Here is a 121,896-nt window from a genome sequence, read left to right on the forward strand (position 1 = left end):
TCCTCTTCATAAATGACCTGGAGACAGGGTTAAGCACTGAGGTGGCAAAGTTTGCAGATGACACCAAACTTTTCCGAGTGGTGAAGACCAGAAGTGATTGTGAGGAGCTCCAGAAGGATCTCTCCAGACTGGCAGAATGGGCAGCAAAATGGCAGATGCGTTTCAATGTCAGTAAGTGCAAGGTCATGCACATTGGGGCAAAAAATCAAAACTTTACATATAGGCTGATGGGTTCTGAGCAGTCTGTGACAGATCAGGAGAGAGATCTTGGGGTGGTGGTGGACAGGTCGATGAAAGTGTCAACCCAATGTGCGGCAGCAGTGAAGAAGTCCAATTCTATGCTTGGGATCATTAGAAAAGGTATTGAGAACAAAACGGCTATTATAATGCCGTTGTACAAAACTATGGTAAGGCCACACCTGGAGTATTGTGTCCAGTTCTGGTCGCCGCATCTCAAAAAAGACATAGCGGAAATGGAAAAGGTGCAAAAGAGAGTGACTAAGATGATTACTGGGCTGGGGCACCTTCCTTATGAGGAAAGGCTACGGCGTTTGGGCCTCTTCAGCCTAGAAAAGAGGCGCCTGAGGGGGGACATGATTGAGACATACAAAATTATGCAGGGGATGGACAGAGTGGATAGAGAGATGCTCTTTACACTCTCACATAACACCAGAACCAGGGGACATCCACTAAAATTAAGTCTTGGGAGAGTTAGAAAAGACAAAAGAAAATATTTCTTTACTCAGCGTGTGGTTGGTCTGTGGAACTCCTTGCGCAAGGATGTGGTGATGGCGTCTGGCCTGGATGCCTTTAAAAGGGGATTGGACAAGTTTCTGGAGGAAAAATCCATTATGGGTTAAAAGCCATGATGTGTATGTTCAACCTCCTGATCTTAGAAATGGGCTATGTCAGAATGCCAGATGCAAGGGAGGGCACCAGGATGAGGTCTCTTGTTATCTGGTGTGCTCCCTGGGGCATTTGGTGGGCCGCTGTGAGATACAGGAAGCTGGACTAGATGGGCCTATGGCCTGATCCAGTGGGGCTGTTCTTATATTGATTTCATGTGCTTAAACACTATATTATTAAATTTAAAACTATATTACTTATAATGTATTACATATAATTTATTAATTAGAAGAAGGATATGCATTGCCTGCTCACAGGGAAAAGGAGATTTAAGAGCCCAATCCTGTGGTCCATGGCACGGCTCTGTGCTGCGGACCACAGTCACAAACGTGCTATAAGGCACGTTTGTGGGGCTTACCACTGGGATCCCACCGGAGCTAGCCCAGCGCTGGCTGGAGCTGGGCTGGCACACGGCAGTCGCCCTGGTTCTGCGGATCGGCGGTCTCCTGGACCGCCAGGCTGCGGAATGGGAGGTGGGGGCATGGCCGGGGGCGTGGGGGAGGCATTCCAGGGAGGGAGGAGACGTGCCGGGGGCGGGCAGGAGGTGGATCCACAGAGCTGTGCTCCGCAGGATCCAGGGCGCTTGTGGAGGGCTGTGCGCCCTACCCGAGCGCTTTTACTTTAGAGCCGACCTTTTGGTTGGCACTAAAGAGAGTAGCCCCATTGCGGGGCTGCTTCCCTTACTTAGGAGAAGGGGACGAATGTCCCCTTCTACCAAGGAGCTTCCCGCGGTAGCACTGCAGGCGCAGGATTCGATGGCAGTCCTCTGCGGAGCCGCCAAGCCTGGGCGCTGTGGGCAGTTCAGGACTGGGTTGCCCGTTCTTTTCCAGGACACGAGGCTAAAAAAGAGAGCGTCCTCTTTAAAAAAGTGGACGTCTGGTCACCCTGTCCGCAGGGCCCGGTCTGCTTCCCTTTCTCCCCAGACTCCAACATCGGTTCGGCTTTGGGAGTGGCCAGCACTCCAGAGAGAAGGCTGCTAATCATTGCCCCTGCCAGTCGGGATGAGTACAGATCTGGACTCAGAAATAGGAAAGTGAAGAATTCACAAGCCTGTTTTCTGACAAGAGTGGGCTGCAGAGAGTATAATTCGTATCATGCCTCAACTTATTTGCCTAGTGTAGTTTTGATCTTTAGATATCCCTAAAGCAACAAAGGCCTATTGAATTTTGGTCGCAGTTATTATAATGTGCCACGCTCCTCTTATCAGGATTAGAAAATGTCTTATTTCTTCTGGAAATTCTGTTTCCAGACCACCTTTCCATTTTCATTCTTCTCCTGCTGCCCCTGCCTTCTTCACATTTATAGCTCAGGTCGGTTCTCTCCTTTGTTCAGTTACATCATCATCCTTTACTTTCTGTCTCCATCATGCATTTATCCTTTAGACATTCACAATCATTCTGAGTAATGAATACTGTACAGTGGAATAAAACACAGGCTAGCACTATATATGTAAAAACATATGCACAGTGAGACCCTTTTCTAATGGAAAACAATTTAAAAACAATACATTATGCCTAATACTTTTTTAAAGCAACAGAATGCTACATTTTGAAACTGTAGACTATGGGATCCTATGATTTCATTATACAGCAGAAAGCTAAGTATGCTTTAAAAAAAACCCATCACAGTTAGTAGCAAATATTGATCAAGAACATTGTGACTGAAAATAGCATAGGTATAGAAAACGGAGGCTGCAATTCTACCCACACTTACCCAGGAATAAGTTCCATTGACTATCATTGTTAAAAGAATATACATATTAAAAGTACAGGTCTGTAACATTTCCCCAGATGCAGTCACATACCATGCAGCATCCAGTCTAATATATTAAAAATAAAATATTGAAATGAATGGGGACCCACCTGAAATTGGCTAGCAGCCCACCTAGTGTGTTCCGTCCCACAGTTTGAGAAACAGTGCTGCAATGTATTACTTGACACTGAGCCATATTTCCAAACACCAGAAACTTCAATGTTGTAGCTATAGGTTAAGATTACTACACTGTTTAAAAAATGAATTATTAGCCCCACCCATCAGCTGCAAATAGAACCAAAAACCAGAACAAGTTAGAAACAAATTTTTAATTAAAAAACATATGAAATGCAATACAGGTCATAACAAATATTTAAGTGCAAAAACAATATGCTTAAATGAGTAAGCAGCAATCTTCTACTCTCACTTAAAGTGTCATAAAGACCAACATCCTGTTCAGATTCAGACTGCACATATTGGTTTAGATCTCATGTATCAAATCTACTGGATGTTTGGCAATTCATTCAAAAGTAGTTTCTAGATGATTTTTTTTTTGCACAGCTTTATTTGGGATTTTAGTTTTGCTAGTATTTAGAAAATTGTTATTAACTAAATTTTAACTCTCAAATATTCTATTTTTTTCTACATGGAACCATACAAAATTGATCACTTTGTTGGTTAACAGTGCAGCTACCTAGCACATTCAGATGTCTAGTCAAATCAAAAATTTTCTTCTCATAAACAAAAAAATCCACTTACAAATGTTAACTTAACACATTGCATCATGTTGCCAGACAAACGGTGAAAGCATATTTAGTAGTCTTATTCTGGCATCCAAGGGTACCAGCCCTATAGATTTTTTTTTCTAAAAAACTAGATTGAAGGCTCTTTGCTTCTTCTCCCTCAGATAATTCATGACAGCCTTATGAATTCTTCAGCTGGACTGTGATTTACCAACTAACTTGTAAGAAGGTTATCTGTTACAGACTGGCATTGTATTTAATATGTCAAAGTTAGGTCAGTTGTCTTGACACAACTGTATTTTGATGACCCTTCTTTTATACAGGCTATGGGTTGTATCCTAAGAAGTGTATGTGAAGGGGACATTTTGCACCGTTTCGTGTGTAGTTGTGGAAGCAATGTGTGGAAGAAACAATGACGCAGTGATAATTTTGTGTGTGGTGTCTTCTGCAATGTGTTGCACAATGCATTGAGCAAGTGCAAAGCTGAACCAGGATTCCATTTAGATTTCTGTGCACAAGAATCTTGTGCAATGTCTTTCACATGTGCAAGCCCCTTATGGAAGTTTTTTGAGTGGAAGGATAACTTAGGATACAAACTTATGTCAATAGGCAGGCTGCACATATGCTATAAGTGATGTTAAAGCAACTGTTCTCACAGCTGTTTCTATTAGGAAATCCCCTAGGCCAAAAAAAGTATGCCTTGGAATAGTATGCCTATTTTCTATCAAGCCAGCCTGCTCACTATTCTACAACTGAGCAAAAGGAATCCATTAGCATCTACCACAGTACAGGAAAACCTTAAATCTTCTTTGGGCTCATAAACATTTCAAGTGAGACTTCCTGCCTTTGCTAGGTGTAATGTCAACAGAGCGAATGAGCATATGAATATGGCAAACGTGAAATATCTTTGTATTATGAATTCGGATACTACAATACAATATCTCACATATACAGATCAAGAAATGTTTGAAAAAGCGCTCTGAAGCACAAGCGCTTCATTAAAAAGAAAAGCACAAAGGTGTTTCCTCCCCTTCCTTCCACAGATTACATTTTACACATAAGCAAAATCATGGATAAAACTTTTTGAAATAAGAAGATCCAATATACAGCAAGTGGTTTTAGCTTTATATTTGATTGCATGTCCTTTTTATTTTCCTTCCTATTCTCATGCAACACTGCATAATTCCTTCCCCCACCCATACACAAACAGGACAGTTCCACAGTTATGGATTGCACTTTTACAGCATAAACTTGCAAGTTTTCTGATTTTCAGAGTCTTCCTGGAAAAGTTCAGAAAAAGAATTTCCTTAAGAAACAGGAAGATTTCTCCTGAGTACTTCTTTTGATGCTGGAGCTATACTGTCTGGGAAGATTACTTCAAATTCTATAATTAAGTCACCTCGTTGATCAGGGTTTTTGGGAAAGGGTAAACCATATCCTATAATTCTTCTCCTCATTCCAGGCTTTACAACTTCATTTACTGTCATAGGTATGGTTCGGTTTTCTATTGTTGGTACATTGATTGAAGTGCCACATAAAGCCTAAAAAAATAAAAATATCAGTCACATGATTATCAGCACCACTTTGTAAAGCACTTAAACTGTATCATGTACTGTTATGTGTACTATCATATGTCTGTCGTGAAAAGACATATGAAATATGATACATGAAATCGTATGAAATATGATTTATAAAAACAGTTAAGATGCCCTACACAGAATATAATTTTTGCATGATAATGCTAAACATGTTTATGAAGAAAGCCTGTGTAGTTCTGGCAAACAACATTAATTGTTTTGGTTATTACGTTTCACCTACACAACTAAACTAACTGATGTACAGGCACTAAAATTTACAAGTTTGGCATATAGGCTGAATGGGTAGAACAATACCTTGCAGTAAGAAACAAAATACTATATCATTTATTATTGTGTGTAAACAAACGTACAAGATTATAATGTCAGTTGTCTTAAATGCACTGGCCCACATAACAAGAACACTTAGCACAGACATTAATGCCATCTTTTTGAACTAGGAATGATCATGAAATGGGAGTGGTCCTACACACTAGGAATTCACAGCTCAATCCTGAGCTGCCTGGCATGCAGGGCTGCCATGGCACCAAAATGGCTACCACGGCATCCTGAGCATGCTGGAGAGCCGCCAGCAGCTCCTCGGGAGGAGGGAACATTTGTCCCCTACCGAGTATGGGAACTAGCCCTGCAATGGGGTATTGTGGCAGATTTTTAGCCGGCGCAGAATCAAGGACTCCTGTGTCGGGCCACATGGCTTGACATGGGGCTCTGGATCCAGTGGACCAGAGCTCCAGTGGTCCCGCCTCCTCCTGCTCTGCTCTCTCCTCCCCGCCCTCTGCCTGCCCCAGATGAATACCTCCTCCCTGCCCCATCTTACCTCTCTGCCGCCTGGGGCTTCATATGGAGCGCTGTGTGGCAGACCGCAAGCCCAACAACGGAGCTAGCGCTGCACAGACTCACATTGGAAAAGCTCTGGTGCTGGGCCTGAGGTAAGGCCCTTATGGCATGTTTGCAACAGTGCACTTTGGTGGTGAACCGGCATGCAAAGACCTGGATTGGGCCCTCAGTGTGCACTTTAGAATCTTATGGAACATTTGATCATTACCTTGAGGTTCTATCAACCAGCCAAACTCTCAGTATTATTAATAAGATTATTGCCTTTTTAAAAAAACAAGATGATGCATAGTAAGCTGTATTAAATTAAGGTTAAAAAATTTCCTTTGCTTTCTTATATGGCTACAAACAATTTATACTTTCTTTCATATTATAACTAAAGTTAGTTGCACTGAAATAGAGGCCATATTTTGCCTGAAGTCAAGTCAACAAGCCATCAGTATCATTTTGCTTTGTTCTAGATGCAATATAATGAACATGTGCTCCAACACAAACACATCCCTCTCTGGAATGCATGTATTTAATCACATTGGTTTAAAATTAAACCTATGCTCAGTATAGTTTACAGCTTCTTAAATTTGCACAGTATTGACTTGCGTGACTGAACTACCTGTGCATCTACTACTAAAGTAGAAGAGAATCTTTGTTCATACTAAAGTGGTTTACTGCAGTCAAAAACCTTCTTACATGTGCTGTTGGTAATGTTTTCTTTCCTTAGTGAGAATTTTGCTTGACTGTACTCTCATAAGTAATCTTTCTTTGGTTTTTGCATTTTTATTTTAAAAACTGTTGAGAGCAAAAGTTCTCCACCAAACTGAAGTAATACAATAGCACACACTCACGATTAAACTTTGCATAACAATGAAGAGCAAAAATGAACTCCAGAATGCACTAAAAATATGCTGAAGCCTATCAAAGTACATGATTATGTTTTGTGAAAGGCACATAAGACAATGACAACAGGCAGGCAGCAAGGAAGAGCATAAAGGGAAGACCATTCAGCCAATGCAGAGCAACGGAGATGGCCAAGTACAAGGTTATCTTAGAGTATCTTACCCAGGGCCTAGGAGAGGGGGGTAAAGGGGGTAATTTGTACCTGGGCCCAGGGTTGACCCAGGAGTCAAAGGAGGGGGCCCAGAAAGTTCCTGGGATCTGACATTTTCCTATCTCACCTGAACTTGCTGCCTGCGCATGATGTTGGGGGCACAACTGCAGGCATGCAATGGCAACTGCTGCTGCAAGCCATGCACACTGGACCCAGGAATGCATCCATGACCCCCCTTAACACCGTATCACATCTTGGCCTGCTACAGTAGCTCTTTGCCTTGTGGTTCCAGTAACCATGAAGGACTGTATAGGAGCTCACGGATACCACTGTGGGACTATAGCTGCTGCAGAAATTTTGGTGCACATAGGACACTGTCCATTCTAGTGTGACTCTAACTACAATGATGCTAATTTTCTGCAATGATTTACTATACTTCAAAGATTTTAGAGAGACTAAGGAGTGTGTTTGGTTTTCCATATTACTTTATCTAGCTGCCAATGCTTCATGGTTGGGTAGACCTGGGCTCCACATCAAGAAGCCTGGTAGACCTAGACTTCAAAGTCTATTCTAGCTGTCAGCACCCTCTCCCTGCCTTATTTTGTCTCCCATTCTGCCTGCTTCCATTTACCCCCTCCCCCTTTGAGAAGGGGCCCAAAAGAAACTTTGTACTCCTTGATAAAATTCTTCTCAGAGGCCCTGATCTTACCCAATACAATTTTGTGTTATGTTCAATAAGAAGCAATGGCCTCTCTTTTAACGGTCCCTACAATACATTGTGTGGGGTGTTTGGGTTCAGCGGGGTGGATTCCAGAGCATCCCTGGGGTGAGGCCTCAGATAGTAGCAGGGGGGGGGGATTTGTGTCACCCTGGTCCTCCTGCCTGTTGTGGTTGTAGCTCTGGTCTTGGGCAAAGGTGGGGAGAACCACCACCTCCTGCCTGCCTCCAGCCAGCCAGCCCAGCACGGGCCTTCTCCCTCTTTATAGGGCCAGCTTTGGCTTCCCTGTCCCTGCCTCTTTCTTCCTGGTGAGGCTTAAAAGGAAATCCCTTGGCCCCACCCAGCTCTATGGCCAGCATCCTCTTTCCTCCTTCCCCATACTTCTCAGCTTGCCCCTCAGGTGAGGGGTTGCCCGGCACCTCTTGCGCCTCCATCCAAGCCCCTGCCCCAGTTGCTCTGCTCTCCCCCTCTACCTGGAGTTGCCCCCCTTTCACCCCTGTAGGGATCTCACAGAGTCACGTTTGATGGCGGCAGCCCTGCCCCACAGAGGCTTGGGGGCTCTCCTTCAGACCAGCTAGCCGGCTTGCCCTTCCAGGAGCACACCCTCGAGGTAAATCAGGATCCTGGTTGGGTTGGGAGTCCCTTGACACATTGTTTAGGTGCTTATACAGATGATCAACTTTTTAAGTATAAACACTACATATCAGATATAGGCCACATCAAGTTTAAGTCAGTCATAGGAAAAACAACGGCCCAAACAAAAATTATGGAGTTTCAACATTATGGAGTTTCAACAAAGTAGGCCCCAAACTTAATAAGATGCTTACCTCTCGTAAGCTGATCTTGACAGGGTAGATAATATTTGAGCCGTCCCTCTTGAAGTGAGGATGAATTTTATCTTTAATCACAAACACAATATCAGCTGGGATGGTGTTAGGCGTTTCATCACCCTCTTTAGGAAATGTAATTTTGGTGCCCTCTTTCCATCCTCTCTTGATATCAATAGTAAGAATTTTGTCCTCTGTTCTGATACTTCTTCCATCTGGATTAAGCCTTTTACGGGAAATCCTCATTCTTTTTGTACAGCCATGGTAAATCTCTTCCAAGGATACCTTGAGTTCATGAATAACAGGGGGATCTTGTTTACGACGAGACTGGCCACCAACTGTGTTTCGTTCCCTTGGAAATCCATTCATACTAAAAGAAGTAAAGGAACCAAACGGATCTCCATCCACTTCCATGTCTTCATTGTCCCTGCTTCCAGGCATCCTTCTACCAAAAAAGATTTCAAAAGGATTTGCACCACCAAAAAATGCTGCAAATGTGGCATGTGGGTCTCCATGAAAAGAGTACCGGAAGGTACCACCTTGTCCATCTGGTCCTCCAGCTCCTCCTTTCAATCCTACAAAAGATATGAACAAATTTAACAATGTCTGTTTTAAATACTGGAACTAGTTCAGAACTATGCAGTCAAATACAAGAGACATGTCCTGATTCTATGCATATTTATTCAGATCTAAACCCAATTGCATTTATGGGACTTAATCCCAAATAAGTATGCAAAGAATTCAGTCCAAGACCTAATTTTAAAAGGCTAAGTGGAGAACTTCACACTATGCAAAGTGAGCCTCATAAAGATATTTTACAAAGTTATGTTATCTCACCATGCTGACAGTTACCTCAACTATTTCAAGGCTGCCATTTCTTCCTACAAGATGACACCCACCTACTCTCCATGATTAATTCCACCCACGCATCTTTCCTAAATTTAAATTGTTTCTCAAACATCTTCAAAACACCTAATCAGACTTTGCTTAAGGGTCAAAGGCATCTCTCAAGTGCAGTTTTTAGTTCTGAACTCCATCCATTTCACAAGAACAAACATTCTGAATAAGTTAGCTACCATGTATGTTTTGAAAGGTTTCGGGTAAAATACCTTGTTACAGTGGTGAGTCCTAGGTGCATTAAGCCACTGTTATGAAGCATTAATCCCATTCTCTTTTCCTAACTGAATTTCAATACATCAAATTTTAAAACATTTTGCATTCAGGAGATAAATTCTATGTACGAGAGTGTTTCAGATTACTCATTGTTAACTTGCCATAGACTTCAATGAGATCCTTTCCTTTTTCCAGAGTGCCCTGGAAATCTGCAAGGAGGGTTAGGGAATCTGAAAATCCTTCTAATTTTTTATTTTTGGCTGCTTAAGATTCTATGTTGCTTTGGAGACAGACTTAATTTTTTTTTACTTAAAAGAAATACATCCTCCTAGTAGTTAATTTGTACTGCAGACAGACCTTTGGAATCACAGTAATGTTCTTGTAACTACAGTAGTTTCTTGGTGGAAAGAAAGCACAAACCAACACCAAGAAACTGATACCACAATGCTTCTTTGTTCATTTCTAAAGCCTGAGGTGAACTTGTGAGCTAGTTGTTATAGAACTCCTACTTTCATTCCAGGTACTATGTATCTTTTGATCCAGGGTTAATGCCAGGAGAGCATGAAACCCAAGCACGGTTTGGTGAAAAATCACTGTTACCCTGCACATGCCTAATCTCATCTGATCTTGGAAGCCAAGCAGGGTCAGGTCTGGTCAGTACTTGGATAGGAGACTGCCTGGGAACACAGGGTGCTGTAGGCTTATACCATAGTCTTTCGAGACTGAAGGTTGCCAACCATAACCATTACTCTTTCACCCTCATTTCCACAAAAAGTGCTATGGAAGATGGAATTTTTCAAAGATGACTGCAGCAGATGGTGAAGAGCTATCTAGACACAAGAGACTGGGAACAAATATAGTGACACTTAGGGCACAATCCTATCCTTTCCTGGAACAGGCAAGCCAAAAGGCTTGTGCTGTATCTAGCACAGGATAGTGGCCCAAAGTGGCTCAGCCAGAGGTAAGGGGAACTTTCCCCTTACCTCCGAGTAAGGCACCCTGGCCCCTCCTCGGACTTGTACCACCTCTGAGGTGGCATAGGTCTGAGGAGAGCGGAGCGGCTTCAAGTCACCACGAGCTACCCAGGAACAGGGGTTGGGATCCAGCATAACTGTTGGATCCCAGCCCCACCTCCCACTCCCCACTCGCCCACCCCCGGGGCCGCCTCTGCCCTGGAATGCCTCCCTCCTGCCTCCTCCCCACCCACCTGAGAGTCTTGCGTCGGCCGACACAAGACTCGGTGCCTCCATCCGCATGGACGCTTATACCAGCCTAGCTGATTCACAAAGAGGTGTGAATGTGCCTTAGGGCACATTTGCGACCCTCCTGGGACAGTGCAAGGGATAATGTATATATCCTTAAATTGTGAACCCCCTTGGGTGTCCTTTGGGGAGAAAGGTGGGATATAAATCAAACAAATGAATTAATAAGGGACTTGAGCACCACAGCAGGGGGAGGGGGCCCTAAATAAGTCTTCTTAAATTAGACAAACAAAAGATTGCGATCCCAGGATGTTCCAATCAATATTGCCCATCATTTACTAAGACCAAAAACCATGTGAAAATCAGCAATTTCTACAAAAGTAAGCTGCTAAAAAAAACCCTGGATGAAAAACCTACATGGGTTTCCTTATATGTATTATTTATTAGTTTTTCCCCCAACAAAATAAACCAAGTACCCTTTTTACTTCTTAATATGTGAGTTCAGAACCTTCCACAATGGATTCTGAGAGTCTGGTTTGAAAACTCATGTCATTGTTCCAACATCTGTGAGTTTTGAGTCCTATGGGGAGGTGAGATAGCATTCTAGACCAGGGGTGTCCAAACGTTTTGGCAGGCGGGCCATATCATCCCTCTGACACTGTGTCAGTGGCCAGGAAAAAAAAGAATTAATTTACATTTCAAATTTGAATAAATTTACATAAATGAATATAGAGATGTGACTGAATTAAGGTCTTGCAATACCTCAAGGCCTATAAAAGGCCTTGCACAAAGCACAGTCAACCTTTCCTTCATTGCCACAGCTGCATCACACATGCGAAACAGCAAACAGTGGAGGAAGCCCTTGTCCCACAGCTCATGCAAGAGGCTGAACAGTCACCCTCACACTGAGAGCAGTAGCATCAGGTCATAATGGGCTCTAGCAAGTCTCCAGAGGGCCAGATGCTCACTGGAGACTGAGGGATCCCCATGGGCCGGGTTCAGAGTCCCCAAGGACCACAAGTGGCCCCTGGGCTGGGGTTTGGGCACCCCTGTTCTAGACCAATGGTTTCCAAATTCTTACAGGGGATCTGGGAACCACATAAGTGTTTGCATGGCTGAGGAGGGAGGCAGCACCAGCACCACAGGGATCACAATGCTGCAGCTTCCAAGTGGTATTTTACTTACCTGGTGGGGGGAAACGCTGGCCACCTGCAGGTCCCAGAGGCTTGTAGCCCCCTCTGCTCTCCACCATGGCTGCTTAAACAGCCCCCCCTTTTTTTTTTGCGAGAAAACAGGAAGTAGCTTGAGATCAGAGATAAGGGCTTTTTACAGCAGCTGCAGAGGAGATTGGAAGGAGCTGCAAGCTTGCAGGACCCTGCAGGAGGCCAACCGTGCCCCTCAGGTAAGTAAAAAAAAAAAGACCCTTGGAAGAGGCAGCACCATGATCCTTGTAGTGCTGTCTCTGCCATTGCAGCAGGGCCACTCCCCTTTAAGGGGAATGCTCTACTTCTGGTTCCCTGGTGGGTCATGACTCACCAGTTTGGGAACTACTGTTCTAGAATGTTCTCCAGGAGAGCGTTTGCAGGACCAGGATGTTTACTGCCAAAAGGGGAAACCCTCAGCGAGAAACACGTCCCTTTCAGCAAGTAAATGCTGCTGGGATGCATGCAGACACAGGAAGACAGCTGAAGGATGACTGACAGCACTGGAGGAAGAACTAACACAGCATTTTCCACAGATAAACCCCTAGATTGCTATGAATGTGTGGCTGTAAATACCACTTGGGTTGAAATTCACTGGGGTGTAATTTCCCACAGAATAACTGCGCAACTGTTACAGGCCTTAGTTTTGGTAGTTACAGCAATTAACCATCCTCTTATCAGGCTCTAGATATCTGCTGTCTCTCGTATCTAAATTTCAGTGTACTCACTTGTGCAAGGCGTTAATAAGTAAAGATGATCAGAAAATTGGAGGATGGGAAGATTCCAAAAAAGGATCTATACTTTGGAGAAATGGGTGACCCCATTCCATGTGTGAAAAGACTATAATTGTTCATGTTTTGAACCTCCAATTCAAATTCTTGCTTCATTCCTACTGCACTGATGTCAGCCTGAAATTCCTGCTGCACAGTGTTAATGCACTTCCTCACCCAGCCCTTTTGGTTACTGAATCAAATAGTCATGGTAAAGAAAGGTATTTTGCATATCTTTAGCATTTCCCTTCTAAGATTGATCTATACATCTGCCTCCACTTTTAATGACTTTCCTTCTCCTTCTGTAGGAGTGTCTGTATTTTTTAAATCTATCTTTTACTTGGGTAGGGTGGAAGTCTGGTTTCCCAACTTTCCTTTGACTAACCTATATCTGTTAGTGTTCTCTCCCTCTTAGTATCTGACTCTCCTTCCCCAAGGTCATGGAAACATATCTATTCTCTCTCACTTTCGTTCCCCTCCCTCCTCCATAGAAGTGCTACAATGAGTTTCCAACTACAGTGCTTCCCCCCTGCACAGTATGTTCTCTGCCCCTATTCTGATCACTGAGCTCGCTCGCTCGCTCTCTCTCTCTCTCTCACTGGCCACCACAGACGCTTCTATATAGCATCTGCCTTTTCAACTAAAAAAGTACTGAGTTCTTTGGCTTCTGCTTGATTGCATTGCTCCCCCCCCCATATTATACTTAACCTCTTAAATAAACTTTGTTTCAGTTACTCTTGACTCTTTTTTTAACTTCTTGGGTGCTAATACATCATGTGAACAAAAGAACATAAGAGTCCCACTGGATTAGGCCAAAGGGCCATCTAGTTCAGCTTCCTGAATCTCATAGTGATCCACCAGATGCCTCAGGGAGAACACAAGACAACAAGAGACCATCTTGGTGCCCTCCCTTGCATCTGGTATTCTGAGGTAGCCTACTTCTGAAATCAGGAGGTTGCACATACCACATCATGGTTTGTAACTTGTGATGGACTTTTCCTCCAGAAATTTGTCTAATCCCCATTGCCATGGTGGGGCCTGCTCAGCTTTGCCCCACGGTGGGGCTCTACTGTCAAGGGTTCGGGGCTTTCCTAACTTACCCTGGCCAGGGCCTCTGAGAGGAATTGTATCAGGGGGTACAAAGTTGCTTTCGGGACCCTTTGCAGAGGGGAAGGGGTGAAACAGACCTGGGAGGGTGGTGATGGGTGAGCAGAATAGGGGCAAGGATGGGCAAAGCAGGGTGAGGGGAAGGTAGAGACAGCTGGAAAAATCTTTGGAGCCCAGGTCTATCCACCCATGTGGCATCAGTTGTGTCCCCAGCATCCCATATGGGCAACGTCTGAGTAGATAGGAAAATGTCAGATCCTAGGAACTTTCTGGGCCCCCTCCTTTGGCTCCTGAGCCCCCCTTTTGACCCTGGGCCCAGGTACAAATTATCCCCTTTACCCCCTCTCCTAGGCCCTGACCCTGGCCAAGAAGGAGGTGAGAAGGTCTCTGGAGAGGTCAGCACAAGCGGTCTATTCTTGTGAAGGCTTTCACATTCACTGACCCTGTTACTTCACAGGAGCCACTGGTACAATAGTCTTTACAGAAGGCTGTGCCCAGTCCTGTTACATCACAGGGATCACGGGCGTCCAACAGTGTTTGGTAATAGTCCTTATCAAAAATACCTTCTCCTGTTGTGCCTCACAGGAGGAGGCATCCACAAATAGGCAGCGTCTGGAGCTTTGCCCCCAGGTGGGCTTATCGCCTCTGGTAGCGGGGCTTATTATTCCTGCCGGCCTGGGCTGGAAGCCATGGAGGAACTGTCTCTGGAGGGCAATCTTCAGGTGGCTATAGCCTGGGACAAGTTCCCAGAGGCTGCCCCCAGGTTCCAAAGGAGCTGGGTGTCAGGTACCCCTGGGCAGCAAGGGGTTGGGGGGTCCTTACGGTCTGCTGGAGTTCACTTTCCCTGGGAGGATAGGGCCCTCCATTCTCCCAAGGGACTCCTTGAGCCCCTTCCAGGCCAGAGACAGAAATTGGAAAGGGCGCAGGACAACAGTGTGTTCTCTCCCCTGGTTTGGAGCCCGCAGAGGAGTAACCTCTCCCTACAGCTGCCGTGTTCCTTATGAACCATGCAGCCAGCCCAGCCGGCTCCACCCCTTGATCATATGATCGGCTTGAGATCTCAGGCCTGGCCAGATCTGGGCAGTACTTACTCATTTCCCCTTCTCCCCAGGAGACCCGTAGCAGCAGAGGTAGGCCCGGGTGATACCCCTTTAAAGGCATCTAGGCCAAATGCCATCACCATATCCTGTGGCAAGGAGTTCCACAGACTATATGCTGGGTAAAGAAATATTGTGTGGGTGTCCCACAAGTCAATAGTTAAAGATTCGTGTGCATGTTTGGGGAAAGGTGCACATTAGTACACGTGTCCTAAGGCTCACACAGAAACCTAATTTAATTTACTCAAAAAGGAAAGTCTGCAGTAACTGTACAGAAATAGCTGAGCACCGTTGTCTGAGCTATGATGAGTAAGATACTATTTACATCCAAATATACAGATGTAGTACTAACTAATAAGTAATACCAAGCCAGCTGACAAACCATACCATGTGCTTAGTAGTGGAATGACACTTCCTAGAATAGATAATGGATAGGTTTTACTGAAAGGACATCAGGTCCCCTGGCTATTTAAAAAAACACTTTAGACCTAGTGCCTTTCTATGTTCTGAACAGAAGCAGAGTTATAGCAGCCAATATGACATTAGAAATCAGTTCAAAGCTGCCATTAAATTATCAGTTACTAATACTTTATATGAGGTAACTATTTAAGACTGGGTGAAGGGCTTCCATTTCTTGAACATTAATTTCTTACAGTAAATCTGTGTTCCTGCCCATTGGAAAGGCAAATGGTTACAGAAATCAGGAAACACACTGGCATGCTGAAGGGGAAATAAAATCTTAGTAGGAAAAGGTAGGAGAGATAAGGGGGCGGAAGGAAAAAATGCCTGAAGAACACTGACCCTTGACTTTAAGACTAAGAACACATTTGTTATGAATACTGAATACCACCCAAGAACAATCCTGGAACTGCAGAATCATCATTCAAAGTAGAACTAGCATTTATATAACTTTGTGTTTGTGAGAAAGGAAAATGTTTCATAATAATGCTCCAATGTTTTTACGCTTCAGGATTCACTTGTTTTAAATAGGACTTTACATTTTTAGGAGATCCCTTTAAAACAAATAGTTCTGTGCCATGGAGGAAATAAGTTACTGAAATACAAATATTCAATTATTATAATGAAGATATATTTGTCAGAAGAACAAAAGCTAGTTCAGAATCTTGAACAGGATAGCTGCAAATACTTTACTAACTCAGATCTAACAATTTAATGAAAAAACCACATACCCCTACACAAAAAACCTGAACAACTCTCTTTTTAGGCTAAATGCACTTTTTCTGGACCTCATTCCCTTGGCACATGAGCATTGTTTACAATTATACTGAAAACTTGTCCTGGTATTTCATGACATCAGGCAAATTCTTTCCTTTCTAGGCAAGAAGCCAACATTAGCTGAAATCTGGACACCTGGACTCTAGCTGAGAAGTACCATCTTTTAACACTATCTTATTATTATTAATTTTAAATATAGAAGAAAACATTTATAGAATTTTTGGTGAAAGTCTCTTCAGAGAGTGGGGCAAAATAAACCCATTCAGCGAGAGATGTTGGAAAAGAAAACGTATTGATTTAAAGCATTTGTATCCGACCCCTCAGCTGGCAAGGCTTCCAAAGCAGCTTAAAAAAATCAAACAGCATGGAGTATCATGACAAAACATTACAAAAAGGATGAAGGGGGGGAATATACCTCATCTCTCTCCAATGCTTCTCTCAGTGGATTTTGTGCAACTGTGGCCCGAGGGTGATGGGCACAGTTCAGCTTGATTAGCAATCAATAAAACCTCAAAGGCTGCAATCCTAGCCACACTTTCCTGAGAGTAAGCCCCATTGAACAAAATAGGACTTACTTCTGAGTAGACCTGGTTAGGATTGTGCCCTAAGATGAATAAAACAGTTTCACAACACAGAATACATACCTAAATTAGTTCACACTGCAGACCCTCAGACATGAGTTACTGAGATTTAACTAAGTTTCTACAGAACATTCTTTCAAGCCAGCTTGTATCGAACATAAACAAGTTTCTATTTTAAGCTTGAAAACAAAGTGCTCTTACCTTCTTCTCCAAACTGATCATAAATTTCTCTCTTTTTGGGATCGCTTAGCACTTCATAAGCCTCTGCAATCTCTTTGAATTTTTCTTCTGCATGGGGAGATTTGTTCTTATCTGGATGCCATTTAAGGGCTTGCTTTCTATAAGCCTTCTTGATGTCTTCTTCGGATGCCCCCTTCTCAATTCCAAGGACAGAATAATAATCCTTTCCCATTTTGAATGTTTAAAAGTTTGTTTCCCAGATATAGAAGGGTTCTGTATCTCAGCAATGTAGTGCTGCTAAAAAAGCGTTAACAGAAGTCAAAAGAGCTGTGGGTGCACTAGGCAGGCAGATAGCTTGTCACTTTCTCCCCACTCCCTCATCGCTTCATACAGATAAATATACACCGTGGTAGAAATACTGCTATCCAGAGCCCTCCCAATTACACTACGTGTCTCCGCTCTTTCTAGAACACCAAATGCCACAAGACGTCACTTCCCAAGCTAACTACAGCCAAAATTCTGCAGTGCTTTCTTTGTGCAGTTAACTGTTCAATGTCCATTTCCCTTTGAAGTCAAATGAATTCACAATCCAATAAAACTCTGTATGTGTTTCTTGTTCAACATGGACTGCCAAATTAAAAGTCAGTTCATCATATTGTCTAAAAGAAGAGCAATCAATGTGAACAAAAGAAATTTTTCAGAGTTCTGTGAAAAACTAATGGCTAATGGTAGTTTCTGATGAAAATCTGTCGGTGCTCCTGGTAGGACCGAAAGCAACAAACATTAAAAGATATTCATCAGCATATATCCTTGCCCACCCACTTCCCATATACTGATTTTTAGCTTTTATTTATAGCTCAAATGCCAAGTGTTTCAGTAGCAACAGCACAATTTAACAGATTAATGACTGCCTGTAAAGAAACAGCCACTGCTCCCATTAACTTCTAGGCATGGGAACTACATACAGGAGTGATTGTATGTATGTTAATTGCAAAGCACTGTATATAACTGCTCTGTGTGCCTAATACAGGGGAGCACAGAGTAGCATATAGTCAACCTGCCTGAGCTTGGCATTCTCTTGTTCTCAACCACTTCTGAATATGGTGCCAGCACTTGGAAGACAGTACAAGCAGCAGTTGGGGTTGCAGCAGAAGTAATCATGAAATTGGTCCCAGTAAAGGTCACTTTTAGATGGTTTGGTAAAAAATACAAAAGAGTACAGAGTAACTAGAACACTCCTTTAGCTAACACATGTCACAGTTAAAGGTTAAGAAAGGCCATGAATTACCATGTTTCCCCGAAAATAAGACACTGTCTTATATTTTTTTTTGGCTCAAAAAAACACACTAGGTCTTATTTTTGGGGTAGGTCTTTTTTTTTAATGTACAACAATCCACAGTCATTCATGTACAAAAATATCCCATACAAAAATATCCCCTCAGCACCCAGGAGGATGCCTGCCTGCCTGCCTACTCTGAAGTCAGTCCCTTTATAGTTAATGGAACTTACTCCCTGGAACGTGTGGAGCCTCAGAGCCCGGTAGGCAGGGTTGCCTCACTTGCTGCTTCCCGCCTCAGCTCCTCCTCAGCGTCCTCTAACCAAGGCAGCACAGCAGGCACTTTCTAGGTGGCGCACGGGAGTGCAGCATTCCCAGTCATGTTGTCCACCCACACCCCCCAAGGACCCCTCCCGCCCCCCCCATCCTGGCCCTGATCACAACTAGGTCTTATTTTCAGGGTAGGTCTTATTTTTGGGGAAACCCGGTAGATAGAGGATGATTATATTTTTGTTCCTTTCTTCTCCAAAGAGCCAGTTCACAAGAGTCTTAATGGGAAATCTGGTTACTTTTACCAGACTGAATGCTGGTGTGGCAACAGAGTCAACTGTACCACTCTGAACATCTTAGGCATATTTATGACTACTACTATTATGACTACTATTTATGATCTCTATTGAAGGTTGTGTTCAGATGGCATTTTGCCACAGAAATATCAGAATCCCAGGTGGTAAAAGAGTTCGAAAACTCAACAATTAGCTTCCCTTAAGCACTGTGCAAACCATTCATTTGGTTTACTGACCTAACTAAGGTAAAATCTAAGAATTCTAATTTATGGATGCTCATTTGTTCTAGTAGCAGACTTACAGCTGCTGCTCTTGAATAACTCTAGGACCACCTTGTATTCTCAGAACTTACACGCTAAAGAAAATGCAGCAGATGCGTCAATTCTAAGCCACAGAACAAGCCACAGTATTGAAAAGCCTAGGAAAGAAAATTCTTCTGCAGTCCACTATGCATGCTGGGCTGATGCTGGGAGGAGCAAGGAACCTCTGTGTGACCTGGAAGTGCTCCTTTTAAGATATTTTTAGCCCTGAGAGACTTGGAAACCGCAGTTTGACCGTGCAAAGGTAAGAAATGTGATTTTGATGCTTTTTCTATTTTAAAGGCATTTAAATGGTGACCCTGGTATCCACTATGAGTTGGATCCACAGATACCAAGGTCACACCTGTATACCAAAGTTAGCTAAGAGATTTGAGTAGAACTAGGATATAAATAAAGCAGCTACTTTTTACCAGTGTAGGCCATTGGCCTATCTAGTTTCAGACAGAAGTCCTTCCAAATCATGTTGGCCATAATATGACAGAAGGTATTGAATCTGAGATCTTATGCATGAGAAGTACACACTTTGTCATTAAAATATAACCTCTGCTCCTTTCTATGGATGCTGTGGATGCTGTATTTTGAAGAACGTCTTCAAATACTCTTTAACCCTGCTTCTTCAGCTGTACATGACCTAACTGTGCCAATTCCAATCTACAAGTTATGACATAATCATTTCCTGAAACATGTTCAATGGCGTTCTCTCTCTCTCTGTTCAACTTAAGTCACACAAAGTTTCTATAATAAAAAGCTAACCTGATAATGAAAAGAAAGGATGGAAGGAGTAGGAGCAAGAGTTAGACAACTGCCCGAAGAGGACAGTATGAGGGCAAGAATAGGCTACCATCAGCAAGTTATACCTGTGTTCCAGCATTAGCATTTTCATTAACTTTCAGGGAACAATTATAAGAGGTTGTTCTCATCTCTGAAACCCTATTCTTTACTGGGACATAGAAAGCCAATTCATTCCAAGAATAACATTTTTGTTTGCTGGAACAACCTTGACAAGTCAACCTAATGTTGCATCAGAGGACACACATTTATCAGTGTAATAGTATCTCGTACCTAGCAACTGTATGTGAATAGTACCAGTATGTGAATAGAACATGTGAATGTTGTGAATAGTACCTAGTGAATGTATGAGCAGATTTCTAGGTGACTGCCCTACATACCAACTAAAAGAGCAAGTTCTATAAGTTAAAAAAATAGCAAAAAAAACAAACCTGTCTGGGCCTGACGTATTGTCTAGAGTAGAGTTAGACTGAGTGCTCCCCACTTGATTCTATGTTTAGATAAAATAGGATGGCATGGCTGGTTTCAGGAATATGGAATTCCTTTCAGCCTTGATTTCAGTTCTGCTTTCCCAGGGAAGGATGCTTTTCTGGGAAAGTGGAGGGCCTGCGTGGCAGTGTGTGCAAAGTGAAAAAGGAACCTTCCAGAGGCATTGAAGTATTGTCTATTTAACTGGGCTGTTTGCTGTTACCGTTGGAAACCAGGAGGACACAGCAGTTAAACAAGAATATGGGAGCAGGGGGAGGGAGAGTTAAAATATTCAACTGGTTTCCTTATCAATGGGAGGGAGCTGAGAATGGAGTACGCTCATTTTTATCATGAGGACAATGACACAGAACCAGAATTTTTTTCCCCCCAAAAGTCACAAGACTGATGGCATGGAGCCAAACAGCATGATTCAGCACTTTTGGAGCTTGGAGGGGGGGGGCGCAAGCATGAGTATATATCTAGTGAGATCAGTCCCATCAGTGTTTCTGGCACCACAGCTTACTATGACTGAATTTCTGTCAATTCTCCTTCTCTCCACATTCTGGCTAGGTAAGGTTGAAGCCTAAGAAGATTTGCCAAGTGAGATGTGGTGTGTGTAGTATCTGTGGTATCACATTATCTGTGGTATCACAGCCCACTAGATGTTTGGACTGGGATTTCTGAGTGCTCACTAGTTTGAACTCTACCCAAGAGTTTAAGAACTGGTGAGATATCACTGAATAATGTTCGATGTCCCTAGTAGTGTGGCTCACTGCAGTTGTTCAACTGTTATCTTGTCAATGCCTATATTGGCCAAGTATTTCTTAACGGCCTTAGGGATTGTGCCTAGTGCACCAGTGACAATAGGGCTGGTTGTTGTTTCTTTCCCCAAAGACATTATATTTCAGTTTCCAGGGCTTCAAGCTTCCTACTTATGTTTGCCGAGTTGTCCCCTCTTGCTATAGACTGCCTACCGGCTTGTCTTGCTATAAGCTTTCTGCTTATAGGATCAGGTTAAAGCAGCGATTTTCAGCCTTTGTCATCTCAAGGCATACTGACAAGGCACTAAAATTGCCAAGGCACACCATCAGGTTTTTGACAACTGACAAGGCACACCATGCTGCCAGTGGGGAGCCCACATTGCCCATTGGCTGTACAAATAAATGACCTTCCCCCAAATTCCTGTGGCATGCCTGTGGACCACTTGTGGCACACCAATGTGCCACGGCACAGTGGTTGAAAATGGCTGGGTTAAAGCAAGATACATTATCCTTCATGTGACTGTAAACAAAACAAAGATAATGGGCGTGGCGAACCACAGGTAAGTGAATCCGTCGACACCAGGGGACACCTGTACAACCTTTGTCAACATGCAGGTGGAGAGCTGTTTGCTCAGGAAAGGAAGGGAACAGCGAGTTGCTATTTTTCTCCATTATACCTATGCCAGAGGCTAGACTTCAGTAATGCTGTTTAGCACTTAATACACACCCACTATAAGCTTCATGAAAGGAAGGGAGAAGCTGCTTGCTCAAGAGAGGAAGGAGACAGAAAGCTACCATCCTTCTAATATGTCCGCTCTGTCTCGCTGAGGGGTGAGTGACCAAAAGGCAGACAGGAGCCACACTAACAGTGCCAAGGTAAAAAGAAACAGGAAAGCAGAAGAGGCCTCATTAAAACACTTTGGGGGTATTACTTGCAACATCTTTTGAAGAGATGTGGCAGTCAATAGTCAAGAGTGACACACTGACCCTCAAATTATGAATGAGCAGAGCAATCACTGTTACTTGCCTCCTCTGTGACATTCAAAATGACATCTGCAGAGAGCCATGGGGATCTGGTTGAGTGACATGTTGTAGGGGCACAAGTCACTGTGGCCAAGGAGTCGCTTTCCACCCTTCCCATTATAAGGTAAGAGAAAATGTGAAATTAGTGGTGTTCACCAGCCTTCTTGTATTCAATTCCAACTGCTTTCCCAGTCTGAGCAGCCACTGAGCCTCATGCCTGTTACAAAGGGAGAGAAACAAGGAGCAAATTGCGGTGTTTGCCAGGCTAATAACAACTGCTTTCCCACTCTGTACCAGAGAGGGAATAACTTGAGTGCAAAAAGCCAAGCCAAAGGAGAAAAGGGTGTCTCCCCCTTTTTAGAAGCACAAATAGGAAAGCTGCTGAAGTAAAATATAAATGGTTTTACAATAGCTCAGATATGAGCTATTCCAGATAGCCTGACAGCACCAGTCTGAGAGAAAGTCCCTCTCCTTGGTGTCATTCTTGGTGATGGAATCTGCCTGTCAACCAAGAGGAAATGCATGCCCAAAGTAAAGGCTTTCTCACCCCGGATCTACTGAAGAATATTGAAATATTTTCATCTTTAATATGATTTAAAAATTATAAACTGTATACAGCAGGGTTTCTCAAACTGTGGGTCGGGATCCACTAGGTGGGTTGCAAGCCAAATTCAGATGGGTCCCCATTCATTTCAATATTTTATTTTTAATATGTTAGACTTGATGCTACCATAGCATGTGACTGCATTTGGGGAAATGTTTCAGATCTGTACTTGTAACAATGAAAGTCAATGGAACTTACTCCTGGGTAAGTGTGGGCAGCCTAGGATGGTTAAAAATTTTCCGGTTTGACGATGTCACTTCCGGTCATGACATCACTTCTGGTGGGTCCCGACATATTCATATACTAAAGAGTGATCCCGGTGCTAAAAGTGTGAGAACCATTCATATACGGTATCTTGTATACTATAAACTTTAAGCTGCTGATGGTTAGAACTCAATGACAGAGACAGGGAGAAAACTAATAAAAGTGATACTGTTGTGTGAATATGAAAAAGCCAGGTATCTAATCTCCTGCATTATTAAAACAAAGATTAACGAACGGGTTTGGGCCCGTACCTATCAGTAGGATAAAACCCACAATGTTAGCATTTTTGTTTATCCAAGGGATTTCCAGGGCATGCAAAAATAATAATTGAAGGGGGAAAGGAGAAAACTATCCCCTAGCCCAGGGGTGCTCAAAGTTTTTGGCAGGAGGGCCACAACATCTCTCTGACACTGTGTCAGGAGGCCGGGGAAAAAAAAAGGAAATCTACATTTCAAATTTGAATAAATTTACATAAATGAATATATAAGAGACGGAAAATGAATGAATGAATTCAATCCAGTTTATGATCACATTCACCCTAAGAAGGAGGGGGGATCTTCATGCCGATTTATGATCACATTCACCCTAAGAAGGGGGGGATCTTCATGACAGTTTATGCTCACATTCACCCTAAGAAGGGGGGGATCTTCATGACAGTTTATGATCCCATTCACACACACACACACAAATGGAGGGGGGGATCTTTCACACTTTCACATACCCACCTGCTCACCTGCCCCCTCGCCCTCCCTCCTTCCCTCGCTTGGGCTGCCTGCCTGCTTGCCCAGCTGCCTGCCTACCTGCCTGCCCCATGTGCTGGTGCTGTTGCCTGCCTGGCCAGCGGAATGGCTACCTGGCCAGCCAACCAGCCCTCCCTCCCTCCGGAGGGAGACGTGCTGCTAGCTGGGCTGGGCTCCCCTCCCTCATGATCTCTCTCTCTCTCCCCCCACCCAGGCTGCAGGAGGGGAGGGGAGGAGGGGAAGGGAGCCGAGCAGAGCCAAATGGAGCTGCTCCCAGCCCAGCCCAGCCCAGCCCATGGGTAAGGAACTAGCAGGCAAGCACGCAGGGTCTTTTATAGTGGGAAGTAATGCGAGACCTGCAAGTTTCACGTTACATTCCCACTATAAAAGGCCCTGCACGCCGGCTGGGCTCCTCTTCCCTTCGCTGAGCTCAGTGGCAGCGAGGGAGAGCAAGGCACAGAGCTCGCGTGGCGGGCCATCGCGGGCTGGGGTGAGGGCCAGGTGCCCATTGGAGGTGGGGGGACCCCCGGGGGCCGGATGGGGACCCGCAGCATACTGCAAGTGGCCCGCGGGCCGGGGTTTGGGTACCCCTGCCCAGCCCAACGAGAGTTGTAAATATGCAAAGCTCTCTCTTAAGAATATCACATTAGAAACAATTCAAACCTTAACAACAAAAATGTGAAAAATAAGACATCTTGCCACGGAAGAAACATAGGAACTCTCCAGGACAAGACAGAAAACTCCCTCCTCCCACCATACTGCTCAGATCAACTTGCTGCACAGCTAGACCCAAAACCTCCTCCAACAATCCATCAGTATTCAGATTCTACAATAATGGCACAGACTTCTGCACGTCCAGGCCCAACTCTCCAATAAAACCCAGTAAGCGGGGCTGAAAAACCCTTCTGATACTGTGCTGCTCAGCTTGGAACTGGCTGATCAATTTGCTGCACTGCCAGCCTGAAACATCCCCTCTATAGCACTACAGCAGTGGTTGCTAAACTCCGACAAGGTGGGTGGGGTGTTTGCATGGGTGGGGGGGGCAGGGAGGGTGGCAGTAACAATGCTGTAGAGATCGCAGTGGTGCTGCTGCCAAGGGTTTTTTTTACTCACCAGGTAAAAAAACCCATTGGAGCAGGCTCACTCTCCTTAAGAGGGAATGCCCTGTTTCCGATTCCTCTGGTGGGTTGCGACCCACCAGTTTGGGAACCACTGCACTACATAATTCAGTTTGGGCTTGCAGTACATCATGAGAAAGGGGTTTAACTCTCTCTTCTACATGCTGTAGTACTCAGGTTGAGGATCCACCTCCAGCATTCTTTCTTCCCTTCTACTTTTCTCCTCACAATCAATTCTCAGGTTAAGCCCCTATGGGGGCTTAAGAACTTCTGTGGGTTCAAATTGTACAGTTCTGCTTAAAACAAAAAGAAATCTCTCTGTAATAGTCAACGTTAGACATCCTCCCAATTAGCTATACACATCAATTTCCATTTCAGGTTTAAAAATATTGAACTACATCCAGAGACCGGTTTTATCCCATAACTCTCAAGCATCAAAACCATAATGTGGGGGTTGAGAAGATACCTCAAGGAAGAAATACTTACTAGGCCACTAGCATGCAATATTAAATGGTACAGTCCAGCTTTAGCTATGCCACCTGCAATGACCCTGCTAGTACAAAGATGTCATTTAGGGTCCAATCCCATCCAGCTTTCCAGCATTAGTGCAGTCGCAGTGCAGCCTTGAGGTAAGGGAACAAATGTTTCCATATCTTGAGGAGGCTTCTGTGACTGCCCCACCATCACCCGATGCAGTGCACACCCCATTGGCACGGCTGCACCAACATTTGAAAATTGGTTAGGACCGGGGCCTCAGTCAACCAGCATACAGATCACTATGGCCTCCATGATGTTCCTGGTTCCAGGTACGTAGCATAATTATGTTCTATGCTAAAAATAGTCTTAAAAAGAACAAAGTTGTATTATCAGGGAGTGTCAGATAATCAGGCAGCTGATTTGGGGATGTCACAGAAGGGTAACAATCGTCAATTATCTGCTCTATTATTATCTACTCCATTATAATATTTTTGAGAGTAGTATAATATAATGAGAGAAGGAAAACTCTGATCCCAAACCTCCACTGCCTTGTGGCTACATCCAGTTATGGATAAGGCTTCAGGAGTCAACCTTGAGGCAAAATCTGGAGCCGGAGTCCCTGAGGCAGTTCATGGCTGAACACAGTCACATTCTGGCAACTCCTGCGATGCCGCTGGAACCAATTGTATTGGCCTCTGCCTTTCCATTGGACCATTTCAGCGACGTGGAGAAGGGGGATTCGCTGCATGGGTAACAGCCTATCCTCCATACCTACTTTACCCAGGCTTCGCGCACTGGAGAGGACACTCTGTTCCAGAACCACCATTCAGAGCGTGACACCATAGTCTTCCGAGACTGAAGGATGCCAACAAAAACAATATAATATTTTTATTTCCATGGTAGGCACCATTTGGAGATTCTCAGGCATTAAAGCACTTTAGGCTATTTTTGCATACAAAATTGTTCATACTTAGAACTATTAACCCATGAAAATATTAACTTTACAAAAGTTAACAAAAACACAACTCTAAATTAAATTGCTTACTTACACAATAAAGTTAACATCACAACTGTTGTATTTTTTTTCAGTATCTGTTATCAAAAGGCTCAAGTTTAAACACACACAGAACCATACTTCTTTGTGAATGCTGTCTCTTTCTCCCAGCACACTTTTCAGGCAGTGAATTCTTTTTCAATCTTGCTATTCAACTTTCACCCAAATACTCAAGAGTTCACTAACAGAGTAGGAAATAAGGCACTGAATTCAGTGCAAAAAGAGAACAATGGGGGGTGAGATCTGGAGGCCTCACTGACATTTTAAATATGCTAGGAAAACAGGCTGTTGGCATCCTTCAGTCTCAGAAGACTATGGTATCTGAATGGTAGTTCTGGAACAGAGTGTTCTCTTCAGTGTGCGAAGCCTGGGTAAAGTAGATATGGAGGATAGACTGTTTCCCATGCAGCAAATCCCCCCTCTCCACATCGCTGAAATGGTCCAATGGAAATGCAGAGGCCAATACGGTTGGTTCCAGCAGCGTCGCAGGAGTTGCCAGAACGTGACTGTGTTCAGCCATGAACTGCCTCAGGGACTCCGGTTCCAGATTTTGTAATCTGGATTTTGTAACTCCGGCAGAGTTGCAAGATTTACATACTCTTACAAGAAAACACTTCAACGTATGTATAGTCTCTTTAACGCATGGGGAAAACCACTCCCAAAAATGTACTGAGAGCACTTTTCCTTTCGCATGGTAGTATCCATTGTACGTGTACCAATTCTCTACCATAACCTATTGCCATTTTGGCCCACTAAATCAAAAGGAGAATATAATCACTTAAATGAAGTGGTCAGAGCCCAACCATGAAGAGTGGGGCCTAATAGTTCCTATCTCTGGCCTTTATGAAGCCATTTTAGCTTGAAGGCACTCCAATTTTCTGTTCTGAAATAAAGTCCCAATTGAATATTAATAAAATTATCAAAGGAATGCACACCACCAACACGTTTTTGATGCTAAAATTATCCTTGTAGATTTTTAAAATAAAAATAGTATCTGCACAACTGGTTCTGTTGCCTTATATAACCAAAGGTGGTATGAAAATTCATCCAATCTTTTCTTCAGAAAGTGCATACATAGCCAATTTGAATAATATATCATCAGTAACAGCAATCTAGGAATGTGCTTTGTGCTGTTCTATTTCATACCATCTTTTTCATCTTGGTTACAAATGATATGATTGATCTAGTTGGTTCTGAAAAGATACGTGTGTTCATTTTGAATTAGCCAATCTCAGTAAAAAGCACTTTACTATTTATGAAGCCACATGTTTTGCAACATAATGCTTGAGGTGATCTAAAAACAGATAGCATTTCAAACCCATAAAGAGCTTTTATAACGTCAGGATCTGTAACTTTGTAACTAGCACATACATTAAGAGCAATTTAATTTCTCTGTTCTGTTGTATGCAGCATATTCATGCACTCAAACTTTTTAAAAAATCTAAAAATATACTTTATGCATTTCAAAATATGCACTTCAAATTGACAGTCATTCTTGACAATACTACATGGAATGAATCTAGAACAGGGGTGTCCAAACTTTTTGGCAGGAGGGCCACATCAACTCTCTGACACTGTGTTGGGGGCCAGAGAAATAAAGAATTAATTTCCATTTCAAATTTGAATAAATTTACATAAATGAATATATAGAGATGGAACTTATATGAATGAATGAAGGTCCTGCAATAGTTCAAGGCCTATAAAATGCCTTGCACAAAGCAAGGGCAGCCTTTCCTTTGCTGCCACTGCTGCATCACAGATGTGAAACAGCAAGCAGTGGAGGGAGTCCTTGTCCCACAGCTAACGCAAGCGGTCAAACAGTGGGCCGTCATGGTGAGAGCAGTTGCATCAGGCCAGCACGGGCTCCAGCAAGTCTCCGGAGGGTCAGAGGCTCATCGGAGACTGGGGGCTCCTTGAGGGCCAGATTATTAGTCCTCAAGGGCCGCAAGTGGCCCCAGGGCTGGGGTTTGGGCACCCCTGATCTAGAAGGAGCCTAAGAAGCTAAGGGCGCAATCCTATCCTGTGCTGGAACAGGCAGGCCAGGAGGCTTGCGCTGTGTGCAGTGCAGGATAGTGGCCAGAAGCAGCTCAGCCACAGGTAAGGGGAAACCCTATGAGTCTCCTTGCATACCTCTTGAAGTGGCACACGTCTGAGGAGAGCGGAGTGGCTTGAAGCTGCTCCGTTCTCCCTGGGAACTGGGGTTGGGATTTGGCATAACTACTGGATCCCAGCCCCGCCTCCCACTCCCTGCACGCCCATCCCCAGGACCGCCCACCGCCTGCCCTCCCCCTGCCCAGGAACGCCTCCCTTTTCCTCCCACAAGACTCGGCACAGAAGCCGCCACAGAGGCTGGATTCAGCCTCTGTGTGTCAGAGCATCTGCTTGTGCCTATGAGGCTTCCTCCTGAGAAGGTGCAAACGTGCCTTACAGCACGTTTGTGAGCCTCCTGGGCTGGTGCAAGGAACTTTTGCTGGTCCAAACCCGGGTCAGGATTGTGCCCTAAGTACATAGTTTGCATTCTCTTAGGACAGGGATGGACAAACATTTTGGCAGGAGGGCCACATCATCTCTCTGACAGTGTATCGGGTGCCAGGAAAAAAAGAATTAATTTACATTTCAAATTTTAATAAACTTACATAAAGAAATACATTAGAGACGGAACTTATATGAATGAATAAATTTTACTGAGCTTATTTATAATACACATGAAAACTACAATACAGGCACGTAGAACCACATGAGAACTATGAACTATTTGCTATACACCTTTTGCACAGTTTACACATACAGACCAAGACAGAAACACATGGAGACATACCGGTAAGCTATTCAGAGGCAATGGGGGGGGGATATTAAAATAATGCCCAGGGAAAAGCAAAAAACACATGGAGACTAAAAGGTCTTGCTCTAACTCTGCCTACAGCTTGCATTTTGTGGTTGCGACTGGCAGTTGTGGGCCAGCATGGGCTCCAACAGTCTCCAATGGGCCAGAGCCTTAATGGGGGCTCCCTGCAGGCCAGATCAAGGGTCCCTGAGGATTGCAAATGGCCCCGGGTCAGGGTTTGCCCACCCCTGTTTTAGGATATTCACCATTCTAGTCTTACTTCAAGGTTTTTACATAATTAGTTTCATTGCATATACCACATCAAACTTTAACTGCACACCTTCTATATGACCTATAACTGAAATGTTATGGGAAGAAGTAGGTAAGAACAGCTTTCAATTGAGAAGATGAGGGAGGAGGCAGTAGGCTCTCCTATCATTTTCTTTCACTCCAACTTTGTAAATAAAACTTTACTGGTGATCCTTGTTCCATTTTCCCCTTCAGTGCTTCAGACACCCCACTTCTTATATGGGGAGCTGGGGTGGACAGTTTTCACACCATAATGCTAATGACTGCTAACCCTCCAGTCTTTTAACACAGAAATGTTTTCCCTGAATATTATACCTGGTGAACTTTTTTTGTTATAAGACAAATGTCATTAAGCCAAGATATCTTGTTAAAAATCTTCAGGATTTCTTTCAGTTGTCACTTGGAGATTGATGTTGATTCCTGGAGACTCCAAGTCAGATGTGAAGGGTTGGCAACCCCATTCATACAGCCCCTCCCCCCACTTAAGCACAGGCCTGTGCTCTAGAGACAGCACATTTACAGATTATTTGCTAGCCATTTAAACTTAAAGAAGTAGTAGATCTTTAAGCAATGAATAAAGCAGGGGTGTCAAACTGTTTCATACAAAGCGCCGAAATTAGCATTCAGGGCTCCAGCTGAGGGCAGGAAGTGATGTCATTAAGCAGAAAGTGACATCATTAAGCAGCTAATAGCCAGAAATAAGACCGTGTTCTCATATAGAAACTCATTAATTGCAAATGACATAAGAGAAAGTATGCAAATCTTGATCATATTTCAAGATTTGGGAAAGCCCAATTTTCATGTGGGCTGCCATTTCAGCTGTAACACCTCAGCAGCTAAGAGCCTGAGGGCTGGATAAAAAGCTTCGGGGGGGGGGGCGCATCAGGCCCCCAGGCCTTATGTTTGACACCCCTGGACTAAAGGATCGGCCACCACAAATCCTTCCTCACCATAAGCAAACAACTAGTTAATTCCAAGTATATTATAATTTAATTATATTTAATTATATTTTCCTTCTTATAATTTAATTATAAGAAGGAAAATAACAGACTATTATGCTTTGAGATAGGGTAGAAAACGTTATGTAAACAGCTTCTCCCACTTTCAGTTGCTAAGCACAAGCTCAACAGCCTCCTTCAACAGCCTTTTTGGCAGCTGCAATACAGAAACCATTTTTTTAAAAACAATGAGAACGAGAGAATATATACAACAACTGAAGTTTAAAGAAAAAAGTATCCACACTGTTGCTGCTCATGCTATTTGTGACCTGTACACAAGCAAAGAATTTTATGCAGCCATTGAATCCAATGTCACACAAAGGATACTGAACACTCAACAGCTGAACATTAACATGACACAACAACTGCATAGAATCCAAGATCAGAGTATAAGCATCATGTCCTGAAAGCAAAGAATTTCTCCTTGTTTCAGGGGCAGCTTCCTGAGAAAAACTTTAGTGCTCTAGCATTTGACAATGCTAGAAGTCAACCAATATTTGACTTAGCATTTTAAGAAGTCAACCAATATTTGAAAAACATTGGGAAGGACACTATACAATGGAAGTGTGAGATCAAAATTACTAATAGGGTAATGGACAAAGATAGGGCTATGGATAAAGATGGGCTATGTAATAGGGCTAAGGACAAAGATAATTACAAATATATGCCACAGGGAATAAGTGATGTTAGTGTTATTTTCTGAAATATTTAAATATAGGATTCCACAAGATGTATTTCTTACATGGAAGTACTCCAAGCAAAATACTTCACAACCAACAGTGCATGCCTTTGTTACAGTTACTTTTCCCCAAGCAGGGTGGAACAAAATTAATGCTATCAATACTTTACCATAAAAGGAACAGCACAAATTTCAGCTGTGGACATGTGATGTATTTCAGGAGGTGGAGCATGTTTCCAAGTATCCATGGTAGATAGTTACTCCCAGGGGCTTTTCTACACCCCCACGTTAGGAGTATGACTCACAGTGCTAAAGTTTACAGAGGGCAGATTCTTTTATACTACAAAGTCAGTAAGAAAAAAGCTGGATTTGGCTGTTGAAAGCTGACCGACAGGAACATGGTACATTACTGTAAATAAAGCAGAGATTTTTAAATAGTCTCCCCTGTCCCTTCTGGTCACACAAGAGAAGTTATAAAAATATGTTTCTATTTAGAACTGTAATGAAGATCAAAATATATATAATGCTGTTTGCTTTCATTTTTGAAGGATTCCAAAAGTCATAAGTGACCTTTTATCAGTAGTTAAGAAAAACAGAAGCTACTGTACTTCTCTTCATACACATTAGATACAATATATTATTTTGTATTACTAATATACTCAGGAGTATGCCTGATATTTTGGAGAGAAGAAAAGTGAAAGAACACCACATAATACATTAAAGCATCATTTGCCTTGCACGTAAAGAATGGTAGGGGCTACCTATCTATTCCACTGGACAACAGGAACTGATTAACAATCAAGAGGTACTACAAAATACACTGTATCAAGCAACTTAAAGTTACATTCCTTTTCAAGATGAAATTGTCCCAAGAGGCTTATACAGTTTAGTAATCCAGGGGTTCTCAAACTTCTTGGGAGTAATACGCCTGAAGTAAGTCTGGTTTCCAATCATTTATTTTCAGTATTCCAAGATTTGAGGAGCCCTGAAGAGGGCTGTGCAGGGCTCCCTGCAACTCTTCGAGCTTGCAGCAGCCCTCTGTAAGTAAAAGCACTCCTCCTTCACCCCTGTTAGCGATGGGATTATATCGCTGCCTTCTCCCTTCCCCCACTCCTTAAGAGGTCAGGGGCTGAGACTCTCAGGCAGGGGCATTGTGATGCTACAGTTTGAGAACCTCAGCAATAATCTGAAAAAGACACATGGAAGGTACCACTGAACACCAATGAACATTGGAAACGATGCTGTTCTGAGATGAATAGGGGCAATTGCTCTCCCTTGGTTAATTATAAGAGAACCAGTATTTAAAAGAGGCCTCCTTATCCAAGTAATAAGCAAGCACCCCTCTCTTAAGAAAATCTCCCTCATGACAGTTTTCTGTATACACCAAGGTTGACCTAGGATCTATTCTAGATCAAGTATCACATATAGCTTTTTCAAATGTTAACTGGAATCCCATGATTGCTTGGTAGCACCAGAGACCAAGAACCCTGATCAAAACTAGCTCATAACTGGTCATAGGTCTGCTCACCTGACTTAGGAGCAGGAAAATTTGAATGGCAGTTAACTTAAAACCAGTCTATCAGCAGAAGGGGAGGGGTTAGGCTTCCAAACAAAGGAGATAAAAGAGACTTGTGCTAGTGAGATGGAAGCCAGAAAGCAACATGAGTTAAGCTTTGCAAAATGCCAGCCATGATTTGACCAGCTAGGAAGGAGTTAACACCTATCTAGATCTTTCCCTTCAATACCAAGAGGATGCTGCTTTGTAACTGGATGCTTTAAATCAGAGAAGTGTTGGTGAAACTCTGTTTTTACTTTATTTTGGAATGTTGCCTCTAGATATGAAACATAGAGTCTGACTTTTTCCTTTGATTAAAACCTCCTTCCAACTGCTTTTGCTCATACAGCAATTGATCTCTCATCTCTCAATGCCTTGTTCAGCCTTGCAAGCCCCCAAAAGAAGGCTTGAGTGTGATTGTGTGGGTATGTGTGGATGACAGAGGGAGAGAAGTTAAGGAAGGACATCAAGCTGCTCTTCACCTTTCTCCCTCCCTGGAAAATACAACATGAGAGCGGTTAGCAGACATAACGCCCCAATCTGTGTGAAAGGGTGGAAACATGACTTTTAATCTGCATTTCTAGTAGCAGTGGAAAATCTACCATAGATGTGCAGTCCTGGCATGCCTATATGTGTGGCCTAAGGTAGGGAGAAACAGCAGGCTTCATAGAAGGGAATGTGGTCCTTCTTGGTGCGACCGTGGAAATTGCCACAACCTAGTTAGCCTATAACAGGCTATATTTAGTTTTAGCTGAGATCTGGAGTGGCTAAATTAATGATTAGGGCACTGGTATCTCAAGATGCAAACCATGCTATTCCAGTGGGATTCTGAGCTGGAATGTTTCATTTGAATTTGAGACATGAAAACCTAAGGAATAAACTAGTATCTGTGGAAATCTGGAACATTGAATTCCCTGGACCAATGGGGGGGGGAGGAGCGAGTGCATGGTTTAACAAAGTGTAGCCTTCTTTGGCTGTGGATCTATGGCATCTTGCCATAGTCCTAGTCAAGTTACTGGTCTGGCTTTTATTCTCCAGGCAAGTAACTAGTACATGTTCCCAAATGCATGTCTTCAGCATGCCTTGAATTTGGAGAAAATAAACATAGATAAAATATTGACCATTTAACACACGACACTGGCACATGTAGTATACAAAAACAAAGGGGCAGTAAAACAGACGTATGGGACGTGGTAGTGTGGCGGGTTAAACCGCTGAGCTGATGAGCCTGTTGACTGCAAGATTGGCAGTTCATATCTGCACGATGGGGTGAGCTCCCTTTGCTTGTCTCAGCTCCTGCCAACCTAGCAGTTCAAAGCATGTAAAAATGTGAGCAGATAAATAGGTACTACCTCAATGGGAAGGTAATGGCGTTCTGTGTGCTTAGGCGTCCAGTCATGCTGGCCACATGACCACGGAAACAATCTACGGACAAATGCCAGCACTTTGACTTAGAAATGGAGATGAGCACCACCCCTAGAGTCGGACATGACTAGGCTTAACGCCAGGGATGACGACGACCTTTATCTTTAAAATAGATGTTCTACATCAGGTGTGCAGGATAGCGCTGCTGCCCTCTATTCTAAAATTTACTTTAATTTAATGCATTGTCTACATAAACAAAATGTCTTTCAGTTATTAAAAAGGGTTTAAATAGCCTACTATAGTCAAAGGTTGCCGCACTAGTACATTTGAAAATAAGAGTTTTATCAAGGTACTTTTGGGACCAAACTACCTATTAACCATATAACTGTATGATTAGTTTTTCAGTGGTGGGGTTCTTCTCCCCTCCTTATAAATCAAAGCCCTATGAGATGAAGGAACCTTGATGACTGGTAGAGGACTGGTAGATAAACCTGCATCTTTTCTTCCCATAGGAAAAGAGTAGAGACCATTGTGAGTAGATAAGTAACTGATTAGGAAAGGGTTAAAGAACCCCAAGACCCACCTTTTCGCTCTTTTACAACCCCTTCTTTTTCCTTAATGGTGCTGGTGGGAACAAACCTGCACAGCCACACAACTTGTAATTTATCCCTTACTTTCAAGAGTTCTCCCCCAACCAAAACGGTGGACCCTTTTAAGGCTACCCTGAACTTCCTAATGTTAGGGAAGTACTGTCTGAAAAGCAACAAACACAGTAGCTAATGATTTTGGTTAACCAGTTTTGTGCTTTTTTAAAAAAATACATTTTAAAGTTTTGGCTATAAACTGTAGCATGACTTGACTAAGACCACTAGAGGTCACTTCACTAAACAGAAACCAATCTTATCCAGTATTAGAAAGGTATGTAAAGTACTACATATTCCAAAATGTCAGTTTTGGCCGGATTCAGTTAGTGGATGAACCCAAAGTTCCTAAGTTCACTGTATATTTTCATAAGTTTTTCACCTCTTCTACAGAGCCCAGGGTGGTATATACAGTCCTTTTAGCATTTTAGCCTTAAAAAAAAATCTTGTAAACTTGCTTGGGCTGAGAGATAGTGATTGAGTCTAGGATCATCCAGTGAATCTTAGGGCTAAGTGCAGATTTGAACTGAGGTCTCTTTGATCCCTATTCAACACTAATCACCATATACCTTTATAACATAGGTAAAAAATACTCTTCTATTACAGTTCACCTACTTTCCACTATATAGTCTTTTAGATTAAAATATTAGTTTAGCAACATCAGCAGCATTGCTAGGCTTACAAGAATTCCTGCATATCAAACAAATTCCCTCTCCCATTGAGTTTCTTACTTTTATCAAAACCATAAAGGTTAGCGACTGTGATACACAACTCTTCCCAATTTTGGTCTCTGTCTCACACTGATACATCCTACTCCTTCTGTGGTAGACCTATGATTGCTCCCTGCTTCTTGTTCTTTTCCTGAAGCTCAGCTGACTGACAGTTTTCCAAGCAGACATGTTCTGTGAAACTTCCAGAGAAAACATTATGAATTGGGGGGGGGGGGTGTCTCTTATTCCTAGAGCCTGTGTGAGTCTATGTTCTAACACAAATAGCTGTGGGAGTGGCAGCTAAACTGCAAGCATATGTCTTGAACATCTACAATTTCAGAAAATGAAGACAGAATATGAGCAAGTGCTTTCCTATGCACTTGGACCAACAGACCTGCCGAGTTATTATTTTCATGTTTCAAGCAAACGTTACAATAAATTATCCCAGTTATCATTTCTCATAAGATGGATTTCTGATACTTAATTCCTAATAAGAGGAAGCCCAGCACTAAACCTTCCTTTGAAATGCCTTCAGATCCTAATCTACAATCTCTACTGTACTGAGGAAAAACTCATCTTAGGGAAAATGACACGATTTTGTAAGCACTTAAAGGTTTACAAATTTCTTGTGGAATAAAGCTTTGTGGTCTACATTCTAACAGATTCATGGTAGATATCTATACAAGGAAAAAAATATCAATCATGGTGTCAAATGGTCATGAAACACCTGTCACAAAGCTCAGAGTGTTTTGGTTCTTCCATCACTACCTACAGGTTGAGCCTCATTATTCATGTGGGTTCCATTCCAAGTACTCACGTGTCACGTGGATGGCAAAAAATGCACTATAGCAAATCAATTTAAAAAACAAAGTTTCTTTGCTTTAAAAATAGCCTTGCTGACCATTCTGATGTTAAGACAGAGTCATTAAGATGACACTCCAACAATTAGTCTCTCAAGTGCTTAGAAAGGCTTCACTCCCACCCCTCCTTTCACCAGTGCAAAGTGATCACCTTTCTTTCACGTGCTCAGGGGGAAGGGAGGGGTCCGCTGGAGAGAGAAGGATTGATGGATTGTCAGCCAGCTGCCCTCTCTCTCTCTCAATAAGGAGGCTGTTGTTAAAGGACTGTTCAGTTTTTAAACTGATTGAAGGGGTGCATTTTTCCCCTTCTCCAGGGATCAGCACATTCCTTCTCATTTGCAGGCACCACTCGTATTGAGTCAAATCTGTGTATAAATAGACTGGACCTGTATTTAAAAATCACACCCACGAGCTAACATTTGTCCATCCACAAGAACAGCTGTTCATTAAAAGACATTTTAAAAATTTAAATTCATCCTATCATAGCAACTTCTCCCAGCAGCCATTTGGTAGCATCTCTTTTTAGACAAGCCCTCTGGGAGAGGCAACCCTCTTTTCCCTTATTTTGCTATATAAACTACAGGTGTGCTACACTTGACAGGGATAGGTTCTCCAATCCCCATTGCTATGTGATTAGGTTGTTAAGTGAACATTCAGTCCAATCTAGTGCCTTTGTTGTGTAAACAGACACTCCCTGCCAGACACTAGCTGGCTGCACAGGCTACTGGAGAAAGATTGCCTCTGTAATCTGTAAAACAGATTGTTCTGTAAAAAAACACTCTGCTGAAGGCTATGATAGACCTGACTGCCTCTTTGTTGTGCTTTGACCACTGTCATATTTGCGCTCCATTGCTAAGCGGAAGGTTTTTAAGCAGCACATGCCTGCACCTGCCTATGTGAATCGCCCTGAGTCTGTATGACTGTCACAATGTGTTGGGAGAGTCAGTAAGAAAGGCAGTACACAAATGCTGTAATAATAATATTCATTATTAATATTATAAACCACTTTGTGAGGTTCCTAGTTAATAAGGAACAGAAAATACTTGCAACAACGACAACAAATACACACACACAACATGCTTTTTATTGTATGGTTGGTGAATTTTGTGAAACAGCCTCAGTAAACACAAGCTTCTATAAAGGAACCTCACACAGCCTCACATAAAGCAGGCACGCGCCTATAAGTCAATCTCACAGATAAGTCGAGAGAAGCTTTTGAACCAAAAGCATGGAATTTTCTGACCCTCAGATAAGTTTGGGGGGTATTAAAACTTAGGGGTGCATGAAATTCTTTAAAAATGACTTACCAGGAGTTGTTCTGAGGCAGCAGAAAAAGTCAAAAAAGAAAAAAATGACCCATTTTACCTTCTTTTCCAAATAGGAAGGGAGAAGAAGGTGCTTATGGGAGTTGTAGGCTTTGTGAGGAGTACATGCTGCACTTCCACAGCAGACACCCTACAGTTCTCATTAGCGCCTTCACTTCTCTCCCTGTTTAGAGAAGAAGCTAAAACGACTACTATTTTTCATTGCTGCCTCTGAGTAATTACTGGGGGTGAAATGACTCTGTTTTTCTCCCCCACGTCCCGCTTCTAAGCCCAGTCCCACCCCCACCTCACCCGTCGGCTGCTCCCAGAAGCCTCAGCCACCGCACTGACCCGCGTATAAGTCAACCAAGGTTTTCAGGGCTGATTTTGAAGTGTGAATTTTGACTTATACATGAGTATATGGGGCGGTGGGCAGGTGAGGCAGAGCCTCCCCACTGGAACCCTTCAAAAAGTGCCACCCCCTTGGGAGGCACGCAAACACTCTCAACCCACGCAGGTTGAGAGTGCTTGCGTGCCTCCCACGGGGACAGCACTTTTCAAAGGGCTCCAGTGAGGAGGCTCTGCCTCCCCTGCCCCCCCACCACACATCACTGTGCTGCAAAGCCCAGCCCAGCCCCAGCCAGTGCAGCAGCAGACCCTACAGAGCTCCCCACACCCCTGTGGGAGCTGCCCACAGCCCCCCCCCCCCAGGCAGCGAGTAGCAGGCCTTCTCTGGCCCAACGCCCCCCTGCCTGCCCCGCGGGGCGACTGGAGGAAGGGGGGCACACTCACAGCACCCACAGACCTGCCCTGGGGGGAGGGAGGAAACCGAGAAGTGCCTCCCCCCTCCCCTCGACGCCCTCTTCCCTGCAACGGACTCACTCACAAGCCTGAGACGACGGCAACTGCCGCAAACGCCACCACTCCCCGCCCTCCGCCGCCTGCTGTCCGAACCCTGGAACTGAAGGACCCATACAGGGAGAGCGCCTCAGCCAACTCTCGCGAGATGTGCCTTCATAGATCACGTCGCGCTCTCAAACAAACCGCGTTTATTTCTTCGCTCCCCTCACGCAACTCTCCGCCCGACTTGGAGCGTGGAAATCTCACGCTCTCTCGCCGAGACACTTCTCGCGAGAACTCCTTCTCCCCCTCCCGCTTGGAGCCTGAAATCTCGTTTGCCGAGGCACATCTCGCGAGAACTCCTTCGCCCCACCGCCTGGCTTAGCGTAGAAATCTCACATTGTTGTGCCAAGGCACCTGCCGTGAGAACTCCCCCCTTTGAAGCGTGAAAATCTCACAGACCTCTCGCGAGAACGCCTTCCCATCCCTATTAAAGCGTGGAAATCTCACGCTCTTTTGCCAAAGCAGCTCTCGCGAGAACACCTCCCCCCAGCTTGGAGTGTGGAAAATCTCACTCTTTTGCTCTCGCGAGAACCCCTTCCCCTCCCAGTTTCAAAGTTTCCCGTCCCTGGACTCCCGCGGCCTTTTCATCGAAATCTCGCGAGATTGGGCGTCCCGCTCCCCCGCCCTCCTCGTGGAACACGATGCGACGCAGGAATGTGAAAGCGTCCCGCCCGCCGCCATTTTCTTTCTTTCTTGGGAGGCAGGGAGCGCGGTAGGAGGCGGACATGGCGGACTACTCGACGGTGCCCCCCCCTTCTGGGGGCGCGCCCGGAGGAGGCGGCGGGGCGGTCAACGACGCCTTCAAAGACGCGCTGCAGCGGGCCCGGCAGGTGTGTATGAGGCGGCGCCGCTCCCGCGGCCCTCGAGGGCTGAGGCGGCCTCGCGCCTCGGCCCTGTCTGTCGCCTCACGCCGCGCGGAGACTGGGGCAGCTCCGTTGCGCCCGCTGGAAGTGGCGGGGAGGGAAGGGGGTGCTGAGATTTCAAGTGGTGTAGAGTCGGCTCTGCACTTGTCTACTCGCAAGTAAGGCCCATTATGGGCAGTGGGCTTCCTCCCAGGCTGGGATTGGAGCCTTGGACTGCAGTCTCAATGAGGAGGGGAGGCTCATCCTATTTAACTCGGTGAGATTCCTGGTGCCCGGGCTTGGGGTTGCTCTGCCAGCCCTTGTCTGGACGGAGCCCGCCCCTCCCCAGCATCCTTCCTCTCCACCTTGGCAGAGTGGCGGTGTCCTTCCAGCGTGCGCCCTTCCTCCGTGTACCCCTTGAAGCAGTAGGGCTGAGGGAGCGTGTTTGGTCCTCCACGCCCCAGTTAGGGCTCAGCCAGTCATCACCAGGCCTTTGTGAATATAGGATGCCCTCCTGTCCACACTTACTGGAGAGTAAGTCTCATTGACTATAAGTGGGCTTACTTCTGAGTAGATGTACATAGGGTTGGGCTCACAGTTTGCCCGGCTCCCTGTTGTGGCTTTTTGGATGACTAGCAGGCCGCTTTGTGCTTGAAGTTATTGGGGATTGGAAAGTCTGTAGCCATATAAAAGATATCCCTGATTTCACCACAGGAGCTCTGTAGCATCTGTTGGTGCTCAGTAACAGGAGGAAACTGTTCTCTTACAGTCTGCCCGCTTTCCCTCTGCAGCGCTTGCATACCTCTTTGGTAGCCCTTTTCCTTAAATGCTGCATTCTGTTAGCAGAATGTTTGTCGTTAGTAGAGTTGCTGTTCTTTCAGATTTATATGTTTTTAGTAACTGATCCAAATCTGATAATACGCAAATTGATAAGAAGAAACCAGCAGTTGCTGAGGGTTTGCAGCCAGCTCGCAGCCTTCTTCCCTGGTTTGCCAGCCCTGCAAGTAATTCAAATACAGACCTGCTTTCTTCAAACGTTATTCAGTTCTTTTTCAAGTACACCTAAAAATCCTGACAAGTACCCCAGGTTGGGAACCACTGCTCTGTAGGCTTGCTTCTCTCCTATTTTTTTTGGCTGCTATTGTTTGTTGTACTTTATATGTTCCTTTGGGTATAGTGTTCCTTTTTAAATCTCTTTTTCATCATCCTTTGAGTTGGTGAGATAAGAGCAGTTTCTAAATCTCCCCTCTTTGCTGTTTGAAGTATAGGAAGAGTACTTTGCAGTTGGTTCTAGCATAAATATGTTTGTAAGACTTATATTCATGATCCCTATGTAGTTTGGCCCTGGTTTGGTAAATTAGCTGCCTGTTTGTTGTGGGAGTATTTGCTGCCATTACAGTAAAGCTACTTGGCCTTGTATTTTGTTATCTGAAGCCTGGTTTCCTAGTAACTTGTTTTAGACCAGTTAGAGATACCCTCAGACTTGGTATCTAACTTCACGCACATGTAAGTTAATTCTTGCTTCAAAAAATTAAAGTTAGGGTAATCTTTAAGAATGCCTTGAATTCAATAGTTAAGCTGTTGAAGTCAACTCCTATGGAACTGTACTGCAGAGTTTTTTTGAGAAATGCCATATCAGTTGAAAAAAAGGTCTGATCTTGCAGTATAAGGAGCATAATGCTCTCTTTGTTTTTGGTTGAGAGCAAGAGTAGGTCTGAATACAGTGGGTTGTGGAATTGAACTGAGAAGGGCAAAATAATTCATACTGTGAGAAATTCTCTTGGACAAATGGCTCATGCTGCTGCCAGCAGCTTTTTTCCGCCAGTTTCTTGTCTAATTTTGTATAAAGGACAGAATTTCTTTTTCTACACCATTGGAAATGGTGTATTTTTAAAGTTAAATAGCAACCATGGAGCAGGGACCAATTAGGGTTAAGACTGCAGTGGGCATTGCATTGGAATTGGCATGGGATTAGCTCTTTCCTGCTAATGTTTTCTCCTCCCACTCCACTTTATGGTTTGTGACAAACTAGTTTTTGAATATGACTTTGAAGATCAGGTATTAAAAAGTTTCCTAAACCACCTGCAACCATAAAGCTTGACTGCATAACACGAAACCATGTTTCGATGGTGTTTGTTTTGCTTTTTAGAGTGGTTTTTTGAGCCACTCTAGTTGTATTTCACTTTGACTGACTGTGATGTTAAAGATTACACTCCAAAACACAATTTGGAATTGTAGTAGGTAGGTGCCTTGTTGGTTCAATTGAATGCAGGATTTTCTTCTAGATAAATATGCTTTAGGATCCTGTTTTTAAAGTGGGAGTAGGGACATTATTGTTATTGTTATTAAGCAGTATTTATATACTGCTTTTCAACAAAAAGTTCACAAAGTGGTTTACAGAGAAAAATCACGTAACTAATGGAATTCTGAAAGTTCCTTGAAATTAAATTAGCTGCTGCCTTTTGAAAGTATATAGCAAGTGGTATATAGGAAGTGGTATATAGCAAGTAGATCTGTGGTTGTGCTTTTTACCTACTACTAATAATGTCCTGGGATACTGTGTGATGCTACCATGTTTAGTTGCTGCCTGTCTGGTATGATTCCTCTCTCCGCCCTCCTGGGCCAAAGTGAATGGGTAATGGTAAACTCCAAGACAGCTAACATAGTACTTTCAGTGGTAGGTGATGTGGTAACACATCAGATGACTGACATCTGGAATCAGTGGATGTGGGGAGGATTCAGGGAACAAGTTCACTGTTTTACCTAATTATTTCAGAAGAATAATTGGTAGTTTGCTATCTGCTGCCCATCTGTGTTGTGGGATTCTGTGAAGAGAGTGTGTGTGTGTGTGTGTGTGTATGTATGTATAAGTATATACAGGCAGGCCCCTATATCTGTGGGAGATCCATTCCAGGGGCCCCACCACAGATATGCAGGAGCCCTGTTTCCTCGCCTCCTGCACAGGCCCCCATGCACCCATTAGTGTAGGTATGGTGTTCAGTATAGTGATCCTTATAAGGCAAAAATTTGCTTCCTTATATAGGTCACTGTATAGTCACTTCAGGCCAGCTGCAATCAGCCTGAATGCAATTAACTTCCTGCTTCCTGTTAATGTCGATTGAGTCTTTTCAAGCATTCAGGCTGCTGGCAGCCTCCTTGTTCATAGCTATAAGCTTGAATGCTTATAGAAGCCTATATAAGGAAAAATATATTTACCTCAGTAAGAATCTAAGCTATGTTAATGGGCACACGGGGGCCTGTGGGTAATTGAATCTGTGGGTATGGGGTCTTACCTTTATTGTAGTCATTCAACCTGATTTAAGTTTGTGCATACATTGTTGAAGGTTGTGTAAATAGTTAGCCAGAGTAACCTTTCAGTGAATCTTGTTGTTTAACATGTTCTTAATTTGATGTAAGATGGCTTTTCCAGCAAAAAGAAACTACTTGTTTTCTACAATAACTTTTATTTTTATTGAGTATATGCAGTGGAAAGTGAGAATATTACTATTTACCTTTTTTCAGATTGCGGCAAAAATTGGAAATGAATCGGGGACATCGGTGAATTCAAACGATTACAGTTATGGAGGACAAAAAAGACCTCTGGAAGACGGAGGTATGCTGTTAATAAGTACATAAGAAGCTAATCTATTCCATTTTCGAAATTATAAACTTTGGTGAAAGGGTGTGTGTGAAGTGTGCGTTATATTTTTCTTAAGTACGTACATAATTTATGATTAGAAAACGGAATAGTCCATCTTAATAAATCTGAACAACATGACCATTAGATACAACTGTTTTGAAGTTTGTAGCGTTTGAGATCACATTTGCTATTCAGCGGATAGCAGTAATTTTTAATTTAAAAAAATCAGTACTAAGGTAGGTGAAAGATATATTATTTAAAATTCATTTTTATAGGTATGTTAAAACTTGATTTGTATCCTAGGATTAACAACTTCTATAGTCATTAAAATTATGTTTATATACGTGTTTATAATTTTCAAACAAGACGGTTTGTCGTATGTAGAATAAATATACAACTTGCATCTTGCAGGTGCAGCATATTTTTAAACGTAATGAATTTCGTGAAAAGATGAGCATTAAAACTAGATTTGGAGAAAATGTTTTATTTTAACTTGCTTGGAAAGTGAAAAATCGTGCTATAATTTTGTAGTTCTAAACTACTGAACTGTGTAGCAAGTTGTGTTTTTTTAAACCACTTTGAGCTTAACCAGGTTTGATATATTTATCTTCTAAAAGTACTATATAATTTAAAATTCATGAAGAAAATTGTCTGATCTTGGGGAAGTGTGTAGGTTTTGAAGCATTATGATTTAGTTTACAGAAAATTTTGAAGGCTCTTGACAAGGAGTACTTGTGTACTTTATTAAAGTGCCTTTTTATTAATAGTGAGGTTTTTAATATTCAAAAATGAGCTAATGATGCTTCAAATGATGTATGTAATGTATTCTTTTTATTTTATGTGTAGATGGCTCTTGGACAAGTCCGAGCAGTACAACACACTGGGAGGGAATGCCCTCTCCTTTTAAAGGCAGGAATTTTTATTTATTACCTGTGTTTAGTATGTAAACGTGAAATGAACTAGTGGATCTTTTGAAATTGATGACACAAATATTTCTTGGAATATGTGTCTGACTTTTGCTGCACTTAATCATGATGGTTCATCATATATTCCTGAATATGGGGTGGGAAGGAAACATTTGAAGTAATTTTTATCAGATATCGGTTATCTACGACTTTCACTCATACTAAACGGATTTGAATGGTAGTGGTGTTGAATCTGCTGTTTTGAAGTCTTATGCCATGAGATTTTCAGTATATGGCTAGGAAGTCTCTACGACAGTTCCCAGATGAGATTGTATTGCTATGTGTTGGTTGAACCTTAAATTTTGATTTTCTATTTAGTATTGTGGTTGTTGTCAGACATAATTGTTAAATGATTCTTTCTCACAATGGTGGTCTTTTCAGTTTTTGTTACAGAAGCATCATTAGCTTTAGTGTCAAATTACTAATAATGCAATTCAATGTTTGTTAGTTATGTTTAGTGTCTGGATATCTGTAATAGTGTGTTTAAACCTGTGTGCCTTATTAAACCATTGATCATGTTATCTGATAAATGGAAGTATTATGCATTTTTTCCCTTTGACTATACTAACCAAGCGCTAAACACATAAGATTTTTCTTTGTTTAGATGATCTATGCCCTGAAATTTCAAAAACTTGCTAAAATGCATTGGACAAGTTGCATTTTGCACTGCTGGAACAGCCATTTATTTAAGTTGCTTATATTCATGATAAAAAAAAATTTAAAAAACATCTTAATTTTGCAGATCAACCAGAGCCTAAGAAAGTTGCTCCTCCAAATAATGATTGTGAGTATTTTATTTATTGTAAATTCTTCACCATACTTTTCAAAGCCAGTGTTTAAAGCCTTATTCTGCAGTCAATGTCTGCACACCATTGCATTTGTTTATAGAAGATATATGCATACATCAGAGCTGCTGAATATTTTCCTCCTTAGCAGTTACTACCTTTGCATTACAGATCAGTTCTGAATCCAACAATTTTATGTTAAGTTGTGCTCATGGATTTTGTTTGAGGTGGGGTCAAAAATACTTAGATGGATGGATCTTGCTACATAGTGATTTGGATCAGATTCAATACATGCTTTTAAAAAGCAGAATCTTTATTTCATATCACTGGTTACTGCCTCACAATTTTTACCCTTGCTCCAAGTTCATAGTAAGTATGGAATGAAACAGGTTCCATGCAGCAGAAGTAAAAGAGGTAGCGAGCACAATACTTTCTAATCATAGGACTCAGGTGCATAGCACCTGAGCATTAAAGTGCACTTGAGAATTGAAGTGGCCTCCAAGTCTGAGTGGGCACAAGAGAAATTTTAAATCAAATTCTCTAGTGCAGTAGTTCACTTGTTGCATTGTGAAACCTATGCACAGGCAAATCTTGGAAGTAAGGCTTTTGCAGCAGTGTTTCTAGACTTGTCGATTTAGAAGTATGTCTGTGTTCAGTGGGACGTACAAGAAAATGTTTATAGGATTACAGTTTTAGGCTAGTAGGATACTGGGGCCGCATGTGGTACTTTCATAGGGTTGTCCCACTTAGCATGGAACTGCTCTACAAATGCTGCAGGTGATTTCATTATAGTGCAGTGGTTCCCAAACTGGTGGGTCATGACCCACCAGTCAGGGAAACACTCTGCTGTGGCCTGGGCACAGGGGGGAATGGCAGCAATGGGATCCCCAGGATTGTGCTACTCCTAGGGCTGATTGGGGTGTGTTTTTTTAACTACCATGGCTCTGGCCTCCAGGGGGAGTGGGGGGTCACACGGAGGCCTCTGCAGGACTCCCCAAGCCTCTGTAGGTGTAAAAAATAAAATCGGAAATGACTTCTGGTTGTGAAACCGAAAGTGGTTTCCAGTCGTGTTTTTACAGCCCTGCAGAGTCTTGGGGAGCTCTGCAGAGGGTCCCACAGGGCTCCCCACACCCCCCAGAGGCTGGAGTTAGGTAAGGTAAGCTTAAAAAAAACCCCAGTCAGCTGCAGCAGCATTGGAGTTCTGGGGATCGAGTTGCTGCCATTCCCCGCTCCTGCACAGTCTTAAGTGGTTCCCGCCTTCTGAGGAGTACTTTAGGAACCACTGTTCTAGTGTGTAGATATCAGTTGTTATCCTACAATTGGGAAAGAGGTGTAATCTTCATAGCAAATGGGTACACTGTGGTGGCTCTGCATATGAAGTGCATTGTTTCCTTCTTAAAATAATAGCTCTTAAAATAGAAAGGTGTGTGAAAGAGCCACAAGGGCAATTATCATAATGCAGGTTTGCATACATATATAGTACAGTGGTGCCTCGCATAACGAAATTAATCCGTTCCGTGAGTCCTTTCGTTATGTGAGTTTTTCGTTTTGCGAAGCGCGTTTTCCCATAGGAATGCATTGAAATTTAATTAATGCGTTCCTATGGGCAAGAAAAGTCAGAACAAAGTCCAATTTGGTTTACAAAGTGTTTATTAAGTGCTCTTTAAAGGCATACATACTGTACAGGGGATTTCAAAAAGGGGGGATGCTGAGTGGGGAGCTTGAAGGCTGTAATCCTGTGCACACTTTCCTGGGAGTAAGCACAATGGGACTTACTTCTGAGGAGACACGCACAGGATTGTGATCTAAGCTGGGGAGGACAGAGCAGCTGCACTCAATTGCTTGCTTTTGCTGTGATCATGGGGGGAAACGTGAAGGAAATGGGGCAGTGAGAGGGTGAATGAGCGATGGGGGGATGCTGAGTGGGGAGTTTGAAGGCTGTAATCCTGTGCAAACTTTCCTGGGAGCAAGCATAATGGGACTTACTTACATAAAGATCTTCCCCTTACTAGGGTGGACAGGATCATAAACTGACATGAAGATCCGCCCCTTACTAGGGTGAACGGGATCATAAACTGACATGAAGGTCCGCCCCTTACTAGGGTGAACGGGATCATAAACTGGCATGAAGATCCCCCCTAAGTCAAACCAAAAAAAAAAATTCGTCTTGCGAAGCAAGGGTCATAAAAATTCGTTGTGCGAGTTACCAAACTTCGCAAAAGGCTTTCGTTCTGCGAGTTTTTCGCTGCGCGGCGCATTTGTTATGCGAGGTGCCACTGTGCTTGATTCTTAAAATAGTGGTACTTGGTAGCCTGGAGGATGTTTGCCACTGAGTATTACGTGTAGTTAATTACAGACTTGTTCTGTCACAATTTTTCAGCTGCTTGAGGGCTTTCTCATAATGCTAATAACATGAGAAGCCATTATATTCTGTAGGTTTAGTGAGGAGACTTGCCAGTCTTATTTTTCTGTTGGGTCCTACTTTTTTGACCGATAAATCATTTTATTCAATTCTAACATCTTTCTGAATTTCAGTATCTAGGGCAGTGCTTTTCAACCTTTTCCATCTTATGGCACACTGACAAGGCACTAAAATGGTCAAGGCCACCAGGTTTTTGACAATTGACAAGGCACACCATGCTGCCAGTGGGGGCTCACATCTCCCATTGGCCCTGTTAATAAATGACCTTCCCCCAAATTCCTGTGGCACACCTGTGGACCACTTGCAGCACACCAGTGTGCCACGGCACAGTGGTTGAAAATGGTTGATTTAGGATAAAAAAGATTATGGCTGGATTTACATAATATGTTGCTGGTTTTATACCTGTGGTTAGTTACCTGAGTTTGGGAGAGGACACATATTTTAAACAATTTCTGTCTCTGGGTAGAAAACAGAAAAGGAGAACCTTTACGCATAGGAAAAGCTACTAAAAATGGCAGTAGCAAAATGTCCAAGTAGTAATGGATCTCTATGGTCAATCAGTGCTTTGTGGAATCTACCCTTAGTGGTCTTAGTTGGGTTATTTAGTAAGTACAATTAAATAAGTATAACTGATTATGGATTAATATATGGTCAGATAATTTTAAATGTTGGGTTTTTTAATTATTTGCTTCCCAATGTGCTCATTGCGCCATGTTGATAATAGCCATTTATTTATTTGATTGATTGATTGATTGATTTGTATTCTGCCTTTCTCCTTGAAGGGCACCCAAGGCAGCTAACAATCAAGTTAAAATGCAAGGCAACAAACATTAAAAATACAAAACACTTAAAAACAATTAAAACAAGATAAAATACATAGCAGATTAAAAGCACGCAGTAAAAGACATAATTTATAAATTTATAAAAACAGCCCTTACAGTGCCTCGAAGGCTTTCCTGAATAAAAAAGTCTTCAGGCCCCATCGGAACGTTAATAATGAGGAAGCTGCTCTCAATTCAAAGGGGAAGGAATTCCATAGTGCTGGTTCCACCATCAAAAAGACCCTGTTACTGGCCGCCATTCCCTTCACCACTCTTGATGACGGCGCAACTAACAGGGCCCCTGTTGTGATGACCTTAGAGAACGGACCGGATTATACGGAAGAAGGCGGTCTCTCAAATATGCTGGTCCCAAGCCGTTTAGGGCTTTAAAGGTCATAACCAGCACGTTGAATTCAGTCTGGGAACGATTGGGCAGCCAGTGCAGTTGCTGGAGTAGCAGCATGACAGAGTCAAACCACCGACCCCCAGCAACTACCCGAGCTGTCGCATTTTGCACTAGTTGTAGCTTCTGGACCATCCTCAGGGGCAGCCCCACATAGAGCGCATTACAATAATCTAATCTTCATGTCACTATGGCATGGACCACCGTGGCCAGATCCGCCCGAGACAGGTATGGCCACAGCTGGCGCACCAACCAGAGCTGGGCAAAGGCACCCCTGGCCACATTCGACACCTGGACATCCAGGAGGAGCTGCGAGTCCAGGGGAAACCCCAAGCTGCGAACCTGCTCTTTCAGGGGGAGTGCAACCCCATTCAGAGCAGGGCGATAGTCCAGCACCCGCATCGTGGATTTCTGCACCAGGAAGACCTCTGTCTTGTCCGGATTTAATCTCAGCTTGTTTGCCCTCATCCAGATCCCAACTGCCTCCAGGCAATGCTCCAGGACAGAGACAGCCACCCTGGAGTCAGGTGGAAAGGAGAGATAGAGCTGAGTGTCAACAGTATACTGATGGCACCCAACTCCAAATCCCCGGATGACCTCTCCCAGCGGTTTCATGTAGATGTTAAACAACATGGGGGACAATATAGAACTCTGTGGCACCCCATATCTCAAGGGCCAGGGTGCCGAACTGGAGTCCCCTAATACCACCATCTGGGACCTGTCAGCCAAGAAGGACCAGAACCACTGCAAAGCAGTGCCCCCGATCCCCACCTCAGCCAACCGTCCCAGAAGGACACTGTGGTCAATGGTGTCGAAAGCCGCTGAGAAGTCCTGAAGGACTAGCAAGGATGCACTCCATCTGTCCAGCCCTCAGCGTAAGTCATCCACTAAGGTGACTAAGGCAGTCTCTGTCCCGAAGCCAGGCCTGAAGACAGATTGAAAGGGATCCAGATAATCCGCTTCATCCAGGATCCTCTGGAGCCGAGACGCCACCACCTGCTCGATCACTTTGCCCAGAAATGGGAGGTTCGAGACTGGCTGATAATTATCCAACATAGAGGGGTCCAGAGAGGGCTTTTTCAGGAGGGGGCGAACCACTGCTTGCTTTAATGCCAGAGGCATCGCCCCCTCCCTCAAAGATGAATTTACTACCTTCTCTGTCCACTCAGCCAGTCCCTCCCGGGCAGATCTAACCAGCCATGCTGGGCACGGGTCCAGCAGGCAGGCGGATGGCCTCACACTCAAAAGGATCATGTCCACATCCTCAGGTTCTACAAGCTGAAAAGAATCCCACAAAACAGGATTGACAGGTGCCACGGGGGCATCACTAGACATTGTTCAACATGGAGTCCAAGTCGTGGCAAATCTGAGCGATTTTATCCACAAAGTGCCTGGCAAAGATGTTATAGTGGACCTCCGTGTGGTCCTCCTGATCCACTGATGGGGTCTGATGGAGGAGACCCTGCAACAAATGGAACGCTTCTTCTGGCTGGCTATGTGAACGCGATAGTGGCAGAAAAGAAGCGCTTTGCTGCCACTATCGCCACAGAGTAGGCCCTGTAGTGGGCTTTAGCCTGTGTCTGATAGGATCTGTCACGAGTCTTCCTCCACCGTCACTCAAGACGCCAACCCTGCCGCTTCATCATTCGAAGCTCCTCAGTAAATCAAGGAGCCACTTTGACTCTGCTGGCTGGAAGGTGCTGCTCAGGAACAATCTCATCCACAGCCCTCGCCATCTCTGTGTTCCAGAGATCAACCAGAGCCTCAGTCGCTGGCCTTAGCAGCAGGAAAATCCTCCAGAGCCCTCAGGAAACCATTCGGATCCATCAGTCTATGGGGGCAAACCATACAATAAGGTGCTCCGCCTCTGTGGAGACAGGAGGCCACAACAAGTCTAAACCTTACCAGGAAGTGATCTGTCCATGACAACAGAGTGATGTTGATCTCCTCCACATCCAGATCACCATCCCTTTGCCCAGACAAAAACACCAGGTCTAGCATGTGTCCAACCTCATGGGTTGGGGTAAAGATCTTTTGTGACAGGCCCATGGTTGCCATGGCAGCCATGAAATCCTGAGCTGCGCCTACCTCTGGGGCCTCAGCGTGCACATTGAAGTCCCCCAACACCAGTGGGCTGGGGGCCTCCAATGCAACGTCCGAGATCAACCCAGTCAGCTCAGGTAGGGAGACTGCTGGGCAACAAGGCGGACGTTATACCAACAGAATCCCAATCCTGTCCCGCCCTTCCAACGAGATATATAGACACTCAAACCCAGTGAGTTGCCGGACAGGACTCCTGGCAAGGGAGATGGAATCCCAGTAGACTATTGTGACTCCCCCTCCCTGCAGTTGTGGCTGCTGCACTACACGGAAACCTGGAGGACAAAGCTGGGAAAGGTTCACTCCTCCTGCTTCATCCAACCAGGTCTCCGTAATACAAGCCAGATCAGCACCCCCACCCAGGATTAAATCCTGGATGAGACAGGTTTTATTGTTGACTGATCTGGCATGTAAGAGCAGCAGTTTCAAACCCAGGGCACTACTGCCAAGGCCCCCAGTTGTCAGAGAGCTGGAGGGAAGGCTGGAAAGAGGGACAATCTGTCTACGATGGACCCTCCTTACCCTGGAACAGCCAGCCCTCGCTCCACCACCATATCTTCCATGGCCCGTCACTCTGTTGTTGGTGGCACTATTCCCCTCCCCATAGCTCCCCTCAGAACTTACCTGCGAGGCCCGCCCTAAAAGCCACTTTAACAATGCACCGGCTCAGATTAAAAATTTGACACTAGAAAAGTCCACACCTGCAGTTAAAAGCCAGAGATTTGGGGGGGGGGGTGAGGAAAGGCCCTAGTCTGCAAGGTCCAACAACCCACTCCCAAAACCACCTCCCTTGTCCAATCCAGTCCCGATAGCAGTGCACCAAATCATTCCCCACCCCTCTCTCACAGAGGTGCAATCTCACCCATCTTCTAGCTCCCCTCTCTCACAGGGGCAGCCCTACTCATCTCTTACTCTTGCATCAGGATTTGAATATAAGACAAGGGAGGGGGGCACTAACCCATAACATTCCCCGAAAGGTGCTGACCAAGCCAAGAACAGGGCAATGTTGGATGCAAGTAATAGAATGCTAGCTGCGTCCACCGTGGTTCTTCAATCAGGCTGCTATAGAGTCTCTTACTATCGTCTAAGATGTTATTCTATCATCCCCAGCAGACGGTCATATAGGAGGAAGAGAGATATTACTGCTGCTCTACTCAGCACTGGACAGCTTACAGTTCCATTTTCAAACTTAATGCAAACCCGATATCTTCTAACATCCCCTGACCGATGCCTCACACTTGTGCAGCTAGACACTACACAAGGGGAAAGGATGTTGGGCTGTCACTGCTGATCTGGAGCATTAAGTGGTCTGAGGTTGCAGTCCACAGCAATGAATCTTCCAGGCTCCTAGGTCTTGATCCACTATGCGAAGAGCCACGGGCAAAGAGCCCTTTGGCTCGCACCACAGCTCACATCTCTGGCAAGCCAGAGGCCCCTTGTAGGCTCACCTGAAGGGAAAGAGCAATGGGGCCTTCAGAGCTGCTGCTGCTTTCCAGCACAAGTGTTCCCAAGGTTCAGGCTCCGCCCCACACCCCTCAGCTGGCAGCCTGACTCAGCAAACTGAGTCAGCTGGGTCTTAGAGGCCCCTTGTAGGCTCACCTGAAGGGAAAGAGCAATGGGGCCTTCAGAGCTGCTGCTCCTTTCTAGCACAGATGTTCCCAAGGTCCCTATCCCTTAGCTTTGAATGTGTTTTACAATGCTGGGATGGTGAAAAAAGCTCATTGAGCGGCTAGTTTCTGTATTTGCACTTGGAGTCACACATTACTGACAGTCTCCCAACATGAGAGTATTGAATGCCACCTGTGGTGGGGATAGGAAGCACAGGAAACAGAGTGTGATCTGTGTAAACAAGCTTTGCTTATGTGCATTAAAGTTTTATATTGTCCCACTGTATATTGTAATAACTTTTATTACACATCTCCTACATTAAGAGTTAGGAAGGCTGGAAAGGACAGTTTTTCTGAGTTTGTACCTTAAATTCTTTTTCTGATTGTGGAAAAAATGCTGTTTCTGCAAAGAGTTGCAGGTGGATTTTTGCCACTCTTCTTTTTCTGTGTAGTCTTTTTCTTACATGTATTAACAGATAAATATAACATTACCTAAAAGAGCCATATCACATTTATACAAAAAAGACATTATATAATGGGAAAATGACAGTATTATACATTTTAAACGGCAACAAAAATAGAAAAATGACATTATAATACATTTTAAAAGGCAACAAAAACAAACAAGGAAAAATAGAATTTGTAAGATATAAAGCAGGCGTGGAGCAGTAAATTCTAATAATTTATCACTTCCTAACAAACTCAGTAAAAATGTTATATATCATTGAAAGCCCTATCTTGTTTAATCCTTCAATAATTTCTTGTTATTTTATAATCAACTTATCAGTTATTTTTCTTGTTGCCATCCAAATGTTTTGAAGTCTATTTCCAGTATCAGCTCATAAAATCCACTTATCATTGCATCATTTAATTCCTTCCTGCGCAGAAAGTCAATTAGTGGCTTCCAATTATTAATAACAGAACTTAATGTCTTCTCTTTAAGTAAAGTCATAAGTTTGTCCATTTCTGCTAAGTCCTAAAGCTTTATCCACCATTCTTCAAAAGAAAGCACTTCTGGAACTTTCCAGTACTGTGCATATGATACCCTCGTCTCAGTTGTCATATATAAAACTAGTTTTCAAGCCCTTTTGTACCTGATTCTGCAGTATACCTAACAGAAAAGCTTCTGGTTTCATTTATAGGTTTACATTCAGAACCAACTGTTTCTTATGTATAGGCAACCCAGTCCTATGCTTCCCAGCACCCAGGGCTACAGTGGTGCCAAAATGGCTACAGCTGTATCCCATGGGGCTGGGAAGCAGCACGGGGTCTATTCAGGGTATGGGGGCTTATGTTCCCTTACCCAATGTAGTCCGGAGGCCACCCTGATGGGTTTCCTTGGATCTGCGCCCACGATTGAACCAAAGGCAGATTCAAGAAGACTTGTGTTGGGTCTCCTGGGCTGGGGGGGGGGGGGGTTTGGATATGGCAGCAGAGCCTGCTGCCATCTCTGCCTCCTCCATCCTACTCCACCCCAGAACACCTCCCCCCTCCCAAATTTACTGTTCTGCCACCTGGCACTCGCCCAGAGCTCTGGGAGCAGTCCCCCATCTTCCATCCTGTATTGGCTCATCATGGTTATAAAATCTCATGTCCCACATTTTTAGCCCATTGTAACATACATTGTTTAACCTGTTCCTCTTCTGTCTCAACTTTTCACTTCCCTGCATAGTTCTGTACATGCACTCACACTAAAATCTGTTCCTGAGGGTTGGGGGACCCCCCAAAACAGAGTTAGGATATAATTCTACATTTTTCTAAGACACAGAATTGAGAATTTTGGAAAGATTTAAACCTGAAATTAGAAATACTGCGTTGATTCTAAAGATGTTCTTTTCACAAAATGACCACTTTACACTTTCTTCTAACATGAGTTGTGCAAGAAAAGTGAAACTAAATTAAAATACAGGTGGCCCTCATTATTTGTGGATTTGGCACCTATAGATTTCATAATCTTTGTGTTCCAAACCTTTGGGGAAGGGCCCACCTGGACCCTCTGCACTTGTCCAGAGGTTGTTCTGAGGCCTGCATGCTTCCACAGGCCTCAGAATGTGCATTTCAGGCAAAATCTGCAACTTCTGGTTTCCATGAGAAAGGATTGGGCCCAGAAGGAAGCGGAGATGGCAGCAGAGGCTGCTGCTGCATACTTTGCCCTCTCCCAAGCTGCAGAGCTCAGCATGGGCCTCCTTAGTTGACTCCAATTCAAGAGCTGTCACAGCTCCAAGGAGACCTATTGGGGCCACTGGGGCTCAACAGGTGGTAAGGGAACATTTGTGCTCTTACCTTGAGGAGACTCGAGCTGCTGCCCTAGCCCAGCAGCATACTACAGTAGCTATTTCAGTGCCGATGGACCTCACAGTGCTGCTGAGGCATAGGACTGGGCTGTAGGAAAACTAGTTGAAGTTATACATGCAAAGGTCTTGAAGTGAAAAAAGGTAGCTGTGACCTGCTTGAAACAGAAAGATGGGCCATGGTTTATGAGCCATGACAAGCCATAGCGTGATTTTGTGTACTTATCTTTTTCATCTTCTTGTTTGTGCAAAAGGGGAAGAAATTGGCAGATTCTAGTTGTAATTCCGTTCTGCAAATGGAATTTCTGATACCCTGTGTATGAGCAGTAGCTCATGTACTAAATGGCAAACTATGGTCCAAGTTGGCTCTTCATGTTGCACACTTTTAAAATACAAAGCATTTGGTGAAATTAACAATAAAAATATTTAATATTTTATTATAGCTTTTGGAAGTCAGTTACCACCCATGCATCAGCAACAGAGGTAGGATCTGTATTTTTTTATTGATTCTTGTGGGAAAATAACCGCATCCTATTTGATTCTCCTTGAAATTTATAAGACATTGTAGAAAATTACATGTAATAATTATAACAAGCAGGAGTGGGTCCAATATGTTGAAATTATAAGGTTGTTGGTTAAGTTTGTTTGTCTTGAAAAAGCACCAAGGATTCCAGGAAAGAAGTGTTTGAAAGGAAAGGGTTGTTGATTGAACATGCAATGCAATAATTTGGATAATTAGAGGTTTTACCTTTGGGGTATTTATGCATGTATCATCTGTTAGTGTTCAGCATAATCAAACCTTAGCCAAGAGAATGCCACTTATCTGAGTGAAGCCTATATCTAAGACTCCAAGACACATTTTAACAACCACCAACCAAAGTTGTAGATGAAAGCGTGTGCGTGCACACTGCATACTTTTTGAAAGTAAGTTATAGTGCAATCCTATACACGTTTTCTCAGAAATGTGTTCTGCTGTGTTTAATAGGGCTTTTCTCTCAGGTAAGTGTGTATGGGATTGCAGTAACTTAGAGATAAGCAAGAAAACGTTTACATTGTACCCATGTGAAGCCAGAGTTCAGTTGTCTCCTCCAAGAAAAAATTAAAGTAGTTGATTAATTTTCTTTATATTTAATATGAAATAATTAGTTTCATGACTCTTGTAAGCAAGATGCCAGTCAGTTCACCATCATGCAGACTACCTGTTATCTCCATCAGTCAGCATTTCACAAATGCACTTCATGATGTCAACTAGGGGTCTCTAAACTTTTTGACTGAAGGGCCGCATCAAATATCTGGCACAGATAAATATAAAATTTAAATAAATACATTAGAGATGGACCTTAGATGAATGAATGAATGGCTCAAATGTCCAGGATTTCTCTAAGCACCAACACAGCCCAAGAAATAAAGCACACACTTAAATGGACCCCATTCCCCCACTCCACAAGCATAACTCTGTTTGTGTTTGGTCAGCTGGACTAGAGGCTCTCGGGATCAAAGGCTGGCCGCGGGCCGCATCTGGCCCCTGGGCCGGGGTTTGAAGACCCCTGATGTAAACAAAAGCAAATGTGGGGGGAAAATTCAAGAAAAAGACATAGTTGCATAAAGAATAATCAAAATATATTGCTCAGTCATAATGTGAACTCGAGGTCAGCCACTAGCAGTGTGCTGGGTTGAGCCATGTTACAGCTGCTCCAACCTTTTGGGCACTGATGAAATTCAGTTGCTTGTCATAACTAGAGTTAAAAAGGTCATGCCACACTTAAGGGCAAGAAATAGGTATGTATTTAACTTGTTACGTGGATTAAGCAGTTACGATTCTTTAAAAAACCTCAAATATGCTGTTTCTTAAGTTTCCACTTTCCTTGTAAAATGTATTGGCTATAAAATTTTTGTTAAGTTTGCTTAAACTCTCCTGCCATTAAATACTATTTTTTGTGACATATGCTTAAATCTAAAATTTTGACTCATACTTCCATTCAACATACAAATAACTTCCGGTATTCTAAGTTAGGTAAAAATGGTTTTTGATTATTTTTAATTGTCAAGATCCTGGGTTTGTTAATGTTTTAATTGCTTTTAATATTATATTGTTTATATGTATTGATTTTATTGTTAATCACCCTGAGTCCCTTTTAGTGTGGGAGAAATGCGGGATAAAAAAAGCTATGAACAAACTTAGTAAAACTTTCAAGAAGTAAGCATTAATTTGGCTTTTGTTAAAATTAATAAAAGGTAAAGGACAGTATGCAATTAGTTAGTTTTGGAGGTGATTGGATTCAAAGCTAGGTGCAAATGTTAGTTTTTATTGTATTTTGTTCAGGTCTGTAATGACAGAAGAATACAAAGTTCCTGATGGGATGGTTGGATTCAGTAAGTAGAGTAAATTTACCATAATAAAATAAAAATTATAGCAGAGGTTATTAGTGCAATAATGCTGGTTTGTTTTTCTATTTCTCAAGTAATTGGCAGAGGAGGAGAACAGATATCCCGCATACAGCAAGAATCTGGATGCAAAATACAAATTGCACCTGGTAATTTTTTTGATTGTACATATTATTGTTAGTGGCCAGTATGAAGTGGTAGCAATTAATGTTGCATACAATCAAACTGATGGTCTTAAGTTTACCAGTTGTAGGATATAAATCAATTAGTTAATATTTAGACAAATTTTGGACAAATTTGAATATCTGTTTCAAAAATGTGGTGATATTGTAAATAATGAATTGCTAAATACAGCTTCATTGCTTCTTTGCTAGTATGTATTGTGTTTTTCCCATTTTATAGATAGTGGTGGCCTGCCTGAAAGATCCTGCATGTTAACTGGAACTCCTGAGTCAGTACAGTAAGTGTTTGTATGCACCTATGCATAATAAACTTGCACAGTAAAATATTTCTAAGTCTGATTCAGTGGTGAGAGCTCTGGCAATACAGAAACATCCTGAATTGTTCAGCAGTTGCTGTAGCCAGTTGAAGGTAAGACATGATTACCCAGGATGAATGTCATAGTGGTATAGTTTATGTTCCAAATTTAGCTCTACAGAGCAAGGAGTGATTATGTTGTAATGGACTATAAGAAACTGATTTCAACAATTACTGTACTTTGAAACATGGTTCATTATTCACCTGAGAAAGTAACACTCCGTCTTTACTTCCCTCCCTTCAGAGTCATCTGAAATCTTTCTCAGGAAGTATTGGCTTTTATATGTGAGCTATGTTCACATAGCACCACTTTTAAGGTGATGTCATCAATGTGACTGTGCTACGGATTGTATCCCAACCTCAGTTTTACATTGTTAAAGGCCCTTGTGCCTATGGAATGGCTTGGCAAATTCTGCTGATTCCCTTTCCCGTTCTGCACTTCATGATGCTTGAGAGCAGGCATGCCAAACTCATTTCATGCAGTGGGCTGAATAGCATTCATAGTACCAGGTGAGGGCTGGTCATTGAGCAGGTCATTGAGCAGGCCTTTACCAGAAATAAATACTTCGTTTTTGCCTAAGAATTCATTAGCTGCAGATAACAAAGGAGAAAATATGCAAACCCTGATCAGTCATAACGTGACTACAAGTCAGCAGTGATGATGCCTAATAGAAGGCAAATCCCTACTCTGCGATGTACAATGCAACAACTTCCAGTGTGATTAGAGAAATATATTTGCAGTGGGTACTATGTTATGCTTTTACTAGTGCATGGTCCTTTTAAGTTTATAAATACAAATTCCCTTAATTTGGACTATTAAATTATATTGTGGCCACAATATTTGTTCTTTATTTTTTAAAAGCTGTCTTTCTATTCTTAAAACACACATGCACGCATGTCCAGGGTTCAGGATGTGCATACTGATTCCATCATCCCTCATTTCCCTGCATGCTCAGAGATGCATTTTTTTGATACTCTGAGAAGATGAGTGACTGCAGGTGAGACCCTCTCAAAATACTTCAGTGCTGCAGTCCTACACATGCTTAGATGAGAATTATGTCCCATTGAAAGCAGCACCTAGAGAATATTTCAGTCTCCTCGAACAGGACAGTCTGTTTAAAGGTGCCATTCTTTAATAAAAAAGATTTCAGATCATTCACAAGTGCGTTCACTCAAGATGCATCATGAAACTACTAATTTGGACATCACTTTTATGTAATGACCTAATTCTGAATGTATAAGCACAAGCTCATGACCTGTGCACCTCTAGTCTTAGCCACACTCACTTGTGAGCCAGTCCCACTGACCTCGGGGGGAGGAACTTACCCCAATGGCCAATGCTGCATCAGAGGTGTTCTGTGTCATTCTCTCTCACGAGCCTGGCTCTTCAAGAAATTACAAGACAAAACTGTCCACTAACTCAGAAGGGAAGATATTTATATACAATAAAGCTGTTATTGTATAAATCTAAGTCATTTATGCCATCAGTTTAGTCCCAATGCAATGCATGTGCCACCTGCCTTTAGCAGTATCTACTGTTTTACTTGGCACTTGCTTCGTAATTCCCACTGGTCTGTCTCTCCCAGTGACGATCCACTCCACTATCCCAGTACTGTATAATGAGGTGAGTATCCCATCCTTAGCTTTGCTGTGTCTTGCCCTCGAAGAGTCCCAGTTCTCCCTGTTGGCTCAGGACTCTACAGCTACAGCCAGCCATCATAGGTCCCAATCCAGCACACACTCCTTTCTTGCCTTCCTCCTCTTTCACAATCTCCTCTTTATTGGATTTTATTGTTAAGTCCTCTCTTCTGCTGTTTGCCCTTTCCTCCTCCATTTTCCAGATGTTTCTCCTTTGGGTATCCCTGTTCCTTCTCTGCCTTCAACCTCCCCCTCCCTTTTATGCATCTCAGGTCTCCTTCCTCTGTTGTACTCTGGCAGCCTCCTTCTTTGGCCTCCTGAGATAAGCTTTGCTGAATTAGGGCAAGGGTCCGTTTAGTTCAGCTTCCTGTATCTCACAGTGGCCCACTAGATGCTTCTGGGGAGCACTCAAGGAAACAGGATGGCTACATACTGATGCTACTCCCTTGCATCCTCCTTCCAGAGATAGACTTACTCTGAAACCTAGAGGTTGCATATACCCATCATGGCCACTGTTCCCTACAATTTTTTTAAATGAAACATTAACAGAACTTGGTAATAGTGTCTACTCCCATTGTATTGCAGAATATACCGTATTCAGTCATATATGAAGAAAGTGTTCACTAGAAGCAATTATTAATAATTTATAGTAATTCCTGCAGTTTGCAGGTGTTCATGAAACAGTATATGATGGCAGTACAGTCCATACTTTGTTGAAGTCATGTTTTGAAGAATTCAAATAGAAACTTATTACTTCATGCATGCCATGTATTATTTTTACAATAAAATATAAAGTTCTTTTTGTGTAATTCCCCTGCCTGTAGTATGCCTGTAGTATTGTATGTTAATATAATTTAGCAACACAGAAAGATTTTGTTGCCACCAATAATTGCTGTTGTGACTTGGCACACTGCTTACCTTACATACATTTAACCTTTACATATAATTGTCATACATGACACAATATCCAATGAAGGTCTGCTCTCCCTTAAATCATTACATCCTATACCAGTTTGGGAAAATCGCAACCTACCTTTCCTCATTGATAGACCCTAGAGAGCGACACTATAACTGGCAAGGTTCAATGTTATTCCCTCAAGGGTGACAGCTGGTAGGTGCCCTACCAAGATCATCTCTGTCCTGGGGGGTCAGTTGAATCCCTTTTGCATATACTCTTCTCTTGTCTGAGACATGTCAGTGCCCGCTACACCTATCTGAAACCCAGCCTGGTTAATTGGGTTGGTCTCTCAGACATGGCAAAAATAAAACTTCCATTAAATGACTTCTCACCTGAGAAATTGAAATTTGTGATGGAGGTGTAAAACCAACTATGGTATAGATCAGGGGTGCTCAATAGGTGGATCGCGATCTACCGGTAGATCGCGAGGCAAAATGAGTAGATCGTGGAGTGCCGACCCCCCCCTTCAGGTGCCTCTGGGAGGAAACGCCGGGAGTAAGGCCCATTGTACTCAATGGGGCTTACTCCCAGGTAAGTGTGGCTAGGATTGCAGCCTCACAGCCTAATCCTAGGCATGTCTACTCAGGAGTAAGTCCTGTTATACTCAGTGGGGCTCAAGGTACACCAACATACATTGTACACATAAATGTTATATGTTATGATGGCGCGAACATTGTAAAAAAAAACTCTGGTAGATCTCCGGGCCTTGCTGGGTTTCAAAGTAGCTCTCGAGCCAAAAAAGTGTGCGCACCCCTGGTATAGATAGTGCTTTAAGCTCCTTGATAGTGTGGAAATTTGTTAGCTAATGCAAAATTGATATTTCTGGTTTTAGATCTAATTTACCATTTTTTTTGTTTTATGTCCTGTGGTATTAAAGATAATTTTAAGCTTTGTTTAATCTTATAACCTGACATAGTTGTATGTAATAGTAAGAAATCATTACCCTACCAGCAATACTTCCTACTGATTTGTTACTAAGGAGTATGCCAATAAAGGTTATTCTGGTTCTGATATATATCATGATTGTTTGAATCCACACATATTTTAATCCACACTTGTACGAATGAGAGTGTGCGCGATGGAGTTGGGGTGCCCTCCCGGCCCACTTGTTACCACAAGTACATTAGGTTCTCTTGAGCCATTCCACTCCCACTCTGAGTACACACAACTTTAAAATCATAAAAAAGTTGTATGACAGATATGGTTGGATCCTAATATCTAGAACATGTTGAAGTTCCCACATGGGAGCTCTCCTGTCCCCTCATAGCAGCCTTTGAAGCATCTAAGAATCATAAGAACAGCCCCACTGGATCAGGCCATAGGCCCATCTTGTCCAGCTTCCTGTATCTCACAGCCGCCCACCAAGTGCCCCAGGGAGCACACCAGATAACAAGAGACCTGCATAGCCCATTACAAGAGAAGCCTGCCAAGATAACAAGAGAAGTCTGCCATAGCCCATTTCTAAAATCAGGTGGTTACACATACACATCATGGCATAGCTGTGGAGTTCCAGGTAGCCAAGGATTGGAGGCCTTAGCATTCCCCAGACTGGATATTTTTAGTCAACTTAATGTGTAGACTTTCCCACTCAACTGTTTTGCAATTGTGACTCTGTTTTAATCAAGAAATGCAGGTGTTGATGCCTTAAATTGTTAACCCTTTTCTTGAATGAGATTTTTGCCTGAATTTTGTCAGTAATTAAAGAACTGTATTTTTAAATAGTGAAAACGCAACAAACCAATACCTTGGATATGGTGTACTACAGTGCTGTATTACAGCAATACTGTATAGACGTTAGTTCAGTACAAAAATGATTTCTTTCAAAATATTGTCCGTTTGAATTTGCGGTTCACTACTGGTAATGTGCATTTTTAAAAATCCTGTTCTAATATTTGGTATTTTTTCCAAGATCTGCAAAGAGATTACTTGACCAGATAGTTGAAAAAGGAAGACCTACACCAGGATTTCATCATGGTGATGGTCCAGGAAATGCTGTTCAGGAAATTATGATTCCAGCAAGCAAAGCAGGATTAGTTATTGGAAAAGGTGGCGAGACAATAAAACAGCTCCAAGTAAGTTGAAGGATTTTTGTTTGAGTCTAAAAGCGTAAAATGTCAAACTTGCATAATCAATACAAATTAATTTTGTTGCATAGGAGCGGGCAGGTGTTAAGATGGTCATGATTCAAGATGGACCGCAGAATACTGGTGCAGACAAACCACTTAGGATCACAGGAGATCCTTACAAAGTTCAAGTAAGAAAAGATTTGTAAAAGCTAAAAAGAAAACCACGTATGAACAAGAGTCATGATTACTGCATATAAATTGTACTTCATTCTTTTTTAGCAAGCCAAGGAAATGGTTTTAGATCTAATTCGTGATCAAGGTGGTTTTAGAGAAGTACGCAATGAATATGGATCGAGAATTGGAGGCAATGAAGGGCTAGATGTAAGTATAAACATCTTGTACACTTTTTTTTTGGAGGCCCTTTTATTATCTTACTTATTTCTTTCTATATGAATATGATGAAAGAGCAGAAATTGATAAGTATTTTGCTGGGCTTCATGATTAGGGTACAAGAATTGTTTGGTAAGTAGGGAACCGTTTTCCTATTTTAAAATATCTTGGCCAGGATACATTCATTTCTGATATTGTTATAGATTGTTCAAATCTCTTATTAACTTTGTTAGTCTTTTTTTAAAAAATGGTTTGAAAGTGTCATTTTGTAAAACCAGGATTGGTGTATCTCTAGAACAGCGATTTTCAATCTTTTTCATCTCACGACGCATGGACAAGCCACTAAAATTGTCAAGGCATGCCATTGGTTTTTTGACAATTGACAAGGCACATCGCGCTGAAAGCAGGGGCTTGTATTCCACAGTGGCCCTAGTAACAAATGATCCTCCTCCAAACTCTCATGGCACACCTGCAGACCATCCACGGCACACCAGTGTGCCACAGCACAGTGGTTGAAAATGGCTCTTCTAGAAGGACAGTTAATTACCTGCTCTTGTATTTGAACTTTCTAACCAAATCCTTTTTATCCCATCTTTATGAAGGATGCTGTTAAGTTTGAACTGTAAGATGAATTGTCTAGATTTTGTAAAATTATATAATACTATCCAGTTTGGTTTTAAACTTTTAAAATAGGTAAATGTGCTGACAGTGCATCTTGTTTCTTAAGGTCCCAATACCACGATTTGCTGTTGGTATTGTAATTGGAAGAAATGGAGAAATGATCAAAAAGATTCAGAATGATGCAGGAGTGAGAATCCAGTTTAAGCCAGGTGGGCCACATATATGTACAAGAACAAACATTTCAATTCTTTTGGCTAATTTTAAGAATAACTTGTTTAAATATTCCATTCCACTTTCAGATGATGGAACAACTCCAGACAGAATAGCCCAAATCACAGGTCCTCCAGACAGATGTCAACATGCAGCAGAAATTATTACAGATCTTCTTCGAAGTGTTCAGGTTAGTTAGTAGCCAATAAGAATGCTTTCAATTGACTTGTAAAAATCTGTCCTTGGTTTCATTTTTAAATTGCATATTTTCATGGATAATTTGTTACGGCTAGTTTGTTTACTGCTTTCTTTATTTGATTTTATTTTGAAACTGCTTTGAACACCTTCAGTTAGAGGGGAAAAAGTGAAGTATTAGTATTTAAAGTTTTAAAAACTGTATATTAAAAGTAATTTTCCTAGTAGCAGGAGCTACTTGATTAATAAAGTGCTCTAATTTGTCCAGAAAGGGGGATCATAATTTTAATATGTTATAGCTCCTTGGATTGCTTTGTTGAGGTTCTTATGTCAGTAGAATTCCCGTCTTGTCAGCAAGTCTTTGGAAATATTTACAAGCCCGCCTGTTCACATTTCTGATCTAGAAGAGACAAATAATTAGCTGGTATTTCAAAAGGGCTACATAGTGCGAAGAGCTGTAACGTTCCCCCTTGTATTTCCTTATGGTCCATTATTAACACACATTCCTCCTAGCCCAACTTGTTATGATTGGAAGGGTCAGAAGAGGGGTGCCCTTTGGAGAGAAAGGTGGTGTAAAATTTTATAAATAAAATAAAGAAGGTAATAGGAATAATTTGGCTTTTATAATATAACTGAAAAATATACTGTAGATACTCACCTACAATACATAAAATTTTTGCCAAGTAATCAAGCTCCAATTATCACTTCCCCTTATCTCTAGGTCAATCAGAGAGCCTTTCAAGTCTTGAAAAGTTTTTTTTGCTCAAGCAGGCTTATTTGTTTCTGTAGTAACTTTCCTGGGAAATTGCAGCCAAAGTTAACCTTTTATTCTCCTCTGATCCATTTTGCAAATGCTTTTTGCAGCCTGGTTCTGTTTTGCATTTAGCAGAGATCTGTTTTTTTCAACACCAGGATGGGATCCTCCTTTCCATTTGAAGCGAAGTCCCAGGCTACAATTCAATGCACCATTACTTAAGAATAACACCCATGGAAAGCAGTGGTTCTACATCTGAGTAAAAAGGGTTGCAAATATATGCAGCTGCATCTCTTTGCTGTGAATTGAATTGCACACTCTCAGTTATGTGTTATGGGTTGTATGTTGTATGTAGAGCTTCTGGCTTAACACACCAGACACCTTAAAGGTGGATTTGATTCATGGATCTCCTGCAGTGGTTTCCAACCTTTTTCACTTGCATATCCCTTGGCAGCCCATTTCCATAAATTGTACCCTTCCTATTAGCAAAATGTTGTAATTAATAATACAAGCCCTCATCTCTTCTATATGAAAGCCCAGACTTCATGTATTTTATCACAGTGTTTTTTCTTTTTATTTGTTTGAAGAACAGAAGACTCTGGCTTTGCACCAGAAGTGTGCTGAGAAATTCTGGGTGATAGATCACTTTCCATATTACGTTTCAGCTTTTTTACTATGCTGGTTTTCAATCACTGGTTCATAGACGAATTGATAACGAAAAACTAGCTATTGGTGGGGCTTTCACAGCCAACTAGCTACCTCCCTTCCTGCCCTGCTGGTCCTTGCAAGGCATTCTGGAGCATGACCTGCCTTTTTCTGCCATTATTCCATTCTTTTTCAAGTACCCCTAGAGGTCCTATTGAGTGTCCCTGGGAGTACATGAATACCAGGTTGAGAATCACTGTTTTACTACCATGTTGTTCACAGTGCACTTATTCTGATACTGTTTCCAAAAAGGTGGTGAAGACCAGAATTTAAAAAGAATAAAAATGTATCTTATGATCTTTTACTATGTTTTTAATAAATTAGAGGCTACAGTTCTTAGGTAACAGTTAGTGGTAGGTTATTTTTCAGGATCTGGCCTCAGGTAAAATTAGACAAAATTATAGTCACGCATTCCCCCAAGTTTAACCCCTGACCTATCCAAGGGTCATAGAAAATTCCATGATTTTTTTGCTAAAAACCTGCCATCGACTTATAGGCAAGTATCTATGGTGATATCTTCCTGTTTAGGTAGATATTTGCTCATTCATGTTCCTCCCGCCCCCCCCCCCAATAAAAGGGAACACAATTCCTCCTTTTCAAGTTGTAGTAACTTTTAACTATTGCTAACTGTGGCTTTTCCCTGTTTGATCTAGGCTGGCAATCCTGGTGGTCCAGGGCCTGGTGGCCGTGGAAGAGGTAGAGGTCAGGGCAATTGGAATATGGGGCCACCTGGTGGGCTGCAAGAATTCAATTTTATTGTACCTACTGGGAAAACTGGATTAATTATTGGGAAAGGTAAGAAGTTATTGTTTACAAAGTAACTTTCCTTAATTTCTTTGTTTCATAATTGTATTTTTATCTATCATAGTCCTGAAGAAGATGAATGGATTGTATCCTAACTTTGCACATAGCACCCTGTCATAATTGGCAGTTTTTTTCACTTGCTGAATGAATTTCTGTGTTCTGTGTGAATTTTGGATCCAACCCACTGAGATTTATAAGTGAAGCAGTGGTCAGTAATCTTGAAAGATGTGTGGATGTATCTAGTGATCCATTAAGCAGTGGTGCCAAAGTAGCTTGTCATTTCCCCTTCAGGTGTAATAGTTTGTCTTTTCTTGCTCCTCTTCCCACCTCAGTAAAACAGGATGAACACAGAAGGTTCTATCCCAAATCCAAATACAGTAAAGTAGGTGCAAAAATACTTGACTACAAATGCAGTCTGTTTGTAACTATGACACCTCTTCTTCAGGGAGGCACCACTTGTTCCGAAATGCTCACTTTCTTTGGCAAGTTGTGTATAGACTGATTCAATACTGGTGGGATAGTTACTTACCTTTATAATTTTTATTTCAATTATTTCAGGTGGTGAAACTATAAAGAGCATCAGCCAACAATCTGGTGCTAGAATAGAACTTCAGAGAAACCCTCCACCAAATGCAGACCCAAACATGAAATTGTTTACTATCCGGGGAACACCCCAGCAGATCGATTATGCTCGGCAACTCATAGAAGAGAAGATTGGTGTAAGTATTCTGAAACAATATTTAACTACTTTGTCTTTTATAAAAGCATCTGCTGGGGCAAATGAGTGCAGAGGAAACAGAATTGGATTTTGAGGTTATTTGGATACAAAATACATTGCCTGATGTTCGTTATTAACATCTTTGAACATATGTGCAATAATTTTACTATATGTTCATGTCCTTGTATGTTAGGAACACCTGACAAGCACGGCAAGCTGTTTTACGTGAAAGAGTTGTTGCTTATTCCAGGCAAATGAACAAGTGACTGATTTATTACTGTTAAAGGCCAATGTGTTCAGGCTCTTCTTACCTTCAGTAACTTTCTTGTAACAGCTGTCTTGTGGTGATTTAATGAGTAACTTATAAGAACCAAGTCATATGAATGAGGTTACCAAATTATCAGGGAGAGAAATTCCCTGAGAATTTCCCTGAGGCAGGGGAGAGCGGCAACTTGATCAGGATGATTGCACCGCTGCCGGGGAGGGAAGGGTCTTGTATCACTTACCTGGGGGGGGGTTGCAGTAGCTCTCCAGAAGGTCTGGGAAGCCTGTGACCCTGTCTGTAGTCATCCCAGGACAGGAAAAAACCATTTCCGGTTTAGCGATAAAAACAGGAAGTGTTTTTATTTCCCCCTTTTAACAAGACTTTGAAGCTTCCAGGAGAGCTGCAAAAGGGGTCTCAGGTTCTCCAGACTTTCTGGAGAGCTGTAGCAGTAAGTGATACAAACCCTTCTGTTCCCGGCAACACCACAAACATTCCAATTGCTGTGGCCTTGCTCCTTAAGGGGGCAGCTACTTCCCTGGCTGGAGCATTGCAGTGCCCCAATTTGGGAACCTCTGGATTAGAATGAAAAAGGGGGAAGATTAAAAGAGAAATATAATCAGTAAACATTCAAATCTGAACATATATATAATGGATATTAGTAAACATGTACAGAAGTTTCTTAAAAGGGCTTCCAAATATCAAAAAATCTATCCATATGCTAGTCTCTTCTGTAAGCCATAGATTCAAATATTGACAGAGTTAAAAGGACCTCAGTCCATTGAAAAATAGTGGGAGAGCGCTTTTATTTCCAGCATTTCAGTATGGGTCTTTTAGCTACAGGGAAGGAAACAATAGTTGCCACAGTGCTAACAATTAGATTCCTTGATAAACCCTCCTACTATAGAAGTGTTTTGGCATCTGTAGATATTATAGTGATAGTAGCTAACGCTGTTTTCCATTGATTATGTAACATAGGTCATTTCAGCTCTTTGTTGTGTGCTTCTCTAAGAAGTAGAGTGTGTATTAATCAACATTAAATATTTATAGCTGTATGCTGATATCATCGGCTTTTTTTCTTAGTAGATTCAATACGTGTTTTTGGAACTGGAGGCAGTTGAGAAGCTTATAGTGACTAGGTTTGGACCAGCTGCATTAACAAATGTTGTAGATACTGCCGTTTGGCTGATAATGGTAAATCATAGTTACTCTTCAAACCTAATAAAAAAAACTCTTGATCTTGGCCAATTTGTCCAAGGTAAATATTGCTCTTTCCATCCAATTCTACAAAAAAAGATTTCCTTCCTATTTTTAGTTCAGGGTTAGCCCAAAGTGTTAACTTGGCATGAATAAATTGATCAAATTCTTAGAAATTGTTATCCACAAGTATCTGATTGAAGAAATTGAAGGTGAAGATCTGTCTGTTTTTACACATGCAAAGCCTAATATTGTCAATTTAGAAAGGGGTGCCAAATGAGAAGCTTCCAATATAGCCCAATATAGGCTTGTTAAATTTGAAAAGTAGTCCCAGTAATTAATGGAGGTTAGGAGATACATCTTCTGAGTTTTTAGGTGAGAATAAAGTGCTTATTTCAAGTCACATCCCCCTTAATGACATCACTTTTGGCCCTGAACAGATGCCATGAATGCTATTCAGCCATTTGTATAAAATGAAGTTTGACACTGCTGGCTTTTCCCCTGAACATTCAAGCAAAATTGTTCGTCTAGTTATTTGAAAGCAGGTCCATTCTTAGTATGTTATATTCTCTAACAGGGTCCAGTAAATCCATTGGGTCCACCAGTGCCGCATGGGCCTCATGGTGTTGTTCCTGGTCCACATGGGCCTCCTGGGCCACCACCTGGTGCCCCTATGGGACCTTACAATCCAGCTCCTTACACGCCTGGCCCTCCTGGTCCTGCACCGCAGTAAGTAACTCATCATTGCAAATAAACTCATAAGTTTGACACTTGCTGATCAATGAATAATGTGAATTAAGACTTTTGCAGACACAGCAATTAAAGATTACAGCATTAAGAAGAATTCCTGAGGGGGTGTTTGGGCATGCCCCTTTATCTGCAGGGGTTCCCTAATGGAACTACCCATGGTTAACTGTGGATACAGGTGAACGCCTTCCTCCCCATCCTTCAGAGCCAAAGCAAGCTCTGCTCCCCTTGGCTCTGTAGGGTGAGGGCTTCCCTGGGCCTCCTAATGCCTTATAAGGCATTAAAAATGTAGCTTCTGGTTTCACGGAGAAACCAGAAGTGACGTTTTTCACTGTCAGGCTGAGCCTGGCCGAGGCCATGGACAGATGTCCACGGCCTCAGCTGGGCTCAGCAGACCTTCAGGAGGCAAGGGGAACGGACTCGCCTTGTCTCCAGAGGGAGTGCACAGGGGGGCAGACCTGATCTGTGGATAAGTGAATCTGCTGATATGGGACCCACATGTTTGGCCCCCTCCTGTATTTTATCTCTTTAAAAAGTTATCTTGATATTGAAGTTGCATCAGAATGAAGCACAAAGGAACATATAGAAAAAATATGACCCTCCTTCCATAGGTGCCTTCCAACTCCTCCCATCACAAATTCTAGTTGTCCAAAGACAAAATAAAAATTATTTAGCTCAGTGGTACCTGTTTACAAACAGCTGCACATAGTCTTTCTAACGTGATTCCTTGATTGTTAGAACTCAAACCACATATGACATAATAGATGCTCAGACATTGTTGAAGAAAAGGGCACTTTGCCAAGTAGATATATTTGATACACATCTGGAAACCAGTTATGTGTTCTAAATGCAACTTCAGTAGCTAATATAAGCAGCTGCATTTCCACATTCTTCTATTTACCTTTCCCTGTCTTTATAGTGGAAAAATGCTTTATATGTACAGATCTCTCACTGAGAGCATAGCCACTCTGTTCCCCTTGAGTCTGTTACCTTAATTTACTGACATCTGTTCAGGGTAGTAAGGACACAATAAGAGGCCTCTTTGCAATATAAAGGAGAGGCTTTTTGGCATGGAAGTACTAATTAAGAGTTGGACTCTTGTTTTAAATGTATTGTAAATCATTAGCTTTAAGTCCCCAGTGACGGCTAGACAGCATGTTCATATTAATAACTGCAGCTCACATTTCCTTTTAGTGGCCCTCCAGCACCATATGCTCCACAAGGATGGGGTAATGCATATCCACACTGGCAGCCACCAAATCCTCCAGATCCAGGCAAGGAGAAACATTTTTTAAATATATTCTGTCTGTACATGTATTTCACTTTAAAGTTCTCTCCAGACTAGATATTTGTGGATTGTAGTGTGCTGCAAGATGAACTTAAAAAGAACTCCACATTAATTTCTTTTGAAGCTCTCTGAGCATCTGTGAACGTCAAGATGCTCACTTGTTTCCTATGACTTAATTCACAGCAGTCTGGCCTTTCTTAAAACATGAAGATGGGGGTTTGCTCTAGCATGTTATAAACATTGGGTTGTATCAAAGTGTCCTTTCACATGTGCAATGGGGTCCTTTTGCAGCAGAAGAAAATGTTAAGATAAAAACCCATTTCATAGCAATACGGGTGGCTGTGAATCAAGCACTTGGTCCATCTGCCTCAGCATTGTTTACTCTGAATGGCAGCAGCTCTCCAGGTCTTTCTCAGCCCTACTGGAGATGTCAGGGATAGAGCCTAGGACCTTCTCCATATAAAGTAGGTGCACTACCGCTTAGTTAGCCTTAGCTGGGTTTTTATGTTCAGCTAAAATGTTTCATTATTTACTTCAATTAATGATACCATGTTCAGGTTTTCAGACTAGCACCATTCAGATTACACAGGCCTACCCCCCCCACCCCCAAAACACATTTTTTAGTTGTCAAGGATGTTTGAACAAGTTTAGGTTATTTTTGGTGTGCTGAATCCAAACATGGCACCGGTTTTGCCCAATTGGCTCTAGTTTTGGGGTACAGCATAGCCATATTATATGCTGATTCAAGCAACTTCCTTGTGAGAAAGCAGATGCCATAGCTTCCTCACAAGGAAGCTTCTTGAATCTGCATATAAGGTGGCTGTGCTGTACCCCCAGACTAGAGCCAATTGGGTAGAACAGTTAGCATTTATCTGAATTTGAACTGAATTCAAATGTTTGAATTCAGCATTCCAAAAATACCCAAGAATAGTTCTAGCTTTCTGGAACAAAATGTGTGTAGACCTGTGTAATTGACCTAGGTTATTGTCTGGGGTTTTTGGTTATGTAAGGTTAGCACAGTAAGTGTGTTCATACTCATATTAATTAATAGCCTACCTATTAAGTAAAACTCTGTCCAGTTCAGTTAGCTGCCAGTTAATTAAATCTAGTAAATGTACCTAATTAAATCTAGGTAAATGTACTGCATCTAGTTGATTATGGGTACAGCTGCAATGATAAATCTAGGAGCAGATATGTTTTTATCATGGCACAAAACCAATCCACATAAAAGACTTGTGTATGAGAACATATAGAGAAAACTTGAAGCATAGATTGCGCTTAATGTTTTTTAAAGGGATAGACATGGAAAAAATATGTAGGAAGTACGTAACATTGCACTTGATAATTAGTGGAGTTGTTTTACAGTTCGGAAGCTAAGCAGGGTCAGGCCTGGTTAGTACTTGGATGGGAGACTGCTTTAGAATACCAGGTGCTGTAGGCTTATACCATAGTCTTCCGAGACTGAAGGTTGCTAACCAACCATTTACAGTTATTATTTCAGCATGTCTTCTTTAATCATCGTGTTTTTCTTGATGTACTGTGTGTATAAATTGATGCAGCCAGTTGGGCAATCATATGAATTTAAAACTTTTTTATGTCTTCTCATTTAGTATACTTTAAACCACCAGTTCAGAGTTCAGCTCCAGTTCAAACTGAGTGTTTTATATGACAGAAGCTTTCACTTGAAGAGTCAGTGAAAGCTGGCATTAATATCCTCTGGTGGCTCCATTGTGTTTACCTAATATTACACTGAATGTGACAGCACTTGCTTTAAGTGAGCTGACTGAATTTTGCACCTTGCATAGGTAGTGATAGTGGTACTGCTAGCTCCAAGCTTAGGCGGTATATATGCTGAACTACAAAATGCTGTTAGTAGAGAAGAAAAAGAAGGCAAGTGTTACTGCAGTTACTTAATTGAGTTGTAACCTTGAACTAGGGCCACTATGATTTCAGGACAAAGAAGATGTTCATTTCAGGGCAAGAAGGTGTTCAATTCTTGCATGTCATTGCATGGTTTTTCCTTTATTGAAGTGCTTTTTGGATAGGAAATTAGTGATTGAAGCAGTGCAATTTAGAGCTAATGTAGCCTGTGCTTATGTAATGTGAGATCGGAGAAATAACCAACCCTTACCTAATATGCGTTTTGCTGAAAGCCATGTTGAATTTTGTAGGTAAGCCAACAGATCCTAATTCAGCAGCATGGGCTGCCTACTATGCTCACTACTATCAGCAGCAGGCACAACCCCCACCTGCAGCTCCGCCTAGTGCACCACCAGCCACTCAGACCAATGGACAAGGTATCAAATAATTTATATCAAACATTATTTTTTACCCTAGTGTCATAACTCCTTAATATATTTATAAAGTTTTACATTCATACAAAAGTGAATTATATTTTGTTTATAGTGAAGCATCCAAGTACACAGTGCACTGTATATAATGAAAATTAGATTTTTATCTATTAGCTTAGAATGTTGATGTCATTGTATACGCGTTGTATTGACCAAAGAGTATAAGAGTGCATGACACATAATGTTGCCTGGAAGATTCTTATTAAAATAGCCTTTCATAAAATTATAACCACCAGATTTCTTGAGAAAATGAATGCTTTGTTGTGGTCGTAAAGCTGTGAAGTGCTAGTTGTGTGTTTATGTGTAGAAATATCTATTCAGACAGTGACATCTAAGGAAATAAAGCCTTTTTACATCAAGGATTCTAGATAAATGATTAGAATAGTCTATGTTCTCTGAAAGGCTGTGCAGTTGACTTCTGGGATTTTTAGACTGCTTTGACTTTTGGCTGGTAATTTGCAAATTTTGCCTAATCATGTATATAAAATCTAAATCTGTAGTGTGCTTTGCATAGGCATGTGTGTGAACATGCACAACATTTGTTTCACTTTCTGTTCAATTAGGAGATCAACCTAATCCAGCACCAGCAGGACAGGTAGATTACACCAAGGCATGGGAAGAATACTATAAAAAAATGGGTATGTGTTAAATTTTATCCTGACCTCAGTTAGACTTTTTATTATGTATGCAAAGTTTTAAAAATCTGCTTTAAAATACATTGAAAAGAAAAAACTTTTAATGTTGTTAATGCTTAGATGCTTATTAAGCTTTCATCTAATAGGCACTATTTTCATTGTGTGGCCTTAGGAATTAAGAATTCAAGGTGTATTTTATTAATTTAAACTTTTTAAAACAAAGTATTAAGCTGCGTTTCTTGAAGAAAGGCGGCCTAAAATATTTTAACAGCACAACCTAATACCACAATGCTTGTGTAATGCCTCCTCTGTTCAGTTGAGGTTCATCTCTGTAAGGCCTTTCTGCCCCAATAATATTCATAACCTCATGTTTGAATCCAGCATCTTCTAGTAAGTTGTCTGGGTAGTCAAATATTTGTTTGCAAGCATATTGTATGTAGAGCAGAATCCCACCAAATGTATACCAGAATTATTATTTTAAATTTGCTTACGTATTCATAATCTTCAATGTGGTGTCTTATATGAAGAGTCCTTCTGTTTATAGAGTTTCATTGGCCATAAACTGATCTTTACAGAAGAGAACTGGTTGTTTTCTTTGATAATTCAAGTACTTGACTGTGTTCATAAACTAAAGCTACATTTGAAACATTTGTGTGTGTGTTTAAAAAAACAAGACAAAATTTACAAGTACTCTGACCTTCTGATAAACCATCTTTTCCCAACATGAAGCAAGTACTTGAATTGATACAGTGATTGGAAATGGAAATTAATGAGGATCTCTCCATGAGTACAGTGTTCATTGCTGCAGACAAAAACTGTAATTGTGATAAGTGGGGAGAGGCGGTGTTGAGTTGTACTGTTGGGGACTCTGTACAGTATCAACAATTAAACATCTGGCTTATGAATGGAAATAGCATGTCTAGGTTGTAGAGAGGAACACTTGAAAATGGAGAATATACAGAACAGCTTTTTAAATCTAAAGGATTTAAAAATTGCCAAACTAATGTTATATAATAAACATGAAGACTCATTTTTTGAACTTAATAACCTGTCTTTTATGGATATGCAAAGTTTGGTTTGTAAAATATATCGAATCCTCAATTTAACATCTCTGTTGAGCAGACTTGAAATAGTGAACACTGCCAGTTTTCCATTGTCCATGGAAGTCTGTTAAACCCCCACCTTATTGAGTGAACTCTGTAAGGTAAGTCAGTGTTGGACAGGGCTTGGGGACAGATATACTTTCCTTCCTGGGTGCTCTTGGTGCTGCCACATTGCGCCCTCAGCCAGGGTGCACTAGGAATGCAAATGCGGAAGTGGAGGAGCATCTTCATTCCCAGAGCAGCCTGAGGAATGGGACAGACATATCCATTCCTAGAGTTCAGTGGTCAAGGATGAGCAGGAGAGCAGTAGCAAGTGCCTGCACCAAGGGAGCCCTGGAAGATAAGTAAGCTTGTCCCTGAGCCCCCATCACACTTACCTACCTTACTTCCCATGGAACAGGAGCATGGAGGGAGTTCTCTAATATAGATGTTTAACAAACTAATAGAGGAAAGCAGTGTTTGACTTTAACAGACTTTTGGCATTAACTGACACCCCTTCCCCCCCTTGAATCCATTAAATTGAGGGATCACTGCACTTGAATGGAGCCATTTCCAAAAATGTTTATAACCTGTATTTCTGATCAGAACAACTGTGTTTCATATAGTCAAGTGGGGACTGTTTATTTTCTAAAATATCTGCTGCTGCATATTTCAGAAAACAAACTGGTATAAATGCCTGTGACTTGGCACTCATTTTTTGTACCAGTGTAGTCATTTGTCCTCATAATTCCCCTATCATTTGATGGGTGTATTTTACCTTGCCCAGTATCCATTCTTTAAGGCTCCTAAACATTTTGTAGAATAAATTCTTAAAGAGTTTGATAGCTAGGTTTTAGCTAAAACAAAAGTTTTTCACTATAATTGAAAATTAGCTGATATTTCTGTTGAATTGTTACATTAATATTTGTATCCTGGTATGTCTCCAAGGTGTTTAGTATTACCATATTTGCTCGTATATAAGTCAAAAAGTCCATGCCTTAAAACTGACCCTGAAAACCTTATACATGGGTCAACACAGTAAATGAAACTTTTGAGAGGAGCTGCTTGCTCAGTTGGGGGGCTGGGGTGAGAAGCGTGATGTGGGGAAAACAGCAGTTTTACTTATCAGTAGTTGTTCTGAGGCAGCAACAGAAAGCAAACAAAAAGTAACCATTTTAACTTCTCCAAACAAGGAGAGGTAGAGACACTTATGGGCATTTTGGGTATGGGACACTTATGGGTAGTTTTTTATGATGGCTGCTTCTATGGAAGTACTGTATTTCTCAAAAAGCCTACAACATCCATAAGTGCCTTCATCTCCTTTCCTGTTTAAAAAGGAACGTAAAATGGCACAGTTTATTTTTCTTTTTGGCTTTCAGTTGCTACTTCAGAACTATTACAGGTAAGTAGTTTTCAAAGAATTTCAACTTATCAACAGATCATGACAGGTTTTGTGATTTTTTGCTTAAAACTTGCCTTTGAGTTGTCCATGAGATAGGCTTATATGCTAGTATATACGTTATACAAAAGGTTCTCGACAAGGCTTCTGTCTCAGCCACCTACTTTAATTCTTTTTAATTTCCTTTTAAAATATCTGTGGCAGTAGGATTAGGCCCTTTGCTCCTCACTCAAATTGCCACCCCCACACCATTATAACCTATGGAAAAGATGTGTATATTAAGTCGGGAAATTGGATTTCATGGAGTGGTTATGAGGATAAAGAGAATTCCATGTGTGTATGCACTTGCGCACGTACTGAGCTCTTTGGAGAGGTGGAATACAAATGTGATGTTTTCATACTCCTTGAATTTTTTTTGTCAACACTGTGCAGAATTCTCACTTGTAATGAGAGTTAAGCTTCCATAGCTGTTTCTCAGTTAAAAGAAATAGGGGAGAAATCAAAGCAAATTTTCAGAATGGGCTTCATGATAATTTTAGTTTCTAATGTGACTTACAGTGTAGGTATTTTGTTTTTCTTGAGATTCAAGCATTTACATTTTGTAGCATCCATGGCGAAGCATTTGTGGAAGTAACTAAAGGAAGCTACCTTCCCATTTCCTGAGTCCTTGAGGTCCCTCTTGAAAAGCCACATGTAAAGACCAGGGTACTCTAGGCAGCAGGATATGTGGCATGGGGGACGATGAAGACCCACAGAGGGATAGGAATACCTGGGGATTGGGGCCAGAACTGCAAGTGTTCCCTCCATCTTTTGGGAGTTCTTCCCTCCTTCTGCATTCCTCATGCTGCTTATCAAACCACTGCTGAGGGTTCCCCAGTCCCCAACCATGCACAGACCAGGTCTGGAGTGCAGTTTAATACATTTTAGAGGCACAGGAAGGCCTGCAGAGAGATCCACAATCTTCTTAGACCCTCTTGAGAGTCATAGCAATTCACAGTAAGTCTTAAAAAACCCTTTAATCTCTGATAGTGGCACGAATATGGCAAATGCCATTCCCTCCCCCACAAGAACATACAGTGGTCCAAACTTGCAGAGTTTGGGAACCGTTGCTATAGATGCTGCCTATTTTACTGATGATTGTAATAGTCTTGTTTCATTCAGTGAGCATACAGAATATGCATGGAAAAGGCAGTCCTAAATATCTTAAGGTACAAAATGAAACAGTGGTTAGTTGATTTTAAAGGGGGCTGATGAGGTCACTATGAATTGACAGTGCTCCACTGTATTTCCTTTCTGGCAAGCGTTAACCTGTATGATGTTAATGTTACATAAAAACCAAGACAACTCAGGATTACGTTCAACATGATTTGACAGAAAATGCATGTTGAATTATTGAGGTAGTGTTGAGAGACTCCTCATGTACACAGTTACTGCATACTTCTGGCTAGTTCATGTAGCTCTTCTCAGCCTGCCCACCCTCCATTGTATGTTTCCCATGTTTACGTATGTTTGGAGTACACTTAATACCCTGTGTATAGAATACCTTGCATGATCTGATCTGTGCACAAGCAGATCTTGTTTCATTGAGCGGAGTTTTCTGTGTGAAATTGCATTATGATCTGCATATGGGGACTACAGATGTTTTCAGATTCTGCACTGTGGGGGATGAACCATGCTACAAACTCTGAGCTCAAATTGAGGCATAAGATGTCAAGCCACAAAAATGTTTTTCTTTTGAATTATGGAACACTGTATACAACAAGAAAAATATTACATGAAGCTTTGATTTAATACTGTCATTTTCTTATTTTTGCTAAGCTTCAAATGAAGCAGCAAAGAACTCTTCCACTGTATTCTTGTCTGTAATGTTGGTGTACCTGGGAGCTGTGTTTACATTAAAATGTGGGGGGTTTTTCAGGTCAACAAGGGCAGCCACAAGATTATTCAAAGGCTTGGGAGGAATATTACAAGAAGCAAGGTAATGTTTGTTAGAAATGAGATTATTTTGAGCTTCTTTTGTTCCTGTTATGGCACAAGAGTTGTGTAATCTACGTTTGTTCTAGGTCAGGCAGTTCCAGCTCCAGCCGGGGCCCCACCAGCAGGTCAGCCAGATTATAGTGCAGCGTGGGCTGAATACTATAGACAACAGGCAGCCTATTATGCCCAGACAAGTCCTCAAGGAATGCCACAACATCCTCCGGCACCACAGGTATAAAAATCTTGAGTTATTTGGCTGATATTTCTGATTTTTTTTAAGTCTTGGGGTTTTTGCTTTTTTGCATGTCTCCCACCTTGATACCTTTCTGGAGTATGCATTCCTTTTCTTGGCAAAGGATAATTAGTAAATGAATTCATGCTCTCAGTTAACTGAAATTCTGTGTCTTTCTTTGCATACATTCAGTGTTTTTGATTAAAAAATTTCTCCTCCCAGGGTTTTTGAAAGCCATGCAGGAAGCCACCATCATTACATTAACCAATTTTTCTTTCTTAAAGGCTTCACTCCTGAGTTAGCACACTTTTAAAAAGATTTTCTTTAACTTTTTGTGTATCTCTTATGTATTTCTTCGCACAGGGCCAATAATAAGAAGTGGACAATACAGTTTCTTATGTGGGGGAAAAAACCTTTGTTAAATGTATGGATGCAGACGCCTTGATGAAGATCATAATTTTGTTTGGTTTAAAAAATAGTGTTTTTGAAAATGTACAAAATATCTATCACTACTGATAGGAGGTAATATTTCTGTGTAGAAATGGAAATTGGTTTGTTTTTAGTACATTAGTGTAGATGTACACATTCCAGCAAATGTATTTGCAACTATTATGTGGTCAATGCTTTGTGATATAAATGTACTTTTTCAATGTATACTTGATCACTTTTAAATGCCTGTTTTGTGCTTTGCAATAAATAATCTGAAACCTCCTGTGTTGGTAAGTTGGATATGTGGTACTCCAGAGAATTTAAGGATTTGTTAGCAATGCTGTACATGTACACAAGTAAGATTTTTTTTCCTTGAAAGTTTGGGCTTGATATTGGTATTCTCCCCTTGCAGAATAGTTATAGAAGGATCTCTTTCGTGATTGTATTTTGCTGTTCAGCATCTTGGTATCCTCCTCCTTTCTACTTGATTAAAATTTGCATGTATGTGAAGGTGTTTCTTGACATACTTTTCTGCTGCATTAACAGTTGAAATTTCTTTTTATTCATGACCACTGTCTCAGACCCATATAGCTGCTATAGTTAACCTTTTTTTATACGTGATTTAATTCTTTAGTGTATTTTTCAGGCATGTTATTGAGTTCAAATACTCTAGAAGTCAGAATGTGCTGAGCAAGCAATTTGCAGCACTTTGTTTCAGAATTCAGTGTAGCAAGGATGGTATGCATTTTTAGTTACCAAAACTGCATCTGTCATAGAAACATTGCAATCCTGGAGTGCTTAACAGAAAAACATCTTGCAGATGAGGTCTATTTTTAAATGCTAAAGATTAGTAATTAAGTTCATATTTTGAAAAATTTCCATAAAACATTTTGCTTGTAATAATTCATACTGAAAACTGGTATTCTGTTAAAATCCACTGTTTGCTTTTTTTGCATATATTAGATTACATGCAATACAGTCTGTCTTGCCATTGTCTGTTGAAGTGCAGGTTTGATCCAGCCAGTATAGAACTAGCTGTGTAGGGGTGAGGAGGACTGTGCTGTGTTATCATCCTTGATTGTTCCTTCAAGGAGCATTGCACTGTAAGTACATCAGAATGACAAAATGATGAACTGCAACAGTATCTTTTTGTCAGTGTTCCACATAATGCAAATGCCATACCTGTGTGAATATTATGTTGGAATAAAATACAGTGCTGGTATCTTAGAAAATTTTAACTGCTTAATTCAGAAGCCTAGGTGTGCATATATATGTATCTCTGTGTATTGAGCTTTATGGGTAAGTATTCTTGAGACATTTAGCTGTAGCTAAAGAAATTGTCATTTTTTTGTTAGGGTTTTAGAAACAAGATCTATTCAGATATAAACTTGTGCATTGTTAAACAAATGAAGTTTAAAATGCTTGTCAGAGGAAGTTGTTTTGTCTTTGGTTGTCTGCATGTATTTGGTGATATAGGTATATGCTAATTTTATAAACCTGTATTAGCCTTATCTTTGAAAAACCTTTTTTTGTTTTGACTTTACATGTAGGGTGGCTGCAAGAGAAGGATAAAATGAGGCTCAAATGAAATAGTTTTACTGCACAGTTAGAAATGCATTTTGTTGTACTGTAGAATCAGAAGGGAATTATTTTTATCCCAATTTAGGTTAGGATTTAAAGTAGAAATTTTGAAGAGACTGCTAGGAAGTTGTTAAATATATTTAGAGTAGGCTATAAAGTTTCTAGAGCAAATATTTTGCATGATTCATCTGTAGCTTATTGGAGAATGGTGTAGTTACTAACTAAACGGTCAAAAATTCACCAGATTATTTACCATTCACCAAATGGAGGCTGTTGATTTTGATTCATTTAAAGTATAAAATCTTTATTAATTGCAAACAGTGCAATTATTTATACTTCACAGTGCCTTCCCAGACCTTCCACCTTAGGTTCTGCTGCAAAAAGCACAGGTAAGCACAACCTAAGGAAGTGTATAAATACATATTTCAGTATATTAATGTTGTCCCTGTGAGATTTTTTTTGTGCTTGTGTATTCAAAAGCAATCTGCCAATATCTTTGCCCAAATGTATTCTGCTATTCATGGTTCCATTCCAGTGGAAAGACTGAAACAATTATTTACTTTTCTGGGTAAATGTGTACCTTTATTTTTAAAAGAAGTGGATTGCTGCAATATTTTTTTGAGTAAATCACTTTTACCATTTTTCCCTCAATAGCTGAGTTGTTACATGAATATAAAATACTTTTTCCAAGATACAGGAAATTCTTGGTCAGAACTTCAACAGCCTTCACAAATGCTTTTATAATGTAAAGGATGTTATACCCGATACTACTTATTCAAGCATACTGTATGTTTCTCTCATTCCCTAGACTGATAACTGAGTTTTAAGTTATACACCAGAATATAAGTAAAACACAAATTAATCTAGCTTGCGTAATTGATTTCATACAGAAAGAAAATTTAGACTTGAATTTTGCAGAATAGTGTTAGAAGGCATGTGTCAGCGAAATGTTAACAGTTTGGCAAATCTTTCCTTTGTATAGCAAATTTCCTACTTTCTTTTGCCAGTTTAAATGTTTTGTATATGGCTTATCTAGATAACTTAATTGATACAATTTTTCAGCTTATCTAGACAAGACTAAGGCAGTACCATCAGTTTGTTTTTCAGTTAATAAAATGTTCTGATTTTATCAAAAATCCTGCTTTTCTCTGCATCAAAGAAAAATATTCAAAAACACTGCCTTCATTTTCACACACAGTGCTGAAGATGCTGCAAGCACCAAATCATAGCTCATAAAATCAGGTCCTGAGATAGTTACTTCCAATAAAGAGGATTCCTTTGAGTGTATAGCCATGGTGAGCCGATGAGCATGAACCATAGAAGGGCTCCATGTAGAAGGTAAAATTGGCAAAACAATACCGATTTTAAATGTATCCCATACTTAATGGTGTAGGGTATAATTTGCCTGTTTTAATCGCTTCTCATTCTTTAAAGTGCTATCTGCTTGACCATAAATGTTCCATAACTTGTTATGTGGTAATAATACAAACCATCTCTCAGTTTACACTTTGCTAAATAGTCAAGCATCAATATGTTTTGCATTTCACGACTAAATTAATAGCTGTACTTGAATTCCCTCAAGCCACTTCTTTTTTTGTTGTAGTTTGACATGTCAGGTTTTGTTTTTATATGAGAACTAGGGTATGTGCTGATGAGCTTTATCCAGTTGGGTTTTGTTTTCACCAGTTTAAAACAAAGCTTATTTTTGCTACTCCATTTTTAATGAACTCTAGTTTAAATTGAAGTTAACTTTAAGGGAAAGGGATGTAAGAGGATAAAAAATTAAATTGTGGGCTCAGGAGATGACAGTTAATGCTTATTATAAAGACTATGAAACCAGTAATGTTTAAGTTTCTTGGTGTTCGTATAGGCATCTTCTTGCACTAAGTGTAGTTTTGCTGTTCAGTTTCCGTCTCAGATTTCTTTTTAGAAACATTAATTTTCCTTGAGCAATTCTTGTGCTGTGGCTGGAAAAAATCATTGCAGGTCTGCAACAGGGAATGCTAGAGTACCATGACTAGAATCAGAAGTGAGAGTAATGCATGCTTTAAAAGAATATCTTCAAATTTCAACTAACAGTAATGTTTACAGATCACCCTTGGAAGTATGTGCTCTGCTAGTTTTTAAAAAATCATTGTGTAAATTACACTTCAGTAATTTTAGTAGCTAGGTAGGCTGTATCATTCACTAATCATCCTCTTTCCTGAAAATATTTTATCAGCTGCTGGGAAACTTTTCTTTTCATAAGTTAAGAGTGTAGAACTTCTGGGTTTTCTTTGTGTACTAGCAGTTCATAAAGCAAAATGCTGAGCCCTGCAGAATGCATTCAACAGATCCAGTTTTCCTATTTGTAGTACCCTATAAAATTTGTGTTTATGCAAACTTGACCTTATATACATGCAAGATGCATTTTCGTCCTGAGATAGTGTTCTCTACAGAAACTACCCGTGTTTAAAAAGAAGATTGTCTTTAAAAGGCTCTGTGATGGGAAGTATCTTAGGGAGATGCAGCTTGGACATGAGGTAAATCAAATGCTTTACAGTATGTTGTGTTGAGCTTGCAATATTGACATTGTATGTATTCATGAATACACATTTAATTGTAATGTTTTTGTATGAGAATAAATGTAAACTAATGGGTAACACTTTGTGCCTTCTGTGTTTTCTTTAACTTTTTGGGTGGAAAATGAAGTGTTGTAAAAAAAAAAACAGTATTTGCTGCTCTAAAGACATTAATGGTCACTTGTTTGCACACAATCAAGCAAAATATTCAAATTATAGACTCAACATAGATTTATTAGCCTTCCAATTATTACAGAATAGATAATGTACGTGATCAAATTAAGAAAGCCAGTTATCTTGCATTAAAATGTAAATCGGTCATACTGGATAATTAAACAAGCCAAAATCTAGTTGAGGATTCTCTTCATTCCCTGCCTTCCAGTGCATATTATATAATCTGTATTTGAGTGTAGTTGGCTGCTTTTGATAGCAGAAAGCAAAGCTGTAAAATCTATTTGCCCTAAGCATATAAAAACTATTTTTGTAAATAACCATAATGAGATGATTCAATAGTTGAGTTATACAAGCTGAGGTTCAAGTTGAAAAGCCATCTACTATCCTATCAGAATGCTAAATGCTGCAAGTTTGGTTCAGTAATCAGAAGCAAAATGCTGGACAATGTCTACCTTCTAGTAAATGCAAAATGTAAGTCAGAGTTCTTTGAAATAAAACAACTGCATGTACACTTAGAAATTACAGAAATCTGCTTCCATGCCATTGTTAATTTTGATTTAATTTTATTAAAGCAAATTTTTTTTAAAAAAATTGCCTTAAACATGGGATAACTTAAATAAACCATTATGTTCTATTTTGACTACTCAATAGTTTTACTAAAAACATACTTTTGCCCACTCACAGCTACCAGAACCAAAGAATTGAGATTGGCTTGTATGTAGAATAAATTGGTCTTTAGCTGGGGGGAAAAGTGAAACTGTTTTTCATGTCTTTGGCCTAAACAGTGGTATGAAGGCCACAGTTACAGTCATGGTGTTCCAAGAAGCATGCTATTTATATGAAGTTCCTCACTAGACTTCTGGTTTTTACCAAACTGATGTGAGTTTTTAATGTTGACTTTTCCATCAAATCATATGAAAAGGAGCTTCAGTTTGCCAGATAGAGTAGCCTTGCCCCTTGAAGCAACAATGTGATATAAATAAGCAAGCATTCCACTGGTTGACCATTGTGCTTCAGTGAATCAAGCTTCTGTTGCCAAATGAGAGCGTGAACACTCAGGAAATTGGGTATTGTATTTCAGGAATGACACACACCTTCTTGTTGGCCCCACCACAGAAAAAGGGAAAGAGATGGATGCAGTAAATTTAAGGAAGGAAGACTCCAGAAAAAGTAGGATATTTAATAGTCATCGGCTAGAAGAGAAAAGAAAAGAGAGTTAAGAAAAGATCAGTAGGCTCTAGAAGAACTGAAGATTGAGAACTTAGAAAAACGCTAACTCTTACTTTCAATTGTGAGAATACAAGTGCTAGCTGCTGTTCCTCTACTGTTTACTGCTTTACACATATACTCTCCTTCATCCTCTGGGAACGTTTCTGGTAAGTAAAGACAGTATGTTTCTCCTCGCTCGATATATTGATAGTCCTCGCAGTCCTGCAACATTTCCCCTTCAAACCACCATGTAACCTCTGGCTTGGGTTCTCCAGTTATTTTAACAGTAAACCTTACTGGTTCACTATCCACAACAGACACATTTTTGAGAGGCTTCTTGAACCATGGAGCACCAGACCGTGCTTGCTGGTCTTCATCTTCATAAACTGATCCATTAACAATGCTCCCATCCTCTTCTTCCTCCTCTTCTTTTTTCTGTTTTAAAACAGGTTTGTTTTTTTTAAATGAATGGTTCACAGTATATCACATAAAGCAATGGTCTTCAACCTCTTTTGTGCCATGACCACAATAAAGTGTAAGACTGGGGATCTGCTGCCAGTCCTGCCCTCCCCTTGGGACCCTATCCACCCACCCCCTACCCTCACCTGTCCCATTTCCCTCTATTGATATGGCAATACCATTATTGAATTGAATCCAAGCCTTCTCTTGCACAGGCTTTGAAAGGTTGCTGTGACCCCCCCCCCCCATGAGGCTTTGCAAGCCCATTAGGGTTCCGTCCCAGGTTGAAAAACACTGACAAAGTATACTTGATATACAAAATATACTTACTACATTCAAAGTAAGTTGTATCGAAATGGAAACTGTTCCAAAGCAATTTGTTTGGGACATGAGGGACCACCCCAATGGTGGTCGACATTTATTCTATATCTCAAGTTTTAGATGGAAATGGGGTAGACCTGCATCACTGAACCAGTTAGCATTAGCCCTTGCAAGAACTTCAAGGCTGTTGCTTCATAATATTTATCTTCTGTTTGTGTGAACTAGTACCAATGCCTCTGGAGGCACTGGATCTTAGAACTGTCATGAAAAGAGGACACTTGCAATTCCATTTAGAAGGACGTGATAATCCAAATTGAATGCAGGCTTTGCATTTCCCTACTTTGTCCAAGATTAGTTTGCATCTGACCACTCAGTAGGAGTCAGTGAGAACACTATTATTATTTTATTATTATTATTATTATTATTAGCAGTATTTATATACCGCTTTTCAACTAAAAGTTCACAAAGCGGTTTACAGAGAAAAATCAAATAACTAAATGGCTCCCTGTCCCAAAAGGGCTCACAATCTAAAAAGATGCAAAGGAATACCAACAGACAGCCACTAGAACAGACAGTGCTGGGGTGAGATGGGCCAGTTACTCTCCCCCTGCTAAAAAAAGGAGCACCCACTTGAAAAAGTGCCTCTTACCCAATTAGCAGGGGTTAACTATCTCACACAACTTCAGTTTTCCCTGATAAAAGTTTGTTTTATCAACGTGAAACTGTATTTCTGCATAAACCAAGTTGGCTATTCACAGTAGCCAAGGACCCCGTGTAAGCAATTCAAGAGCATAGGAAGTTGCTGATCAGTTTTCCATATGAACAAATGACTATTCAGTTAGTCCTTGATATCCATGGTGGATTGGTTCCACAATGGCCTGCAGATACTGAAATCCATGGGGGGGGCAGGGTCACAGTGCAAAGGAACTTGCGTAGGGGCCATGCAAGGCCCTCAGGAGGTTATACCAGCCTCCTTGTTTCTTCGGAATACCTACAGGCACAACTGAGAGCTGCTTCTGGTTCACAAACACAACTTCCAGTCACGTCCAGGAGGTGTTCTGAGGCCAGGGAAGGCCCATAGAGTGAGCTGCAGGCAGTGAATATGACTGAACTAATGTGCCCACAGGTTCCAAGAGTGGACAATGAGCATGTCAACAAGTCCCAGAGCTGACACAGTTGGGGAGAGGGGAGAAGATGGTTCGTGTTGCAAAAGGTAGACCCTTCCTCTACACAAAGTTACCCAATCAAAGGCATTTTTGCTAGAACACAGACCCCCCTATCTGCAGGGGATCCATTCCAGGGACCCTGTCCTCCACACCCATTAATGTAGTTTAGATCCTTATGGTGGTGAAAATGATCTTCCTTTTACAGGTAGCTATAAGCATTCAAACAGCAGACAGCCTGAATGCTTGAAAAAACTAGACTGAGGTTAAAAGGAAGCCATTAACTTCCTATTAGCGTTGATCTAATTTTTTCAAGTGTTGGGGCTGCCGGCAGCCTGCCTGCATGTCACTATAAGTTTGAATGCTTATAGCAACCTGTAAAAGGAAGATCATTTTCACCCCAGTAAGGATTTATACTGTGTTAATGGGCATATTGGGGGTCCTGGATACGCAGATAATTGAATCCACATATACCAGATCTTCAGATAAAGGAACCAACTGTATATAGAAACTTGGTGGTCTTAAGGAGCCAAGAATATTTGATACCTTTTGTAATGCTGCATCAATTTCTTTCTGTTCAAATTGCATGCGTAGCAATTTTTGCTCTTCAATTCTTCTCTGTTCTTCCTCTTCTCTTGCCTTTGCCATTTGTTCAAATCGAGCCTTCATGTCAACCTTGTGCGTAAATGGAGCTTCAGATTTTGTGGCTGGCTTCACATCTACTTCATCTTCCTGGGAAGGTTTATCAAAAGCAAAATTGAGAACAGCTTTTTTAAAGATACTTATTTTAATTAAGATTCTTGCAGTAAAGTTTAGAGTTTGAGGGCAACTGTACGACTTGCATAACTACACTTATTGAACAAACATTAACTTAGTGTCAAATTGACTGCCAGTGACATCTTTATCACCCACTGTATGTGAACTCAAGTATGGTCATTTGTCCATGGAGATATCAAATTAGGATACTGGAGAAGACAAGAGCAAAATAAAATAGTTACTGCTGACAAGCTTTCCTGAAACTATACACCATGTGCAAGAACATAAACAGACCAACAAGGTATGTTGGGAATGTACTCAGGGGGTGGATTGTTAAGAGTTTAAAGATGTACCATATATTCCCATGTATAAGTTGATCTCATGGATAGGTCAAGTGCAAGTTTTAAGCCAAAAATAATGGAATTCACTACGACTCATAGATAAGTTGATGGTAAAACTTAGGAGTATATGCAAGTCTTTGAATTAGATCAGTGTTTCTCAACCAGTGGTACTTGTACCGCTGGTGGTACTTGAGGTGGTGTCCCATGGTACTCAGGACCTCCACTGCCTGGCAGCAAGACCAGCAGCGCAATGCAGCAAACAGTAGTAGGAGGCTTCACTCGGCAGGCAGAGCTGCAGCGTGCGCTTTTTGCATTTTTTGCTCAAAAAATTCTTCCCATCTGCCCGGAGCCTCTTACTGGTGTTTTGTCATGTTGTGTCTGGCCTCCGAATCAGGAATTAACTGGCAATGACAGTGTTGCCAGTTACATCTGGTGGTACTTCCAATAGATGGACCATGTGAAGTGATACAGCAGTGCACAAATGTGAATTATATATTTTTGTCTAATTTTACTATAGTTAACCCCCCCCCAACTTATCCAGGGGTCACAGAAAATTCCGTGATTTTTTGCTCAAAACCTGCCCTCGACATATCTGTGAAACTGACTTATACTTGGGTATCTGCAGTAGTTCTGTTTCTGTCCCGTTTCAGAACAAAAAATAAACCAGCTCTGTTTTTTTCCCCCCCACATGTCCCGCTTGTCAGTCTGGTCTCTCCCCACCCCACCAAGCAGCTGTTTGTAGAAGCTGAGGAGACCTTACTTCACTCACCAATATATGTCAACCAAGGTTTTCAGGGTCACATTGAAGTTAAATGTTGACTTACACAAATATATCTGGTAATCTAGAACTTTGTCTAAAAAACATACAGCTGATGTGAAAGACTGAAGCATCTTTCACTAGAAGCCTCAGCCTGCTGCTGATGTACCCATTATAGGCACTGTGCGTGCTAATACAAAAATGGGTATATTTTCTTCCCCCTCCAAGGCCACAATGGTTACAAACATTTACTATTGGTCAGGAAAACAAGAAACCACCATGGACCTCCCTCCTAACAGACACAATGTGGTAGTGGTTCTAACAACGTCAAGGGGGAAGTTGGCCACTTAGTTTTGGAGGTACAGTAGAAGATGAGAAGATCTGGGTACGTATACAGGTAAGCACAAGCATTTTGGCATTGGACTGTATAAATCCCTAAAGAGGGGCTTTTGCAGAAACATGAACCTGACCTTTTTGCAAGAACTAGCTACAAAGGTAGCACAACATATAGGGCCTTCTACCATAAGATACCAATCACTAGTTCCCTTCTCTCCTCCCTACAAGAGCACGCACCCCCCCCACCCCCACCAGTACAGTCCCTCCAAAGCGACCAACCAAGCAATCAGTACCAAGAGTTTGTGTAAATGTGGAGAAAGAAAAATCAAACATTGATGACAACATAAATTGGAACAGACCTGAATTAACTATTGAAAATAATCCTGGGCCTTTTTTTATCCTGAAAGAGGAGCATGTTAACAATATGACTTACAGATTACTGTCCTGTGGACTGCACAGAGAACACTACTACAGGTTGAGCCTCATTATTCCTGTGGGTTCCCTTCCAAGCACTCAGGTGGGTGGCAAAAACTAGCAAATCCAATTTAAAAAACACAGCTTCTTTGCTGTGATTTAAAAACAGCCTTGCTGACCTTTGTGATGTAAGATAAGAGTCATTAAGTAGACAATCCATCAATCAGTCCTCCAAATGCTTCACTCAGCCCCTCCCTTCACCAATGCAAAGTGATCACCTTTCTTTCACTGCTCAGGGGGAAGGAAGGAGTCTCCTGGAGAGAGAAGGATTGATGGATTGTCAGCCAGCTGCTCTGTCTCATTAAGAAGGCTATTGTTAAAGGACTGTTCAGTTTTTTAAACATTTTTCCCCTTCTCCAGGGATCAGCGCATTCCTTCTCATCTGCAGGGGCCATTCGTGTTGAGTCAAATCTGTGTATAAAAAATCTATGTATAAATAGGCTGGACGTGTAATTTGAAATGATTCAATTTTATGGGAATCTACAGTATACTTGAAAGTGAAAAGGAACTATAAGCTTCCCTAATACTAAAGAGGAATAGGTCATAATTAAAAGATTGGAGGTGGGGACAAAAGATGTGCTACATGGGCACACACTTCTAGGATGTTCTTGCATTCTTGGGCCTAATGCACACACAGTTTACCCTATAGGATGATCTTTATGCAGGCATAATCTTTCATGTGAAACATCTACCTACATGGGTGGTACCACTGCAGTTGAAGTCACTGCATGGAGGTGATTTCACTGTGTTGCATTTCAAGCAAGAAACATGCCTCTAAAGTCCAGTCCTGCAATCCCATCTCTTCCAGACAATATGGAGGCAGAATGGAAGTGCTGCCAGAGATGGAATGGATTCATTAATGTTGCTCATTCCACTAGTCTCCAATTCAAAGCCTGCAAATAATGTATGTATGGATATCAGATATGGTACAGACCTAATGATAAAGATGTTGAAGGAATGCTTGTGAGTTCTAGATTTTCTATAGGAAGAACTGAAAAAAGGGGGCTGGCATCAGCATGTTGGAAGTTTAAATGACAACATATGTCTTTTAGTTAAAAAAGTGACATTGATAGGAATATTTGCAAGTATATGATGTTTGTCTGATTTTAAGTATGCTGTTTTCTCCTGAAGTGCTTTCAATTTATTTTCATCTAGACTGTTGCACAAAATCAAAATAAATAGAAAGGAGGAGCAAAGACAGCTAGCTGTAACTTTTAGTGTTACTAGTGCTAGGACTAGTGTCCTTTTTTCTGGTGTTCCCAAGAGGTCTTGATAAAGTCTGTGGAGGGAACATAAACTGCCTTAATGGAACTGTGGTATCCTGGGGCAAGCTTCAACTTGCTGTCCATGCCAAGATTATTAAATACCATGACACGAATGCTACAAAACTAACAAACCTCTTGAAATTTCTCTGCTTCTCTTTCTTTTATTTCCTGATCCAGAGCTCTCCTCTTTGCTCTTTCTTCCTCAATTTTTTTCTGTATTTCTTGTTCAGACAACTGACCAATTTTTTCAAACTTTTTCTTCAAGTTCTTTGCTTGAATGGAGCCACTTCTTTTTAATCTTATTAGTTCCTCATATTCCCGGCTAAGCTCAAAGGTTTCACACTCCTCCTCCTCCTGATAAAAGAGAAACATGCCACAAGCATACTGTAAATGAAACAGATGCAATTTCTAAACAGTGAAACCAAATGTATGTGCCACCTTAACCGAGATCCCTGTCATGTGCATTGCATTAATTTGAGTGGGAGCATTAAGTTACGTGAATCTACAACTATCTCATCCGGTCTGCTGCTAAGTTTTCAAGTCTAGTTAGCCATCTCCCAACTACAGTTTTCAGCCTCTAACTACAAGCTTCTGAACTCTGTGCATGCTTTTCTCATTCCCTGATTTATTTCAAGAAGTGGGCAACTCCAAATGAAAGCAAGAAAGGCAACTTTGGCTAAAAAGCAAAATCAGAGACCTCGCCCATTTCTTGTCTGAGCTGCTCAAATTCTTGCTTTTCCATTTCCATTTTTTGTCTGCGTTCTTCTTCTGTGCGTCTCTTTTCTTCTTCCATTTTTTGTCTCAGTAACTCCTCAAAGTTAATTTCCAGTTTTCCAGGTGTGAGAGATTCTTGAGATGCAGTTTTTGATAACTGTGTAAGCTCATCATCTGAAGTCTGTTAGAAAAAAAAAGTATCATTTCACTAATTATATGGATACTTGTATGTTTAATCTATAATTAAGTTACTTAAGTATTCTAATCTGAAGTAACTTGTTATCTGTAATTTAACCATAAATTATATGGACTTGTGATCTGTAAAAAGCTTTAGGAAGCTGGCTCTTACTGAGCCAGACTATTGGTCCAGCTAGCTCAGTACACCAAGGCAGGCAAACTTTTCAGCTTGATAGCCTCACTGAGATATTGAAATTGCACACATAATGTATATTTATTAAAATATTTTCTTCCTTTCTCCTGTACAAATCAATTGTATATTGTGTTCAGTTCTGGTCCCCACATCTTAAAAAGGACATAATGGAACTAGAAAAGGTGCAGAAGAGAGCACCTCTTTTTTTCCCAGCATGCAATTTGTCTGTGGAACTCCTTGCCACAGGATATGATGATGGCATCTGGCTAGATGCCTCTAAAATGAGTGGACAGATTTATGGAGGAAAACTCCATCACAGGTTACAAGCCATGATGGGTATGTACAGTCTGAGAATAGCTGGTCGCTCATTATAAGGGCTGGGTAGGAATTTTTTTCTGTAGGAAAATTGTAGGAATTGTCATTCATTTCTGAATTGGTCATGGATAGTGGTTTTTTTTTTTTTGCCTATTTCAGGCTGGTGAGGGAGGGAAGGTATGTTCAGTAGGTTTCATGCATTAAAAATTGTCACTGAGTTTAATAAAGTAGCACAAATTAAACCCAAGTGCAATCTGATGACTTCGTTGGGGGGGGGGGGTATGAGGATCAATAGAATGCCAGATGCAGGGGAGTAGCAGCGAGATGCAAATATCTTATGGTCTTATGTGCTCCCTGAGGGCCGCTGTTAGATACAGGAAGCTGAACTAGATAAGCCTTGAACCTGATCCAGTGGGGCTCTTACGTTCTCCTGAAAATGAGGCACTCAAGGCAGCTAACAATTCATGTAAACACAAAATATTTGGCTATTGAGACTTCCAGCTTCTGGTTACTATCCAGGTTAGTGTCCTGCTTGCATCCTGGTCTTCCAGTCAAGTGCTTTGCACAGCTAGGTGCACACCATTCAAGTGCATAGCTTGCCTTTCCCTGACAGTTGTGTTCCATCAGGCAGTTGTCAACAGATCTTGTAAGAGAGGCAGCTACAATTGTGTCAGAATTATCTTTTCTGCTCCCTCCCACTCATAAAATTACCAGCTTTTTCTGTCATGTGCATGTCATCTCGGAATACCTGCAGATTTACTTCAAGTGGGCATGCTTAAAATTCAATAAATTCTAATTCTAATAATCTGAAGGCAGAATCTGTCCATTTCTGGCCTTTTGCAGACAATGTCTCCTCATTCTTCTGCTTATCTCCATTTTATCCTGAACTATCTATCAGTGTTTCTTAACCAGTAGTACCTGAAGTGGTGTCTGTTGGAACCCATGAGACCCTTAGACCCCTGCCACCTGGCAATGAGACCAGCAATTCAACAAAACAAGCATCAGTAGAAGGCTCAGCTTGGCAGGCAGACCTTGAAAAAGCACTCCAGCTTGCCTTGATCTTCTTACCAGTATTTGCATGTGGTCTTCCAATCCAGAAGTAACTGGTAATGACATCATTGCCAGTTTTCTGGTGGTACTTCCAATAGGTGGACCATGCTAAGTGATATGGTGGGGGACAAACATTGTGAAACGCTAGTCCATATGATCCCAGTATTTTGATACTGTCTCCCTGAAGAATGCGGTAAGCAAATAGTAATTTATAAACAAACCAAAACAATGTGGCGGTTGACCTACAGTTCTTACCATGCTTTTTCTTGCCTCAGCAAATGCCCTTTTCTCCTCTTCTATACGCCTTCTGGCTTCCTCCTCTGTCCTCCTTTTTTCTTCTTCTTGCCTCTGTCTTTCTAATTCCTCAAAGCTAAGTATCAGTTTCCCAGGACGGAATTCTTTGACAGAATTTTCAGTTTCACTATCATCATCATCATCTTTGTTTACCTTTAGAGAAATCATTAAAAAAATATTTTTAGATCTTTAAAAGCATGTTCAAAGTTAGGGCTAGTTTAGGAGATTTGGATCCAGAGACCCATAAGCAGAATGGAGCTTTCCAACACTTTCCTTCAGAACCTTCCAAAAAACTGATCCTATAGTGTGGGGGGATGGCATGAAGTTCATGGAAGAAGACCTTAGGTACAACTCTAGGTAATCACAAAAAATAACATTTTACAGAACAAAGAGTGATAAAAGCTTACCGTGAACAATAAAATGACAGTGCTCAAACGGCTATACCACAGGTGTTCCTGGAGGGGAGGGGCAAAACACTAAGTTTCTTCAGGTACTTGGCCACCTGAACCTTACCATCAGAGCCAGCTGAGACTGCAAAAGCTTTTACTTTTGCAATAGCAGCTGGCTCTGATGTCAAGGAGGAGCAGCAGCTTTACACCAGTGGCCAGGTGCCTGGAAATTTTTTTCTTGTTTTGCCCCCTACCCTCAAGGAAATCCAGTGACCTATACAGCCAGCCCAATCTTACTAAGGACTTACAATGTTAGTCGCTACATTGTACTAAGGGACCTCAACCACAAATGGCTAGAGGCCCAGTGTCCATGCTGTTGGCTCCCAGATACCACATCAAGTAGTTTATTATTCTTAAGCTGTCTGGTTGCACCCATCCACCATAGTATGCAGTGTGTGCTTGGACAGACAGCTGCATCACACAGGATGGTGAGGAATAGGATTGGAGCATTACATACTTTGGATTCATGGGGTTTTTGAAATGAAGATGGCAGCAAAAGTGACTTTATAAATGTTTCTGTCTCCAATTAGTACAACCTTTGTGTTTCACCAATCTAATTAATGGGAAAGACTGTACATCAGGGTCTTACAGCACTATCCTATGCATGTCTGCTAAGAAGTAAGCTTCATTAAGTTTAATAGGATTTATTCCAAGGTAACTGTGTACAGGATTGCAGCCTACGGGCGCAATCCTAGAATTTACTTGGGCTGACGCAAGTCCCTTGTGCCGGCCCAGGAGTGTCGGAAAAGTGCCATAAAGCACTTTTGTCCACTCAGAGGGAAGACAGGCCAGCCCACAGACATGCGCCGGCCTCCCTCTGCTGCCGTGAGCCCCAGGGAGAGGCTGCGTTGCGTCGGCCAAGCTCAGCTGACTTGGGTTGGGGGGGGCGTGGAAAGTGCAGGGAGGAGGCTTTCCGGGCGGAGGGAGGTGGGTGGCGGTCAGGACTGTGGACGGGAGGCCGGAGAGCGGGGCCAGGATCTGGGGGTTATGCTGGATACTGACCCCGTTCCTGGGCAGCCCAAGGCCATCCTGGGCTGCTCAGATTTGCACCACCTCATCAGTTGGTGCAGATCCGAGTAGACCCATTGGGGCCGCTGCAGCACAACATGGTAACGTTTCCCTTTGCCTTGGGCTGTATTGCTTTGGGCCTCAAACTTGCGCTGGATGCAGTTACTTAATTAACGTAATATATTTCTAAGAAATCTAAAAGGTAAGAGCTCTGCCATGCTCCCCTAAAAAGCAGCAAAACAAATCCCCAGAAAAGTAGCAATACAACATTGATTTTACTATATCCTCCCTAATAAAGACAGTCTTGTTCTACTCTGGAAGGTTGAAGCATGCTTACCATTTGTTGCCTTGCTTCCTCAAAGGCACGTTTTTCTTCTTCCAAGCGTTGTCTTGCCTCCTCTTCTGCTTGTCTCCTCTGATTTTGTTGCCTCTGTTTTTCCAGTTCTTCAAATGTTAATTTCACTTTTCCAGGAGAGAGCAATTGTTTTCCTTCACTCTCTTGGCTTTCATCTTCATCCTATGTACCAAGTTTATTTCCGAAACTTAAATCCTCATGATATTAATACGTGCAGGCTATGTGTGATTAATGCATGCATCTTACTTTGTCCTATAGTCCTAAGCCCCTTGCCTAGAAGAAAGTTCCATTGAAATCAATGGGACCTACTTTTCAGTAAGCATGCTTAGGTAAAGGGTTCTTCCCATTTTGCTTACCACATCTGGTGAAAAATATTTGACTTCCCTGAGAGCCTGCTTTTCCTGTTCATATCTCAGTCGTTTCTCTTCCTCATGCTTTCGCCTTTCTTGCTCTTCTCTCTCTTTCTCTAAGTCCTCAAAACTTATTTTCATCTTTCCAGGTGTGTTGCTAGGTTTTACGGGAATGACTGTCACTAGCAAGGAATCATCACCTTCCTGTTGTTAAAAACAATGTTACCATGAACATTTGGTCATTTGCCTATGAATATTTGCACTTCCACCAAGATGTTCACTTTTTTCCTTTTTTTAAAAGGGCAGGGTAATGATTTGTTGTCACAGTAAACACCATCTTCCAGTGGTACTAATAGCCTTTAGATAGCAAACTTGATATCAGAGGTTTCAACTCAGGGCCTGGTAGGCAGACATTTGTAAGAAGCTTGATCATATTTCATACCTGTGTAACATTTCCAAGTGTTCAAAAGACTTAAATATATGATCTTGTGATTCGTACAGCCACCACAATTATCGTCCCCAAATGGCTGAGTGGAGAGAGAATGGCTTGCCAAAAATACTACCAAGTTCAAGACAGAGTTGAGTTTCAAACCAGGGGCCTCCCAGTTTGTAATGCACTCTGCTAGCCAGTACACAAAACCAGCTTACACAATTTACTGTGATTACTGAAATTATCTAAAGTGTCCCTAACCTGAACTAGTGCAGCCCCAAAAGCATTGGTTCACATATGAGGAATAGTCTGCATGAGAATAAGTTGTTTTTTGGTTGTTTGTAAAGTGACTCTCAAGGTATTTCTTCTCAGAAGTTCAGCCTGGGAACTGAAGGCTAATATTCTTGAGATCTCTTAAATGTAGCATTGCCCAAACTATTTCAAACATTAACAATTAGCCATAAGTCTGGTACCTACCTTCTCCAAATGCTAATCTGGGTGAAGTGCATGAAGTTTGAAAGGATGCTCCTCAAACACAGAAGTTATTAGGTATGTTTCTAATAGATCTCCTTGAAGGATCAGGAATTCCCCCCCTTTCTCTTCCCAGGAAGAGGAATTCTCAGGTAAGATATTCCCATTTTATCACACTGTTGCTAGGATGACAGCATTACTTCAACTTTCCTTATGGGGTATCTCACCTGCCAATCTCACCTTCTTTCTCACATCTCAGTTCTTGCTTCAAACCTCCTCTGTAAAAGGTTTTTATGGTGGGTGGGGGACAAAACACCAACCACACTGTGTGCCACAGGTCTGTCTGTCTGTCTCAAAGCAACAGAGGGACACGGGCCAAGTGTACTTGCTGGTGCAGCTGATGCACCATTGCAGGGATTCTTCTGTCCAGTCCCATGTGCCACTGTCATAGCACAGTGGAACTGACTTCCGTGTTACAACTGCTCTCCAGAAAACTGTTTGCACATGAAAACCAATAAGATATCTGAGAATTGTTAACTTCATTTAGGATCACAGTCTGTAAATCAGCTTCTTAAAGAGTACTTCAGCTTAACAGACCAAGGTGTTGCTGTGCATTTGGTTAAGCATGATTATGCAAACTGAAGTTAAATACATAACTTATTGTTACTTAAATACATTAATAGTTAAATGCTATGTATTATGTTTGTATCTTGCCTTTCCATACCCCCATTATGGAGCTCAAGGCAGTACATAACACACATATATGCACTTGCTAGGCAGTTTCTCCTCTAGGGACCTTTTCAATGTCAGGGCCAAACAACATGTCATACTAAGCTGCTTCAAACTGCAGCATTAAGCTCGTGGAAATGTTGGTGGTGGTGGGAAGGCAATTTTCAGGTAGAAAATAGCATAAGGGGAAAGAGCTAAATTACCTCCACTACCCCCCCCCCAGCTGTGGTCCTGACTAGGTTCCCCATGGCTAATTTTTGTGTTTTAACTAAAGACAACAATAGGTCCATTTCTACTTTAGGATACGTTAGGTTCACCTCCTACTTCAAATCCTTCAGTTAATAACTGCCCAATCCTATCCAATTTTCCAGTGCCAGGGAAGTCGTGCCAATGGGGCCTGCACTACATCCCATGGTGAGGAGGCCGTCACAGAGGCCTCCTCAAGGTATGGGAACATTTGTTCCCTTACCTCAGGGCTGCATTGCGGCTGCACCGGTGCAGGAAAGTTGGATAGGATTAGGCCCAAACTTACCATTACATGTAGTTTGGCCCTTAGTCATTTGATAAGTAGCTAATTGCTTGAGTGCCCTAAAACGTAAAAGACTCTGCAATGGTAAATAGTTTTTAATACGAGGATTTAAAAGGTCTCTTAGAGATTTCACAAAGTACTTTCTGGAGCCACATATATTCAATAGCTTCGAAAGCCTAATCCGAAGCAAGTCTGTTCAGAAGAAACTGTGGTCAAAAGAGCCCATGATGTTTCAGCTATTCCCTGGTATCCTTGCCTGGATGCCTTTAAGAGGGGGTTGGACAAATTTCTGTAGAAAAAGTTCATTACGGTTTACAAGTCATAATAGGTATATGCAAGCTCTTGGTTTTAAGAGGCAGGCTGCCTCTGAGTGCCAGATGCAGGGGAGGGCACCAGGATGAAGGTTGTGTCTGTTGTCTTGTGTACTCCCTGGGGCATTTGGTGGGCCACTGTGAGATACAGGAAGCTGAACTAGATGGACCTTTGGCCTGATCCAACAGGGCTCTTCTTATGTTCTTATGATAGCAGTTCAGTCAGTCTTTTGGCCCAGTTGCAAAATTATAAGCAATAGGTTGTTTCCCAAAGACACCACTTGAGAATGCCCTGTATATTACCCCAGAATAGCAGATAACCAATCGGAAGTAGATACACACTGTACTCCTATAAATCAGATGAGGAAACAGAAATTGGAAATCTGGCCTTTACATATGCAAAAGTAGAACCCATTCCTTATTACCACAGGAGAGGAAAGCCAATGGCAAAAAGTCAGAGAAAAGTCAGTATGTAAACAGGTAGGAAAATACTAGCAATTCTGAACTTACATCTATCTGATGGGCTATAAAAGTGTGGCTCTGTGCATTTCTCAAAATGTTACATAACACTCAAGAGTGTTTTTTTAAACTCAATCAGTACTATAGTAACAACAGTGAATCAAAAATAGGTGAATGTTGCATTGTAAATAAGACTGATTACCTCCGAAGCCGATTCAGTTCCCGAATTGTTTAATTGTTCATCAATCTATTAAATAAGAATTTTACATAATAATGTTACTTTGGCTCTTTGCCTTCTCTTTTCAAACATAACATGAAAATATTGTGCAAATTGATGAGGGATTATAAATCAAACTGCAGCATTAAAATGTGCAAATGTAGTGTCCTACACTTTCACTGTCCACTGTAACAAATGCTGCACTGCTACAGCCCTCTTGGCCCTGGTCAGACATTACTCTTCAGAAAAACAGCTCAACCCTGTAAAAGGCTCAGACTTTAACAGGCCTGCCTCCACGCTGTACCAAATATGGTAGGCCTGCACAACCTATGACCCACCAACACCAAGGTTTTGATAATCTCCCTGTTTCTGCAGTCCCAGGAGGCATTCATTCATTCAAAATATTTCCAACCCACCTTTCCTCTGCTGAAAGCAGATGCCCAAGGCAGCTTACAATTTATAGATTAAAAAAAAATACAATATGCAGTACAAAATAGAAAATACAACAAAAGAAAAAGGAAATACAAGGGGGGGACACCAAGTGGAAGAGGGCAAAAATAAGTCAGGGAACTGTAACAGACACAGGAAGCGGACAACCCAAAAGCAAAATGAAACAAAAATGTTTTAAGCCCTCACCAAAATGCCTTGGGGGGGGGGGGAATGGATCTTAATTCCCCCTGTAGGGAATTCCATAACTGTGGCACCATTACTGAGAAGGCTTGCCCTCATGCTACCATCCCCCTTACTTGGAAGAAAGGTGGCACTTGCAGGAAAGCCCCCTCAGATGACCTAAGAGGGCAGGCCAGAGTATATGGGATAAATATATATCAAATCCCTGGCGAGAAAGTAGTTGCTGAACTGGGAGTCACAGGTTGTGCAGAAAGTCAAGAGCAAAAGGGGCTGTTTGTACCTTGTTTATCAGAATGTGTGATCTAACAGACCCTGTAATATGAAAAACAAAAGGGCAAAAACTTTTCTACCTGGATCACATTAGGGAGATCTCATATTCAAAGAGCCACAGTTATTTCTTCATGGATAGTAGTATCGGGCAAGGGCTTTAATCTGACTTCAGGTGCACTCTGGTTTGACATGTGTTTTGTCTGTAGTCAGTTATGGATGTGCAGATACAAAATATATGCACATTCTCTCAAGCAAGAGCCACACATGTAAAATCTGGCACACATTCTTTTAAAAATAATCAGTTGATCATAAAGGATCATTCTTTTGCTTCCAGTCCTCAAAGAGCTACTCATGAATTTCATAGATGCGTGCCCTTCAAACCTGAGGGTGACAGTGTGTGCATACATTGTACTCAGACTCTCCCAAGTATGAAATCTAGTCTACATAGCTGTTCTGTATGGCCATTCTCTGCTACAAGTAAATACTCTTCAATTTAATTGACTACAGGCACTGAGCACAGCCTGCAGGCTGACTATTCCATTAGCCAATAATTAGTTACTTTCATTTGCTTTATGACAATGATGCTAAAAAAACAATGAAATACCAGGCCAGCATTCTATGGCAGCTTACTTAACAGTCTAAAACAATGGGAGTTTGTTACACTGTAAAAAAAAAAATCTCAAGAGGACATTTACCAAAGCAGCTTTCCCATTAAAAACTAGGTCTAATTCAAGTATCACATCATCTATGTGGAAGTTATCAAAAAGTCCTTCTGAAAAACATCAGGACAGCATTCCTTCCCAGTCATGTGCAGGATCTGCACTCCAAGTACAACCGCAATCAGGAATATGCAGCAAAAGCCTGTTGACACTGAATGCAATTGGCAGGGAGCACTCCAAAGGTTTTCCGACGGATGTAATGTTTAAACTAGTGCAGTGTTTCCCAATCTGTAGATTGTGACCCATCAGTGGGTTGCAACCTGATTGTTGGTGGGTTGTGCAATTGACACTGATAAGGAAAATGTATTGAGCCCTATGGAAAGTGAAACTGGGCCAAATGTGCATGGTAGGCTAGCATGCCAAGGCCAGGCGAAGGGGAATGCAAGTCTACCAGAATGGTCCTGATCCAGTGTACATGGAGCTCAACAAATGCTCCAGAAGGTGGTCCCCACCCCATAATAAAAAGGATAAAAACAATAAGCTTTAATGCACAAAACATACAGGAAACCCAAGCAGCTTTCTAGACCTGGCCACTGGCCAATATGGCAACGTAACTTGAGTAAGAATGGCTATAAAGGTTGCCGGAACTTCAAATGCTATTTAATATCTAGTTCAGCCATTTTCAACCACTGTGCCATGGCACACTGGTGTGCCATGGATGGTCTGCAGATGTGTGGTAGAAGTTTCGGGGAGGATCATTTGTTAGTAGGGCCACTGGGAGATGTTAGCCCCTGCTGTCAGTGCGATGTGCCTTGTTAATTATCAAAAGACTTGATAGTGTGCCTTGAAAATTTTAGTGCCTTGTCAGTGTGCCGTCAGATGAAAAAGGTTGAAAATCTCTGATCTAACTCTGATCTCAGTTATTTGATTTTTTTCTGTAAACCGCTTTGTGAACTTTTGTTGAAAAGTGGTATATAAATACTGTTAATAATATTAAATAATCTAGTAATTAGCCATGACTCACTGTATAAAGATACATATAACAGTCATCAGTTATGTGACAAGTACCCCAAAATTAATGTCAAGTCAGGTGCATATTAAAAACACTAACAGCCCAATCCTATTAGTACTGAGTGGATATGCATAGGCTTGGGCTGTAATGTACTCTGTGAACATAACCTACCTTTGAACATTTCATTCCATTCAAAGAAAATATATTTTGTTACCAGATCTCAGTCAGAATCAAAATCTTTGAGGTGAAAGATTTTCTGCTGCAATATTTTGAAACCTCCTTTTCAGTAAATCATTTAGATCCTGTACAGACACTCCAAATCTGATTTACCTTATACCACACTAAAGCCATTCAGTGACTGTGCTTCCATAGAAAAGCGTTTTCCGTTTTTGATTTTGTAAAGTAGAAAAAAACCATTCAACTGCTGGTGCCGTGCATTATCTTTTTCCTGCACATCTCAATGGCCATATTCAAATAATAGGAGCCATCCTTGTTACATCCATGTTCTTTATGCATTATGATTACTTGGTATGATAACTATTCTGTCTGTATCTTGTGTCATACTGTAACATATCAGTTACTTTGGCTCAAATCCTAACCCACTTTCCAGCACTAGCATAACTGTGCCAATGGGACGTGTGCTACATCCTACAGTTGGGGGACACTCATGGAGGTCTCCTCAAAGTAAGGGAATGTTTGTTGCCTTACCTAGGAGCTGTATTGCCCTTATGTGGGTGCTGGAAAGTGGGTTAGGAGTGCACCCTTCAACTACCAGTGTTATACTGATATAGGATATATCCGCATTATTAATAATAATGAAACATTTATACACACAAAGGCCTGCCCTTTTTTTGAGAAAATGAAAGCCCAGGAGCCAATCTTCAAAATTCACATACATCCTAATATTCACTGTAGAGGACAGTCTCAATCAACTCACCACAAAGATGACACTCCCCACCAATAAAGAAGAGTATATTGCCCTCACAAACTGCAACAGAAATGATCCTCAGTATCATTTTAAGCTACCAGAGAAAGGGACTTTGTCTATCCACAGAGTGCTGGTACAAACCATAGTCCAGTTAGAGGCTGTTAGTCTCTAATTTTCAAATGAAATGTTTGAAATTTACAAATATAAATTTTTGGAATGTAACAAAATCTATCAGCAAATTAAAACATGAGAAAATGACCCTTTCATTGCTGGATACTTCAGCTCTATGAATTGGTAGGCAAAGAGAAAGTGTTTCAATTGCACAATGTAAATTAATGATGTGCGGGGACATAAAACCCTAATTTAAGTTATAGCAAATGTGACACTGACTAGTGAGGCAACAGGTTTTCAACAGATTTTCCAAATACAACACGATGCTTCAGATTTGCTGTGTTTGCCTTGGAAATCAAAAGTGATTACTACTTGTAATTTTCATAATTTCCAAAGGATTTTTTGTCAGCATACCTCTTGTGCTCTCTTTGCCAGTTCTCTCTGAATTTTTCTTTTCTCAATCATGTCTTGTTCAATTCTTCGCTGTCTTTCCTCTTCCATTCTTTTTCTTTCTTCTTCTTGTCTCTGTTTTTCCATTTCTGCAAATTTTCCTTTGACAGTTCCTATGAAAAGCAAAAAATGAATGGTTCAATTTAATCTTTTCCCTAGGAACACCTGTATTGTACCCTCTTTTGAGGTCAGAGAATTAATAATCTATTTTTATTCTGATTTTGCCAATCATTACTAAAGATTGCCAACATGTTTAAAAATAATAAAACTCATTAATACCATTAAAACAAAACTCAACAGACTGTATAACAACAAAGTTCAAAAAGTCATCAGCCAGCATTAAAACCTTTTCTGAACTATCAAGATTTAACCAATCACTAAAGTGCCACCAAGAGGGAAGTAGCCAGGCTCACAGTAGAAGTATATTTCAGTGGAAGTATATTCCAGAACATGGGCACCACCATAAAGAAGGCATGATCCCATGCCCTGTAGGTCTCACCTATGTAAAGCAGGAAAAAAGCAACACCACCTGTCCTGTGCTGTTCAAAGACAGGAGATGCCCCTGAAGATATACAAACCACAAGGATCCATGCAAACATTAATCCATGCAAACATTCAATAGATTGTATATAGACTGGTGATAGGGGCTGCTGCCATGATCTCAGCCCCCCCCCCCCCATTCACAAACTCTGTGTATGTCATTTGGCTATAGAGCTTACACTCTGTTTGTTATTGGCTCTCTGAATGGAACTCATAAATATGTAGACAGCTAGGGCAGTTGGGCTGCAATAGAACCGGTATGTCCCCTGTGCATCCAGGTGCATGAAGCATTCTGCACTAGCTTCAGCTTCTGAACTACCTTCAGTACCAGAATGTTTTCTGGTAGTCACTGTGTAAGATTTCTATCACAGAAAATCAAATGTCTGAGGTAATGTGGGCTTAACTCAAGCCTGCCCAGCCAGAAGACAAACTGAAGCAGTTGCCTCAGAAAGTGGATTTGGAGAGGCACCCTCCACTGTCTACTTGCATATTTCCTCCATTGCTTCTCCTCTGCCTCCCTGGATTAAAAAAGAAAGAGGGGAATGCAGTGGAACAGGAAGAGAGGAGAGTGTTTGGCTAGAGTGAATCCAGGAGCAGGAGAAGGAACAACCACAGTGGCTGGTGTGCTTCCAATTACGGTCCCCATCTGATATCTGATGGCCCAGAGGTCTGGACCATGCCTGTTATAACCCTTGAGTTCTTACCTGTCAGTTTTGGAACATATGCTTTCTCTACTTTAGAAGCCTTTTCTTCTTCATTATCGGAAGCAAGTAATTCTTTCGTCTGAATAACAAAACAGAAGTATTAATGTTGACAATCACAATAGAACATAAAAATAGTGATTCTGTACAAGAGAAAATAACTATATGCCAATAACAAAGTATACTTTGATAAAGTGTAAAATCCATGTACACTAACTTTAAAAGCTTAAAAAGGAAATAAAAGAAATAAAAACAAGGATTTGCAAAAGAAATGACCTCCTGCTTTCGCCTGTTCCATTCTCTCTCTCTAACATATTGTTCTTTTCTTCTTTGCTTCTCATCTCTAGATCGCCTTTCATTTCTTTCTTCCCTTGCTTTCTGCATGGCTTCAAATTTATCTTTTACATCACCCTTTCGAAGTTTGGGCACATAGGACTTTTGGACAGGTTTAGACGAAGAAAGCAGAATCTTTGTGAAGAGGTAGAGAAGGCAAAGGGAAAGATGGTAGAAGCAGATAAAGAGAAGATCATTAGATAGATAGAATATGAGATTTATAGAGGCAGACAGTAGCTTTACAATATTTTTACAGTAAGGAGAAAGTTGGAATCAGTACTCCTCCTTTAAATCTCATACATACCTCTGCCTTCTGTGCAACGTCGTTCATGGCTATTTTCTGAGAGCCAGCACCAGGTGTGTGCAAAATGTATGTTTTCAGGTTTTACCTTTACAAAAAAAGAATGATTGTCACTCAAGTAGTATATTTTAGTCAACCATTTAGTAGCATGTACTTGAGTTTGCATGTATCACAGATGGGGGCAGGAACATGGTCTTCTTTGAAAGCATCACTTACTAGACAACCATAAGCCATGTTACCAGTAAGTGTAAGGCAGAAGTTGGACAATCCTTTTGATATACATTCTTATTTCTATTATGAATGTCCAACAATTCACAGTATCTGTAATATCCAACACTACTGCAGAATGTAGTAGTACCTGACTCCTGAATTCAAGCATGGGAAGATATGTTTTTCCAAGTTTGATAATAAAGCTAAGAAATGCAATGTTTCCAAATGTGAATAGTAAACCATTTATTTATAAAATATAGCTATGATTACAAGTAATACGTAGGAGTGCGTTTTTTGGTGATATTTTTTTCCAAAATTTCTTAAAATAGCAAATTTTGGTGTTATGTGTTTAACAACAAGGGCACATTTTAATAAATTATAAATAGAAATTATAATTGCTTTAAAACTGCTTCTTTCTGCTGCTTTTAGCCATGCATGACTGATATTGCTGTTACATATGTTCTCTATAGTTGATCATATTACTTGTTTCTTTTTTCAGTGATTTCAATAGGACTTTTTATTGTACGTTAGATGAATAGAGGAATAGAGGAAGGTGGAAATTGTTTTATTTTTTCGCGGATTTCAGTGTTTTCCAAAGTTAGAAGTGCTGAAAGCAGTGTTGTGTTTTTATTCAAAATTTACATTACAGGTCCAACCTTGTTACACACAGATTTTTTATACACGAATTTGACTCAACACGAATGGCCACTGCAAATGAAAAGGAATGTGCTGATCCCTGGAGAAGGGGAAAAATGCATCCCTTTAAAATCAGTTTAAATAACTGAACAGTCCTTTAACAAGAGCCTCCTTAATGAGAAAGAGAGAGATAGAGGGCAACTGGCTGACAATCTGTCAGTCCTCCTCTATCCAGGCGACCCCTCCCTTCCCCCTGAGCAAGGCTGTTTTTAAATCACCGGAGCAAGGAAATTTGTTTTTTAAACGGATTTGCTTTAGTGCGTTTTTTTGCCATCCACATGAATTCAGGGAATGGAACCCATGCGAATAATGAGACTCAACCTGTATAAGTATTATAATCACTTTAAAAGTACACTAGGTAGGTGATATAGATGATATAGTGTCAGCACATGCAGCCACAGTATTTCTAACTGAAAAAGTAATATATTTTAATTCCTGGGAAATATCTTAAACACCAAAATGCAGTGTTTTATGTGTTTTTAACAAAAAAGGCTGTTTTTAAATCACTGGAGCAAAGAAACTTTGTTTTTTAAATTGATTTGCTATAGTGCGTTTTTTGTCATCCACGTGAGTTCTTGGAATGGAACCCTCGCGAATAATGACTCAACCTGTATATATAAGTTCAGTAAAAGAAAATGTTAACTGTCTGTGCTTCTTCTCTGACCATTATTATTAGTTGGCAACCTTCAGTCTCAAAAGACTATGGTATCGCGCTCTGAAAGGTGGTTCTGGAACAGCGTCTAGTGTGGCTGAAAAGGCCGATTCGGAAGTGACAATCCCTTCCACACTGGGAGCAAGTGCAGTCTGTCCCTGGCCTGTCTCCCTGGCTATGGGCCTTCCTTCTTTGTCTCTTAGCCTCAGACTGTTGGCAAAGTGTCTCTTCAAACTGGGAAAGGCCATGTTGCACAGCCTGCCTCCAAGCGGGCCGCTCAGAGGCCAGGGTTTCCCACTTGTTGAGGTCCACTCCTAAGGCCTTCAGATCCCTCTTGCAGATGTCCTTGTATCGCAGCTGTGGTCTACCTGTAGGGCGCTTTCCTTGCACGAGTTCTCCATAGAGGAGATCCTTTGGGATCCGGCCATCATCCATTCTCACGACATGACCGAGCCAACGCAGGCGTCTCTGTTTCAGTAGTGCATACATGCTAGGGATTCCAGCACGTTCCAGGACTGTGTTGTTTGGAACTTTGTCCTGCCAGGTGATGCCGAGAATTGTGCCTGCCAGGTGATGCCATTATTATTATTCATTTCATATCATGACTATTACTGAAAATAATTTTGTCATGGGGAGTGCCAAAAATGTATGGGCCCAGATGTGCTAGAGGGAGTTTCTAAATTTTTACTTTTAGTGATTTCTAAGCCTTCTTAATGTAATTTGTCAAAATATTGATATTTTATGTTGAACTGTAAATGTATTATTAGTAATTTAGTATCTTAACTCTGTTTTTGATAAACGGGATTAGGGCTGTTTATGTCTGCTTTTATGATTTCTTTATCTATGCCTAATAAAGGTTTATTCATTCATTCATGTATGAGCCCCTGGTGCCAAATGTCCTTCATACACCACTGGCCACAGCTCACAGTTTGGGAACCACCGGGCTAGACAAATGGCGTGAACCTTCCACATTCTGACAATGGAAATTACTCTTCTGGCTTTGAAGAGTAAAGCCTTGACTTGTGTGACTTGTGTGCTTTCATATGTATTATATACAGAAATAACGGAAAAAGAACACTGGCTTATCTCTAATTGCCATCCTTCTGTGGCACGTGTCATGCAAGTTCTACCATGCATTTCTGTACCTGTTGAATGATCTTGATCTCTTTCTATGAATAATGACTCCAACCACCCTAATGGAAAAGTCAGAGGCTAGTTTTGATGTTAAGAACTGTTAACTCAACAGCCTGCAAATGAGCCTCACCAATGAGTGAGTCTTTTTGGTTTTTTGTTTTGGTCTTTTTACTACTGAGAGGCACTAGAACCATATAGAGGTGAAGCAGCACAGTTCCTCTGTTCACCTGGCAGCAGCAGCAGCAGCCCCTTCTCAGTCCAAGTCAAAGCATGCTTTAAACAAGTTAAGAGTTAGCTTCTGCTTCCTTCCACTGATTTCCAAACAACCTTGGGGGGCTTAAGCAAACACATCCCCTGTAATGTGAATAAACTCTGATTATATTGTCTGTGTTCTGCTATGCCTTTCTCAAAGCCTCTCTTCAAAGGACAGATTATTCTTTTGCACAAAAATAAGGGAACCAGAAGGGACAGGCAGTTAGGCAGGCACTCCCTTAATTGGGCTATTCTGGATGCTATCAGTACTATACTGTCAGCCCAGCCCTATGTACCAAACTAGTTTTTCATGGGGAAACTGCCAACCCTGGAGGCAGTTTTCATATACAATTCGCTGTCAACAACAATGCTGATATAAAATTGGAGTGGTAATTTCACCGCCAACTGAATACTATTGTATATTTTGAGGCAACCCATAAACAAGTCAAGAAGAAGTATTAATGAGATGAAGCAATATTATAATGAGTACCATAGTACCTACCTGTAAACTGAAAAGTGCCAAGAGTTAAAGCTTCAGAATTGCCACATATGAACCATTGACATTTTAGAACACTATTTATGTACATTAAATTCCTGCCACTATACCAGGCTGGTGTAGTGGTTTGCGAGTTAGACCTGGAAGATTTAGGTTCAAATCCCTGCTCAACCATGAGGCTTCCTGGATGACCTCGGGCCAGTCACTTTCTCAGCTTCACCTACCTCACAGGGTACCTCACAGGGGACAAAAGAAAAAGGAGGAACTATGTACACCACCCCTGAGTTCCTTGGAGGAAGGACGGTATAAAAATGTGAAAAATAAACCTTGGTTCCTTATCTGGATTGCTTTTAAATGGGGAGAATTCTGAAAATGTATCTGCTGTTTTCATATTTAACAATAGACTTTTTTTTAAAAAGGAAAAAAGTCTCATTTGAATGAGTATACGTTTTGAGATAACTCATGACTGTTTTCTTAGGTTGCTTCATGCGCTAAATTGTGTAGGAAAATTCTTTACCACCTAAAGAAAAGTTAATAGAAAACCTGGCCATACTTGTAGTGTGCTGGCAGTCAACAGCATGATGATAGCTGTTATTTTTCCAGCAGCTGGGAATGATCAGGGGAATGACTGCATTTACTCAAACTTTTCTCTCTGCAGCCATGAATCCATGATCATGTGGTGTAATCTGAGTGCACCATCCTTCAGTGTCAGAGAGAGAAAATGTATTGGCCATTAATAATCCAGTTTGTTTATTAGTTATCTACACAATACATGGGAGATGAGTAGAAGCATTACACTGGATTTTCTGGCTGCCAAAAAGATTTATGGCTTTGCAAAGAGCAGATGAAAAGTCACTGCAGCACAGAACGGTAATATAATGATTCTTTACTTTCTTTCTGCCAGCTGTTTCACAAAAGCTGTTCAGCAACTAAACGACCTGTTCTAATACTGGCTCCTCCAGCCTAAGGTTCATGAATGTAGATTTTATACTATGAAAGAACAACAGGCATCACTTTCTCATCTACACATGTATGCTAATATAATACCTGCACATAAAAACTACATCTAGGCTACAGTGATACAACTAGTGCTGTAGTGTGAAAGGTGTTGGATGCATGCATACATATTGGCGGTACTAATGTCATTGACTATAGTGGATTAGGTTTTGCTAGTTGTTTCAGTTCCAAAACAACAGTGGGTTTTCAATCATTTGTAAAATTAACCAAAACATGAAATATCTTTATTCTTCATGCATGCACTTGCTTATGCAGAGTATATAACTAAGGGCACAATCCAAACCTGCCCTGGAACAGGCAGGCCAGTGGGCCTGCGCTGCATCCAAGGCAGGATTGGGGATGAAAGTCACAGCAGCCCCAATGGGGCTACTTGGATCTGCGCCACCTCAAGACATAGCGCAAATCCAAGCAGCCTGCGAGTGCCCCAGGTTGCCTGCGGCTAAGATCTGGCATAACCTCTGGATCCTGGCCCTGCCTCCCACTCCCCACCCAGCCCCAAGAACACCTCCTCCCCGTGTCCCTTCCAGACCCCTGCGTTTGCCAAGCTTGGCCAATGCAACCTACCTGCCTCCCGGGGCCCACGTCAGCGTGGGGAGGCTGGCGCATGTTCATGCGCCAGCCTAATCCCACTTAGTTCATCACAAAAGTGCTTTATGGCACTTTAGTGACAGCATTGGGCCAGCGCAAGGGACCCAATAAAATCAGGCCCTAAAATTTGGATCAGGCCCTAAATAAAATTAAGAGGTGACACAAAGCTGCTTATCTAGTACATATTTTTTTAACAAATTTTGATGTTAGGACTCTAATAGTTGCCAAAGGTTTGCTTTTGGATGACAAAATGATAAAGAATAGCCTACCTTCCTAGAGTTTTTATAATTTAAAACCCTCTTTGAGGGTCAGCTCCAATTTACAGATCTCAGAGAAATTGGGGGTGGGAAGACGTGGGATACTCAACTATGTATACAAGGGTAGCATCAGGAGTTAGCCAGGCCAAGCTTTGATGGCCCATGCCTATCAAAGGGCTCACCAGTCCAGACTGAACTCTCCATACTGGTGGTAGTGGTAGACACCAGTATTCAGAAGATGCATGTATACAACTGTCAGTAAAGTATTTCTTATGAAACCTTAACTAATCCTCCACTCCTGTGTACATTTATTGATCGCAACTAGACCAGGTGGTGGGATATCTTACCATAGGAAGGGGGCCCTCAGCCAGTGGCATAGCTAAGAGGGTACAGAGGGTAGCAGTTGCACTGGGCATCAAGCTTTAGGGGTGCAACAAGCTGAACTTGACACTAGTGACCAAAATTGTGAAAATCTTGGTATGTATGAATAACTGTATATGGTTATATGGCTCCCATTGAGAATGGGTGGCTTAAACTGAGGTGGCTGGCTATACATAGCTGTATCAGGTCTTGTCTGATCTCAGAAGCTAAGCAGGGTCAGGCCTGGTTAGTACTTGGATGGGAGACTGCCTGGGAATACCAGGTGCTATAGGCTTATACCATAGTCTTTCAAGACTGAAGGTTGCCAACCAAACTGAGGTGGTGTCCACTCCAGATTATCCCCATAGAAGACTATGAGACTGTCTCCAGTATATCACCAGGGGGTTAAGACCTGCCTCTTTCAATAACTTTTACTGAATTTGCTTAATTTGTTGTCTCTCCATATGATTCTGTTTTAGTTGCTGCTGTTATCCTATTGTACTTTGGTATTGTTTGTGTTTTTAATGGATTCTGTAAACTCTCTCTCAAAGTAAGGAAAGGTAGGGTAGAAAGGTATAATAGTATATTGTATCAGTGACATAGCTAAGGGGGTGCAGGGGGTAGCAGTCGCACCGGGCAACAAGCTTTAGGAGGGCAACAAGCTAAGCTTGACACTAGTGGCCAAAATTGTGAAAAATCTTGGTATGTACGAATAATTCCATCACGTTATATATCATTGGAAAGGTAATTTAATGCAGAATGCAACAAAACAAACCACATTAGCATATCTGTATTCTATCAAAAATTATGGCCAATTAACCAGAAAATGAAAACACAACTCCCTTAAGGAACAAAAAGTGGATTTCTTTAACTCAAAACTGCCTTATGAGACTCATTGTTCTGAGAGCCAATGAGATGTTATTATGACTACAGCATGGAACTAATAAGGTGTTAAAATGAGTCAGCTCTCATTTCCATGTATCATAATACAGTTACCCATGCTAATTGGGTAAAGATGCAATTCTTCAAGTGGTGCCCCTCTTATATTTAGCAGGGAGAGAATAACTGTCCCTGTTCACCCCAGCACAGTGTCTCAAACCAATCAGGGCTACACTTTTTATTTATTTACTTAATTAAATTTGATTTTGTCTTGGAAAGGCTACAAATCTTCTTTGACCCCAGGTAGCAGACAGATGCCTTTGCTATGCCACTGGATGGGGAGAGGCAGCAGAGCAAGTGGGTGGTGAGCTGCTGTGGGGAGGAGGCGGGTTTCCCCCAATTTGCACTTTTTAAAAAGCCCAGGCGTGGTGTCACGTCCAGTTGTGACATCACTTCCGAGGCATCATTCTGAGCTTCGCACCGGGCTACATGATCATTAGCTATGCCACAGCCCTCAGCACTCTAATCCCATAGGTTTATGTATTGGATCATCAACACAAGATGGAAGAAATCATATAGTCAACCAATTAAGGTGAAGCCCGCTTAGGCAATGCACCTTGCAGACACAGGAATTGATAACAGAAAGAATCATCGTGCAAAAGAAAATGCAGAAGCATTCTTGCATCAACGCAAGTAAGAACAAGCACTTTTGGCAAGTGGTACTATCTGAACACCTGGCAGTTTGTACAAATGTGACAAGACCTGCACAGCAAGCTTGTAAAAAAGCAGGAATATTTCCATAATTAGGAACCCTACCCTTTCTTCAAGTTTCTCTACCCCTCCTTAAAAGTTAACCTTGGCTGCAATGTTATGCACACTTTTCTGGGAGTCAGCCCCACTGAATTCAGTGAGACTTACTTTTCATACATAGGATTGTACTGTTCTTAACCTGGATTAAAGTTTGGCCAGTTAGTGCTTTTTGCTTTTTAATTCAATTTTTTAATGCTGGACAAGCCATTCTACTATCGAGCCTTCAAGTTGCAGTATGTGGATGCTACAGGCAGTCTTCTACCTGCCTAATATGTTGCTTTCTTGTTAAACAAACAGCTTTGAAAATAATTTTTGTTGTTCAGTGTCATAAAGTGACATATCTTTTATATTCAGCAAGATACATTAAGGAAAGAAAATGCAATTTCATTGACAATGCCACCTTTACTTCCTATTTAAATTAGATGTTTTGCCAAAATCCAGACATTTACTATTATACCATTTTGATCTGGCTGGAAGATCAAATGATTTGGAAGTTTAAGAAATTATGGTATTACTTTTATGCAATGCATGTCAGTTTCAATTTTAATGTTAAATAAAAAAGTAAGAATTGTATACAGTAAAGTATTTCTGCATTACATTTTCTTATATGTTTATGAAAAGATATGAAAAGATAAACCAGTAATTCACAACCAATAAATAATTAATTTGCTAAAGCACAGTTACTTCTGGTAGAGAAGTGGCAAAGAAATGTTATAACAATTAAATAAAAATAAATTGATTGTACTCATTAAAACGTTGTGATGGAGGTACTTGAAATGGGATGCAGCGCAACATCTGACTCCACTGAAAATATGCTCAAATGAAACACAGTAGTTCACTACAGCAAAAAGTGTCACAAATGATTGAAAATATCCATCATTTGATATTATCAAGCATGTAGAACAAAGTGTAGCAATAAATATTTCAAAATGATTGATTTTCATTTTAAAATAGCAAAGAGTTACAGTTTCATTCCTCAGAACAATGTCTCACTCCTCTTTGTTGAGGTTCATGAATCCCAATCTTTGTCCAGACCAGGATTTTTCACTGCTTGTTGGTTTTTTCTGCAGGTATAACTTTTTCAAGTTCCACCTTTTGTATGTAAATTCTGCAAAGATAACACTGCCATGAAGATGGTAGGCGTGACACAATCAGGGGGCTTCAGCCACAATTGAGGCTTTGCTTTTCACATGCCTTTCCGTAATGCTGGGTCAATTAGGGCACTGCCTAATTTGCTCACCATGGCATGTGCCACCAGTGGTACTACCACAAATGGTTGAAAAGAACTGTTCAAGACCTTGGGGTCAGAGAACATTAGGGTATCTTAACCATAGTTGAATTGTGCTCCAGAGCAGCACTTCCAAAATGTACCTCAAGTACTGGACAATCCCTGCCTCATCCCCATCACCAGGAGGAACACTGTAGCTTTTCATTATATGCTTCTCAGATACTTAGAACACTTCTGAAGGATAGCATGACTATGGAAATTAGCCCAAATCCTCTCTTCGGTTTGAGAGAGCAAGAATGAGAACCGTGATTCATTAGGTGAATAAGGCCATAAAGTACACTACATATTTTTCCCTGTTCCAGGAAGACTGATCTGTACTCAGAAATTCCACTTGCTTAAATGGATAAAATAACAGCCCAAAACTAAAAGGACCTTATGCTGCCGGAACTAGATTCTAGCAGCATAAGGTCTTTTACAGCTGTCTTGAAATCCAACACAACATACAGTGTGGTCTGGCCACTGCTGAAGTGGCGAGTGGCCACGTCCATGTGCCAGTGGTCCATCCATGTCCCCTGACACTGGTAAGTCAATGCATAGGGGCAGAGAGAAGTAAGGTGTGCAGAATGAGGTAGAAAGGGGAGGAACCGGAAGGAGACCAGGCAGGGACGAGGATGGATCAAGGCTGGAAAGGGGGGTTTTGGTGATGGCAGCACCATTGATATCCTATCCCCTTACCTGGCCCCAATTCACGTTCATGGGTTCATGCAGACCCATGAGCTGGCACAGAACCAAGCAAAACCAACAGGACAGTGACAGCTTACACCAGGGCAAGGGAACAAATTTTCCCTTACCTTGAGGAGGGCTTCACGGCTCAAAAAAACCCCTGCAGGATGCAGTGCAGGCAGTTAGGTAGGATTGGACGTCCATCAATTTGGTGTTTGCTGTGGAATCTCTACTAAAATGAGAAGAAGGTACAGTGTTGGGGGTACCATAACCACCACCTAAGGGGGAAGCCCTTAGGAAAGACAATCCTGAATAAGGGGTCTTGAGAAACTATGGCTGTGGTCCACATCCGGACCACCAACACATTCTTACCAGCCCAATGGCTTTATAACTATGTGCAGGGCCCACTCACCTCCCCACTTTCCTCTTTTCCTCTCCACCCCTGTCCACCACCATGCACCTTCTTCCTCCAGCTGGATGAAGTGACTGCTAGGCTGGGTTGCTGTCACTGTGAGTGAAAGACATCACCAGCACTGCAAATACTGTACAGGTCCAACCTTGTTATACACAAATTTGACTCAACACGAATGGACACTGCAAATGAGAAGGAAGGTGCTGATCCCTGGAGAAGGAGAAATATGCATCCCTTTAAAGTCACAGTTTAAAAAAAAAAAAAAAACCCGCTTTTCTTACTGTTGTAGAGAAACAGTCATGCAAGTGATCATGACATTTTTAGCTGAGTCAGGCAAAAGCAGGGGTTTTAATTTCTGACTCCCTCTCTATAAAAGTAAGAAAAGGTGTTTTAAACCACAATTGTAAAAGGATGCACTTTTTAATTTTTTTAAACTGCTTTTATTTAACACATATGATATTAGCAGGGAGTTCCAGAATCAAATCACTGTGGATGTCGAGGCACAACCTTATTCCATTAGGAGCAGTGGGTCTTATGCCGCAATCCTAACCAACTTTCCAGCACTGACATAAGGGCAATGCAATTCCGAGGTAAGGGAACAAACATTGCTTTACCTTGAGGAGGCTTCCATGACTGCCCCCCCAGCTGCAGGATGCAGCACATACCCCACTGGCACAGCTATGTCAGTGCTGGAAAGTTGGTTAGGATTGCACACTTAGAAAAATCTATTTTTCCACTTTTTTATCCACTAGGGGTTCCAGAACGGAACCCCAGTGGATAACAAGGCATGACCCGTATTTTTTTTCCCCTGTTGTGTACCTTCTTAGAGTAATGCTCTGGCTCTCCGCAAGAGCAAAACTGCGGGCCCAATCCTATCCACGTTTCCAGCACTGATGCAACCATGCCAATGGAATGTGTGCTACACCTTGCAGTGGGGAGGCAGTCATGGAAACTTCCTTAAAGTAAGGGAAGCTGCAGTGCGGCTGCATCAGTGCTTGAAAGTTGGATAGGACTGGGCCCTTAGTGGTGTGGCCCTGGCATTTGAAAGTGTGCAAACCCTAGCCTAGGCAATGGCCTAGACCAGGGGTGTCCAAACCATTTGGCAGGAGGACCACATCATCTCTCTGACACTGTGTTGGGGGCTGGGAAAAAAAGAATTAATTTACATTTAAAATTTGAATAAATTTACATGAATGAATATATTAGAGATGGAGCTTATGGGAACGAATGAAGGTCTAGTGATAGCTCAAGGTTTATAAAAGACCTTGCGCAAAGCAAGGCCTGCCTTTGCTCCTGCTGCTTCACAGACATGAAACAGCATGCAATGGAGAGAGACCTGAGCCCACAGCTTGTGCAAGAGGTCAAACAGTCGGCCTTCATGCTGAGAGAAGTTGCGTCAGGCCAGTGCGGGCTCCACAAGTCTCCCAAGGGCCAGGGGGTCATTGGAAACTGGGAGATCCCTGCGGCCTGGATTGGAGGGCTCCAAATGGCCCCCGGGCTGGGGTTTGGGCACCCCTGGCCTAGACGAAGCTGTTTGACCACAGGCAAATGGATTCTCAGATTGACTCTTGCTGCATTTCAGCTAAGGTCGTTTGAAAGATATTTCAAGGGCAACAGGTGAGCACTCTTGCTGACACAATCACTCGTGCTGTAGGAGAGCTCCTGGTGCTCTGCTCGTCACCGGGGACCTCAACTACACTCCTGTCTATTTAAAAAATGGTTATGCAGTCTTACAGTAGGCTTTACAAAGCTTACATAGAGTTATACTCTTCCTTACTGAGAAGCACACACACAAAAGGGTTTAGGTCATGGTGGTGGTCCAATCACTACATTTCTAGTTGTTTAAAATAAAAAAGGAATCCTATTCCTTAAGAGACAGTTCTGGAAAAAGCTGGCAATTTGCCTCTCATATAAACACTTACAGGATGGAAATAGGAGGGGGGAAGCACATTATTCCAAGTCTACTTCTTTAATTTTGTTAACTAGATGCCTTTTTCCACATCCATATGTGGAAACCATCACACTCCTACCCTCCCCATTTTTCCACTACCATCTGCAAATAGTGACGTTGCACTATTTTATGATTAAGAGGAGTCTATACAAAAGACAAAATGTTAATCAACTACCACCAGCAAACCACAAAGTAGAATGATGAAACTACACTAAAGAAATGGCATAAGGAAATAAGAATGACATTGATACAAATATAACATTTTCATTTCCAGATGTTTTGCCTAATAAATGAAAAAATAAAGGTGCCAAATTAAGCAGTTTAATTTCTGTCATGATTCACAGACAGTAATTTTGCTTACACCTACCACTACCAAGTACAGAGGGTGATTTCTCAGAATGCCAGAAGTTGGGAACAATATATCCGAGATGCCACAGAACAAGGTACTTTTCAAATTAATTCCACTTATGCTTCACGTTATAAGTTGCTTAGGAACACTATTGTGACTCAAGTAAATAAAATGATCCTAGGCCAAAACTAAAATAGTTGCAGGCTTGTAGAACAGGATTACCATAGCCCAGTACAATTTTTGATTATTTTCTTTTGACTATATCACAAACTAATTTTTTAATTAATAATCCACTCAATTTCAAAAAGCAAATTGCATGTTGTTGCACGAGACAGGTAGTAATTTCTGTTTAGCAGAAACAAGACTAACTTTGAACTCACAATACAATTTTCACAGCTCTTTGGATCCTAGCCCTAGGGCCAAACCACTTGTTACATTGAGAGAGATATGACTGATCTCCCAGCTATTTTTTTCTACTAAATGCAGCCACTGAGGAAGAAGGCTTCTAATCTGATTGTTAAAGCAGCCTGAGTACTAGGAAAGTTTAACCCTTTCCCCAATTTATTTCAGTAATCCTTACAACCCTGCAACCTATAACGCAGATGCGGCTGAGACATAGTGGCTTGACTCAAGTGACTTGCCTAATTAGTACAATGTAAAAGTGAGATTTGTATTGGGATGTCCCAGTTCACAGAACAGTTTCTTAGCTACTTTGTGTCACCAGTGTTCAAAATGGCATATACAGTACATTGAAGGCTCTGCAAAAAAATGGGCCAAGTTGGACTGGAAGTATTCACATATATATCCTGAACAGTTTTGAATAAGTTAACTGTCCACCAGAAAAGTATCACAGCTAAAACTTTCTGCTAAGTAAAGCATACTTGCTAAACAGGCAGCCCAACCCTAAGCTGCACTAGCACAGCCAGTGACCTAGTGGTCTGTGCTGTATCCAAAGCAGTTTAGAAGCTGGCTGGAGGTCCTCTCGGGTTAAGAACATAAGAACATAAGAACAGCCCCACTGGATCAGGCCATAGGCCCATCTAGCCCAGCTTCCTGTATCTCACAGCGGCCCACCAAATGCCCCAGGGAGCACACCAAATAACAAGAGACCTCATCTTGGTGCCCTCCCTTGCATCTGGCATTCTGACATAACCCATTTCTAAAATCAGGAGGTTGCGCATACACATCATGGCTTGTATGGATTTTTCCTCCAGAAACTTGTCCAATCCCCTTTTAAAGGCATCTAGGCTAGACGCCAGCACCACATCCTGTGGCAAGGAGTTCCACAGACCGACCACACGCTGAGTAAAGAAGTATTTTCTTTTGTCTGTCCTAACCCGCCCAACACTCAATTTTAGTGGATGTCCCCTGGTTCTGGTATTATGTGAGAGTGTAAAGAGCATCTCCCTATCCACTCTGTCCATCCCCTGCATAATTTTGTATGTCTCAATCATGTCCCCCCTCAGGCATCTCTTTTCTAGGCTGAAGAGGTCCAAACGCCTTAGCCTTTCCTTATAAGGAAGGTGCCCCAGCCCCGTAATCATCTTAGTCGCTCTCTTTTGCACCTTTTCCATTTCCACTATGTCTTTTTTGAGATGCGGCGACCAGAACTGGATACAATACTCCAGATGTTGCCTTACCATAGATTTGTACAACAGCATTATAATACTAGCCATTTTGTTCTCAATACCCTTCCTAATGATCCCAAGCATAGAATTGGCCTTCTTCACTGCCGCCGCACATTGGGTCGACACTTTCATCGACCTGCCCACCATCACCCCAAGATCTCTCTCCTGATCTGTTACAGACAGCTCAGAACCCATCAGCCTATATCTAAAGTTTTGATTTTTTGCCCCAGTGTGCATGACTTTACACTTACTGACATTGAAGCGCATCTGCCATTTTGCTGCCCATTCTGCCAGTCTGGAGAGATCCTTCTGGAGCTCCTCACAATCACTTCTGGTCTTCACCACTTGGAAAAATTTGGTGTCCTCTGCAAACTTAGCCACCTCACTGCTCAACCCTGTCTCCAGGTCATTTATGAAGAGGTTGAAAAGCACCGGTCCCAGGACAGATCCTTGGGGCACACCACTTTTCACCTCTCTCCATTGTGAAAATTGCCCATTGACACCCACTCTCTGCTTCCTGGCCTCCAACCAGTTCTCAATCCATGAGAGGACCTGTCCTCTAATTCCCTGACTGTGGAGTTTTTTCAGTAGCCTTTGGTGAGGGACCGTGTCAAACGCCTTCTGAAAGTCCAGATATATAATGTCCACGGGTTCTCCCGCATCCACATGCCTGTTGACCTTTTCAAAGAATTCTATAAGGTTCGTGAGGCAAGACTTACCCTTACAGAAGCCATGCTGACTCTCCCTCAGCAAGGCCTGTTCATCTATGTGTTTTGAGATCCTATCTTTGATGAGGCATTCCACCATCTTACCTGGTATGGATGTTAGGCTGACCGGCCTATAGTTTCCCGGGTCCCCCCTCTTTCCCTTTTTAAAGATAGGCGTGACATTTGCTATCCTCCAATCTTCTGGCACCGTGGCCATTTTGAGGGACAAGTTGCATACCTTAGTCAAGAGATCTGCAACTTCATTCTTCAATTCCTTAATAACTCTTGGATGGATGCCATCAGGGCCCCGTGACTTATTGATCTTTAATTTATCAATGAGGCCTGAAACATCTTCTCTTTTAACCTCTATCTGACTTAACTCCTCGGTTAAGGGTTAACCAGGGATATATTTCCCTTTACCATGAGCAAAGCCCCAGCCACGCCATGGGGCTTCTCAGATCTGCGCCATAATGCTGGGCGGGATGGGTGGGGGTTAAGATATGGTGTGCGCCACCGCTGGCAATCCCGCCACCTCCTGGGCCTGATCCTCCTCGCGTTCCCTTGCCCCCAAAATCCCCGCCTTCAGGACAAATTCCCACCACCCTCCCCACATTGCCTGGTGCAAACTTACCTGCGCCAGCTGGTGCTGGGATGGGATCCAGCACTGCCAGGCTGCCACAGGCCTTTGCGCCGGCCTAGTCAGCTCCTGAGTAGATGCAAACATGGTCTGTGACACTCTGAGCCAGCATGGGGATGGCTGCACTGACTCAACACCGGTTTATCAAAACATTCCACACAAAATCAATTATCCATGTTCATGTTTTAAACACAAGCATGCATAACTCACTGTATAGCTCTTACAGTGTCAACTACTGAGCAGAAGCAAGTAACTAAAAACTTGAACCTTGAGGAATATACTTGAAATCAATTATTGTCTTCATCAATGTCAGCCAACAAAGACGTGTGCATTTGGCAAGATGTGACAGAAGTCACAGCTACTTCCACAAGATAAGCAAATGACAAGAGCATGCAAGGTTTGCTGAGATGGTTTTAGAGGCTGCCCACCCACTCATCGGGTGACACTGCCACCACCACCACTACCTTGGCTCTAATTTTAGCTCAGAATCTTATTCCTAGTTGTCATCTCCTTAGCCAGTGATCAGTCCCACACCTTTGAGCAAAAGGTTCCCTTCACAGTGACCTCTGGAAACGAGAAAGAAATCTGCATAATCCAAGCTGTTCTCTCCAGGACTTAGTTAAAACTCCTCCTCGCTCCATGCCCTTGTTTGTACTGGGGAAGTTCGTTTCATTTTCATGAACATTTTACATGTGTGTGTTTTGTGTATTTGCAGTGCATATAAAAAACGGGGGCTACATGGGAGGGCTTCCTTTTGCTTATACGGCGCTATAGATCTGGACTGGTTGCAAGATGTTGCATGTGGGAGGCTGTTCTGGAATCCTTTCAAATGAGGGACATCTGGATGTATACCCTGTTCAAGATGTCACGCAAGGAACAGCTTCTTTAGTGTGGTTAGTGCCTTGAACAGACTCTCAGCCCTGTCGTATTTCCTAGCCAAACCCCCGCTCCCCGCAAGCAACAGGCTGTAATCCTAAACATCCTGAAAACAGCCACAATCTCTAGAACTTTCTTCCAAAGGTCTTAGGGCCCAATCCTGTCCAATTTTCCAGTGCTGGTGCATTTGTGCCAGTGGGGTGTGTGCTGCATCTTGTGGCAGAGGGGCAGTCACTGGGGCCTTCTCAAGGTATGGACACATGTGTTCCCTTACCATGGGGCTACACCAGAGATGGAAAGTTGGATAAGATTGGGCCCTTAGCCTGTTGCTTTTCTTCCTATGAACACCACAGAGAAGCTTTGGTGAAGCTCGCCATTAGGTGACTGGGGGGGGGGGTGTCCAGTGTCTGCCTGCCTGCCTGTCTGTCAAGACACTGAGCAGACGGCGCTGACATGCCAGCCAGGAAAAATATGGCAACAATTTTTCTCACCAGTGCCAAAAAAAGTGCATGGGGGAAGGGGAAGGATGAAGATGAGGGGCAAGCCAGGTGTCTCTCTTGGGTCACAAAGACAACTCACAGCCCAATCCTGTGCATGTCTACTCAGAAGTAGGTTCTATTAGAGTCAATAGGACTTACTCCCAGGAAAGTGTGGATAGGATTGGGCTGTCAGGCTGCAATCCTAGCCACACTTTCCTGGGAGTAGGTCTCATTGAACACAGTGGGACTTACTTCTGAGTAGACACGCATAGGATTGGGCTGTCAGGCTGCAATCCTATACAACCTTTCCTGGGAGTAAGTCTCATTGAACACAGTGGGACTTACTTTTGAGTAGACACGCATAGGATTGGGCTGTAACTCCGCATAAGAGACAGTGGGGAGGAATTCACACACACACGCACACACAAGCAGGCAGGGAACCGTCCAACAAGGACAAGCCCGGGGGCAAGCCAGGCAGAAGGCAAGAGCCAGGGCTGAGCCAACCAAGGGAGGTCCTTCCCCCCCCCACAAGGGGCACAGCCCCAGTGTGCGCCCTCGCCTCCCCGCGCGTCAAGCGCCCGCCACAAAAGGCGCCCTCCCTCCCTCTCTCCCCCCGGACTGCTCGCGGGCAGCGCGGAGTACCTGCGAGACCCTGTGCGCTCCGCTGCTCGCCTCCAGTTAATCCCAGCGGCGGGGCGGGCGTGAGAAAAGCTGGGGAGCGTCGCTGGCGCGCTGCTGCTACTGCTGCCGCTGCCGCTTCGCTGCCACTCCAGCGCCGGGCTCTGCAAGTTTCCATAAAAGTCCCGGTGCGCTCGCGCATTCCAGGCGAGCCCCAGCCTGGCTGCAGCTGTCCCCACCGACGCGCACTGGCCCCCTCCCCCCCACTCAGCGCCCTCGCAGCGCCGCAAGGGGCCCCCTCTCGGCGTTATTTTGGGCTGGAAGCGCCGCCAAGGCTATAAATACCCACGCTAGAATTCCTCCACCATGCCACACTCACAGCCCAAGCCTCGGCAGGTCTACTCAGAAGCAAGTTCCCTTGAGTTCCATGGGGCTTACTCCCAGGATAGGATTGCAGCTGGGACTGGAGAGGTGGAGGAGAGAGACAGAGAATCAGGAGGATGTGGTTGGGGCCAAGGCACCACCGAGGTGTTTCCCTGGCAATGCCAGAATGTGCCTGTCCCAGGAAGGGTGCCCCTAAGCATGTGCAGAGTGCATTTCTTTCCCCACTTGTCTTCCCGCCTGAGGGATCCAGGGTACCGGCTCTCAAGGGAGAGATGCTGATCTGGAACAGAAACCAGCCCCAGCACCACTTTTCCTAGGAGGAATCAAGCATTGGAGGAGACATGGGGCTTGGTTTGCATGGAGTGGGCCACTGTGAGATACAGGTTGCTGGACTAGATGGGCCTATGGCCTGATCCAGCAGGGCTCTTCTTAGGAAGCCCATCATCAGATCACGATGGGCCACAAGCAACCCACTTTAACTTCCATCTGAACACCAAATGTGTAATGTGAAAGCAAATTAAACCAGAGCCCCTCTACATTTTACACACACAATTGACCAGACTAGATCAACAGCAGCAACTATCGTTGGTTATACTTTGAAGTGCAAAGATACTGTTTTCAATCACAGCCTTGCTCAAACCACAACTTCAGTTAGTTCTACCAGACATTGTTATCGTTATGACTCTATTAGAAAAATACTTACAATTAAGCTTTACAATTCTGGTTTTCCCTTTTCGTTCTACAAATGTGGGCCAGCTGATGAAAGCGCTTTAGGACAGACGCCTGGCACTCTTCACTTTTGTATACTGGAAGAAGCGTTTTGAGGCTGAGGTCTTGGTGACTTTTTTTATAGCTTGAAACTCACTGAGCACAAGCAACTAATAATAGTAACTTACTGATAATTAAGGTAGCCGGAAGTCTAGTCAGGATCATGTCAATGAAACCACGAGTGTGTTCTAGGTTCTTGGCTAATGTTTAAAATGGTGAAATTACTCAACTCTGACACCAAGATTTCCACATTTGCAATGACTCTTCTGTTGAAATTAATAAATGAATATTTGAATCCCCAGGCCTGCTCCCAGACTATTATAGCAGCACCCAGGGTCGGGTTGACCTTAGGATCTGCAGGGCCCAATTGGCAACATTTTTTGCAGAGCCTCAGGTTTACAGCCAAGGTCTGTAGAATCTTAAGAGATAT

General features: G+C 41.9%; 3 protein-coding genes across 15 annotated transcripts; 1 reads left to right on the forward strand and 2 right to left on the reverse strand.

The window, feature by feature from the left end:
* Positions 1 to 2,968: 2,968 nt before the first annotated feature.
* Positions 2,969 to 38,597, reverse strand: DNAJB4 (DnaJ heat shock protein family (Hsp40) member B4). The gene is made up of 4 exons (XM_066623829.1): positions 38,500 to 38,597; positions 16,930 to 17,205; positions 8,421 to 8,995; positions 2,969 to 4,942 (listed from the first exon to the last, which is right to left on the reverse strand). The coding sequence occupies exons 2-4, from the start codon at positions 17,138 to 17,140 to the stop codon at positions 4,709 to 4,711; spliced, it is 1,020 nt and encodes a 339-aa protein (XP_066479926.1). The 5' UTR covers positions 17,141 to 17,205; positions 38,500 to 38,597; the 3' UTR covers positions 2,969 to 4,708.
* Positions 38,598 to 39,151: 554 nt separating this feature from the next.
* Positions 39,152 to 82,197, forward strand: FUBP1 (far upstream element binding protein 1). 7 transcript variants are annotated; one of them, XR_010794293.1, is made up of 24 exons: positions 39,152 to 39,346; positions 42,881 to 42,971; positions 43,845 to 43,907; positions 44,706 to 44,747; positions 54,836 to 54,875; positions 56,716 to 56,765; positions 56,855 to 56,926; positions 57,180 to 57,237; positions 61,820 to 61,982; positions 62,066 to 62,164; positions 62,256 to 62,357; positions 63,094 to 63,196; positions 63,287 to 63,387; positions 65,505 to 65,646; positions 66,214 to 66,374; positions 68,410 to 68,561; positions 69,774 to 69,853; positions 72,039 to 72,164; positions 72,782 to 72,856; positions 77,253 to 77,312; positions 77,398 to 77,543; positions 77,907 to 79,075; positions 79,897 to 79,942; positions 80,752 to 82,197. XR_010794293.1 is itself a non-coding variant. In XM_066623424.1 (22 exons), the coding sequence occupies exons 1-22, from the start codon at positions 39,242 to 39,244 to the stop codon at positions 77,913 to 77,915; spliced, it is 2,040 nt and encodes a 679-aa protein (XP_066479521.1). In that variant the 5' UTR covers positions 39,152 to 39,241; the 3' UTR covers positions 77,916 to 82,197. The 7 variants fall into 7 exon arrangements, 4 of the variants coding, with proteins under 4 accessions (XP_066479521.1, XP_066479522.1, XP_066479523.1 ...); XR_010794292.1 differs by having other exon boundaries at positions 77,907 to 79,942; XR_010794291.1 differs by having other exon boundaries at positions 79,897 to 82,197.
* Positions 82,198 to 82,327: 130 nt separating this feature from the next.
* NEXN (nexilin F-actin binding protein) lies at positions 82,328 to 121,521 on the reverse strand. 7 transcript variants are annotated; one of them, XM_066623419.1, is made up of 15 exons: positions 120,339 to 120,479; positions 112,786 to 112,889; positions 103,359 to 103,443; positions 102,998 to 103,189; positions 102,725 to 102,803; positions 101,445 to 101,593; positions 97,406 to 97,450; positions 94,281 to 94,478; positions 93,907 to 94,086; positions 92,074 to 92,265; positions 90,067 to 90,264; positions 89,502 to 89,723; positions 85,987 to 86,172; positions 83,572 to 83,932; positions 82,328 to 83,481 (listed from the first exon to the last, which is right to left on the reverse strand). In XM_066623419.1, exons 3-15 carry the CDS (start codon positions 103,383 to 103,385, stop codon positions 83,468 to 83,470), a joined length of 2,043 nt encoding a protein of 680 aa, XP_066479516.1. In that variant the 5' UTR covers positions 103,386 to 103,443; positions 112,786 to 112,889; positions 120,339 to 120,479; the 3' UTR covers positions 82,328 to 83,467. The 7 variants fall into 7 exon arrangements, with proteins under 7 accessions (XP_066479516.1, XP_066479515.1, XP_066479514.1 ...); XM_066623418.1 differs by lacking the exons at positions 112,786 to 112,889; positions 120,339 to 120,479 and adding an exon at positions 121,402 to 121,521; XM_066623417.1 differs by lacking the exon at positions 112,786 to 112,889.
* Between the last annotated feature and the right edge of the window lie 375 nt (positions 121,522 to 121,896).

The sequence above is a fragment of the Tiliqua scincoides genome, chromosome 4 (assembly GCF_035046505.1).
Source record: "Tiliqua scincoides isolate rTilSci1 chromosome 4, rTilSci1.hap2, whole genome shotgun sequence".
Taxonomy (NCBI): Eukaryota; Metazoa; Chordata; class Lepidosauria; order Squamata; family Scincidae; genus Tiliqua; species Tiliqua scincoides.

What these genes read in the sequence shown, in the direction of transcription:
- DNAJB4 (XM_066623829.1), bottom strand. Translation starts at nt 17,140, where the DNA reads ATGGGAAAGGATTATTATTCTGTCCTTGGAATTGAGAAGGGGGCATCC. An exon ending in TGATCAGTTTGGAGAAGAAG is followed by an intron (nt 8,996 to 16,929) that starts GTAAGAGCACTT and finishes TATCTTTTGTAG; the next exon opens with GATTGAAAGGAGGAGCTGGA. An exon ending in TCAAGATCAGCTTACGAGAG is followed by an intron (nt 4,943 to 8,420) that starts GTAAGCATCTTA and finishes TTATTTTTTTAG; the next exon opens with GCTTTATGTGGCACTTCAAT.
- FUBP1 (XM_066623424.1), top strand. Translation starts at nt 39,242, where the DNA reads ATGGCGGACTACTCGACGGTGCCCCCCCCTTCTGGGGGCGCGCCCGGA. An exon ending in CAAAATACAAATTGCACCTG is followed by an intron (nt 56,927 to 57,179) that starts GTAATTTTTTTG and finishes CCCATTTTATAG; the next exon opens with ATAGTGGTGGCCTGCCTGAA. An exon ending in GAGATCCTTACAAAGTTCAA is followed by an intron (nt 62,165 to 62,255) that starts GTAAGAAAAGAT and finishes ATTCTTTTTTAG; the next exon opens with CAAGCCAAGGAAATGGTTTT.
- NEXN (XM_066623418.1), bottom strand. Translation starts at nt 103,385, where the DNA reads ATGAACGACGTTGCACAGAAGGCAGAG. An exon ending in GGAACAGGCGAAAGCAGGAG is followed by an intron (nt 102,804 to 102,997) that starts GTCATTTCTTTT and finishes TTTGTTATTCAG; the next exon opens with ACGAAAGAATTACTTGCTTC. An exon ending in TGGCAAAGAGAGCACAAGAG is followed by an intron (nt 97,451 to 101,444) that starts GTATGCTGACAA and finishes CTTATTTAATAG; the next exon opens with ATTGATGAACAATTAAACAA.